The 140,222-nt window shown below is 40.7% G+C and overlaps 7 protein-coding genes across 10 annotated transcripts; 5 read left to right on the top strand and 2 right to left on the bottom strand.

The window, feature by feature from the left end:
- Positions 1-50,060: 50,060 nt before the first annotated feature.
- On the top strand, positions 50,061-53,974 carry LOC146363729 (uncharacterized). Its single transcript, XM_084918266.1, has 4 exons — positions 50,061-50,193; positions 52,578-52,912; positions 53,006-53,086; positions 53,167-53,974. The coding sequence occupies exons 2-4, from the start codon at positions 52,597-52,599 to the stop codon at positions 53,445-53,447; spliced, it is 678 nt and encodes a 225-aa protein (XP_084774392.1). The 5' UTR covers positions 50,061-50,193; positions 52,578-52,596; the 3' UTR covers positions 53,448-53,974.
- Positions 53,975-55,306: 1,332 nt separating this feature from the next.
- On the top strand, positions 55,307-61,945 carry csad (cysteine sulfinic acid decarboxylase). Its single transcript, XM_084916632.1, has 13 exons — positions 55,307-55,438; positions 55,505-55,631; positions 55,706-55,796; positions 56,304-56,526; positions 56,635-56,714; positions 59,801-59,855; positions 59,956-60,072; positions 60,160-60,224; positions 60,312-60,393; positions 60,482-60,681; positions 60,966-61,017; positions 61,105-61,194; positions 61,385-61,945. Exons 1-13 carry the CDS (start codon positions 55,307-55,309, stop codon positions 61,556-61,558), a joined length of 1,488 nt encoding a protein of 495 aa, XP_084772758.1. The 3' UTR covers positions 61,559-61,945.
- Positions 61,946-62,214: 269 nt separating this feature from the next.
- znf740b (zinc finger protein 740b) lies at positions 62,215-70,823 on the top strand. Of its 2 annotated transcripts, XM_084916820.1 has the most exons (7): positions 62,215-62,313; positions 64,025-64,174; positions 64,341-64,574; positions 64,687-64,815; positions 64,906-65,035; positions 66,931-67,049; positions 68,648-70,823. In XM_084916820.1, the coding sequence occupies exons 2-7, from the start codon at positions 64,130-64,132 to the stop codon at positions 68,795-68,797; spliced, it is 807 nt and encodes a 268-aa protein (XP_084772946.1). In that variant the 5' UTR covers positions 62,215-62,313; positions 64,025-64,129; the 3' UTR covers positions 68,798-70,823. The 2 variants fall into 2 exon arrangements, with proteins under 2 accessions (XP_084772946.1, XP_084772947.1); XM_084916821.1 differs by lacking the exon at positions 64,025-64,174.
- Positions 70,824-81,904: 11,081 nt separating this feature from the next.
- On the bottom strand, positions 81,905-87,387 carry copz1 (COPI coat complex subunit zeta 1). Its single transcript, XM_084916822.1, has 9 exons — positions 87,277-87,387; positions 86,766-86,834; positions 85,220-85,301; positions 85,041-85,132; positions 83,621-83,676; positions 83,450-83,527; positions 83,311-83,362; positions 83,190-83,228; positions 81,905-82,552 (listed from the first exon to the last, which is right to left on the bottom strand). Exons 1-9 carry the CDS (start codon positions 87,292-87,294, stop codon positions 82,505-82,507), a joined length of 534 nt encoding a protein of 177 aa, XP_084772948.1. The 5' UTR covers positions 87,295-87,387; the 3' UTR covers positions 81,905-82,504.
- A 5,142-nt stretch (positions 87,388-92,529) lies between these two features.
- On the top strand, positions 92,530-98,446 carry nfe2 (nuclear factor, erythroid 2). 2 transcript variants are annotated; one of them, XM_084916923.1, is made up of 4 exons: positions 92,530-93,021; positions 94,697-94,775; positions 94,895-95,032; positions 96,463-98,446. In XM_084916923.1, the coding sequence occupies exons 2-4, from the start codon at positions 94,728-94,730 to the stop codon at positions 97,741-97,743; spliced, it is 1,467 nt and encodes a 488-aa protein (XP_084773049.1). In that variant the 5' UTR covers positions 92,530-93,021; positions 94,697-94,727; the 3' UTR covers positions 97,744-98,446. The 2 variants fall into 2 exon arrangements, with proteins under 2 accessions (XP_084773049.1, XP_084773050.1); XM_084916924.1 differs by lacking the exon at positions 92,530-93,021 and adding an exon at positions 93,087-94,607.
- On the bottom strand, positions 97,899-101,568 carry hnrnpa1b (heterogeneous nuclear ribonucleoprotein A1b). Of its 2 annotated transcripts, XR_014798886.1 has the most exons (11): positions 101,437-101,568; positions 100,795-100,911; positions 100,533-100,679; positions 100,238-100,448; positions 99,998-100,150; positions 99,860-99,913; positions 99,658-99,774; positions 99,443-99,574; positions 99,291-99,358; positions 98,101-98,167; positions 97,899-98,003 (listed from the first exon to the last, which is right to left on the bottom strand). XR_014798886.1 is itself a non-coding variant. In XM_084916925.1 (10 exons), the coding sequence occupies exons 1-9, from the start codon at positions 101,449-101,451 to the stop codon at positions 99,303-99,305; spliced, it is 1,002 nt and encodes a 333-aa protein (XP_084773051.1). In that variant the 5' UTR covers positions 101,452-101,568; the 3' UTR covers positions 98,814-99,123; positions 99,291-99,302. The 2 variants fall into 2 exon arrangements, 1 of the variants encoding a protein (XP_084773051.1); XM_084916925.1 differs by lacking the exons at positions 97,899-98,003; positions 98,101-98,167 and adding an exon at positions 98,814-99,123.
- A 561-nt stretch (positions 101,569-102,129) lies between these two features.
- Positions 102,130-106,241, top strand: cbx5 (chromobox homolog 5 (HP1 alpha homolog, Drosophila)). Its single transcript, XM_084916926.1, has 5 exons — positions 102,130-102,264; positions 102,800-102,976; positions 103,329-103,554; positions 103,768-103,868; positions 104,459-106,241. Exons 2-5 carry the CDS (start codon positions 102,846-102,848, stop codon positions 104,598-104,600), a joined length of 600 nt encoding a protein of 199 aa, XP_084773052.1. The 5' UTR covers positions 102,130-102,264; positions 102,800-102,845; the 3' UTR covers positions 104,601-106,241.
- The last annotated feature ends 33,981 nt before the right edge of the window (positions 106,242-140,222 follow it).

Here is a 140,222-nt window from a genome sequence, read left to right on the forward strand (position 1 = left end):
CAAGCAAGATCTCCATTCATCATCAGATCAATCCACCCCAACGTCTTTTTCCCAATTTTTTTTATTTTTTTCCCAAGTAATAGGCCTTAAGCTCTGCATCAGTTTGTATATGATGGAGATTCTCCTTTTGCCAAAAGGATCTATTTCCAAAATAGTATCCACTTGATTTTTAGGAGGTAAGTAGGAGAATGAAGGAAACAATGTTTTTGCAAAACTTCGTATTTGCAGATATCTAAACATATGTGAGGTTGGTATATTGTAATCTCTCATCAAAGCATCAAAAGTGTTAAAAGTTTCTCCTGAAAGTAAATTGTAAAAAAAAACCTTCAAAACATTATTATGCCAAATTTGCAATGCTTTATCTGAAACGGATGGTAAAAAAGGGTTAAAAGCAACAGGGAAAAAATTACTAACCTGTTGCAAACAGAAGCGCCTTCTGAACTGAAGCCATATTCTAATAGATGTTCTTACAATTGGATTTGTTATTTTCTGTTTTTGATTTAGAGCTACGGATGAGGTTAGGAGGGGACATCAGTTCGATTTTTACCCAAGCCTCACCCTCGCTGTTCTCATAAACATATTTCCAGTGCAATAATTTGGTGATATTAGCCGCCCAGTAGTAAAAGATAAAATTTGGCAACCCCAGCCCACCAGCCTCTTTTGGTACTTCCAAATATGTTTTTTCCATTCTGGGATTTGAATTTTTCCAAATAAATGTTGCTATTGATCTGTCTAAATCTTTGAAAATTGATTTGGTTATGAAAACAGGAACCATTTGGAAAGCACTCTGCAAAATTCTTGAGCCAGCCCTCATTCCACAATATCTCATTAGAAAAATTGGAAGTAGGTGCAGCAATTTATTCAAACACGTTAAAAATAATTGCAAATGCAGTGTATAAAATAAAAGTTTGTATAAGTCTATTATTTACTTAATTCAGGCTTGACCCTCTTAGGAAATCTTTCTTGTAATTCCTTTAAGTAGTCTTCAGGAATACACACGACACACGAAGTTCTTCTTTGGATGTTTCTGCCTTTTGTTTCATTCTCTGTCAAGACGATCCCACACTGCTTCAGTAATGTGGACGCCTGGGCTCTGGAAAGGCCAATCCATGACTCATAGTGTTCCTTTATGTGTTTGTCTATCCAGGTATGCTTCTACTGCACCGGCAGTGTGTTCGGGGTCAATGTCAGACTGAAAAAAATCAGTGTGACAAACCACATCAGAAGCTTTCCAACTGGTATTCCATGATGTTTGCTTTCCTTTAATTTTTCTTCATATTTCCACCAATTTTGACCAAATCTCCAATACCACTGTCTAAAATGCAGCCGCATACCATGACAGAGCCTCCAGCGTGTTCAGCAAGTACACTTTCTGTTGTACCTCACTCCTGATGACCTCCGTGCATATTGGTGACAATTTAAACCAGAGTCCACATTTAGATTCATCAGCCCATAATGTTATATGAATGTCATATAATGTTGTAGAACCACTGATTTCGATTCTTGTGTAGTTTGTCATACTTTAGCCTTCTCTCTGTTTCCCTTCCTTAAGAACGGCTTCTTGACAGCCTCACTTCCACTGAGACCGTTTTTGATAAGGCTTCAGTGAACAGTAGGATGGATAAAGTGAAGGGCCAGAAGTATCTCACATGTCGTGTGTCAGGTTTTTCTACTCTTCATCGAATGTAGATATTTTTTAGTCCAGTGGCTTCTATTATCCTCCACTTGTTCCGTTCCCTTCAGCTCTTTTATTAAGAAAACTGAGAACAACATGCTGACATATGCTAAGTTTTCAGTTAATAGCTCTTTGGGAATCACCTTGTACTGACACATGACAAACAATCCACTAATAACACGTAAAACCGAAAGCCTAACACACCATCACAGGCATGGTGGGAAATAATCACCATATTTAGAGCCTGCATTAATCACACTACAGTGTCAAAGTGCGCCCACTAACAAGCATCTGTCGGTTTAGGAAGGTCTGCAGGTTCTTCTGTGCTGTAAAACACAGAAAGAGTTGTTATGTACATTAAATGATTGGTGGTTGACTTTGAACTTTTCCTTACAGGGTACGCAGCTAGCCCGCCTAGATTTATACTCATAGAAATGTTGAGAATCCATCCTCCAGGAGTTAATAGTGTTTTCAAAGAATTTATTTATCAATAATCTATCTATTTATACTTTGCAATATTTATATTCTAAATATTGGTTATAAATTTATATTTAAACTTTAACCTCTGTATATATTAAACAGAAATGTGTTTAAAATGTGTTTATTTCCTGAGATCCAGAAGTGCTGATAACATTTTCCCAAAATGTGAACAAAGCCCAGTAAATGTACTTCTGCAGGCTAAAAATACTAAGTCATGCTGGGGTTTAAACAGCAGTATTTCCATTCAGTGCTTAATCTGTGTCATCATATCAGCAGATTGTACTGTGAAACAGAAAATGAATGAGCTCCAAAACCCTCATACAAAATTGTATGAATGTCCATATAGTTCTCAGAAATCTGTGCAATTAAACTGACTAAATAAAGCTAATGCTACAACTGTTTACCAATTACCTAATGACCTCTCTCGATAATGTTAATGCCAAATTGCTTTTACACTTAAAAAGTGCACATTGAAATCAGTGCATCTTGCTCCAAAGAATTTTTACTTACTGTTTCCACCTATTATACAGTTTTGAAAATAATAGACCAGTCTCCTGGAACACAGCTGGATTCATCAACTGCTTTCTCTATGATATTGTGTAACCCAGCCAAAGCTGCTGCACAGACAGGTTGACTACAACTGGGTAACAGCTGGCACAGCCAGAAAATAAACATTTAGTTGCTTCATCCCTTTGGGACAGCAATGGCTGATTAAAGTGCTGCTGTGCTAAAATCACCTATAAAAAGAGAAACAGAATGACAGCAATTTGTGTTAACAAAAAGGCTAATTCACTTTCACTTTCAGTTATTTATTATTTATTATTACATGTGATTTATTTAAGTTGCATAATATTCTACAGTACATTTGTTATGTTCAACTTCTAACAGAAAATAAATGACATCCAAACTAAAATTCAACCTCACAACATCTTATTTAGGAGCAAGAAGGACAATTTAAGCTTGACAGATTCTGTTGTTCTCTGATACATATCGATATCAACTCATATGAATAAAATGAATGTCATCACTCAGCCCTGGGACACAGGGGGTCTTTCTTTATTCAACATCCATTTGGACATTTCTGCCCTGCCATGCTCATTTTGTGTCTCACGTTATTTTTTTTATTTTTTTTAAAGGTAAACCTGTGACCATGGCGATTAAATAATTCTGCACCCTGTGAAAGAACTAAAATAATTGACTGCTACTCCAGCCACAATAAATATATTATTTAATATATCTACCAAGACGCTAAAGTTAACCCTCTCAGGCTCAAATTAAACTTTTTGTTGCTAATGCACAACCAAGTCCTGCAGTGGTACTTCTGAGTAAAAAAAACTCATAAAATATGTATGTGGGGTAATCAGGTTGTTAGTTTTTAACTGTTGCAAATCGGCAACGCCTGCGTCGAGAGGGTTAAAGTGTTTCTAACCCACCATAAAAAATGTCTAACCCTTCCTTCATCATACACATTATGTTTGCAGCAGGACCATACTCGTGTCTTTTAAAACCTTCGTAAAAAGTGAAATCCCATGTGAATGCCAGTCACACAATTCTAACCTTATCTTCTAAGCACATGAAAACCAGCTTACTTGGGGAACTGTATTCAGTGGGTTTGCAGTAAAACAAACGTCTGTTTCTGGAAAGTCAAACCGTGTTCCCTGTGTGAGATCTTCATGGTGTGTCAATGCTTTAATGTGTTTTAAGTTGATGAAAAAAGAGAAACTTCAGTCCAGACAAGAGGAAGCAGATTAAGTAAGAAAACTAAGTTCTTTATGAAAAGCAAAGATTAAATTTAAATGGGAACTGAGTCGATGCAGGCTTCTCCTTTATTCTGTAATGGAAATTGATTGCTATGTCTTTTAGGATGACTCTCACGCTGTACTAAACCACAAATTATCAGAATGAAAACATTATTTGGATTGACTGATAGATTTGCCTGGTGCACTCACCTGTAAAAGAGTCCATCCTTTATCCTCAAGCCTCAGACCATTCTTTCGGGTGCAGAAGAGGGCAATTGAATTAGCCCCACCCTCTACGGCCCACAGCAAGTGATATGGGACTGGATTCCATTACACAAACTCTATCTACCCAGACTGCGGCCTATCTAAAACTCATATCCCTGACAACACTCCATACATCAGCCAGAGGCTAATACACTCTAATAGGCAGGCGGCTCACCCATAGAGATAGGATATGACCTGTCTCTCTTCCTCACTCGCACTGGCTACCATTTATTTTGTCTTTTGTCACAAACTTACCATCTTCAGTTGCACTTCTTGCACAAATTGTCTCTCGTTTTTCTTACGTTTTAGCTCCACGCTTTGTCTCCATTTATTCGGCTTGCTCGCTTCTTATCTCTGCTACTTCAGTTCACTCTCATTTGCTCCTTTTCACCCATTCCTCATTGCTGTCGGGCTATCATTCACTGCATTGCCGTTTCCATTGTAGTGTGTAATTGTAAATTATAGCGGACGAGTGATTAGTGAATGTGAGGTGGAGGCTCATCACAAGGAGCTTCTCTCTCATCTGTATGCCCCTTTGTTCCTCTCATATGCATTTACATCATTCAAACAATGTCCTTTATGCCATTTTTGACCAGATCTAATTAGGGACTGGAATTACATATGATTATTATTATTATTTCTGACACCACACAAAGTCATTCTGTAGCACACAATTTTTTAAATTGTTAGCCAGAAAACATCTTTGGTTAGATTTGAATTGACATCTTAACCTTTTGTTTTACATAAAATGTGCCTTATCAAAGGTTTAAATTGAACTGTATATTTTTGAAAGTTTAGCAAAGTGTAGCATTTGGATAAAATGACTAAAGTTCATCACTATAGTTAAATCAGCCACACAGTGTCTGAGTGGTCTCTAGCCCTATCTGACAACCACCAGTTATAAGGGAGTAATGTGCATTCCTCTAACTGGTTGTGAGTGGTCACTGGAGGTTGCCAGCAGTCACTAACATGTAATTGGTGACAAAGAACTGCAACTAAAATCTCCCTGTGATTGCTTTGGTTGTTAGTAGGTCAATATTTTGGATTGACCACACCAGAACACGCCATCAAACACTTTCAAACTGCTCACCAAACAGTAGTGACCATCCATGCCAATTATAGGTGACTGCAACAATCTACTAGCCACCAAAGCATTTGCAAGGATTGTTTTTTGCACAAGACCGTTTTTTCAACCAGCTTCACCAGATCGCTGGCCAGTTTCACCAACTTCATTTGACAGCAACCATTCGTCAGCTGTCAGGGACTACACATTTTTTTCCTAGAGACTGCCAGGAGTTTTCCGACCTGCCTCTAGGTCTCTTTGTGACCGAGACCTTGACCGTTGAGATGTGTGACTAACAGGTAAATAGCTCTAACTGTCTTTTCACAATCCCCCTTAATTTATGCTGGCCAAACAACCAGAAAAGAACATGTAAAACCCATCTGCAGGGATGCTAACAAGCACATGGAGAGAAAAAAGAAGAGTGAAAATTGAGACAATGCATCATCCAGAGAAGTGGGTGCAGACACACACCTCAAAAATGAGTTTACAATATATGAAAAGATGCATGACCTCAGTGCAGAAGAAGACCCACTCACATGATGGAGTTTAAATGAGAAAACTTTACCTCACTAAGTATTTGTGTATTGCGTCTTGAAGCTCAGCTTGAGAGCGTGCATTTAGTATGTCAAGGCTCATTTGCAGTCCAAGAAGGGTACTCATTTGATTTTTTTTGTTTCTTTTTTGTTTTGTTTCTTTTTCTTCTTTGTTACTTGAAAATGACCCAAACTGCACTATTATCAGACTGAACTTTTCATCACTTCCATTTAAATACAAATCCTTAACACATACGTAGCTGAATGTCAAGTTTCTCCCATTCTCAAGATATCTCTTATTCTTCTGTTTCTTCTTAATGTTACTGTACGTGACTTCTTCCTCTCTGTTTCTCTTTTTGCTACATCTCTAAGAACATCAAAGGAATGCGTACCAAGGCTAAGCTCAGCAGTGAAGTGGCTGACCTCGGATGCTCAGTAACAAATCAAACGGAGGATGAGCAATTGATAGAAACTGTAGCGATGATGACGATGGCAATGACAAAGAGGAAGATGAAGAGAGTGGTGGTGGTGATGGGGGGGGGTGTACACATGTAAAGGCAACAAATAAGCACTCAGTATCTGCAAGTTCACCCGAGGAGTTGATTGTAAAGTGTGACAAACTGCAGTGAAGCCCTACTGTCAGTCATTTTTCACATTTAACTTTCAATCAGCATTAAACTCTAAATCATTCTGTTGATAACGAAGAAAAAATCAGTATAATAATCAATTTCAATGTTTGTTTTCTTCGTTTCCTTTGTTTGATTTTTGGGGGGTTTTGGTACTTAGATGGTTGACAGTACAGGTATGTCGCAGTCAGACTGAAAAATAATGAAGAAAATATTAAATAAAAAACAAAAAGACATGCAGGAGTAAATACAGTCAGCTCCCAATGAGCCTGTGTTTGACAAAAAGCCTCTTTCTACTAAAAAGATTATCCACAAGTACTACATGATAAAACAGGAATTTGTGTTCAGTGTCTGGTAAAATGTATTACTGTGAGTTTTATACATGATTTCTGGTGTAAAAATAAATTATTGTATATGTGCATATAGAGATGTTATGATGAAGGATACACACATTCATTTCAAAGAGTGTAGAGGCCCATCCATCAGCTTATATGTGTATGCGCCACCCCATGTGTGCAACCAGACAACATCTGTTCAGTTACAGGCGAACATGTTGAAATGGAACTACAGAGAGGCAGAATTTCAAATTTAACATTAACCCAATTTTCCTGTGGGAAAGTTGATCCTGATCATCATTAGGCTAAGACCTCCATGCCTGCAGCGAATTAAGAATCACCCATGCACCTAAGATACATGTCTTTGAACGTGGGACATCCTGGAGTAATACCTGGAGAAAACCCATGCAGGCACCTACAGAACATGCAAATTCCATATAGAAAGGCCCCACCCAGCTGGTGGATTTAAAGACAGGACCCTCTCACTGGAAGCTAAGCCAAAACATGAAAACAAACAAAGGAAAAAACATCTCCTGTTATTATCTCATATTATTAGTTTCATACATGCACTGGAACATGACCAAAAATCACCTTGATGGCAAACTATCACTCTGCAACCCCTGGGATCATCATCAGTCAGGATATCCCTTTTTATGTCTGGAAGTATAGTTCTGCTTCCTAATTTTATCAAAAATACAAACAGGTGGCACAGAGTACTTTTCTGCCTGGAATCCTTGGATCCCAGCCATTGTTTTCTCTAATACGTGCCATCCACCTTGGCACCACAGACCTCTGGCATCCCAGCAGCACTTGTGCAATATTAGACAGGTGATTTAATGTTTTGGCTCACCGATACAGATAGAATAAACATACAGTACCCTCCTTGATTGACTGAAGTGTCTCAGGCAAATTATTACTGTGCCAAATAAATTACTTCAAATGTTTCAGACCCTCCTTTACAGGTCAAGTCAAGGCAGAATAGAAAAACGGGAAAAGCTTATTCTTTTCTTGATAACCAGCTTAAGACCTTAGCTGAAAATGTCAATTGGCAGTCAGAAATATCTCTGGAGAGACAGCTGACCCTTGAGAAGTCAGAAATATTCAGCCATTTCAATCTTCAGGGTTCAGAAGTACAGACCAGATCTTTCAATGTCACATGTTAAACACCTGTGCTCTTCGAAGTATCTGTACGGATGAAGCCACTGACTTGCTCGTCACAAAAACAGACCTCTACATACTTTAAAACCATCAATCTCAATGGAAAATACACTTACGAGCCAATTTATTAGATACACCTTAGTGGTACTGGTTTAGCTCATAGTTCATCTCTAGTTACCTCAGGTTATTTAAGATGCTTAAAGTCCACACACAAAGCTAACTTAATTATACACTCACCATCCACTTTGTTACGACTTGCCAGTGCTGGGTTGGACCTTCTCTCGCCCTCAGAAGTGCCTTAATTCTTTATAACATTGATTCAACAAGTTGCTTGAAACAGTCCTCAGAGATTTTGGTAAATATTGACTTGATAGTATCACACAGCTGCTGCAGGTTTTAACAGCTGGACAACTATGACATGCATCTCTTGTTCCACCACATTCCAAAGGAGGTTCAGTGGATTAAGATCTAGTGACTGTTGAGACCATTTGAGTGAATTCACTGTTGTGTTCAAGAGATCTTTGAAGCTTAGAAACATGATGTAATATGCTGATAAAAGCAGCCATCAGAGGATGGGTACACAGCGTTCATAAAGGGAAGACATAGTCAGCAACAATACTCGGGTAGGCTGTGGAATAGATCAATGCTTTTATGTTATTTAAGCCAAATTGTGATCTTACCGATCCTGAATGTTGCTTCTATTCAGTTTCTTCCATTGTCAAATTTTGATGAGTCTGAGCAAATTGTAGACTCAGTTTCCTGTTCTTATCTAACATAATTGGAACCTGGTTTGCTGCTGTAGCCCATTTGCTTCAAGATTTGACTTGTCATGCGGTCAGAGATACTGCGGTCAGAGATACAACATACCATGGTTGTAACAAATGGTTATTTGAAGGCTATGTGGAAAATTCCCAGTAGATCAGCAGTTTTGGAAATACTCAGAACAGCACATCTGGTGCCAGGAATCTTGACATTCAGAACCGCTTAAATTAACTTTCTTCTTTCGTGACCACACCTAAAGTCACTGAGTTGCAGTCATGTGATTGGCTGATTAAATATTTATAGCAACATAGCAGTTGATGCATTAATTGCTAAATAATATCTTAGCTGCTCATTAACAGTTGAACAGATATAGTTAATGGCGTAGCCTCCAAACGCAATCAAATAACACAAGTATTCAGAGTTTTTTTAAAGATATTGAGTGACACTACAGCCAGGTATCATATTGTAAGCTATAAAAGCTGCATAATTTAGATGGTTTATAAATATATATGTGTTTCTGTAGACAACTGCAACAAAACGCCCAAAGATAGGCCCTACCCACAGCACAGTGATTGTGCTTAAAAAGAGAAAGATTTATGGTTTCCAGACAAAAGCTACTTTGTATTTGAGGAACATCATTTGAAAGTGAGCAATCTGCAGTTGTTTTCCTTCAGAAAATTTCTCTGCGTAGCAAAAAGGATTGTTGTCAAGAAGGTCACCTATCTTTAAGAGGAGAACCTGTGTTTTGTTTAATGCTTCGACATTTTCAGGTACTTTAGCATGTTGAAAACAGGTGAAAACAGCTTGTTTTTCCTCTCAGTCCCATTCCTCCATGTGAATGTCTGCAGCTCTCAGACTCCAGACCTGCACATTTCTGATCTGAGCTGCCTGACCAATTTGCTTGATGTTTATTGTTCAGTGTTTCTTAATGTTCTTCTTTTATCTCTCTGCTATCCACTCACCCAAATCGCATTGGAAGACATTATACAACATTATAATTTAATGATCACTTTGAGAACAAGGGAGACGGGGGGGACTGAAAGTCTGCTCACTAATTTGTCTGTACAGTTTGTGTTGACAAAACATCAGCCTAATATCTGCAGGCAGCTGGCTAGCAAGCATTAGCTGTTTGGCAGGGAGAAATTGAATGAAGTAGAATCTACATACTGTGAACTCAGCGTTGATGGCTTCAGATAAGTAGTACAGTGCTGTGAGAAAGTATTTGCCCCCTTCCTGTTCTCTTATTTTTTCCCATTACTTACTGGTTTCAGATCACCAAACAAATTTTTACTATTAGACAAAGATAACCCAAGTTAATACAAAATGCAGTTTTTAAATGATGATTTCATTTATTAAGGGAAGAAAAGCTACCCAAACCTACTTAGTGTGAAAAGTTTACCCCTGAACCCAATAACTGGCTGTGCCACCCTCGGCAGCAAGAACTGCAATTAAAAACTGCTGGTAGATTTGGTTAGCTGTTCCCTTCAAACTACATTTTGTATTTACTCAGGCTCTCTCGGTCCAATATTAAAATTTGCTTGATGACCTGACAAATACGTGTAACAAAATAATAAATCAGAAAGGGGCCAAATGATTTTTCACAGCACTGGATCTCAAAAGGAAACACAAACATAGATCCAGTGGGTGTGTAGACCCTGAGTCACCCCAGTCCCATATGGTGGGTATGGAGGGTTAAGTCCTCTCAGAGTTCAGCTTTCATCTATACTACTTACTGACTTAAATTTATATTTTTGCTGCTTTTATAACTTGATGTTTGCAAAGTGAACATTTAGCTATAAGTGAAGCACTTAAAGGAACAACTTCATATTCTGAAAGTTTACATGAACTGTGGATCAGAAGTATGACTAAATTCTTCTTCAGTTCTTCCTCCACGTTCAATGTGCTTGATCCCCAGTTTACTTTGCATTGAAGTAGAAAGTTTTTCCATCTCACCCTCTCCTTCCTTCCTCTTTTCTCCTCCCCCTGATGTCAGTGACTCTTCATCAGGGACCACATTAAAACTCAATCAATTACACACACACACCTCCCAACAACTGTCTCTATGTCATCTCTGGGCTTAATGCCAGCATTTCTCCCCGAGTCTCTCTCTGTGCAGTGTTGTCCTCATCTCTCTCATTGTGATCCGGTGGCCTTGCTGGCCCTGGCATTCAATTTAGCTGTCATCCAGATGCATCCGTCTCTGCACAGACACACACACATACACACACACACAAATGGATTTCCTGTCATGACAGTTTGAGACCAATCAGACTGTAGTATGGGAGCGTGGCCAGATGAGGGCTAAAGGCCATCAAGGGACACCCCAGCACAATAGAGTACAGGCTTTAGACACACACACCCACACACATTTAAGGACAAACTTACAAGACGCACACCACTGTTACAGACACATCTGAGGTAAAATCACGTGTTGTATACATTTACAGTGACATATATTCTATAACTTGGATAACATCAGTTTTACTTTGCTCAGTTTTGGTCTGTATTTATGAAGAGCGCCTCCATTCTGTCATGTTTCCTGTCATTTCTTGTTTTATTTTGTAATCCCAGTTTTTTTTTGTCTGCCCTCTTGCAAAATGCGCAGCTCTGTGACTTTATTGATGATTGTCAGAGTGACAATGCCCAGATGAAAAATTTTAACATTACTAGAAAAGCATAGTGACAGAGAAGACTTCTTATGTGTGAGTGTGTGAGTGCAAAGTTGCCTTTAGGCGCCATCAGGGTGTCACACAATATGGCTTAGCCCACATCCCAGAGGAACTGCTCAGTTTCTAAGAGCAGAGCCAGCAGTGAGAGACAGAGGAGAAGTGACAGACATGCAAAGACTGATGGGGACAAAAGAGTGGCACAGAAAAAGAAGGAGGGACAGACGCAAAAATGTGAAAGCCCTTGATGGAAACAGAGAAACAGCAGGGAGGTTAGGATACAGAGCTGGACAGGAGACAATGCAGCACTTAATGGAGGAGGATATCCTGCAAGAAGGAAGAGCATTTTGAATAACCGAGTCAAGCAGATTTCTTCATCTTTGCCACAGAAAATGTTATTTTAATGTGGCCCAACGTCAGCAGCAGAAAATTCAAGAGAATCATAGCAAAGACAGTGAACCTGTTATCTAGCAAATCACAAAGAAACTGCTTCGACTTTTGTGTCCATTTATTACTGATTCACTATTAGTGATTCAGTTTACAGTTGTATGTTTTTAGTAATGGTGTTGACGCATAAAAACCAGTCACTACTCAACCAGACCCAGACTGAAACTGCTTCTTCAGAAAAAATCTTTACAAATTACATTATAAACCCTGGAAAAAGGAGGAAAGAAAAGAAAATCAGATGAACTGAAGTTTTAAGAACTGCAGTAAACCTGTATTACTGAAATTGTTTTTCAACAAATCTCTGCTCACATCAGTTGCCAGCAAGTGAGCTGTCAGTTTAAATATCATTAATTGAGGACGCTTGCTGCTATTTACTTGTTTATGCTGCTTCACAGTTCACTGCCTCTGAATGCAGTACATTAGAAAATAGTTCCAGTGATGCAACACTGTGCAATGGAGCATTTTTACAGCAAACCTGAAAACAAACTGGTTACTGTAAAGTACAGAAAAGGTTCTGACTTTCTATATTGTAGTATGTCAATAGTGTAGTAACTGTAGTATAACTTCACATGATAGCTGCATGATATTTAAATTGTGAGTATTCCTTTTCTTTCTTCTTTCAGCTGCTCACTTGAGTGGCCACCACAGAGGATCATCTGGCTTCATCTCATCTCTAGCATCCTTTTCTGTCACTCCAACCCTCTGCATGTCCTCCTTCACTGTGGTCTTCTTTTCCTGCTGCCCGGCAGCTCCATCTTCAACATCCTTTGCCCAATATAGCCATTATCCCTTCTCCATGCATGCCTTGCCACTCTGATTCTATCAAAATGTGTTCTACCTGAGCTGTCCCTCTGATATCTTCATTTCTAATCATGTCCCTCCTGGTCACTCCTCTTAAAAATCTTAACACCTTCAACTCTGCCACCTCCAGCTCGGCCTCCTGTGTTTTAATCAGGGCGTCCATCTCCAAACTGCACACCATAGCAATGCAGTGATATTTTAAATCTACAATTCATCCCTCTGAAATAGGATACTTTTTTTGTTAGCCAGATAATTCATTAGGTCAAGCCAGGTTTTGACTTTTCTCAAACATGGACGGATCTGGAGCCACACATTTCTTACACCTTAAAACAAGCTGTTGAGTAGATCTAAGAGTAAATGCAACTGCACACTGGTGTGAAAAAGTGTTTCCCCCTTCCCAGTTTCCCCTTTTTTATGTATGTTTGTCACACTTAAATGTTTCAGATCATTAAACAAATGTAAATATTAGACAAAGATAACACAAGTAAACATAAAATACAGTGTCTAAATAAAGATGTTAATTATTAGGGGGGGAAAAATCCAAACCTGCATGGCTCTGTGTGAAAAACCCCTGGTTAAGTCATCTTCAGCAGCAACAACTGCAATCTAACATTTGCACTGAATGGCAATGCATCTTTGGCCCAATCGTTCCAAGATTGTTCTAATTCAGACACATTGGAAAGTTTGAGCAGTAACTGATTTTTTCAAGGTCATGCCACAGCATCTCAACCACATTCAGGTCAGGACTTTGACTCGGCCACTGCAAAGTCTTCATTTTGTTTTTTTAAGCCATTCAGAGGTGGACTTGCTGGTGTGTTTTGGATCACTGTCCTGCTGCAGAATCCACGTGCGCTTCAGTTTGAGGTCACAAACAGATGGCCGGACATTCTCCTGCAGGATGTTTTGGTACATGGCAGAATTCATGGTTCAACTTACCACAGCAAGTCTTCCAGGTTCTGAGGCAGCAGAACAGCCCCAGACTGTAACACTACCACCACCAAATTTGTCTGTTGGTATGATGTTCTGTTACTGTTCTCTGTTACTTTTACACAAGATGCAATGGAGGGCAGACCCAGCCCTCAGGTTTTATTCCCTCTTCAAACAACAACATTTCTCAGCTGCCCAAATGTTTCCACGGGTATCCACGGTTTTTCCCAGACTTATTTTCTTAATCTACTTTCCATACCTTCCTCTTTCTCCCCTAATTAAAGTGTGTTATCTAGATGACATCTGCTACTAAAATTAATATTTTCTCTCTGTATTAATAATTAATATGTATGCTTAATTTTTTATGTTCATGTATAGCTAAATGCATGTGTACTACGAATAAATAAGTGTGCATATTTGTTTCCAGTCACTGGACCTGCCCTGGGTGCAGGCCAGAGGCGTTGATTACTAGTTGACCGTGGGGCTATTTTAAGGCCCAGTTTAATTTGTGGTGATTGATTGTGATAATTAATTTTCCGTAGGTAGATGATTGTGGTAATTAATTTGCTGCTGCTTGATGATTAAGGGTTGCTGGTATCCCGTTGTGACCAGTACTGTTTGGCCGATTAGCTCCTTCCCTGCCACATTCATTTACTGTTAGAGTGCACCTCTGTTCACAGCTGTACCTCGGGCCCACAGTACTCCGGACCACGTGAGAAAGAAAAACTTTGAACCAACTGGAGTTGGACTTAAATACAAACTATAAAAGAAGTAAATTTAAACCTAAAGAAAGTTCGATCAAAAATCTTTCGTTTGCCTTCTTTGCTCTCGTTTTTTTGCTCTCGCTCCCCCCCAGCTCTTACTTTCAGCTTTTCTTCCTTTCAATCTGACAAACAATCTACACAATCGACTTTGACCTGGCATCTATAAGTCAATGATTTTACTGATGTCAAATTTCACTGCTAAATCAATGCAGCTGTCCTCGACCCAAATCCCCTTTCGAGCTCGAGACTCCCTCTGAGGAATTACTGTTCAGCGAATGATATTCATTTCAGTTTCTATTAATTTACATAATCCCAAAACACAGCAACAGTTGCCTCAGTGCACTTTATAATATTAGAAAGCAAACTCCAACAATCAGAACATTTCCTGTGAGTAAGCACTAGGTGATGGTGGAAAGGAGAAACTCGCTTTTGACAGGAAAGAAACCTCCAGCAGAGCTAGTTTAAGGGAAGGGAAAGAGAAGAGAAAACGAAAGCGTAGGTAGACAGGATGGAATACAAACTATACGAGAGAAGGCCAGATTTTATGTCATGCAGCAGTAAGGTGTTTAAGGAGCTGAAGCCTGAAAAGCAGTAAGTGGAAAAGACGTACTCAGTGCTTCAATCCTCCAGCAGCCTGAGCCTAAAGGGATGCAACAAAGGGATGCTTTAGGATCACCTGATCCAGCCCTAAGTTTGAGCTTAAACAAAAGAGAAAGTTTTAAGTCTAATCTTAACCTCCTAAGACCCAAACTCTTCCACATTTTTAATTTCTCTTTGATATTTGGGCTGATTGGGGCCTGATAAATGTAAAAACAAAGAATTAGGAGATTTTTTTTTTACCTAATTTTAGTTTCTAAGAAAAATGAGAGCCACATATGAGGATATTCATTTTAAATTTCGATAGAACAGTAGCAGGATAATGTCCTCGTGAGTGGATATCAGGCCCTTGTAGAGCAAAATTGAATATTTTGGTCTAAATAACCCAAAATGTGATGTCCACATACACTCTAAAAAAAGATCTGCTGGCTTAACGTAAAAAAATTAAGGTAACAATTTGCATGGATCTTTTTAAGTTACTTCAGCTTAGCCACTATAGCGTAAATGCCACAAGAGTTCTCTAGTTAGGCAAACTCTATTCCTTACGTACAAACAACATGATTTGCTTTGTCCTCTACAAGCTTAATTAAGTTGAACCAACTTAATTTTAATTGTTTAAAAATTACTCCATTTAGTTAATAAAACTTATTTTTTTACTTTTATTCTACTCAGAAATATCCATGCAAATTGTTACCTTAATTTTTTTGAGTACTAATAACTTACAATAACTTATAACTTACAATTATACAATAAATTACACATTGAAATTCCAGTTTTATGATCAAACTGTTTATTAGAACACCAGTCCACCATTCCAGACTCATTGACATTTCAATAGCAGACAAAATTGTTGCCTCCATAAAATAAATGACATAAAACACCCCTGTAAATCTGTCTCAAAAAGACTGAACATTTTGACAGTCATGCTCTGATTCAAGTTTGTTTGTGTTAAAGTGATAGTTTAGGTTTTTTTAAGTATGAAGTACATTGTGAGTGTATTACACACAGTAGACAGCAGTCAGCACATTCCTGCCACCGACACGCACGATAGGCTCAGTTTGTTTGTGTGACTTTGGTAAATCTGAACTAACCCGAACTAACACCAAAGTCACCAAATAACACAATTACACTTACTGATCAAGGCAGCAGGAGACCAGCAACTCCTGTGTGCTGTCAGGTAAAATTGCTGTTTTTGTCCATGGACGCTGGTGGGCCAGAGCGATTGAAACAACAAGCAGTAGAACTTCTCTTTCCTCACAGAAAAGGCTGTCTGATAGCAAAATAAAGCAGTAAACATATTCTTGATATAATGTACATTTAAACTGACATCAGTTTTATTAGGATGGAGGCTCATCTTGCGTGCCAGTGGCCCCGTCTGCTTCTCCGTAGGTGGAGCTTACTGACTGCCATCTACTGTGTGTAATACACTCACTATACATATGTACCTCATACAGCCTCACTTCAAAAGACCCGAGCTATCCTTTTAAAGTGCATTATTTTGAACTAGGTGTACTTAATGCTCAACGCTCAACTTTACACCTACTGCCTACTGTACAGTATGTAACACAACACATTGCAAACAACAGTGGAACATTTCCCGTTTAATTTGAGGATAGCCTCACTCTTCACATTTTTTAGTACAACAGTTTACTTTTTAGTGACATTACCTTAGGACTGGCTTTCAGATCATCCAGCTCGAGGAATATCTTTTGAAACACTTCAAAAGTGTTTTTCAGTTCTTTTGGGTAGCTGAGGTTGAGTGCATATATCAGCCCCATTAGCAAGGCACAGGCTCTGGGTACATCCAGGTCTGCTAGGACTTCTGTTCCTTCAAGTATGATCCTTGCGCTGGCTGGATCAGACGTTGTGGCACCTCTGGTTACAATCTTCATCACTTCATTGGTAATATCCCCGCCACCATCCTGGTAGGTCAGAATCAATATAAATGTTTTAAGTAATCATACTTATACATGAGAGTAACACAAAATAGGGCTGCAACTAACAATTTTCTCGATTATCTGATTAGTTGTTTGGTCCAGAAAATGTCAGGAAATGGTGAAAAATGTCAATGTTTCTCAGAGCCCAATATGATGACCTCAAATGTCAAACATATTCAGTTTGCTGTCATAGAGGAGTAAAGAAACCAGAAACCATTCACATTTATGAAGCTGAAACCAGAGAATTTGGACTTCTTTTTCTAAAATAATTACTCAAACCGATCAATCAATTATCAAAATAGTTGCCGATTAATTTAGAAATCAATTAATAATAGATTAGATCGTAGCTCTAATACAAAGTATAGTCATGTCTGATTTACCTGCTCTTTGAAGAGATCCTCCTCCTTTTCCCTGAGATACACCACTAAGCCACGGATAGCGACCTCTCGCCTTCTCTCCACAGAATCGTCCTGTGAATAAGAAAAAGAATGTCGAACTGCTCTTCGAGGAGGATGGGTTTTTGATAATTACATCCAAAAAAAAAAAAAAAGGATTGACTTTATATGGCCTGAACTGTACCAATTATAGATTTCCAGTGATAATCAAAATAATGAATTGATCATTTCAAAGAGCCATTTCTCTGAAATGATCAATTCATGAACTTGAAAAATCCAGGTAACAAATAGAAAAACTGCAAAATCTTGCAAATTACTCTGCCAATCATGATCCACATCACCTATAATTTGTTTTATTATTAAGTATTTATAGTTTTAATTGATATTTGTGCCTCAAGCTCTAAACAATAATTTGACATAGTTGAGTTGTAAACAGCTACCTTTTAAGACTCAATATCACCTATTGGGAAAAAAAAAAGTGGATTATCCTATTTGAAATAAACTACATTTCATTCATTCATACCTCTAGCAGCATGTTCTGGATGCGCCGAATGCACATTTTTGCAGCCCCTCCTCTTGAGGACAGCAAGGACATTATTTTCTGAGAGTACTGGTCCAGCTTTGCCATGAATGTTGTCTCCAGGTTAACAGTGGTGATCCTTCTGAATTCTTGGTTTATCTCTATAAAAAAAAAAGGCACAAATAGGCACAACATGTTAATGTATACAATTTACTTTAAAAGAATACATACTGCAAATTATCTTATGGAAAAATATTTACCTGAACTGCATCAAAAAGAGCAGGCCATCTTTCTTTCAGGTCATTGATTTTTGGTGCTTGATTGAGGCTGTAGTACAAACAACTTGTGCTACATCAGCATTACAGTAAATTTTAATTCATTGTTTTTGAATATTCAAGATGAAAAACAAGAAAAATGCTTGTAAACTACTGCAAAGAAATGGGCAAACTACACGCAATCAATATTCACGCTTTTTTAACTATAGTCTTTAGTCTAATCATTATCTCACAGGAAATCCTTATGACATTAAAAGTTAAAACTATGTATATTGTTTTTAGTGTTGAGTTTCTCCTAAAAGTTGCTTTATGTTTCCAAATCAAAGATATTTTTTCTTAAGTGATACAACTGCGCTTATGTATCTGCAGTTAACACCCAAAAGAGCAAAATTATATTTTATGTGCTAATGCACACTCAATGTAATGTCATTAAAACAACTAGTTTATGAATGTTACTTAAGATCTTTCCTGTGGCGTTTCTACAACATGGCGTTCGCTTCCTCGCCCGCGTTTTTTGACTGAACTTTGACACAGGCTGTTCTTCAGCTAGGGCTCAATTAACAAACTTCAATCTCACATAAAAATAACTCTAGGACTTAAACATCAAAATGCATCGATGTTAAACCGAATGTATACTCAGTAACCTACATTTGTTTAGTCATGAATGTAAAACGGCCCAGCCTTTTGCTGGTCAAACCTTCACCAACGCTGCAACGATTTCAAAGTAGAAAGAAGAAAAACGTGTATTACCCTGTCTTTGCAGAGTTAAAACTACTGCTACAGAAGCTCAGTGTCAATTAACACCATTTGGCTGCCACCGTAAAACAAAACTTAACAAAGACTAATGTTACGGTCGAATTACTTCACAAGTTAGCCAGAAGTGTAACGTTACTAGCTTATCACCACCACTCGCCGAGGAAGAGTTTAGTGTTGTGTAAAAAGGATTTCTTGCAGTGCGTGTTGATAGAGTTAAAGTTAGAGTTATTAGCTGCTGTGAATAAAACAAGGCAAAAAATTGTACTCACCACAAAGCTTTAACGTTTGATAACGTTCCGTACAAAATGGCGCTTCTCCGCTTTCTCTCTTTGCCTCCGTTTCTTTCGATCAGTGGTCTGAGAGCACAACATGTCCGGGCAAGTCAGCCTTGTACTCAGCTTTTAAAGGACGCTTACGAGATTTTTAAGTTGTATTAACTGAATACACTTTCATGTTAAGTTAACACAGAAATGTCTGTTCAAAATCGATATATTACTGAGCTAAGACTGTTTTCTTTATTTTCATTTCGACCAACTCATTAAATTAAGTTATCAACTGATTACAATGTGTACATGCAACAAACTTAATTTTTTATGCAGAAAAAGCTATTGATTTTAAGCTTTACTTACTAACCCCATGAATCATTTTTTAGAGTGTATGTGGACGCCAGGTGGTTAAAGGATACATGGTGTTAGTCTCAAATTCAAACTGGGAGATGACAGGAGAGGGCCTGATAGCTGAAGACTGCCTCCTATTCTGCTCCAGAAACCACAAGTTAGACTCCAGTCTGAGAGTGAAGAGCTCTGATAGGATGATATGAGACTATAGAGGTTTTAAGAGAAGACATGGTGTGATTATTCAAGATTTTGCAATTACGGACCTGGACTGCTCAGCCCATGTTTTGGAGTTTTTACATTTTAGATAAGTTATGTTATCATTCATTTCATTTAGATTCATTCATAGTCTTCTTGTAGTGTAGTTTTGAACCTTTGTGTGTTTCCTTTGTATTTATGTCGTGTCAAGGATGTGCTGCAGTTTGTTGTTTATTACCTTGTATCTCCTGAGAATTTTGAGGCCATGATTATTGGTTTACTTTATCTTTCTTCGAGTTTGGTGTTTTGAGTTATGCGTTATTTTCACGTAGCAGTATTTCCTCAATTAATACTCTCTTAAGTTTGGTCTTTAGGTTTTCTCGCTTTAGTTTCCTGCTCCCAGCCCTCATGTTTCTTGTGTCTTGTCTCTGTGTGGTATTTCCATTGTGTTACTTCAGATTTTATTTTGTTAGTTTTTGTCACTTGCATCAGTTTCCCTGTTGTTGCACCTGTAAGGCTGTAGTCACCTTCCCTGAATAGCTGTTTGTCTCCCGGGTTTCCATTTAGGTTCCTCACTCCACACTACATGACATTTGTATGTGAGGAGAAGGATTTTCAAGTTAGTAATAACTCGCCTAACAATGACATTAGACACAATCAGAGTAACATCCTGCTCTTTTGCAGCTGTTAAAATTCACCAAATTCAGATCGCCATTGGTTCCTTCTAAAAACTACAGAATAACTGAAGCTAATCGAAACTGTAAAATAAACTCACAGCTGCATGTGCACACATTTCTTAGAAGCTTGCAGACATGGATAAATAGTGCACACTGAAAACCTAATTTGTCCTAATTTGTTTCCCATAAAGTCTTCAATATATTCTCTCAATACATTCTAATACCTATATTACAAAATGAACTCTTAGAGATCTGCAAAATGAGATGGTAGAAATATTGTTATTTCTACCCTCCATTTGCCTGCTATTCCCCGTAGTGTCAGGAGGATTGGTGAGGTGGAGTGCTACTCCATCCAACCAAATGAGACTTGCTGTTCAAATGAGAACAAATGGCTTTTCTAACAGCAATATTATTAAACACACAGCACTGGTGTTTCAAACGCATTAGTAGGACTGATATGAAGTTGTTCGGCTGACTGGCGGAAACAATGAACTCTGGCTAACACTATTAATCAGAATCATAAAGCTATTTCTCATCTGGTGTATCAAATAATGAGGTAGTGGGAACCAAGCAAGGTTTTCCATTAAAGCGTGAAAGCCACACAATACCATCAATGTTCACACAGACACAAAACAAAATGGGAAACAAAACATGAAAATATCATTTTTGACACCTTTATGTAAGAAATTGGTGTAAATATGGCTGAAATGCAACGTAATGCAGAGCAGAATGACGAGAGTGCATATTTATGATGCGGTAAAGAAATTAAAGAGAGGTTTTGATTATTCATCGTTTTGGGCTGCAAGGAAAACATCTATTACAACAAATGAATCATTAGCAAGACAAACAATTTACTAGACTAACAAGCGTTGCAACAGTCCATGACAAAGAGTGCATTCACAAGCACTCACTCCTGTTTGCTCGGGGTTTGTATTGCTGTCTAACTAGCCCCAATCTGTGAAAGCTTTCATGGTGAAACAGTCCAGTGCATATTAAAATTAGACTTACGTGGTGTGTGTGTGTGCGCATGCACATGTGCATGTGTGTGTGTTTCTACAAAGACAAGACACAGAGCATAAGACAGATACTGCATAAATCTGTGTAACAGTAAATATCTGTTATTTAAAATGATCAAATATTGTATAAGAACTCAATGAAAATCCATGTTTACTCAGAAATAACTGTAAACCTGTAAGAGCTACACAAAATAAATGAAATACTAATATCACATTGACTGTAGATTTTAATATCAAATGTTTATACAGCTTATCTATTGTGTTTACTTATTCTATTATATAAAGAGTTCATAAAGTATGGAGTTATCCCGTTTTAGACCTTTTCTTTCTTCTTTTCTATGTTGAGTAGTTATGGTCATTTTTGTTGTTCAGTTATTGCCTTAAGAGTAATGGGTACTGATGCCCATTATTGATTTCGTGGCACAGACTCATCATCGTCCATGAATTTTGAATAGGGTTGAGGTCGGATATTCCAGAGGATTAATGTTAGCCTGCTTTATTGATTCTAAGACCCGTTTTGATTTGTCTTTGGGATCATTGTCCTGTTTGAACAGCCAATTGTTTCTAAGTTTTAGTGGTTTAGTTGTTGATTTGAGGTGATCTTGAAGGATTTGGAGGTAGTCAAGGCCTCAGAGCAAAATGCTAACTCAACCATGCTCGAAAGCTGTTAGTGTTCCCTTTAAAGGTCTTATCGTTACTCCTCCAAACATACCGTTTGTCATTGTCACCAACTAGCTCAATCTTTGTTTTGTCTGAGCATAAAGTTTTCATCAAAAGACATTTGGCTTGTCCATGTGGACAGCTACAAATTCAGTCAAGCTTGAAGGTTTCAATTTTGTAGCAGGGACTTCTTTCTTGGTTCGACGCCCTCTTAATGCATGGAGATGTGAAAGTCGCTTCACTTTGAACAATACAGTTGGTGCTCCAGCAACTTCCAGTTGATGGCAGGGTTGAGTCTGTGTGGTTCCTGCGTTGTTCTTGAACATTATAACCAATTTCCATTCATCTGAGGGTGAAAGTTTGGGGAGGAGACCCAAACTTTTGGATGACACATCCAAATAACTTCTGTTTATGTACACTTGTTTGAACTGGACCTAAAATCTGCAGTTGTTTATAAATGGCTCCAAGAGACCTTCCCAACATGTGCATATCTTTAAACAATTCTTTGATACAATGCCAATAACAGTTGACTGTGGAATATTTAGTAGTGGGGGAATTTCACAATTGGACTTGTTGCACCAGTGGCACCTTATCACGGTCCCACGTTGGAATTCACTGAGAGTGACCCATTTCTTTCACAAATGTTTGTAGAAACAATCTGCATGCCTAGGTCCTCAATTTTAAGCACCTGTTGCCATTGAAGTGACTGGAACATCTTAATTCAATGCTTTGGGTGGGTGAGTGAATACTTTTAGCAATATATTGTAGCTGTACAATCATTCCACCCTGGAAAAAGAACAGTTAAAATAAATAATTAAAAACCCAAAATTGCCATGACATTCATGAATGTATGTAAACGTCTCACCAGGACTGTACATTTCACAACAAATATCTCACTTAGAGCATATGTGGCAAAGAAAGGAGGATTAAATGTTCAAATAGAGGCAGAGAGACAAGCAATCTCTCAAAACATCAAGCAAAGGTTCATCAGTCACAGTCTGAGAAATGAACAGTTTTCAGTTTTCATATTTCATCTCCAGTTACCTCAGCTGTGTCATATATACTATAAGGTTACAATTTGCTCCATTATTCAGTTGTTCTGTCTTCCTCCTACTGAAGTTTGCAAATCACAAATGTTAATTTAGATACATTACATATGGGAAATAAATCAATGTTAAAATTTGTTCAGATTTTTCTTATTAGTATTAGTACAGTAATGCTCCTGAGAAGCAAACAGGTGAAGATGGATGGAAAGAGCAGAATTGGTGAACAAAAAATGCAACCTCTGCAGTCTTCTAGACACATTCTTCACAGAAGCAACTGATATTTATAGTTTGTGAATATGACAAATTATTTGGGTGCACCAGTGCGAGTGACTCCTGGGTTCTGACATTCTTGCTAGCAGCACTCAGTGTACAAAGCATCTAAGTAGCTGCATCCCATTTTAATCCACTAATAACATTAATTCCATTAACTTTTTGATGCACAGAAATAAAAGTGTGCTGTAAGGTTTGTGTATTTCTGTGAATCTGTGAGAAAACAGATTTTAACAGCAACACTGTACTCAGAGCGAATGTAACAGCGCATGTATTCATGTATTTGTCTCAAATTATGTGGTGGTTCACATTTAGTTCGGTATGAAATTTCTTTGGTTTTTAGTTTAACTTCCTGAATTTGTTTTAATTTTCTTTGGAAGTACACTTTACTGAGAACACATGAATTCATAAACAATGTAAACTGAGCTTAACAGCTTCAGTTCTGTGGCTGTTAAAAATATGACTGTAAATTAGTCTTTATAAATGAAGTCTTCACTTCAAATTTGTTCATGTTTCATGACTAACCTGCAGAAAATATGCACAGACATATATACAAGTAATAACCAAGTTATTTCAACAAAGTTTGTAAGAGTGATTCCATTTATAGCTAAACTACAAAGCTTTTTTCCTAAACCCAAACCTGTCACGATGTAAATGTTTTTATTGCCCTTTTTCTAATAAGAAATCAAAAACTGACAATGTAAGCATATACAAAATGTGCTTTAATATACCAGTCACTCACTTTACATTTAGAAATCTCAATAATTTTGAGAAACCCTAACAGGAGTCCATACAGGTGCCATTTCAACTGGTTACCATTGTCACGTCTTGTTAAGTTTTCCAGAGATAGATAAGGTTTGCAAATGATATCACTTTGAACATAACGTGTCTCACTTTTTTCATCATGAGTCAATATTTGCCATCTTTATAAAGTTTCTCTGAATAATTTTGCCCAAGTTGGGCCTGCATATAAAAATGACTCCGGATCCCGGATTAGCATTTCATATGAGTGAACTTTAAAATGTGCAAATGCCATTTGCCTTTGGTTCATAGCAGAGGTTTGACTGATTCAAGTGAAAAGTGTCAAATTCCTCTGACTTGCATGTGTGAAATAGCATCCTTGCAGTCTACATGAAAAACTCCAAATTAAATTAAATGTGTTGAAAAATTAAAATCAGCAGATACAGAGGCACGAACACACTTGCATAGGTGGATGGAAGAAGCCTCACACGCTTACACAAACCTCCCCTGACTTGATGAGGTTGTTGTGATTAATAGGGGCGAAAATCACTTGCAATCTAAGAGAACCATTTGACTCTCCTAACGCCTTCAACACACACACACATCACATGCAGAGTGCTCAGCCTTTGGTGCTTAATGGAGTCCTCATATGGGTTATTGATCGGGCGGACCACGGTGAGATTAATTTATTCTTCCAATCAAGCTTTAATTAATAGCAGGACACTGGTAAGACCCCCATTAAAACACATGGTCATTACTCACAGCAGGAACATAGAGGAAACCAATAATCAAAAAATGCCTGATGTTCCCTTGTCCCACATTCAGGATTTCTTCTAGCGGAACCAAGAACACGAATATTTTGTAACAGAATTTTCTGTAAAAGAAAAAAATCCACCAAAGCAGCTACTACACATGTGAGAGTTTTGCGCACACATAAGTTATATTCTCTGTGCACAGATCAATCAGTCTTTTTCCAGTTTTGTGAAACCAAGTGCAAGTACCGATCCTCCTGTGATTACTAACATTTAATCCAATTACATGAGCATGACCTCACTAATAAAGAGCTTTAATTAACCATGTTCCAGTCTACTACACTATATCAGCTTCGTACAGATTTATTTACATTTTGGAAAGTTTCTGAAATCAGGGTTGTATTATACTGTTATTAATATATACACAGTATATCAGGGAATAAATGCAAATAAATATTCTGAATTTACACTGATCTGTATTATGACTACCTATACAAACCTTCTGCAAATCTAAGGTTTGTGGAATTAAATATAAAAAAAATTGAAAGTGGATACAGATATTTATTAAAACCAAATATATTTTATTTGTTGTATTTGTCCGTGTTTGATTCCAGCACAGTGTATGCAGTCTCTATATGCATTTTTCAGTCATTCATGGTCATGTTCGTTTTTCTCTTCAGTCTGAATTCTGACTGTTTGTCACTGTTTGTAAAACAGAAGAGGAGGAGCAGAGTAGCACAAAGCACTGTAGAAGAAGGGAAGCAGTTCTCCACTGAGTGCTAATTAGCCTAGAGCGATCAACCTTTGTCCAACCAAAGATGGACAGATGGCAACAGATCCCAAAGGCTGAAAGCACTAGCGGTTCTTCTGCTAGTCCCAGCTGAACTACCAGCTAACCCAGGAAGACTGTCATAAAGATCAAAAATGAGAACCCAAATTCAGTAGGCATGAATCAGATTGAGTTAACAAAAAGTGAGCTGTTTATGGCTGAAAAAAGTAAAACGCAGTACGCTTACCAGGCAGAACATGATGTGAAAAAAGCACAGACAGAAGACACTAAACATACAAAGAGAAGGCTAATCAGGAAGATAATGAAGATGAGAAAAGAGGAAGGAAATAAAAGAACCCACCCCAACACCTGTCATGTGTTTTTGCAGCTAAGATGGCGATGGTGGAACTACGCAAGGTGCAAAACAAGCCTTTAGATACATCCATTTGTTATACTTCCTGTGCTTAATCTTAAACCTAAACCTTTACTGGGACATCCAAACCAAGGGTATGCAGGCAGAGTGCAAAAAACAATTGGTGCGGTTTTATAGGCTGAAACTTGAAATATATTTTCTGGAAACATATGAGACTACCATTACCATTAACATGACTTAAACTGGTAGGATGTAGGACCTTTTAACAGTCCTTTTTTGCTATGTATCACTGGATGTACTGACAGTGCAATCCTTTTAAAACCTGTGGATTCTTTGGCAGGCTTTGCCGCTTCTGCCCCATTAGTCTGCTGTAAGATGTGATTATGAAAACAAATCTCATGATCAGGATTATTGCAAGTGGTTTTATATTAACAGGCTACAAAACAAGGTTCAGTTTGTAGCACAGTGTGTAACTCTGCATATAGTTGGACCAGAATGTGAATTTGTATTTGTGTGTATTCTGCAGTAGCTAATATGCATGTGAAATAATATTACTTACTTGTGTACATGGTTTATTTCGATCACGACTTATGACAACATTACACACACACAGAGATACAAAAATCAGCATGAAAATAACTAAATAAATGATACACGTGCAATTACATTTTTAAACAAACATGCAAGAACGGGAGTTGAGATGCAGATGGTTGCATGTGAAAGCTGGAAGATTTGCCAGACTGCATTCAACGCATCATAAATCTCTTGTAATGCTACCCATGCTCAGAATGATTATGCTAAAAGTGGAAATTGGAACTGAAGTTGGTGCCATTAGCAGGCAGGAAGTAAATACTCAGACACAAGCTTCCTCTCACTGAGATGGGCATTTAGTCCTGAACATGCGTCTGCTGAGGAAGCGAGGAAGAGAGCAGGGGGAACTTAACAATTAGCGTTCATAATGAGATCAGGGTTATCAGACGACTCGCTGGTCACGATGATGAAAAGAACACTAATTCAGTTTGTCTCTTCCTTTCTTCCGTTGGCCCTGGTTACTTGCTAAGGGATGGAGAGAAAGAGAGGGGAAGGGAGGGGAAATGTCCATATTATGAATAACTCCTATCAGACATGTGCTAAATTATCGCGGCAAAGTAATTTCATTTCTTGCATTAGTTACAATAACTGCAGGCTAAAAATGAGCACAAACCATGATGGCAATCTCATTCTCGCCTATCTGCACATCTTGGACATGTTCTTTCCAGTTTTAGTCTTCTGCATCCTGTTTACACTCCTTTTCTTTCTTTAGATATAAATACCAAACAGGCTGGTCTGCTGCACCTCAGTTGGAGCTAAATGAGTGTAAACAGCCTGACTGGGCCCAAGACGGATGAGTGGCATCGCAAAGGGAGGAGGGGGAGAGATGGATAGAGACACAGACAGAGGAGGAGAAGACAGGATAAGGGAAGTCCACACACACCTCTCTATAGAGTTGCTCGTGAAAACTTCTTCAGCCCTGACATCTGCTAGCTAAAGAAAGCTGACACATAGGAGAATACTGGCAGTAATCAGTAGCACCCATGCAAACACACACACACACACACACACACGTATAGGGATTTATTGTTTACTGTTATAATTTCTTCAAATCCTGAAGTAGAGAGGATATCAGCTGGGTGTTTCTTGTTTCACAGAGTTTTGTCGCCATGCCCAGGACCTACAATCCCATTCTCATCGATGCCCCTCATCAATGAAGTCCAATCATTAAGACTGATTAGAAGACATCTCACTGTGAAAGGACCCCCGCACAAGCCATCTATCACCAACGCACACAGGCACTCACTCACACACACATGCATGGAGACGCAAGCACACACCAACACAAACATACACACACAGGGGCGTCATCCATCACCCCCCGTGGCTGGTCTATCTGAGGTCTCAGTGATTAGTTGTCCTGCCTGGCTGAATTATGATGTTAATAAGTCACCATTAGTTCCCCTGTCCTCACCCACTTCACACATGTAAGTAAGAGTGCACGCACACACACAACATGCCACTTTCATATTGTATGGAGAAGCAATAGAGTGAGTCTAAAAAAGAAAAATAAACGATTCCATGCTGTGTTTTCATCATCCTATCTGCACAAAGATCTTTTGAATACTAACTAAGCCTAATTTTAGCAACTGCATTTAAATAAATGTCATCATTCTGTAGTAATATTTTATATCTACACAGACCTTTTCCACAGAACACATTTTTGCCAAACCAGGGAAAACACAGGTGCTGCTGATAATGTTTGTCATTTTTTTTACTATACTAATATATTTATATATATATGATTTCTTATACAACCTGCATGCACAGAAGCTGCATGACATTAATAACACATATGGTTTTCCTTATATGACAATCAAATTTGCATATGTGCTTAGATCCATATGCAGAAGTTATCAGTATGCTAGCGATGCACCGATTGATCAGCAAGTGGCTGGAATCAGTTGGTTTTCAGCTGATTGGCAACGACTGGTAACCAGTCGATGAGCCTCAGATTAATCTGTTTCTGTGCTGATCTGTCACAGCCTACATTCATCTGGCCACAAATGTAACTATCCCAGGATGCAGGATCAATCAAAGTGATAGTTTAGCAATATACCCTAGAAACGCAGAGGTCAATATAAATACAGAATATTGATTTGCGCAAGATATTCCTTCCCTGAAACCAAATGTAACATGCAATGGCATGTGACTGTGTATATAATAATATAATACAGCCTCAAATAAATTTCCACAATCAGTGCTGAAAGGTATATGCAGGTTTTAGGGCAACATATGCTCCCATCCGTACAATGCATTTTTCAGGGACGAACTTGCATATATCAGCAAGATAATGCTCGACCACAAACTGCATCTAACAGTATTAGCTTTGTAGCAGAAGAGTGAGGGTACTGAACTGTACTTTTTAATATGGGTTTATGTGATTTGAATATCATTTTTTCTGGTTTAATTTACATTTTACACAGCATCCCAAATTCTTTGGAATTGAGGTTATAATATACAATGCTAATGTTACAGCCACTAATCTCCAGTTTGGCATTCCCCATTTCCTTTCTTCAACATTCATTCTCTCAAACACAAATATAAATATTCAGTTGAAACACCTGCTCAGCTCAGTCTTCATTATTTAAGGTGCTTAAAGAAACTCAACACATGAGCACAGTAACATCACCATTTAGTATTTTAGACATGCAATTACAGAGCCACGCACACATGTAAAACATTTTAGAAGTGAAACACACTGCAATGCATCAATAGGCGGGTTTTATATGTACAAAAAAATAGCTCTGTCCAGTAACCTGGAGCATTTTTACTAGATCTGTGAGAGCAACCTAGTGTATGTCTGGAAAAAATGTAAATGGTTTTTAACTGTCTGTTTTTTATAGAAAACATCAAGTAAATGATGGTGCCAGTTAAAGTTCTTAAGGTTATTACACACCGAAAAAACAACATGAAATTCAACATTTTTTCAAAAGTGAATTTGTCATGTAGTGTATTTACACACACACGTTTTGTGAACGATTCATCCCCAAATAATGCACCGTGAAACTCATTCAGTTCTCAACAGAAGGCAGAAGCAGCTCCTGCAAACAGAGTTGGGACCACATCTGAGGAGGCAGACCACTGCCAAATGCAGTTTCCAGAAAACTGGAATAATGTCCGACTTTTTTCATTGGAAAGAAAATTGCATATTCATAATTAACCTATGATCTTTGTTACTTCTTCATTCTTCATTTGTTTCTTGTTTGTTATATTTTTGCAAATTAATCTTTAAAAATAATTAAGGAAACAAATTCACATAATATGGCAAACACACATGCAAACATCATTTTTACAGACGATTAAGTAACTTTCTAGAATACACAGACGTCATTATAGCAACAAATAAAGGTCTGTAGTTCTAAAACTGCACAAAAATGCTTGGAGTTTGAACCAAATGCAAATACTGAAACCAACTGAAAAAAATTAGGACAAAATGTTATGAAACAGAAAATCACAAGCACCAAGGTGTGCTGGTGAGTCAACACAAGTCTTTTTGTATGAACCACTCTCTCAACAAGAACACCGTGGAGCTGTGGTGCTAATATCGAACCACAAAAACTCATCACTAGCTAAAACAGAGCTCAAAGAGGAAAGCATTCAACAACACACAGTAAGAACAGAGTTATGAGAAATAAGAAAACCAGCAAATATTAATCTGACCAAACGTCCAAGGACAAATAAGGCAACTATCTAAAATCGCTACACACAAAACCCACAAAACATAATAAACAACTCAGTTTGCTGTCAAAACTACCAACAGGTTACTTTGATATTACTAACAGCACAGTGCATAAAGGTGAATGAGGTGATCCATTGATAAAGATATAATGTCTGCAGCCACACACAGCCTATAGCCAAACAGAGTATAACACTTTATGTCTTTCCTTCTCTTCTTGTGTCAACACAATACCTCATAATATTTCACATAACAGACTTTCACTCACAGCTACTAGGCTGGATCCATCCACACATATTTATGGCTTTGTTGAAGTCTCGCATCTTGGTTTCAGCTGCACTGGTCTGACTTTGAATCAATAGTTATCAAGATTATGGCGAGGATGTCCAAAACCTGTTTTGGCTTCATCCAGCGTTTGAATATCTTCTTACAGCTTGACAACATTATTGGTAACAGAACTAAGCTGTTCTCAGCTCTCTGCTAGCTTTCTTGATATGTTTATTAGCACAGATATGAGACACATGTCATAACTATTCAAACAGTTGTTCTTTGTCTGGCCCACACTTGTGTTTCCTCTCAGATTCTCCAGTTATTTTCTTTTCCTAAGACAATTTAAAATGTTAAGTTTGTTCTTTTCAGCATTACCACCATGATTTTAGCGTGAGGGTTCACTAACATTCACCTAAAAATATATTGTTGGTCTTTATGTACACTAGCAAAGAAGGAACTCAGGTTACACTCTTCCTCTCATTGCTAATTTTATGTATGTTTTAATATGCAAAATTAGCTTTGCTGCTATCAGTTTTGCTTTTCCATTGATTTCAACCCCACAAAATACATTTCATGAACTATAACCGCAGGCATAACGATACAGGTTTCATTACACAAAGACTAACCTGCATGTATCTTGTAACCATGCATTCTTACCTATGGAAAATTGACACCATGCGCATGTTCAAGCAGACACGTGCGTCCAAATCAATGGGATTTTAGTCAGACATTATTCTTCTCAGTATGAACATACCAATATTAGAGAGGGAACGAGAAAAGCAGGAGTAGACAGATAAACCCATTAGGCCCTGTAAAATATGGAGATATGGCTTATGACTTAGAACTGAGTCACTGATTAGGATAAGTCAATAGTTATATGCATCATTGTTGTTTTATGAGGTGTCGTACTATTTTAATATAGCCCTAGAGAAAATCTATGGGTAAGGGTAAACTATTGATCAGCAAATAAGGCTGCAGGGATCAATAAAATGTGCACCAGTGAAATGTTCAGAAGAATGTACATCATCAAAATAGATCAAGAGCTAATCCTCATATACCCCATTCAATTTGATTTAACTCATAATCACCTACCTGTAAGGTGTGAGCCCTCTTTGAGCTTTTCTGAGTCGTATACATATTCGGGAGCTGATCCTGTTTTATTTCTATTCCTAATATTTTCTGTTTCCTTTTAGGGAGCAATACAAAAATAGCTGAGCTGCAGTACCTGTCACACGTAGTATGCTCTGGCTATACCCCGTCTCTTTTTGTTCCAAGTCACAGTCTTTCAAATTTGTCCTCTATTGCATAAAAGTAGTGCGTCATTCAAGCCTGTGTTTCTAATTATGTCAATATTCAAATCCTCAAAGCATCTAAACTTTTCTGTCAGGTTTTTGTTGACAAGTACAGAGGTCCTTTTTGAGCAGATTGCTAGGATAACACACTATGATTCAATCGCCGTCAACAAACACTATTTGAATTAATTGCAACATATTGCTTTTTATGTGACGATTCAAATCAGCTCTTTTATTTCTGTTAATACCCAAGGGTCATGCCATAGCAAAGTAATGCCTGAGAAATATTACAGACAATATGTCCTCGTGGTGTTTGTAGGAAGCAAATTCCAGGCAGGGCTTTGGAGGCCATCTGCTCTTGTGTCTCAACATAATGGCTGGCTTATGAAAGCTACATCCCCAAATTTGGCTCCATGTATATGCAGCAGACAATGGGTCGCTTGCCATTTGAATCAGAACAAGTCCAGAAAGATCAGAACATTTCCAACATGCACAGTTATTGGAAATGTTCTGAAGAGGTTCTTCAAACAGCATACTGGTGAAATCTATCAGTCCATCTAATTCCTTAAATGCTTATCCAATTTAGGGTCACAGGGAGCGGTTGGAGCTCACACCAGCTGTCACGGAGCAAGAGATGGGGTACATACTGGAGAGATCGACAGCCTGTCACTAAGATGGCTAATTTAGAATCACCAATTACCCTAGCATGCATGTCCTTGAACTGTGGGGGGAAGCCAGAGGGAACCCGCACGGGCAAAAGGATGACATGCAAACTCCGCACAGAAAGGCCCCAGCTCGTAGATTCAAACCCAGATCCTTTCACTGTGATGCCACATTGCTAACCACTACACCACTGTGCTGTGTTGATAACAATCTATTACCTAACAAAAATAGCAACCAGGATTTATCGTTCCACTCAAGACTCAGCAGCGCTGCGATATCTGCATATGTGCTTAGTTTTTCTCATCTGACATTACATAAGCCCCCCTTTTTCTTTTTTTTTCCTGCCCCCGTGCCTCTCTCTTACACTTTCTCTCCTTCACGGGGAGGTTTCAACTCAACGTAGCGTGAATATGTTTGAATTTTAGCAAGGTGCTGAAATCTCACCAAAGCTGTGAAGCCTGGGTGAAATGGGATTGTCACTTAAAAAAAGATGGGATCACATTATTATGCTTTGATACAGTATTGGTAAGTTCAGCTGACATAGTCATGCACAGAGATACACTTAGAGAAAACACACGCACACAGAAGCAAATTTCCCTGTGTGCTGAAGTGTGAGAAGATAAGCATTATGCAGCTTCAGTTTCTCTCTGGTAACAGAATTAGCTGAGGTTAATGCCTGTACTGCCGTTTAGGAAGAAAATGGAGAGTGCTGTGCATGTGTAGAGGAGCTTGGCAGGGTTGACCATTTTCTCCTCTTCTGTAACTTCATTAAAGAAATATAAAAAGGCAGGCCATTAGGGCAAACGCATTCACCAGCCTCTTATTGAGAGATGCTTTTAGAACAATCTAATTCACCACAAATTGTATGGCTCTCCAACAACACACACGCACACTTCTCTAATCTTCCAAATATGACTGTAGCTTTGTGAGCTCAGCGAGTGCTGTAGGAGGTGGAAATGGGTGGCACCGCTTTTCCACAGTGATGAAGTGGCATCTCAAACATGGCTGTCTGCCCGCCCTGCCTGTTTATTAAACAGTTAGGGGAGAGGCTGAGAAAGCAAGAGACCAACGGAGAGAGCAAAAGCAGACAAATTTGAACTTTACACCCATATTTCCTTTCTCCGCCTCCCCTTTAACAGCCTCCGTGTTCTAGCCTCTCTCTTCGCCGTGTGTGCTTCTCTCCGCCATATGAGTTATTAGAGATGAGAGGAGTCATACACTGTGTGTGGTTATTAGTATTGATCTGAGAGCCGTTCAGCAACCGTTTCCTGCTGATTTTCTTGGAGTTTGCCTTCCCTCCTATTCTTAATTTATATCAGTTAATAGTCTCATCCATCTTAGCTCACTACCTCTATAGTGACTTTTTAACATTTTGTCTGCTGTATCTGTTTGATTTACTGGTTACTGTGGTCTTAACGCTGGTTCACACGCTCACACATACACAGCTAACTGACCATGGAAACAATAAATTTACACTAACTGTAAGTGCACAGCTGTGTATTTTATTGAACACACTTCATTTATGTAGTTTGTTGAACATGCAGTGACGCACGCTCACAAGCTCTGTCACACACACACGCTCAGGAACACACATACATCGATTAATAAAACTATTACTGGTTACCACTGAGTCCTTGATTCTTCTCAGTGGTGCGTGTAATACTGCCTGGTTTCATTTTCAGGACCTGCACATGTAAGAGGCATCCAAAGCCACACTAGCGCAACGTATGTGTGCAATATGAAAATCAGTGGTGTGTTGCTTTATTATTAATATTATTGATGGTATTAAGATAAATGTCATTAACTCAGTTTTATATTTTTCATGGTGTTTATTTCTTATAATATATGCAGATACACACAAAGACACAAACCTGAAACATGTCAAAATAACACACACTGAGCATAGATTAAAAGGACTACCACTTATATGGAACTTTTTCACTCAATTTGAACACTCAAAGTACTTTCTTACATGCCTCATTCAACCATACAAGTGCTTTTTCCTAAGCCTAAGCACTCATAGCCTTACGTTCTCATAGATCGAACCACCAACCTTCCAGTTAACAGACAACCCACTTTACCCCCTGAGACATAACCACCCAAACCAACGAACATCCAGCCTTTTTGAAACATAGGGTCACTGCATCGTTGGCTGGCTGACAGCTTACTGGGAAAAAGTGAAGTAAACCTCACCAAATTCTAACTCTACCCTCAATCTTTAGCTATAACCTTAACTCCAGCCCCCAATCCACTAGATAATTAGCTTTAGCGTTTTTAGTGCTATTGGCATGTCCGTCCTCTGTGACCATGTCTATTAGTCTTGGCTAATAGAGCAGCCATCAGTAATGAAGACACTCTATATAGTTCCTAATGACTTGTTGGAGAGATGTAAACAAGGTCAAAGTAAAATCAAAACAGCTAATCACAATGAGACGTTAATGAAAGACAACCAAAACCGTGTAAAACAGTAACTCAGCTCAGAGTAACAGCAATAAACGAAGGTATTTGTAGGCAGAAAAACAAAAGGAGCAAAAGGTATTTTCTTGGGGGAAATCATTCTGCCGTGCACGGTTATTTACAGTTCAACCTGACCTGTCCTCTGCTGTCTGTGAATCTCTCCCAAGCTTTGTGCTACTTAGGAAGACCATGAGGACAGTTTTCTAAAAAGAACAACTTATAAATGGAGGCCATCTTCTGAGGCAGAAACAGGGGCAGTTGACACAGCCGAGCAGGGAACTGATTTTCTTTTCATGCAACATACAATACAAATAAAGCAAAAGGTTTCAAGTAGCCTATATATGGCACTAATTACATTTTTTAAAATTGTGCTCTCAGTGCTCACAGTTGCTTACCCAAAGCACAAAAACTCAAATCGTTAAAAAGATAATTTCATAAAAATTTAAGTAAATTATAGCAAAAAGAAAACATTTCTGTAACAAAAAGACCGATGTTGCTGACTACTGTGATACTAATTAAATTTCAAACATATCTTTTTGAAAAGGCAGCGGGGTGGTGTTTAACACTGTTACCTCACAGCAAGAAGGTTCTGTGTTCTGGTCACATGTATATAAAATCAAGCACCTAGGCATGCAGAGCGTTTCTGCAAACATTTGTGAAACAACGGGTCGCTCTCAGGAGTTCAGTGAATTCTAGTGAAGTACCGTGATAGGATGCCACCTGTGCACCTTCGCACTAAATATTCCACAGTCAGCCTTCAGTGGCATTACAACAAAATGCACTAGTCTAGGTTTGGCAGTTGCTGGAAGAACAGCACTTGTTTGACTGCATTGTGCCAACTGTAAAGTTTACTAGAGGGGAGATTATGGTGTGGGATTTTTTCAAGAGTTGGGCTCGGACCCTGAGTTCCAGTGAAAGGAATTCTTAATGCTTACCATTACGACATTTTGACAATTTCATGCTCCCAGTTTTGTGGGAATAGTTTGGGGTTGCCCCCTTCCTGTTCTAAAAAGACTGTGAACCAGTGGACAAAGCAAGGTCCACAAAGGCATGGATGAGGACGTTAAGTGTGGAGGAACTTGACTGGTCCCCACAGAGTCAGAGACACACTCACTTGTGGAAAGCCTTCCCACGTTAAACTCTGTGGACTAAGAATGGCACTGGAGTTCATATGTGTGTGAAGGCAAACAAACAAATAGTTTTGGCAATATTATGTGTCATGTAGCTTATATTACACCAAATTTTGGAATTTGAATTCTAATTTCTATATGAGCCACATGCAAAAATGTCTGTAAACTATATTTGCATATATATATATACACACACACACATATATATCAGGATGAAGTCTTTGAACCCATTATCAGACTAACCATTATCAGACTACCTACCCTGGTGTAGTGGGTGTGGGATGATACTGGTGAACAAGAATGCAAGCAGTTGAGGCTGATGAAGTTGCCACCAGGTTCCACAGCAGACTCTCCAGGAGTTCAGTGATGCCCTGGATGGACCAGATTCGCGATCTCATCTGGAGTGTTCCTTTTTTTGACCAGTGAAGCAACAATGAAATCAGAATTTCAAAATAAAACAGGAAATTAAACAAGTAATCACAATTAACTGAATTCAGAAGAAGTAGCCAAAAAAAATAAAGCTCACGTAAACACGATCACTCACTCACACACACACACACACACACACACACACACACACACACACACACACACACACCCTTTGTAGTCAGATGGCCCATTAGCATGAATAGAAATATACAGAGGCACAAGTACCCAGTTATCAGGCTCTAACTGGCTTCTATATTTAGAAAATGGAAAACGAGAGCTGCAACAAGGAATTTAATATTTCTGTGACTTTTTTTCTGTATCTGTTTTAAAAAACAAAAAACTTTATGCTTCATGGTGGGAATGCTCCCTATTAATGGCACATCTGCATGAGAGATGTTTTTTTTTACAAATGCAGAATATTAGGTTACATATCGTTCTCTCATTTGTACTTGTTCTCTTTCTCTCGAACTCGTCACCCCCTCTCCCGTCCTCTGTGTGAATGTGAATGATATTCAGTTGCGCGGTAATCCACCCTGGATATTAATTACAGTCTCCATTAACATTTAATAAATACTTCCCAGGTGGGCTTGCTGCTGAGTGAGCTGAGAGTCTTATCAAATATTAGGCCTTTAATTGGCCTTTCACTCCAATGAATGGCTTTTTAATTAGCGTGCAGTTATCATTCCTCCACCAACCACAGGGCCAGGCTGATCAGCACACTCAGATGTGCCAGTTTTGCTGACTGAGGGCATCTTAATGACCTGAGGTAGGCCACCCATTGCATAATATACCATTTATGTGGCCGAGTGAGGAATAGTGCAGTGTGTGGGTTGCAGGCCACAGCCAGACACTAAGTGATTGTCTGGTTATAGGATAGAAATCTATGGGGACAGAAGGGGTATAGCTTCAGTTTTTCAGTAAGACAGAGGTATGTGAGGATGTGGGTGCAGCCAGTAGCACACATAGGAACCACATGTAGAACCCTGTAATCCACTCATGGACTGCTTAAAACATACAAAGGCATGCAGCACAGAGTAAATGTGCTCAATGAAACATCTTAAAATCTGTTTACATTGAATAATTGCAGCGAGTCTGTGCATCTACGTTTTTATGACCACAGCTTGTATGGAGAGTTTCAGTGTCTAGAATTTTTAAGCAGAAAAAGGGTGGAAGCAGGAAAACAAGGTGGGCAGAGATTCAGCAGTGAGGCAAGAAAATAGACAGTCTGTCTGACTTGCATGAATTCGCAATGTGGAATGAAACTTGAGTGAACATATTGAGAACAAAAACAGTGTAAAAGATGGATGCAGCTTCAGGAAATGCACACCTCAATCCTGCATTCTGTTTAATGGCCACTGGGAGGGGGGGGGGCTTGCTCTGTGACCTCAGTAAACACTTCGCTGATGACTTTATGGGCTCGATCACTAGCTTCAGGTCATATTGAATCGAACATTAAGTCAATTTTATAGATTATGAGTGTTCTACTCAGACAGAAGGATTATCCTTGAAATGCTCATTGGCTAATGAGTGGTAATTGATAAGTAATTAATTAGTGAGAGTTCGGTTTCACAGTCAGCTCCACCTCATATCCAGTTTTAACCCCATAAAGACGACATTTGACAACCTCCCCTGTACCCTTAATGTTGAGTTTTGACACCTCAGTATATATCAGAAGACGGGACTGGTTAGAATAGGTTCTGGGTTTTTCCAGGGGTAAGCTGGGTAAGCTGTATATGCAGAGATTACCCTCACTGTTACCTGATGCACAGTCAATCATTTTGACTGTCCATAGTTCTCAGCTGAACTCTGGACAATCACACACATACATATACTGATAAGCACTCACTGACGCATCACCCTCCCTATCCAACGCCACCTCCAACGCTTACCTCCCCCATGATGTGGACATCGGGTCAGCTGGAGGCGCAGTCGAAGATTGCAGCGGTCCCAGATCAGATGTACACACTGGCACACTTTCCCATCTGCTGTCTGTGTTTATTGTGCTATGGTGTGTTGATATCTGTGCATTCCTGTATTATCCTTTTGTGTTGCACATTTCGATGTTTTTTTCCTCGCTACCTGGCCTGACCTGTTTCCCCAATGTGATGTTTGTATTGTATGTACGGTCGGCAAGGTCTGTCATCTCGGTTGTGGGCAAAAGACCTGCAACTGACAAATAAAGGCTATCTCATCTCATCTCATTTTGTTCTCGAAGCAGGACTGAAATATGACAGAAATCACTCAGTTTATTAAAGGAAAACTAGGGTTACGCCTATTAGGCATTCAAGGGGAAAAGAGTTAGCGGATCAAGATGACTTGGTGAAAAATGTCTGTAATTTCATATCTTAATTTCACTAACAAGTAGGTGACGTCATGTTGGTATGTCCATCTTTTATACTAGGGGAGAATCATCACTTAATTTTCTCATTTTGAATTAAGTCATTCATATATTCATTAGCTTTCTTAACACTAGGTTGTAATGGGCGCCACTGGGAGTTGTGGTGCATATAACATAACAGCAACATTCGCTTACAGATCCTAGCAGAAGAGACATGTTTGGCATGTTGTTCCCATGTTGTGTTTCTTCCCCAGTGACATTTAACTGTCCTATGCAATTATGCCTAATGCAAGACCTCCAAATCCAAGATCAACTTTATTATTTACCTCAAGAGTTTATGCTTCTCCTATAATTTTTCATAAAGTATTTGAACTCATCACAAAATTCTAGCAAATAATTATTTGGTCAGTAAGTTGTCAGTTGTTGTTGTTTTTTACTTTACTCCTCAAGCAGGGAAGTAAACATAGAAGCATATTCCATCCATCCATCTTCTTCCGCTTTATCCGGGGCCGGGTCGCGGGGGCAGCAGCCTAAGCAGCCTAGAAGCATATTTGAGTAGTTATATGTCACACCTCTTTTATGTTTTAATTCTTCATCCTGTTAAAGGTTCTGAAGTAGAGATGTTTTGCAGTTGAATCAGTTAAGATACTTCCTCCCTCTGGGGATGCTGGGTGTGATGCAACACACAAGTATGAATCACTGGCATATCTGGTCTACCAAAAAATGATTATACACACACGCAGGCGCAAATACACATATTCACACCAATGTGGAGTGGAAACACAGCGGGAGAGAGTGACGGCTGTCACAAGCACTTAAAATCACAGAGACATAGACGCCACCTCACAGCTCTGGCTGCACAAACACACAAACACACGGGCAAATCACTCAAGTCATTAGTTTGTGTTCTGTTTCCTGGAGTTTAATTACTCTACGTAGCTCAGGGTGATGTGGAAAAAAAAAACATAAGAGGGAAACATTATATCCAGTGTAGGGTTTTTACCCGGTCATTGATTTCGCTGTTTTCCCAACACTTACGCTGTCATTTGAAAGTGGTGACTTGAACAGAAATGAGCATATAGAAGCAGCATTGATGGTTGGAGGCTGACTGAAAAGAATGAAAGCCATTTGGCTCAGTCATATCATTTTCCTAATGAAAGCACCAGCGTTGAATTTAATTCTGTCTTAATCAGCGCCAGTATTGATCAGATCAGTGAAGTTCCAAAGATTCTTTCAGTTGATGATGAGCACAGAGGATCATTTAAGCCTTCAAAACTATTGGTCTTCACTTGATGGAACAAGGGGAAAACAGTTCAATAATAAGCCCTTTGTACTGTACGGATTTCCTTTTTCTTTTGCCTCCAAATGCTTTTTATCTGTGCTTCATTCACAAATAAAATGAATACTTCTTTCAGTGTTTTCACTGGAGCCTGAAAAACATCAATAGTTCAATAAATATGTATATGAAAATGGAGAAATGGAGGGGTGTGTGTGTGCCCGCTGTACACATAACGGTGTATGCCTGCAATAACTAGGGTGTAACTGCAAAAACAGAATCTTATTAGTTTTAGTTTTCTGTATTATATCATTAATCATAAAGAAACTAAACAGCATGCAGGCAAGTTTGGCTCAAGAAAAACACACACACAAATTTATGTTCACACTTTCAAAGCAATCAGCAGAAATAGCATCAAAGTTCAGAATTTTATCATGATTCTAATATCATCAGATTTTAAACATAAGGGTACAGACAGGTAGCAATTATTTTCCAAATATGGTGATTATGTAAAATCCTGGAACCTCATTCTCACACATTAACAACATGTAATACGGATTTATGTGGCGTAATTAGCAGTGAACTTACTGTTATGAAGGACCACCAATGGTTCTCTTCAGAGCATTCTTCACAGAACGTATCTCCCTCTCCCAGGCTCCACCGAAATAGGGTGTATGCGGGGGATTGAATTTGAAACGGATTCTTTTAGTCATCAGGACCGGCTGTAGAGTCGGAGCAAGGTTGTCAAAAGCAGCCCGTAGTTCCTTATCTCCTCCTTTGAAGTTAGTTCCTTGATCACATACAATTTCCAGGGGTGTTCCTCGTCGAGAAATGAATCGTTGGAGGGCCATGAGGAAGGAGTCTGTATCCATGCTGTTTAGGAGGTCAAGATGTATACACCGAGTCGTGAGACATTTGAATATTATTCCCCACCTTTTCTCCGATCTGCGGCCGGTCTTGACCATGTATGGTCCAAAGAAGTCTATTCCTGTGGAGTAGAAAGGTGGTTTGAATAACCTAAGACGAGCAGCAGGCAAGTCTGACATTTTTGGAATGATGGGCTGTGCTCTCCATTTCTGACATGCAACGCAGCTATACTGATGCCTGCGTACGGCTTCCCTTCCTCTGAGAATCCAAAATTTCCGACGTAGTTCAGCAAAAAGTCTTTCTGAACCAGCATGATGCAGTTTGTCATCATAATCTTGTATGATCAGTTTGGTCACTGGATGAGCAGGATCAAGTACTATTGGGTGAATGACATTCAATTCCAAGTCTGGGCTTTGCCGTAGTCGGCCTCCTACATGGATAAGTCCAGAATTCCTGCACAACACTGGTGACAAACACAATAGACGGCTGTCGGATGAGAGGGGTTTGTCTGACTGTAAACGGGCTAAATCTTCACCGAAACTGTCCAGTTGCGCCTGACGAAGGATTTCTTGTTCTGCTGTTAGATAATCAGCTGCAGAAGGAATGTTACCCTTTTGGTTGGAGAGTGAACGAGCCGTGAAATCCAATAGCTCTTGATAGGTTCTGAAGCTGGGTGTGTATGTATGGGAGGGTATACTGACAATACCAAAAAAGTAGGATTTCTTTAACTCAGTCTGATCATCATCAGGATGGAGATCTGTAACTGTGGGCCAGTTATTCGGAGGTTCATGCAGAAACGAGGGACCCTCGGTCCACCTGTTTGGGCTAAGGAACTCTTTCAGGGATTTACCTCTCGTAACATCATCAGCAGGATTTGTGGCTGAATTGATGTATCTCCAGTCTTGACTGTTTGTGAGGTTTTGAATTTCTGAGACTCTGGCTCCTACGAATACCTTGAAACGGCAGGAATCTGACTGAAGCCAGTGAAGTACAGTTGTCGAGTCAGTCCAAAGGGTGGTAGTCCTGACTGGTAAGGTGAGTTCTGTTTGTATGAGCTCACAGAGGCGTGCGCCTAGTAGGGCTGCGCAGAGCTCCAGTCTGGGTATTGTTAAATTCCGTTTAGGAGCAACACGTGAGCGAGCTAACAAGAAACTCAGTTCCACATGACCTTCAAGATCATCTGATCTCAAATATGCGACAGCACCATATGCTCGCTCCGAAGCGTCACAGAAGATATGAATGTCTCGAACTGTGGTAGAAACATCCATTTCCTTAGAAGTATAGCAACGTGGGATGGCAATTTGTGGAAGATAACAAAGTTCTTCTTCCCAGGACTTCCATGCCTCTAAGAGGTTGTATGGAAGGGAAGGGTCGTCCCAATCTCTCTCCTTTCTCCATAGCTCTTGCACCAAGGTTTTGGCGCGTGTTGTGAATGGGAGTAAGTAGCCTAATGGGTCATACAGCCGAGCAAGTACTGCATAGATACGACGCATTGTGGTGGGGTGTGAGGCTAGAGTTCTGTATTTATAGGCAAACAAGTCAGTCTCACAATTCCACAATAATCCTAATGTGCGTTCATGTGGGCCAGATGGCTTGTCTTCAGTCAGGCAAAGTTCATTACTTGCTGTCCTTACCTCAGATGGTAGATGGCTAATCACAACAGGATTATTGCTGGCCCACTGGCGAAGATCGAAGCCTCCTTCTGATAGATGGTTTCTTAATTTGTCTAGGAGTGTTCGAGCTAACTCTGCTGATGGAAAACTCTGCAAGCAGTTTCAACATAGAAACACTGCATTACTGAAGACTGCACATCTTTGTCAGATTGATATTCCTTCACATGTTTCTGCAGTGCATAGATTGCACAACAAGGGCTGCAGGTCGTACCGAAGGGGAGTACCTGCCACTCATACACTGAAGGGGGAGCTGCTTTGTTCATGTCACGCCACAGGAATCGGAGGAGTGGTTTATCAGGAGGCAGAAGACGGACTTGGTGAAACACGCCTTTGATGTCGCCACTTATTGCCACTGAATGTTGCCTAAAACGCAACAAAACACCGAGAAGTGTTGGCCCAAGGATTGGTCCTGGCAATAGGTACTTATTGAGACACTGACCTTGAAATGTGAAAGAGCAGTCAAAGACTATGCGATCTTTATTGTTGTGACTTGTCATATGATGAGGAATATACCAGGCTTCTTTGCTATTGTGCATCTCCTCCGGGCTAAGTTTAACTACATAGCCTGCTTGCTCCAATTTCAAAATCTGATCCTTGTAAGACATAGCTTTGTCAGGATCTTTAGCTAACCGAGCCTCAGTGTTGCGGAGTCTAGACATGACTACAGTTGGAGGGACATTCAAAGGAGGAAAGTTTGCCATCCGAAGAAGAGGAGTGGCGTATGGGTATGATCTCAACCCTTTTTGTGGCCTGTTCAAGGAGTTCCAGTGCCAGTTGATCTTGCTTTGATCGGATCACAGATTTCTCACTGTATTCAGGTAAAGTGTCTAGTTGCCATAGCTTCTCAACATGATAACGCAGTACGTCTGCAGATGAACTGAGAGATGTGAACAAACACTGCACATGCTCTGTACTGCTCTGGGGCTGAAAATCTGTGATCGGACCTTGAAGTGTCCATCCTAATTGGGTTTTAACTCCTGCAGGAGACCCATATGGTCCCTGTCTCAATGGAGCAGTAGGCGTGATGAGGTGAGTATGATCTGAGCCTATGAGCAGGAGTGGCGCTGCTTTATTAATAATGGGTAATGGGATACCTTGAAGATGCTTGTATCTCCGTTGGAGAGATGATACAGGGTAGGTGTGGTCTGAAAGTGCTAGGTGACTTGCAGTGAAGGCATTATTAATTGTGTAGGTTTTCTCTGGGTGTGCGATGGGTGAGATTTTGAAACTTACGGAAGAACCTTGAATAGTTTCAACTTCTTGACGGACAGTTCTAAGTGATAATCTCTCTGCTTCCCCAGTTAGGTTGAGATGCTGCGCAGCTGATGGTAGAAGAATGGTACGCTGGGAGCCATCGTCAAGTACTGCATATGTTTCAAGAGTTCTTTTGCCATTTCGCAGGAGCACTTTCACAACCTTTAAAAGGACACTAGGACAATCACTAGGTCTATCAAAGTACAGTGTCCTCACTACAGGATTAGATTCAGTTGTAGATCTCTTATTTACATCACATAGGATCTGTAGATGTCATCCCATACAGGTGGCACATGCTTTCCTCAGGTCACACTTTGCGGCCTGATGAGTCCTAGCACAACGCCAACACCGTTTGTTTGCTTTTATCCAGTTTATTTTCTCATCCTTTGTCTTCTGAATGAACTCGGGACACTTACTAATGTGGTGTTCAGGTGAGCGGCAATATGCACATGTTGCCTTAGTTGTTATGATCGGTTGTGCTGCCTGTACAGGATCATCAGATGTATTTGCCCCATGTAATATTGTTGTAAGTGGAGAGGTGTACTTACGGGCAGGTCGTGGCTGGTTGAAGGATGAAACAGGACTGGCCTTTCTGGGTTGACACTTGCATTCCATTTGCAACCAGGATGAGAACAAAGGCAAGGTATACGTTATTTCTCCCTGTTCCCTGTAAACGTGCCGTTTGAAGCGACTGAAATGCTCTGCAGGCAACTTCGCTAACAAGCGATCAACATGGGAGCCACAATCTAGTTCTGCACGTCCTTGTTCTCCCATAGTGCTAAGCAACCCAACTAAAGCCTGTACACGAAGAGCAAAATTATCAAGACTCTGACCATCACCTGCTCTGATAGGAGGCAGTTCCAGTGTATTCTTTAGCTCTTTCAATGCCAGCTGTCTTGGTTGCCCATAACGCTCATCAAGGGCTTTGATGGCTTGAGTGTATGGGTCAGGAGCGTAGGAAAAGGCAAGAGCTAATCGTTTAGCTTGGTCTACTTTGAGGTGATCAAGAAGGACATGATATTTGAACTGCTCTGTCTCATGAGGATCAAGAAGGTTTGTAAGGGCCATCCGTAACATCCTGTATTGCATTTCGTCTTCTCTACTAAGGTCTGGAAACGAAGGACCTTCAAGCTTATATACATGTGTTCTCGTGCTAGAGGAGTGACCCGAGCTAGCAGTAACAGGTATCAAAGGTTTCTGTTCATGTGAGGCATTGGATGTAGCTGGTTGCTGCTCTAGAGGAGGGCAATGCTTGTGGTCAGATATGCAAATGAGAGGTTGAACAGGGTCTTCAGCTAAAGGAACAGCAGGTTGAACACATGAGACCTGGTGGGGATCCTGCCGTGATAAGGCCAGGAAATCAAAGGGAGTCTCATCTTCTGTAGCAAGGACTGGTCTAGGCAAACCAGTTGAAGGGACTGCAGCATCTAATATTGTTGAATTAGGTAAAGGAGGGCTGGCAGCTGTAACTAAGCCAGACTGACGGCTAATCTGTGGGGGCTGGAAAGGTGATTGACAGGTTGCTGTATCAATCACTGGGAGCTGCTCATGTTGTTGATGTGTTTGAGGACTGGCTCGTAAACTGCAAACAGAAGATTTGATTCCATCAGATAAGACAGTGCGAATTGAAGATCTGGAGCTACGAGAATGGGAAGGAGATGATTGAATCATAAATTGCCTAATCTCCCTCATCGTCGTCAGGAGTTCCCTCATGACCTCATCTTGGTTGGTGGGTAAAGGAGCAGGACGTGTCTCTGGTTGACTTTCTGACTCTCCGACAGGATCCTGCAGCCCATGTGTGTCTATGTCACTGTGCTGGCATTCGGTTTGACTCTCTGTCTCACATGTAGCTCTTCTACTTCCAGGATACTGAACGTCATACTGCTGCAGGTGGGCAGGAGGTCGACTATCACGACTGGATCTTCTCAAACCTTCAGTCAATGGCTGCTTTGAATCCATGACGCTAACACTGCTCCGGCTCGGAGGACCATGTTATGAAGGAAAGGAAGGCTCAGGGTTGAGTAATCAGCATCATGGGCTCATCCGATTAGGATAAGAATAAGCAGTCATCTAATCATTCACAGGGCTCTCCTTTTATTCTCAAATCAATAAAGCAAAGAAGGAAGGAAAGAAAGACACACATGGACTGCCAATGCTGAAAGAAAACAGAGATTTAAGTTACTCATTACCTTAAACAATACATAAAATAAAAAACCCAAACAGAACCTCACCTCAGCTGCCGCCCCATGTGGGAGTGAAGAAAGAGTGAGCCAAAAGTGAATGCAGTCCTTATATAATGTGTGACAGGTGAGTGCAATTGAGGACAAGCACCACACCCAATCAAAGGTGAGAGAACTAAACAAGGTGCATCTGGTGAAGTGAGTGGGTGTGCTGGGATGTGCTAAAAGGTGGGTCTTTACAACACTTACTAAGGAATCAAAGGGATGAGCCATATGTTTTTCTTTTGCCTCAAATATCTCATTAAAAAGAGTGTATACTTGCCAGGTTACACAGCAAGCCTAAAATACTTCAGTGTTAAGTCCCAGCATTTAATGTTTACTCAGTGTTCCAGTCAATGATGGTTAAAAAAAGTCAGGCATCAAGTCTTCCCACAGTCTCTCCAATTCTTACACTGGTCACTGAGTTTAGGACAGACCAAACTCCAAAGCCAGCAGGATGTGGGTTTCTTTCTTGCCACTATATCTTTTGGGAGCTCCAGAAACCTGGCTCGCCCTCTTTTGCCAGAGGGACTTTGTGTCGTCTCATGGCCCAAAACAAAGAGTCTTAGGGATTGAGGGAAGCCTGAGCTTTATGGCTCAAATCACACAAAAGCTATGCTTAAATTATGAGCTGAGTGCAGCTAAAAGTGTTTTGATACTTTAGAATGATAAGAGCTCCCTCTAGAGGTCAGCTCACACTGCAGTAGAGCCACAACAAAGCAAAATGTTCCCTCTCCTCTTTCACTTTGTGCCTTTGTCTTTACTGTAATGAGGCAGATTACCTTATCCGCAGACTTCGCTTAATGAATCCTGCAAACAAGGTCTCGACAAGTCGCTGACTTCACTGAATTACAGCAAATATTAAACGCTGACATCAGCCGACACCTGCCTCTCTGGGTGACTTTAGCTGGATGATCTCATGCGATAAGAGCTTTTTCTTTCTTTCTTTTTTCTTTTTCAGAGCAGTGACTATTTTTTGCTCCTTTGAACTCTTCAACTCTGTCCTCCTGCTTTATTTAAGCTCCCCTTTGACCTCCTTCAAAAACTCTTTCTCAGCCTCCTGCTACATCACACTCACAAACACACACACACACACATTCAGAAACACATACACATCCATTTCCTCCAGGAGCTCCTTCGTGGCTTTAATGCTGTCTGAAAATGTGTCTGCTCTGTCTGTCAGACTCACTGTCTTCTCCCTTCGTTATACTTAAAGGAGGGAAAATGCCTTTGTGTTTGCTGTTTTTCAGTAACTCTAAGTAGGGGTGCTGAGGAGAACACACACACGAACACACACTTACACACAGGTAAATTATTTACACTTCTATCAGCCTTAATGGATCTGTCAATTACATTACAGGCTCAATCTATAAGTCCTCTGCAAACGGTCTTCCTCCCATAATGAACAACAGCTTCATATATATTTGATCTGAGAGAATATATATGACATGATGAATGGTAATGGATGGTCATCCTGCTGTTATCCAGCATTAAACCCTTCTTCCCTCTAAAAGAAGAGATGATAACATCTCAGATAGGGTTACCTAACAGTCTGAGTTGAGCCTGTGATACTAAATCTAGTGTTTGTGCTGAAAACTGAAGCTTTGCACCTACAGTTTGTCTACCCAGCTGTAAACAGCAGCTTTGCGCTGCCCTCTTTCACTTTCTATCTCTTGCATTGCGTGTTTGCTCTGTTTGCCTGCCCTGCTGCCACGGTCTTTCCTCCCTCACTCTGGTCTTTCATATATAATGCACGTTAAACAAACAGACATGTCAGAGCCACTCAAATATATGTCCATCCCTCCACCCTCTCTACCCCCTCCACTCCCATCCTGGGAGCGGGGGTGTGTATGTGTGTGTCAGTGGGAAGGGATGGGGGGAACCACATATCAATGGCCTCCCTGTGCAGAGGTCCATCTGTACTACAGTCGGCTGCAAAAAATATATAAACAGTGGATTATACAAGGGGAAGAAAAAAAATCGATCTTTTTCAAAACAGTGAACCTACTTCATCACATCCAGTCATACTAGTGAATAGCAGTTTGGTGCAGAACCCTTAAAATTGCAGGCTCATATCTGAGTTATAACAAAAGAGTGCCATTTCTTTTATCAACAACTTTATCTGTGAAACAGCTTTGTGTGCATGTTAGTGTCTAAACATAAAAGTCCCAGCTTGTGTACTGTCAGCGAGTGTGCAAAGCAGTGTTTGATCCACACAAATGCAGACCCAACTCCGTCTTGTCCCTTGTGGCTCGGAGCGCTAAAGTCTGTCAGTAAGATTGATTTCCCTCGTCACTTACTTTACATGTAAATTTAAATTTCTCTGTTAAGGCATGGAGAGGATAAGCTGCTGCGCTGGCTCCCTCTTCAATTGTATACATGCATAAATAAACACACACACGCGCATACACACACTCATCTACAAAAATCCCAATTTTCCAGGTGCAGAGGTCTGTAGAATAGAGCCAGAGCCACTCATACAGAAACTGCATTATTCTCCATCAGCAATGTGGAGAGTTGGAGCTATTATACCATCCACCACTAGCATGCACATACAAGTGGAGTTTGCCACTTGACAGAGAGCGCGATGGGGCCTGAAAAGAACCAGGGTGTGAGTGTGATTGTGCTTGATCAGCGGCAAACTAAGTTCATTGTCATTTTCATACAGAGTATGCTCCACTTGTGCTGCAGTAATGTGATGCAAAATGAATAACTGCACACTTTGCAGACACATTGTACAGCATTTCAAGTTGAAAGCTCCCTGAGTGTCGGTGTATGTATTCCCTTAGATCAGCAGATCGCTGCCTTTTAGCTTTGCTACGCTGAAGCTCAAGATTGAATATAATTCAAATTTATAACATAATAAAGTCATTAGTAGTACATAAAGGTAGATGAATTTCTCTCTAATACAGAAGCCTCACCTGAGTGGTAAGAATAAATAAGGAATAAGTGATCTGCTCTAGTCTTTCCACCCACTGTAGGCGAAGCAAAAGCTGGTTTTATTCAGACAACCAATACACACAGTGACTCAGAGTGTATACTGTGTATGGATGAAATGGGCTCGAGAGGCTTTTCCACTCACACAAAGCAAATATCTGTCCAGGAATAAGATATTGATTTGTCATTTCCCAGAGCTGGAGCTTTGTAAATAGGCTGCGCAGATGTGTGACTGGTGATTCCTGATAATTGTTGTCCAATAACAGTCAGGTGCCTTTTGATACATTAAACTTGGATGTACTGTAATGTAGATCATCATTCATGATGCCTGGCAAGTGCGCACATCCAATAAACACACACAGGCACACGTTCTATTTGGTATGCACGCAACGAGCCGACTCTGCTCAACCAAAAACAATCTAACATTTATTCCCATGTTTACAGCGTTCCATTTTCACAATATTACCAGCAACACATTTCTCCGTGTCGACATGAGAGTTAGAGATTCTTGCTCTGAGGAGGCGCCCAGGTGGAGAAGCTATTTAGTTTACAGTTTAGAGCTGCAGTGAGTGTATTTTGTTTTTCTGGCCACAGAATTTGAGCTAATTTTAAAGAAACAAAATAAACTAAACATACATATTTTGTCCTGCCCTGCTGCTTTTCATTTTTGTACTAAAGAAATTATCATTAGCTGCATTATTTATATCCACTTTAAGTTCTGTTGCTTTGTGTTGCATTGTGCATATGCAGTGGCTGTGTATATTGCACACACTGCATGTTTTTATAGCCATTATTCTTTATATCATAGAAAATCTAGAGCTTTTAAAGCTGCAGAGTTTTTTGTGCAAATTTTGCCTTATTCTCATTAATAACCCGAGTTTTTTTTATGCCTCCCATATAATTCTTTTAGTCACTTCTTTTTGTATTTATTGAAATGTCTCTGTTTCATAATAAAGTCTTATATACTTTGTTTTTAATTAAGTATAATTTAAGATTATAGAACACTTCTGTCACTACAGTGCAATGTTTAAGCATCTCCACCAGGTGACGCTAAATGCTCAGAGCTGGGGAGGTTTCCTGCAGTTAAATCATCCACCCACTGGATGGAAGCAAACAGAAATAAAATGCTAGTGAAAGGAATAACCGGAAATGATTTGACTGCAAATACCGTATAAGCAGCGGGAGAAAAGAAGCGACGGTGAACTTGTGACGCGTCTCCTGTTTGTCGGCTAAAAGCTGCGTTTGTTTACCATTGTTGTTATTGGGGCTGTTGCATTAAATGGTAAGAGAAAAGCACAAATACGTTCCGCCTGTAGCCTGCTTGGGGTATGAAAGCGAGTCTGTAAAGCGCATCTGGAAGTGATCGACCACAGATGCCACACAAACCCAGGAAGTGCAAAGATTAAAGGGGTTTAGAATTGAAGTGCTGGATGTAGAACAAAGGCTTTGCGTCCTTCATGCACTGAAAGTAATAAACTCTAAGCACGTGGTCGTGTCACGTAGGCAAAAAAAAAAAAGTTGATAAAGTGATTGTGCACATGCTGTGATTTCTGATCAGTGTACATCAGTATTAACGCTTATTTGAACAATGCTACAGTTACTGGTCTATGCTTGAACTGAAAAAAATATTAATGCCACTTAATTTTCTTCATGTCCGAAGCTACAGATAAGATAACATAAGCACTATTCAACTCCCGTGTATCACAGTGTGAAATACACTCACCACTCACTTCATTAGCAGTGGGTGGGATCCCCTCGTATCATTGATTCAACAAGGTGCTAAAACATTCCTCAGAGATTTTGGTCCATAATGACGTGATGGCGTCACACAGTTGCCGCAGACTTAATTGGCTGCGTATCCATGATGCATCTCTCCTATTCTGCCACGTGCCAAAGGTGATCTATTTGATTGAGATCTGGTGACTGTGGCGGCCGCTTGAGTACTGTGAACTCATTGACATGATCAACTAACCAGTTTGAGATGATTTGAGTTGTATAGGTAGGCTCTCCTGTTTAAATGGTGCTCAGTTGGGGCCCAAAGTATCCCGCACACCATTACACCACTACAAGGTGCCTAAATTCATAATTTATTGTCTTTTTGCCAAATTCTCTACCATCCAAATGTCGCAGCAGAAATTGAGACTCATCAGATCAGGCAATGTTTTATAGTCTTCTATTATCTCATTTCAATGACCCGATGCAAATGGTGGTTGTAATGAGTGGTTATTTGAGCTACTATTGCCTTCCTCACAGCTATTTTAATCTCTGAGAACTGCCACTCACTTGATACTTTCTCTGTTTCTGATCTTTCTCTGTAAATTCTAAAGATGGCTTGTTAGGCCCATGGCTGGGCATGACTTGCTCTCTTTCCAGCCATAGATGCTGCCCTTTCTCTGCTGTCCTTTCTATTCAACAATTAGGCTTTGAGTACTTAAGATCAGGGATCAGGTGAACTCCAGTCCTGGAGAGCCTTTGTAGTTAGCTGAGTTGCATATGGCTTAACTGCTTGTGCCTGCTCTGTGGAGCAGAGGGCATTTTTAACCATTTAACCTTTTTGATGTGCTCTTATGCATCAAATCTTTTGATGCTTATAGTGACTTGTCTGTCTTCTTTAGTATAGTTATTAATTTTAAAAAAAACTTTATTTCATCTATATTTTTGCCTCCTTGTCTCTTTTTTGCCCCAACCTAGATACTTTTTGTTACTTCCCTGCATCCCCTCGACTTTTAGAGGAATGTAACATGGATTTGTGGGAAAATCCCAAACTTTCTTCCCTGTTCTGAGGTTGAATTTGACTGTATCTACATACCTAAATACATTGAGTTTCTACCATATCATTGGCTAATTAAATATTTGAGTTAAGGATCAGTCACACAAGTATACCCAGTGAAGTGGCCGGTGAGTTTATTTTGTCAGAGGTTGTCTTCAGAGATTGTGGTTTTCAACACGTTGTAACATATTATGTTACATATTACATGTAAAATTATGTTAAATGTTACAGTTTAATATACTAAAAAAAGTAGCCGCAAAATTGAAACATTTATTCATTAGATATCTTAAACAGTCTTGAATATTTCCCATTGTACATTCTTCATCCACTGGATTATTGGAGAGACTTGAATGAGTCATTAAAATAAATGTGAGAATATCACATTTTTCCATAGCCACGTAAATTAAAAGGCAGCCAGGAATATGTTTAGCAGTGATTATGCAGGCATGTGCAGGACAATTAAGTGTTGCATTAGAGCCTGATAGATATATATCAAGTGAGCAATGTAATTGGCTAGTGTTGGCTTAGAACAGATATATAAGCATTGATGCACATGTTATCGGTCATGCAGCAACTTGAAAACTCTTTGTTTTTGTTTTTAAAATAATGAGAAGGCAATGAATGCTTGTGGTAATGTAGACATGCTGTCATTGCCTATTTGACCAGCAGAGGGACCCTGACTCTGGTTCCAATACACTCCGTGCTGTCTGCAGCACATTTAGCAGAATAGCGTCACAGCTACAATTATTACCACTAGAAATGTTGGAGAATGGATGGATATTGGAGCTGTTTACTTTTTTGAAAGTTTAATTTAGTCAAAAGGTTTTTGGTTGAGTTCGTTGGACATGTCATATATACTTTTATTAAAAGAGTTCTTCATCAACTTGTTTTGCCAGGAGTTGATTTAAATCAGTCATGGCTGAGGAATCAGGAGAGGAAATCCAGCTACTCAGAAGTCAGAAGCCAAAGCTTATAGAAATCCTAAGTGCCGATCCCGACTTTGTACTCCAGCATGCAGATGCTCGCCGTCTGCTGCCTCGTCACGCCTACCAGCACGTGAAATCTTGCCGCGCTCCTAGTGAAAAAGTGACAGAGCTTTTGGATCACGTCATACAGAGAGGTCCCGAAGCAGCAAAAGAACTACTGGAGCTTTTCAAGGATAACGCCTTGCAAGAAACCTTCCCAAGGCTTGACTTTATTAACAAACTGAAAGTCAACACACGGTCCTCAGGTAGGTTAAAATTTGCTCATTTTCAGCAATCTTTTATTCCAGTTAGATTTCTATTTCTGATCTATAAATAGAAAGATTTTCTTCACTTCCAAGGGGGAAAAGAAACCTCAGAAAAAAGAAAACAAGCGCCTGAGATACCAGATGTCATTCCAAACAAAAAGATCTGCAACAATGGTGAGTGGCAATGCACTGAAATATATTCCACTGTCAAACTCTGTAAAACAGTCACATACTTTAACGGTGTCATCCCACAGGCTCTGGCATGGTGAGTGAGAAACAGCTGATGTCTGTGGCCCGTACCATCGGCAAATCTTGGAGGGCGATTGGCAGAGAAGCTCTGGAAATCTCATCTGTAAAACTGGAGCAAATCGAAGAGGACCATAATCTCCATGTGGAGCGAGTCTTTGCCATGCTGCGTCACTGGCGTAACTCACAGAGGGAAAAAGCCACACCCGCTCAACTGCATTCACTTCTCAGTCAGGGAGAGTGGATGTTGCCACCTGAAAGCATCGACTTCCTGTTGAAGACTGACTGATTACTTGCTTAGAGTATAAAGGAAATGTTTTTACTGACAAGTCAGATCATAAATATCAGGGCTTAAACAAGAACAAGATTTTATTGTTTACTACTCTGCATTTAGCACTACTGTACTTTATACTGTACATTTTTAAATGATGCATTAACAATTATCGTAGAAAAGTCATAGAAATTTTGCCTCATGAAATCTCTTACAAGAGTTGCTTGTATGTCTGTTTTCTGTTGTGGTATCTGTAGTATGATTTTTATTCACCTTTCATTTGAGAAGATAATGAAAAGCAAGCTGTACTTACTTCATTTGAACGGTATTTTCTTTTTATGTTGGGATTATTCATCTCAGGGATGAAGCTCAGCCATCCACATGAAGCAGCAGAGAAAAGAACATTTTCAAAACTCTTTCATGGAAAACATCTGCAAAGGACAGAAGCAGGAGAACCTTAGTACCACTTGAAATAACTCTTTGTAATTGTTGTATTTTTCATTCAACTGCCATAAAATAAACAATATTTTATTTTTAATTTTTTATCCAGTGTTTAAGAATTGAGCCACTGCAAATGGGGCACAGATGACTGGACAGAAAATGGTGTGAAATTGAGTTGAAGGCTGATCAGCAAGTTCAGCCACAGACGAAAGCATCACTGAATGTCCCAGAAACATAAGAGACTATATAAATCCTTTTTTTTGTTTTTGCTTTTTGACCCCTCGGCCGTAAAAGAATGATGGGGTAATGCTGTCACCCCACTGGTACGTGTTGATTACATCAGTTACATTTTTCTCAGTGCTGTTTTACCCATAGAACCAGATATTTTCTCATTTTGCACCAATGTCTGTAAACCCTGGTCGTGGTGGAAACTCCCAGTACAGCAGCAGTTTCTGAAATACTCTGACCGGCCCGTCTAGCACCAACATCCATGTCATGCTCAAAGTCACTTAAATCATCTTTTGTCCTCCTGTTGTTCAATTTGAACTTTAACAGTTCACCTCGAACATGTCTTTGTGCATAAATGCATTGAGTTGCTGCCTTTTGATTGGCTGATTAGACATTTGCATTGACGAACAGTTGAACGGGTGTACCTATTGAGGTGGCTGATGACCGTACATTCGTCCTTGACTAGCTGCAAACTACTCCTAAACGTTAGCTGTTGCTGCTCATTAAAAAGGTAAATAAATAAAAATCACAGCTGGAAGAAGAAAAGAAGCCATAACTGGAACAAAGCAATCCTAGGAGTTCTTTTCTGCAAAACTATGAAGGTTTTCTGTCTGCGCAATCTGGGAATCGCTTTGCTCCTGCATTGATGTTTCATAGAGTTTCTGTAGAGGCTGACTTGTGTCTTTTAAGATTCATTCACCTTCTCATGCATATCAGAGCAGATAAACAGCCTCTATTGCATAACACTCCATAACTCATCACAGTAAAATGACTGCCTTTAAAAATGTTCACCCACAAGCTAATCTGATGCTCTTTGTTGTGAACTGATGAGAATCATTTCATGAAATCCACAAAAGTTTTATCCATTAAAGTGCTATACATGACTTATGACTTACTAAAGCATATTGACCTTCTAAAAATGAACTTTTGTGAGCCCATAAATCACAGTTGAGTGTATGTGTGTGCCCCATTGTCTTTTCTCAACTCAGATAACATTAACTAGAAGTGTGGGACAAAGGTTGCCTCCCTCCCTCTCTTGCCACCTTACCTTTGCTTTGTAGCCATTTTCTGCAGTCTGGTTTCAGAGCAGCACAAACCTGTCTCCATTCTCAGGTTAGTAGTATGAAGTTTGCACCATGTGTCTGTTTCTTATCACACCTTTTGAATTTAAAAGTATTCATGTTTTTTTAAACAGCACATAAGAGATAATGGAACAAGCTAGTCTCCGTGACCTGAATGAGCCTCTCATTGACCATGCTGAAGGCCAGTTCTTCTTAAATGAAGCCTTCAAAATTATTATGGAGGAAGTGCTCTCCAATGGCACAGATGTCAAACAGAAGGTATCAAAATAGCTTCCCTGTCTGCGGTAGCTAACAAACTTCATAATCCACGCTTTCCTCGTGCAGGTTTGTGAGTGGAAAGAGCCCGAGGAGCTGGCTCTGCTCCTGGATTTGGGGGTGAGAGAGACAGGAGAGCCACGGGACAAGCTCCTCCAGAGAGTAAGAGATGTTGCCAAGTACAGCATCAAAACAAGTAAGTAGAAAAATGAGCTAAACAGACAGGCACTTGTCCGATCTTGAAGGGACTATTTCTTTTGTTAATTTCAGGTCACCCACATTTTTTTAATCAACAGTACGGTGGGGTGGACTATCATTCCTTGGCTGGAAGATTCCTCACTGAGGCTCTCAACACTAATCTGTAAGAAGGAGCAGATAAGATAAATATTGAGGGGATGGAAGGTTAAGCCTGTAAGAATATTGAACAATAAAATGTGTTAGGCACTGATCAAAGGAGATCAGAGTTTCTGCTTTGGTAGCAAACTGTAGAAATACTCTAGAAATAGGAATAAGCAGAAAGAATAACCTCCAACATTGAGGTTATTTTAGGTATTTTGCATATTTTTAGTGTATCAGTGTTTAATCAACTGAATTTATTAGAAAGCATGTGCAAAAATTTCAAGTCAAAGAAAATGACTCAAAGTGTTTCAAAAGGATGTTTAGGTGCACTGTTTGAGTGGTGCTTCTTGGCACCAATGCTGATGACATATTTCACAATGTTGTGGGTTTTTTATATATTGGTTCGTAAGCAAGGAAAGTTTCCTGACTCATAGAGCAGCACTGCAGAGATTTACAAACTGAAAGATAAAATGAAGACGAGGCTAATCCAGCAAATAACATGATCAGACGTTTTCTGTGACAACTGCAGCTTCACCTATGAGGTAGCCCCAGTCTTTGTGCTGATGGAGAACGAGGTCCTCAGGGGCCTACGTCAGCTGGTTGGCTGGACAGAGGGTGATGGGATTTTCTGTCCGGGGGGCTCAACCTCCAACATGTATGCCATGAACCTCGCACGCTATCAACGCTTCCCAGAGGTCAAAAGCCAGGGGGTGTGGGCTCTCCCACGGCTAAGCATCTTTACATCTCCAGAGGTGAGGGCGACTGTTCACCTGTTTGTCTTGTTGATGCAATGAAAGCTTCATCAGGTTTATTTCTAACTTCATGACACTGTTGAAACAGACATACTTGTGTTTATTCAGAGCCATTACTCTGTAAAGAAAGGCGCTGCATTTCTGGGGATTGGTTTGGACAACGTCATCTTTGTGAAAGTGGACGACAGGTAATTGAACTTTTTTATTGTCATTGTACAGTTGCTTGAACAGAGAAAGTAGGTAGCAAGACCACAAAGGTGCAAAAGTAAAGAAAAAAATATTTTAAAAAAAAGAAGAACAATATAAAAACACTATATACACAATGTATAAGTTACATTATTCACTGTTGGGGGTGTATACATGGGCATCATAATAAGAACCCTGTAAAGCTGTTCTTTAGTCTGTATGTTTTGCACCTGATGGATCTGAACCACTTTCCAGAGGACAGGATGTTGAATTGGTGGTGGTTAGGACGAAGTTGGTCTTTTATAATTGCCGTGCCTCTAGAGAGACATCTAGACGTGGCAATGGAGTCCAGGGAGGGGAGTGGACAGCCGATCACCTTCTCTGCAGTTCTGATGACCCTCTGGAGTCTCTTCAGTGTGCACCAGCACACTCTCAATTGTGGCTCGGTAGAAGGACACTAGTAGATCAGTCTGCAGCCTGTGCCATCTCAGAACCCTCAAGAAATGGAGGCGCTGCTGGGCTTTCTTCACTAAGGCGGATGTGTTTGTAGTCCAAGAGTGTCTGGGGTGATGGTATTGAAAGCCGAGCGAAATCAATGAAGAGCATCCTCGCTGAAGTCCCAGGATTCTCCAGGTGATGCAGAACAGAGTGGAGGGCAGTGGAAATTACATCCTCGGTGGACCTGTTTGCCTTATAGGCAAACTGGTGGGGGGGTCAAAGCTGGGTGGGAGGCAGTCCTTAATGAGCTATAGGACCAGCTTCTCTAAACACTTTGCAAACTCAGGTGTCAGTGCAATGGGTCTGTAATCATTGAGGCCACTGAGCATGGTGGACTTGGAGACTGGGACTTTTGTTTCAGATTTCAGGCAGTGAGGGACAGTGTAACAGGGAGAGGTTGAATAGTCTGGTGAACACAGGAGCCAGCTGGTCAGCGCAGACTTTGAGCACTCTCCCAGGTATTAGGTCAGGGCCAGCAGCTCTCCTCTGATTTCCTGCTCTGAACAAACTGTGAACCTGGAGTTCTTGGAGGGTAAATGTGTGTGGGCTGTGATCAGAGGCTATGGGCAGGGCGGTGTGCATGGTAGGGGTGTCTACAGTTCTCTGGAAGTGGGCAAATAAGTCATTTAGTTCTTCTGCTAATGAGATGTCCATGTTATCTGCATTTGTCCCACTGCCTTTGTAATTGGTGAAGTGTTTCAGGCCCTCCCATGCCTTTCTGGGGTCGTTATCTGAGAGCTGATCCGACAGTTTACTCGAATAGTCCAGTTTTGCTGCTCTGATGCCTTTTTTAAGGTCTGCTTTTGCTCTTCTGTACATATCCTGGTCCCCAGATTTGTATGCAGAGTTACGTGCCTTTAACAATGCCTGAACCTTACTCGACATCCAGGGTTTTTGGTTGGGGTAGACGCGGACCCGCTTTTTCGTGGTGACAGTGTCAATGCAATACATGATGTAACCCAGCACTGCAGCTCTGTGAGTCTCTAGGTCGTCATGTTCAAAGACACTCCACTCTGTGAGGGCAAAACAGTCCTGCAGCTGAGCCAGAGCTTCCTCAGAAATGGTGTTAATAGTTCTGATTGTGGGCTTTGTCCTTTTACTGAGTGGTGTGTATAAGGGGACAACAAGCAGAGAGAGGTGGTCGGACATGCTCAGGTGTGGGAGGGGAACAGATCTGTAGGCCTGGTTGATATTTGAGTAAACATGTGTGTTATTGCCTCTCATAGGGCATGTCACATGTTGAACAAATCCAGGCAGCACGGTTGTTAAGCACACTTTGTTGAAATCCCCTGCGATGATGTGCACTCCCTCTGGATATCTCCGTTGCTGTTCAGAGATCGAGTCGTGCAGGTGGGCAAGGGCTGAGCTAACATTAGCGTTTGCAGGTATGTAGACTGCTGTGATTAGCACTACAGGCAGTTCTCTAGGCAAGTAAAATGGTCTGCACACGACAGACATTGTCTCTATGTCCGGGGAGCAGACTGTGGTGATTATCTTGGTGTTTGTGCACCAGTTGTTATGTGTGTAAATGCACAAACCTCCACCTCTGCTTTTACCTGCTGTAGCCTTTACGTCGCTGCGGTGCATTGTGCGGCCCGCTAGTTGCATCGAGGCGTCGGGAATTTCCTCTTGTGGCCACGTCTCTGTGACGACCAAGGCACAACAGTCGCGGACGAGAGGCTGTGCGGGGAGAAGTAGGTTCAGTTCGTCTGTTTTGTTGACGATCGAGCGTGCGTTGGTCAGGAAGATGCTTGGAAGCGGTGGTTTAAAAGGCTGCTTCTTTAGCCTGGCTCGCACGCCTGACCGGCAGCCCCGCTTTTTTTGCGTCCTGTCCGCCGCCTGGGTTGCTTGGCAGAGCCGATAACAATCCACGGAGCGCCCGGTGTTCTCGCTATCTCCGGGGGGATGTTGTTGATCCTCTGATAATCACTGGTAACGGGGATCTGGCTGTTATAGCCGATGTTGCATAATTCCAGATGACTGTAGGTAAGTTTTGCTTTGCAAAAAGAAAAACGCCTAATTGGAGAGGCTGAAGCCGCTGCGTCCGTGTGCGCCGCCATCTTGGATGCTTTGGATGACCTGTTAGTTATCAGTTGCCTGCTGAAAGAAGTTATTGAGCATTAAAGAAATTGAATTTTCTTCTGTCCCTAATTTATACAATTGCAAAACGAATGCTCATAAAACTCAACTTGCAGATGTTATATAACCTTTTATATAGACTCAATAATTATTCAAAATGCAGTCCCGATAAAAAGTTTAAGAACACTAGAAAAATGGCAAAAAAAATCATATTTTGCATGGTCGGATTTTAACAAGGTTCCAAGTAGAGCTTCAAAATGCAACAAGAAGAAATGGGAGTGAGACAAAGCAATTTCAGAATATTGAAAACGCTTAAAATGAAACAGGCTGTTTTCAGGCACACCAGAGTTGCCATTTTTCAAGTGATCTTAAACTTTTGATTGGGGCTGTAAATAATAGATTCATGTTCTGTATTGAAATAATTGTTACACCTTGATCTATTGTAACCTGGAGTTGTGCCAAGTAAAAATAATACCTTTCATCTAATTAAATGCTGTCTCTTGTGCTGCAGAGGTCGTCTGATTCCAGAGGATCTGGATGAAAAAATAGAGCTGTCCAAATCTCAGGTAGATTTGCTGATGTTTAGCTAGTTTTCATCAAATGTAACATGTAGCTTTTAGTCATCATCTCCTGACTTTAATTGTATGTTTGTGTGTTTTCCATTAGGGTGCAGTGCCATTTCTTGTAAGCTGCACATCAGGGACCACAGTGCAGGGTGTGTTTGACCCGCTGGATCACATAGCTGATATTTGTGATAAACACAAGCTGTGGATGCATGTAGATGTGAGTGCACTTGTGGAAGACTGATGTGTGTTGACGAGACTTGGTTTTGTGAACCTTGTGAGAATCTTTTATCCTTTTTTTTGTCAGGCTTGCTGGGGAGGGAGCGTGCTTTTTTCTAAGAAACACAGACATCTGATGAAAGGAGTTGACAGGTATTAAAATGTACATGAGCTTGTACATGAGTGGAGATACAGTGTAATCTGTGATGTTGATTAGAGTTTGTTTCTGTGTATAACAAGAGCAAATTCAGTAGCATGGAATCCCCACAAGATGCTGGTGGCTGGCCTGCAGTGTTCTGCTTTACTCCTGAAGGACACCACGGTTTGGCTTCACAATTTAAAGGCTGCAGAATTAATAATCATAAAGTTTGGGTTTGTACGTTTTTTGACAATCATTGACTTTGTTCCAGAATTTGTTGAAGCAGTGCCACAGTGCCAATGCCACATACCTCTTCCAGCAAGATAAGTTCTACGATGTGAACCTGGACATTGGGGATAAGTCTGTGCAGTGCAGCCGCAAGGTGGACTGTCTGAAGCTGTGGTTGATGTGGAAAGCTGTTGGCTCCATGGGCTTAGAAGAGCGTGTAGACAAGGCTTTTATTCATACAAGGTAAATAAAGGATGTGGCAGCAAAAAAAATTTTCTGGCACAGCTTCAAAATAAAGGAGAAATAAAGGATGTGGCACAGGGCAAGCTTCAAGTAAAGTCGTAAAGTCAGATTTGTCTCAATCTAACAGAAGATCAGCCTTACACATCCAGTTAAGACCCCTTGAAACCAGTTGTCTTTCTCTTGGTTTTCACTAATAAATTATGTCTAATATATGAGAAATTTGATTTTTTTTTTTTTTTAATATGGTTACTTTTTGGGTTTTTGCTAAAATTTTTCTCTTGCAGATATCTGGTGGAGCAGATGAAGAAAAGAGAGGGGTTCCAGCTTTTGAGCATGGTAATTTCATACATTTTTCATAAAGCATACCTGAGTTTTTTACTTGCAAAATTTCATTACCTTGCTTGCATTTGTGTCTGCGGACAGCCAGAGCTTGTGAATGTCTGCTTCTGGTTCATACCACCGAGTTTGAGAGGGAAGGAAGGAACTGAAGATTACCAGGAGAAACTGGCAAAAGTACGTTTGTCTGTTGCTGAATAAGAATAAGCCGCCACAATTGAGATATTTTATTCCTTCCGTTGCACACATATTGACATGTACTTAGATGTGGCATCTTCATTTTTTGTAGTGTGCTTTTGAAAAAACAAAGAAACCCCCATTATCTGAAATGTACAGTTAATTCTGTGTATTGTTTTCTTGCTAAAAGGTAGCTCCTGTCATCAAGGAACGTATGATGAAGCAAGGCACTATGATGGTCGGCTACCAGCCTTTGGGAAACAAGGTCAACTTTTTCCGTGTGACTGTATTCTCTCCCCTACTGTCCCAGAAAGACATGGACTTCTTCCTTGATGAAATTGAAAGACTAGGAAAGGACCTGTGACAAAGCCCATAAGTGAACACCTTGCCCTTCAGAAAATTTGATTGTGGGTTTAATGCTGGTCATTGTAATTTTACAAATAACAACAAACAAGTCAAATTGTGTGAATTTCAATATCTGATTTCCTAGATTCCAACAGCTGTTAAATAAATAAATAAATAAAGGTTACTTGGTATTACAAACTTCATATCACCTTGTTCTTTATTGTAAAGGAGTTTAAAACATTTTTGAAGAATGCCTACCCTTTACATTTTATACCTAACTAATTACTGATTTTTTTTTTTAATTGATTCCAAAAAAAGTGATTGGGGGTTTTTGTTTTGTTTGTTTGTTTGTTTTTACCCAGTTCAGGGTCACAATGTCTTTCTGTAAGTGTAATGTAAAACAAACAATAAAACAAATCGTCACCTCTGAGAACCTGCTTTTGGTCTTGTAATGGATTAATTATTTAATTATTTGGTTAGGTTTAAGCAAAAAAAAATTGCTTTCTTTGTGTAGAAATAGTTTTCTCAGTCAAAATGTAATATTTATAAAGTCTGTCAGACACAAAGCCTTTAAACAAAACTTCTGCAGCACACCTTACAGTTATGGCCGCAAATCTGGGTCAGTCAGCTTCCGTCACGTGTCTTGGCGTACGACCAATCAGGACTCTCCCCGGGGAGCACTTCCGGTGGTGTTTCCTGTCAGTGTTTGTAAACTGAGAAAAAATTGGAAGTGCGACAAGAAATATTAATCTTCAGCACTGTGAAAAGCGAAAGGTAAGCGGTCGAGTATGCAGCACGTCGCTCGCGGCTCTGTACACGTTTTATTTCTGGTGGCCGTGTGTTTGGAGCAGTTGTAGCTCGCGAGGGCGGCGTTATTTTGAGGTCGGCGCGGAGCCTGCACGCCCTGCCTGTTGTTGTGCTGTCCGGGGCGGGGGGTGGGGTGGGCGCTCACTCACACAAGAGTTGTCCCAAAATCCAACTCCGGGCTGGCTAGCTGCTTTCTGCTTTCGTTTCATTCAGCGGGGACTCTCAGCGTGCGGCACACTTTCATACAGACCCCCGCCGAAACACACAAAGCTGTCTGTCCTGTGTCCCGTGACCCCAGCGGAAAAATAAACCTGTCTTACTTTCTCTTCCCCCCCCCAACAAAAAAAAAAGCTGGGATACGTTGCTAGCTAACTGCTGCTAACTGTTTGATCTTTGTAAGATCGATCAGAGAATAAACCCACCAGCTTACAAATGAATCGCAAAACAAAGCGTTTTCCAATAATAGATGTGGTTGAATCAATTAAAATAAAAATCTCTGTCCGTATTAAGGAGTTTTCTGTATGGGTGGGTTTGGGTCGTCGAAAGAGCCCCCTTTACATTAACATAATAGATAATAACAGTAATCGTGCCATTTATTGTGCATGTTTGTATGCATTCATCATTTAAGTACTTCTAGCACCAGCTTTTGACCTGACTGGGAAACTGCTGTATGTATTTCATTATCTAATACATGAGTATTAAATGCAGGTAGAACAGACAAGAAAGGAGGGTAAGAGAGCAGGACAGCACACAGGGTTCAAGGCAGACTGGAACCTAAGCCACTGCATATACATATACCCCCCCAAACCCAATGAGCTATACCGACCTCCTAGTAGCTTGGTTTTTACAGTATTTATGGCCTTTACATGTATGACAGAAGCAGCGTCATTCATATCCTTTCAGTAATGCATATACTATTATATATTGTACATATATTTATTAGTCTCAGATTTAGCCATTCTTATATTTTGCTTGTTTTACGTTATTGTATTTTTGCACAACTCTGTTGCTTGTGAAGCTCGCACACAAGAATTTCACTCACATGTACTGTACCAGTGTACCTGCACATGTGATGTGACAATAAAAGTGATTTGATTTGATTTGATTTAATAGCCACATTTGTGTGTAGGGTTTTCAAGACTAATACTTATATTTTGTTATTTTAAAATTCATTTTAAAACATCAGCTGATATTAATTCTCACAAACACACAAAACATAATCAGATTTAAACATATTTTGATAAATGTAATAATTTAAAAATCCACACTGATTTAACGTGTTTGTAATGTGATTTCTAATTTTCTCTGTCATGTGCATGAAAAAGACTTTTAGGATGTTTTTTTTATTACTGCAGCTGTATGAGGTAGATACAGGTGTGTGTTTCATTACACTTGGACTAAAGTGCATTGCAAGCCATTTAAAAAGAAGCATCCCTTCTATATTCAACTACCGGCTATTGTCATTGAAGGATTTGTTTGGTTAATGTATTATGTACACAGATGCATTGTGCATAACAAGCTTTTTCCTCATCTCCATCATTTTTCTCATTTTACCTTTTATTGTTGTGTTTTCTGTCAGCCATGTACCAAGCAACTGGTGCTTTCCTGTCTGATAGACAGCACATATTAAAGCTGCACATACATTTTTAGTCATATATGCATATGCCTTTATTTTCAGACTTTTGCCCCTGATGATTTTGGAGGGTGTAGTCTCATCTGTCACCCCTCATCCCGAGTGAAGCCCCTCTGTCCCCACAAACACACACGCATTCAAAGCACGGCGATGACACACCATTCCAGCAATTCTGTTCGAGACCATATGAAATGGGTCAGTGGAAGTCTCTTCATCTCAAGATCACGATCATGGTTTTATCGTATGCATGTATCCGTTACTCCCATTGTTCAGTCCCCCTCTCCTTCCTTCTGATGCCTCGCTGCGTGAGGAGTCCTGCAATCTCCTCTTTTTCAAAACGACATTTTGCTTGTATTGTCAGGCTGGGTTGCTGGGCTGCGAGGCAGTGCTGTCCAGCATGGCCCTAATGCAAGCCAACAACATCCCAGGCCAAAAGAAGATGATGTCACCCTTGGGTCAGGGGCAAAGGACCAGTCCTGAAAGCCACCAAACCCACTCGCAGCATAGCCAGAACCACCACAGCCACCAGGTGCACCATGGACAGCCACATCACAGCCACATGGGCCATCCATCAACTGGGAGCTGCCCACCCCTGGTGAGAGATGCTTCTTTATTTTGCATGGAGAAATAACTCACTTTAAGTCTGCTGATGTTATTTCACAGCATTTAACAGAAGCCTGTTGTCACATTTTTTCATCTTTCAAAAGCTCATCCGGAAAGATGGAGATTATCATACATCAAGGATAATTGAGGGAAAGGGCATGCAGGCAAACCAGAATATGCAGCCCAAGAAGAAACACAAAAAATCCGGTTTAACCAACAAAGTAAAAGTGGAGGTAAAGAAAGGTTAAAATTATACTGAAATTAGAAAGTGAAAAGACTGTTACTCTTAAGTTAATTTCATCTAATTGTCTTCACGTTTATAGCATTTAGTTCCATCAGTTGATATGGATGACGACAGCTCATTGAAAGTCCAGAAGAACTTCATCTGTGATCATTGCTATGGAGCTTTCCGGAGCAGCTACCACCTTAAGAGGCATATTCTTACACACACAGGTGAGAACTTACCCTCACCTCTTTACTTCAATTGGACTTTTTTTTAATTTATTTTATGTTGAATTGTATGTCAACTAGGTAAGTCTTTGTGAGGATGTTTCCTCATAGCCCATCTGCTCAGAATAAGCTTAAAAATACCCACCAACTACCTTTATTTTTAGTATTTGCTCCCTTAACCTGTTTTGATGCATTTTCAGAGGTTGGTTGACAAGTTTGTAAAATGTGTCTTTTCCACGTTTCTTCTTCTCAGTTTGTATGTTGATTAGGGCTGCCACAAACGATTATTTTGATAGTCGATGTAATCGTGACTAGTCGACTAATCGTGGCAGCCCTAATGTTGATCTGAGTTCTGCATTGGTCCTAATTTGTAACTCAATTATAAGACTCATACTAAAGTAATGTGCAAAAAATCCTTCCATCATTTTCTTTATAATTTGCTTCTGAGGAGCCACATTTTGTTATAATCTTTTACAATGGGCTATAGAAGGCGGAGCAGTAGTTCTCCAGTCTTTCCAAGTTTTTCTTTGGACATTGATGCCTTTTCACTCATTTTCAGTATAGTCCTCATAGTTGACCATTTTCAGAGGAGTGGGGTTTCTTTCCTTTGTTAAGCCACATAACACTGAGTATGAATCATTAAAGCATGAAAAGGGCATCTAGCTCAAGAATAACCCCCTGTCATGTCTACACATAACAGACAGCTTAGGAAAGAACCAATTTAAATAGTGTCTTTAAAATCATGTCATTTGTTCCCATTTCTTCAGTTGAATCTATTAAAAAAAGGCCAGTAATAACACAGCTTGACAAGCATAAAACAGTATTTAGACCAAACAGGTCTTTCCCAAAAAAAAGTCTATTTACTGAAAAAAATTAGGAAACTGAAAAAGTGGAAAACGAAAGATGGTAGTCCTAAAAATCTATCTGTAGCATATGAACAGTGTTTGAAAGTCATTTCATGAAGAAAATGGAAGAGAAATCCAGCAAAGACCTGACACAGGACCCGACAGATGCATCTGAACCTTCTCTGAACTGTTTGCTGAACAAGAAGTGAAATTGGTGGAAGGCTGGGTGTCGAGATTAGATTCTTTAGGAGGGCAAATGGAGAGAAAATGCTGTGGTATGTCAAATCAAACAAGAACTACACTGAAAATCAGAGGCAACAGGACTTATGGAGTAAGTTAATCCATATTTGAAATTGTTGTTTCAAATTGTCATCAGAATGTACAGAGTAGGTCAAAACAGAGGTCAACAGAGCGTCTGAAGCTGTCTGTAAAACACAGTGGAGGCTCTGTCATGGTTTGGGGCTGCATTTCAGTCACTGCTGTTGCAGATCTTCTTAAAATTGATGGAATTTTGAAAGCAGAGAAGTAACATCAGATTTTGATCCACCATACAGTACCATCTTAAAATTATGTCATTGGTAGTGGCTTCAATAATCCCAAACTGACAGCCAATGCAGTAAAAGCATACCTGGATCGAAAAACGCACAATGCAACACTGTCAGTCTCGGATTGGCCTCGACATTACTGACGCAGTGTGGATCATGTTGACAGAGAACGGAACAAAAAGCAGCCAACATCCAAAGAAGAGCTTTGTGTGTCCTTCAAGAATCCTGGATTCCTGAAGACTGCATAAAGAAATGACAAGAGTGCTTGTCTAAGAGAGTTCAGTTGAAAAAAGCTGGTCATATCTAATATCAATTATTAAGCTCATTAAAATTGCCTAAAGTCTGTTTTTGCCTTTTATGTTTTTGTTTGCACCCCTTTTCTCATCAAAGAGGTGTCTCCAGACTTTAACGCAGTAATTTAGATTTAGATGTCTTTTGTGAAATGCGTGTGAAATCAGCGATGATTAAATTCATTTTCCCTGTGTGTGGGCTTTGTTTTGTTTTCCAGGGGAAAAGCCATTTGCGTGTGATGCTTGTGATATGCGGTTCATTCAGCGTTACCACCTGGACAGGCACAAGAGGGTGCACAGCGGAGAAAAGCCTTATCAGTGCGATCGCTGCCATCAGGTTATTCATACTTTTTTTTTCACTAATATACTTGATGTGTACTTGAACAGATCCTGTATTAAGAGATTTTCAGCTTGTCACAATCACTCCAACAACAATGAATTGCAGATGTATTGGTGGACATGGCACTGCATGTGCCCGCTGTGTTGAAACAAAAAAGAATACCGAAAAACAATTTAGAAATATTTTAGTTTTAAGCTGGAAAAGCAATAATTACCAACGGAGGGGGCCTAAAGGAAGCAATCAAACAATGTTTAGGGTGCATAATCTGTAATGTGGGCAGTGCAAGTGAAAAACTAGCCATATGCTGCTAATTTATCTATCATTGACTCCTCTTTATATTTAAAATCAGTTGTACATGGAAAGTAGAGCAGTGCGATATGACCAAAAATATTTATCACGATATACATTTGAAAATTTGCGATAACGATATAACTGACGATATAATTGACACGAGACAAAATACTTTACAACTCCACAACTTTATTCGTGCCAAAAAAAAAACATCAATGTATTTTCACTTAAACAAGCAGCTGTTTTTTATGTGCATTAAAGTTATATAAAAATGTAACAGTGCAAATGCAAATTCCTCGCTGACAGTTTAACCAAAAGGCATTTCCAGTGGAAACTGGCCGACATATCCTCAGCATAACCATGTATAACATCCACAAAACTTAAAAAGAGGTTAAACACACACAATACGGTAATATTATGTTGAAGCACAGTACATACCACTCCGCGAGGCTCCTGCCTACGATAGCCGTAATGCCCATCAAGCTGTGCGGGTTCGTAGCTTAGCAAAGTCGTACTAAAACATTTTCCAGCGCCGTGTACATAAAATCGTTTCGAGGTCAGTAAACACAACCAGAATTCCTACATAAGGCACACGGGATTATAAGGGGCTCTGTCGATTCTCAGAAAAATCAAAGGATTGATTTTAAGTGTGCCGTATTTTCCAAACAACACGGTAATAACGACGGCCCGCTAGCATGCTCTACCAAAAATAGTGCTTTGTTGTGTATCTGACGGACGAAAGCCAAACCAGTTCCACACCACTGAAGTTGCAGCATTTTTACAAACCAGTTCTAGTTCATCCGTTTCATTCAACGATCCGCTTTCGCTCTTCTCATTCTCTGTCGCCGCCATGCTTTTTCCGCCATATGCGTATGAAAACAAAGGCACTGCGCGTGCGCGTTTTACCGATATTCTGTCGCGATATTTCATTTTCTTATCGTTGCCCGACATTATACCGGTGTTACCGTGAACGGTATGACATGGCCCAGCCCTAATGGAAATTGAGATTTTCTACAGCACTTGGCATCGACCATACAGTTTACGATTTTCAAGGCATTAGATTATTATTAATTCTGATCCGAATCTCAGCCAGTTTCTGTGTGCAAATCTCTACTTGAACCACTTTAGCAACTGTTTTACAAGTGAAGTATTTACCAAGTGGACTTCTTATGGAGGTACACCAATAAATGAGCAACAGAAAAATGACAGACATCACCCAAATAAAACTGCTGGCAATGTACTACCCAACCCTAATTCAAATACTACTTTGGCTGAAGCCCACATGTTTGTTTGCATTGCTTCAGAACTTCTCACGGACAGACAGGCTTCTGAGACACCGACGGCTGTGTACAGTTGGGATGAGCAAAGAGGAAAGCCAGTACTCCCAGGACTCATCTACCCATCCGGCCTCATGGAGCCCACTACATCCTTCGAGCAACCGTCTGACTGTCTGACCCTCAACTTCCACATAGAGACCCAACATCAGTCTGCAGCTCAGTAACATCACACCTTGGAGTGGTGACCTGAAAATAGCCCAACTTTTCCACAGCCAAACCTTAGTTTGCTCTCACCAGCTCATAGTGGATTTTTATGGTTTTTTAACCTACTGTCACTTTAGAATCCAGGAAGAAGGCGATTGGGGAACGGACTCATTCGCAGTCACGGACATCGTATTGCGGCAATAAATGGAGATTACACAAAATTTGTGACTGCATGGACAGTCAGCACCTTTCGTGCTTTCAGCCTGCAGTCAACCCCAACTCTGCCTGTTAATTCAAACGAACGGTTCGCTAATGTAGACGCAGACAGAAAACCATGAAGCATTAAAACGTCCTATTTGTTTTGTGTTTCTTTTGTTACTAATTATGTACCGGCTACAGCTTATAAGCAAAAGGTCACAGCAGGCTTTCTGTGTGCTGCCTCGAGGAAGTGATTAGTCAATGAAATACTGTAGGTCGCTAACACACGTGAAGGTAAATTTAATGACCTTTTTGATGCCGCTGATCTAAATGTTAAAGATTGTTGGAGAGGAAAAAAAACCATCAAATTAGTCAAACATTTTTACTTTATGTGCCATATTCTTTCTGTGCACAAGTCTTAAATTAATCAGAATATTTTAATCTGCTGTTCATGCTGCTGTACATCTGGAAAAATAACTCCAGGTCCCTACTGGTAACCAAAACAAACACTAAAGCTGAACTGGATAGATGGTATCTGTACCATGGCAAACACATTTAGAGTTCTACCTTGTTTTAAAGGCATATGGCCCTAATTGTAAGACCTACACTGGCTAACAGCTGACAGATTTTCGAGGAGCTCCAATCTTTTTGAAGCTGATGTTTACTGGATGTCGGGATGACCCGTGTGTGGCAAAGAATGAGGTTTTTCTTGACGTGCTTCTGTAAAATGACCTGCCGTATGAATCCATTGTGGTTACGCTCCCTTCCTAGAAACCGCTGTCTTGCCTTTTCCTGTTCAGTGATCAGAGATTGTTCTCACTTTAAGACTTTTATCCCCTTCATTGTATTTTGGTAAATCCTTAGGTTTACTCTTACTTAAATATCTATGAAATATTGTCAGAATCATGCTCGTAATATTTTTTAAATGCAGCTGGATCAACGCTCGAGTCTTTTCACACGAGTGCACTGGGGACCTTTTTCTTCAGCACTTGTGTGAATGGCCCAGGTCAACCAGGTTATAATATAAATTGGCTCATCTACAGATTCTCACTGCTGAATTGTGTGTTTGCCTGACTGAGTGTGATCTAAATGCAGTTCCATGTCATTTAACACTGAGCATCTTCAGTGAAGATGACAAGTTGTACTTTGTTGTGGAACTTTGAGGGTCGTTTGTATGTTGATTACTGGCAATATGAAACTTCAGGCCTGTATATTGTGAAGTCACTGGACTGCAGATGTTAGTTCAGTTGTAGATGACTATTATTTAGACGAAAGGTTTTTTTAATAATAGACAGGTAGATCTGTTTCTGTCAGACTTTTAGATATGTGAGAAGAGTTTGGGCCCATTGCTGACTGTCTACTGTTTATGAAGTTAATATATATATATCTATAAATGGTTTTAGGGCTAGAAAATAGCATGTATGGGACCTAAACTCCAAAGGCAAATCAAAGTTTTGATGATGTTTTAACCTTTAGTCTGATCATTGTTCTTCTTTATTATAGTTCAATAGGCCATGGTGACTCAGCACGAAGCTTGCTTTTAGGACAAACGTTTGAAAATGTCACACTTGCCCTTTTAGTGCAGCAGCTGTGATTAGTTAGGATATTTTGTTTTCATTTGCATGTATTTGTTGGAGGATCTTTTGTTCATTTGTTTGGAGAATAATATTTTTTTTGTTTATCTGTTTTTATTTTATCATCCCCTATATTTTGTTATGCCAGGAGTGACATCGAGTCAGTTTCACACTGTAGTGAATGGAGTTTTGGGCCCAAAGTAAAAATAAAGTTGTTTCTTTTTAAACGGGTGATATTGGTCATATATTTACAGCAAAGGTTCGTGGGCGATTTTCTAATAACAGTTTTGAAGGATAGTCTGTAAAGTCTGCTGCGTTCAAATATTTGTGTAAGTAATGCAGCAGTTATGTCAGCAGGTGGCAGCCATGACCATGTGAGAGTTTCCTCTCAGCCTGTTCATGGAAATGGAAACAAACCTCAGCACAGTGCTCTGTGTGTTGTTTCAAAGAATGCTGCCTCCAAAACACCAAAAACGTCGCTTCTTCTGACTTCAGTGTGAAGCTGGCGAGCAACAAGAAACCCAGCAGTCAAACACATCGAATCTCAAACATACCAATTAATCAACAAGCAAACGTTTTCTTACACATAAGCATGTAAAACCTTGACTAGTGTCATAATTTAGTGCGTCTTTACACAACTCCCTAATGCAAAGACACTGATGGTACCTGCACTGTGTAAAAGTGTTTGGTTTTTGGGTTTTTTTAGTTTATGGGATGTATTTTAGTAAACGTTCAATGGAGGACGTGTTCAGTGAACCTTATCTGGTGAATATGTCATACAAACATATCTGTGTTTAACACATTTATCAGGCCATCTGTCAGAAAAAAAACAGAAAACCTCTGATAAATTATTTTACCAAATTTTATAGAAAATTTCAAAGGACCATTTCTAAGCTAAAAATGTTATTTTTCTTTGGTAGGCGAATAACAAACTGAATTCATGTTTTTATACCCAAATTTTAGCACACTGGACTTCTCTCAGAAGTCATAAATAAATCAAAGATTACATTCAAACACTAGAACACATTTTTCTTTTTTTTATAATGTACTTTGTTTTGTTTTTTTAGCTTTTTTGTAAAACAAAAAAATAGAAAATTCATGGATAACAATAATTATGTTTCATCATTATTTAAGAGCTCGTTCATACCGGTGGATTAACCATCACAGAAATGTTTTTCTTTTAATGATTTTGGTAATTACCGATATTGTTGATTCAGTTTAGGGCAGCTGTGGCATAAACCTTATCTGGGGTTAAACTCTGTAAATCATCTGCTTGGAAATTCTGCTTCTTGTAAAAATAAGGTAAAATTTCCCATAAATACTTTGGGTCAGAGCAGAGTTGGCAAATCAAATTTCAAAACCTGCAGTTTGCAGTGAAGAAATGTGAAATATACAACAGTCGTTCATACAGATGATTTGTTTAACAGATTTCTTCCAAAGGACCCAATCAAATGGACGTAAACGCCTCTGTGGCTTTAGCCAGATTTAAGAGAATGGGAAAGAATTTCTTCCGTCCTGCTGCCCTGTAGTTCGAGCTGCATGGGTATTGCTACATCAGTTGTACCATAGGAAGTGCAGATCATACCCTTTAGCACCTTCTTTGCTATTGACCAGTTCTTTTATTACACAGCATTAGGATAGGCAGGATGACATCAGCCTGAAGGCTGCTTGGAGTGTGCGCTTTCCCCCATGGGAGACATCCCCTCCCTCTGCAGACTGATTTACAGCACCCACAGGCCCCCGGCACTTAACAATGGACCTCCTTAAGTGAGGTAGATGGGGAGGAGATCAGAGAGGGGGAGATAACACTCCATCTTCATGCACAAAGTGCTGAAATCATCTAGGTTTGAAATCATCTCTGCACGACAGACTGATCATGGAGTCAGTCCAGAGGTAAAGTGTGGGAGTGCTGCCTCGTCCTCAGTCTGGCTCACTCTATCAGGGAGGAGAGCTCTCCTTAAGACTGATGGCCAGTTCACTACATGCTCACCTCTCTCCTCAGAGGGATGCAGAAAAAAAACATAGGCTTGACAAACTGAAATCTCCCAAACAACCGGTAAATCTCAGCTAACTGTGTATGCCGGGGCTCGTGTCATCATGTAGGTGGTTCAGAGGTTTAGGAAAACAAGTGCTCAGCAGCAGAAAGCCTCTGTCTCCTACAAATGTTTGGTTGCCCTCTGATCAAACACATCACAGGCTTGCTGCAAATGACTCAAACCCTCCTAACAATAGCTCCTGCTATCTCCTTCTCCCCGAGGTGTGGGAGAGCCTTTTCATCTCAGGCTTTGATTAATAAAGGAATCGCTGGTTGGTTGAAAGCAACGATCTGCCCCCTACGAACATCCATCATGCACGTGACAGCCCACCTCTCTGCGTTAATTAGCACTGATATTTAAGCTGTCTGAGGCGTACCATGACCGTCAGCGTGCGGTGCTGCTGCTCATCATTAAAATTTCAATCCCTTTGCCCAGGTTACTCCCATTTTCTGTGACACCTCAGTGAACACGTCCTAAAATGTTCACGCAGAAGCACGGGGCCACGGCAGAAATGTAAAGAACGACTAAAAAAAGACCTTTAAATTACAATAATTCATGACTCTGTTGGTGCACCCTGCCTTTCTCATGCATTTGAGAGTAAAAACATCAATTTGACTTATCACACTCGCTCAGTTATTATTTGATATTACATGAAAGAGTCTGACATTAATCTAAAGTTCTTGTCAAACAACGAGCAAAGAAAGTGTGAATGCATTACTTATTAATGATTACCAAATATTGTAATATTCTCTAATACCAGGAGCTATTATTCAAGAATAAATTATTTATGCAGCCGATTCTTGGTTTATGTTATAACCAAAAGGCATCCTGCACCAAAATGAGAACTTCAGCGGGGGCAGAAATAAAGAATTGCTGAATTAAACGAACATTTTTAGTCAAAGGCAGCCATCTTATGCCAATCCGAGGTGGACAAAATGGCTTCCAAAACGTACGCAAAGTTGGTGTTTTAGCGGCGTCCATAGGGTGCCGGTGCATGACTCTCACCGTTAACAAAGTCTAGTAACTTGTGAAAGTTAAAAAGGGGTTGTCTGCCCACCTCAAAACAATCTCTCTAATGGGAACGTTCAGTCATGTCATGCTTCATATTGTCCCATATTTAGATGGCTGCCAACTCTTTTTTAATTAGTGCATCTCAACAAGATTAATTAGCCTCGGCACATCATTCCCAGTACTCAAAATACAACACAGAGGAGAAGAGGAGCGAAAGCTTTCACCCGTCTGACGGGTAACGAGGGAAAAGTTTGTATTCAGCCCATGTGTGCGATGATAGATCCGAATCATGAATATTCATACATGAAAATGAATCCCGGGAACGGTCAGAAGTTGAGAGTTGAATATTCTAAATTCCCTCATTGCAATATGCAATTAATTAAATAAGAGAAACTGGATGTGGGGTTAATGAAAACAGTTCGACTGCCTGGCAGTTACATGAGTTTCATTTACCAGCCTCGTCTTAGTGGTCCTGGTGTCTTACTGGGACACATGAAACGTGTTTTTAAGGCTTCTAATCAAAACTTGTGCCTGTCAAGTCAAAAATGTCCACTCTGACAAAAAAGGCTTAAGTCACAACTTTGTCTGAGTTCCTACTTGGCGGGCTCGTCCAGTACTGCCAGGACACATCGAATGAAAGATGAACGTGAGAGAGCAAAGCGTCCGCTGGTTTCAACAAGAATATAACAGGAATAAATGAATTATATCAATTCAAATATCCTACAGTATGTTCTGCTGATGTTAGTCATCTGCTACAGTGCTTTCAAAGAAAAAGTCAAATGTTGTTCTGTCAGGATATCTTCGTTTGCAAAAAGACTTCCAGTCGTGTGGAAGTCTAAAGGAAAACAACCTTTTTCCTTTAATATTGTTTATCTGAAAATGAGTGCGGCTCGTGTGGAGTGTAGACTGCTTAACAAGTTTGTGTTTACAGTTTGCTGAGGGAAACTGTAGTGTTTTATTAGCATATATGAGTGTCGTTGCATTATATAGATTTTATGGATGCATCTTGCTAAAGAAGCTTGCTAGCATTGGCTAATAGCATGACTAATAACTTGATATTTCAACAACAATGAAGATGTATTGAACTGGGGCAAAACGTGACTCATAGCAACTTATACATGATCTCATACATTGAGCAGCATATAGGGCGCCCTGTATGCTGCTCAATGCCAAGAAATGAAGAAATGCCTTTCAGTCTTTTTACAGTTGGGTTTTCCCCCTTTTTTCCCTTTTTTTTTTTTTTTGCCAAATGCCTGCCTCGTTTCTCCAAAGGCAAAAAAACCTCCAATTTCATGCTTTACCATCTCTCCTTCACTCCTTGCAGCAGGTCCAGCAGGTGGCCTGCCTAACACGAGAGGCCTTCAATCTTCTCACACCAGAGAGTCTGTGGTATGTAACTATTACATTATGTGAAAGCTTTTGGTTGCTAGTCATTGTTGATCGTAGAGAAAAACACTACTAGCTTTGTCTATCATGTCATCCTTCCCAGAGTAACAACAGCGTCCTTTTCTTATTCCTCTCTAAGCAGTTAAAATGGTTTAGCTCTGCCGAGGAGCAGACGTGGCAGCAATATAGGTCATAACATGAAATGAAACAATGTAAAATGGCCAAATGCATTAACAAGAATCAGAAAGATAAATAAAAATGAATCTGAAAGTATCTGAAAATATACTCTTTCTAACACCACTACGGTTATCACCTGGAATTCTTTTCTAAAACTTGCTCGAGACGTTTACAGATTTGATTGAAAGGTCTAAACAACTGCTTTGATAGATTGCCATGAAAATTGGTACAAATGTCCATGTCTCCCTCACAATGACTAATGACAGTTCTGGTGATCTTTTGACATCGTGAACACTGGCAACTCAATCCACTGCTGTGCTTAGATATAGCCTCAGACTTTGGGGGGTGTAGTGTATATTATGTTGTCTCTCTCACTCAAGATCACTGTTTTCTTTGCTGTAAAAACATATTTCAGTTTCAGAGATCCTTGGCGATCACTGCCCCGAGGAAAGATATTGATAAGCCATTAACTTTATGTTCCAAAGACCAGAAACACATGGGAGATTCTGTAGTGTGAGGTTATCAAGATGCTAAGCTTCAACCGAACCGTTTCCATGAACTCCAAACTGTAGACGTGATAAAAGAAGCCTTTTACATATGTATATATTACAGAACAGACACAAATAACATGATCCTACAGAAAAGACCTTGTTGTTAACTCTATACAGGTATATTTGTCTCAACCCCTTCCAACACACACTCAAACAATCCATCACTCCTCTGAGTTCAGAGGGATCATGTCTCTTTAAAGATGTAAAGCCTGTTTTCTTTCTCTGACATGGCACAATGTCAGAGGGCATGCTGTGTAACCCCAAGTTATCGAGTTCAACAGAAGGTCTTTTATGAAATTATGCAATCCCACTTGACAAGGCAAAACCAGGGCTTTCCTCAGTCTCTTTATTTTCCAACAATTTTCCACTTGAGCAGACATCCTCAAGTGTGAAGTGAGAGAGTAAAGAGAGGGATTTGATTTCCAAGGGAAACGGTGCATGAATTCACTAGAGGTTGATAGACGGAGCAGGGGCAGCCATGCTATTTACCCTTAAGAGATTTCCGTGGGTCAAGGCTGTTACAGGGCCACATTCTCAGTCTTCTTGATCTTGTCAGGATTGACTGTCAGGCTGATGAAGAGATAGGCTGCAGATAGATGATGGTGTTGCACGAACACTGGGGCTGCAGCGAGCAGATATAGTAGTCAGACTCCAAAGTGACTTTGGCAGTTTGCTGCTGGTGATCAGCTTAGCGATATAGTGATTTATTCCATCAGTTATGATCTTCTGACCCCTGAGTCACCTGAAAATTTGCTCATTATTGGATGTGAGAGATGTCTAATGAGAGTAGAAAGAAAACAGCTTAAACAAATGAGGTGAGAAATAAGTTTATTTATTCCATATTTGGTTTTTTATGCATATTCAGGTAGGAAAACATCAAATCAGAGGCAGGAAGATTAAACGAACAGTTTACCTGTTAGCAGCCCAGTTTGGGACATACCAGTTATAGAGATGGCTGCCTTTGTTTTTAATATAACACAACCAGAGGGCACTCGCCTTGCTCAAAGCACTATGTCTAAATAGAAATCCTGATCCAGTTACTCAAAAGAAACCCCAAATAGTAGCAACTCGCAAAGTAGCATGCAGCTTTCTAACATTACAGCTAAGCTGAGGGGGACACGCATCAATGTTTACATCCTGTCATGGTGTCACAGCCTCTAACCACGAGTCGACGCACCCTTCTGTCAGCAGAGTGATACGGTTGATGGGTGTATTTAGGTAGAAAAGTAAATGCTCACAGCAAGATGTTTTGTTTTGTTTTTGACTAACTAGATCTATATTTCTAGAAAGAGACACAGTTCATCCATCCATCTCTTTTGTTGCGCTTATCTTTGGCCAGTTCATGAGGGCAGCAGCCTAAGCAGAGAAAGAGACGCAGTGGAATTCAGTTCCATTACATTCAATTCAATTTAATTATACTAATAAAGTATAAATCATAATAACAGGGGCCTCAAGGTGCATTATGTTGTAGGGTAAAGATGCTACAATAATACAGAGAAAACCCAAACAAACAGACAACCCTCCCATTCTGCTTTGAAATATCCAGGAACCTCAAGTAAGCCAGGAGTCTGAGGGTGAATTGCTCTACTGGGGTTGATGTGGTATTATGAGGTCTTAAGATAAGATGGGGCCTGATTATTCAAGACCTTGTTTATGAGGAGAAGGATTGTAAATTTGATTCTGAATTTAACAATGAAGAGATGCCATTATGGGAGAAATATGCTGTCTCTTTCTATTCCCTGCCAGGACTCTTGGATCACCGCTGCTGGGTTTTTTTTTTTTCAAATGTATTTTAATTTAATGAATTTGAACACAGAGGTATTTAGTTCACACATTCATATTCCAGAGAAAGCAGAGAAATCTACACCCAGAACCAGGCCGACTCACAACAAAACAGTACACGGCAAAGGTAAAATATGTAGTTTCATTTTGGAGTGAACTATCCCTTTAAGCATATTGCTTTGTGATCTATGTAAATCATTTTCAATAGAAATTTAGTGGTCCTTTTTTTAACCATACCACACATTTCTCTGTTCTTCCTTCTGTGCTCACAAGAAAGTCTCCTCTGCTCTTATGATGTAAGGACTATTATACTCCAGTGCCACCTCCCTTCAGGGATAAGATTTTACGATTGCAAGCTGACACCGTTTCTGTGTCCTATAAGCGACAGAGCTGTAACTCACTTCAAAGGCAGGAGGCATCAAATCACAGTGCACCTATAAATTAACCTGTCAGGTCTTGGCCAATAAGAAGGCAGCATTAAATCTCAGCTGTCACGCTGGCGGCCAATGGAAAGACGATGGCAGTAAATCTGTCAGGGCCGCTCTGTTAACGGTGTTGTGGTGTGGTTGGGGAATCCACGGGGAAGGGAGGGGAGAAAGGGTAGATGACAGAGGGAGGAGGGAACAAGCTGGGGGTTTAGAGGAATGCCACAGAAAATGCTTTTTCTTTACATTCTTGAGCTCCTGCACACTCACACACTTACACTGTAGTACAAGAGAGTGGATTATCCAGAGGATCCTCTTTTTTCCATGCAAAACAAGACTAAACATGAACTGTTATCCATGTTTAGTCTTTGACGGATGCGGTGGGAGCTGAATAACACCAGCAGAAACGCTCATAAACCGTTACGGCCAGCATGCCGGAGTCCGATGTTGACAAGTGAAAATGACTGATGTTCCTTCTTTAGCACAATTTTGCATCATTTTTGGACCAAAATGTAGTGCTGACTGTTTGATAGCCGCAGTAACCCAGTAACCTCTGACTGGTGTGACACAGCATCACCAGAAGCATGTCCTCCAGAGTGCACCCTGCCTGCAAAGGTCTGGAGGAGGCAGTTGAGCACATCCTCTTACCAGATGTGAGCCAGCTGTGCACCTTTACAGGATGGCGGAGTTGACCCAGCCGCTCAACAAACTTGAACAGCCGTGCTTGAGGATTTAGAGTTTTTGTTGTGCAGCAACAAAGAAACACAATGCGATTGCTGGCTGGACGCAGCAATCCTGCTGCATCCAGCCACTGGCAGCATTTTCGGAGAATTTTCACCATCACTCTTCTGAAGCATGCTTTCAGTAGAAGAGTAATGCCCTGCTCTGGCACAAGAGAACTGTGGGAAAAACAACAGAGGGAAAACACATCAGGTGGAATATTTCCTCGATTAACAATGCCCTTGGTGGTGCACTTTCATTATCCTATCAAAGTTGAACATTTTCATGTAATAAATCTTACAGGTATCATAAAGTAACCGGTCCTGCAAAGGCAATGCCATTCCATCCCCAAGAAAAAAAAGCTTTCCCTTAACAAACCTCACAATTTTTTCACCCAGTTCTAACAGCATCCAATAAAGCAGACACATTTGTGGTGACAGTTTTATTTTACATCAACAAAAAAAAATTAAACATTAGCATCAGAATTTACAGTCATCTTATGTCATTACTATGAAAACTTTTTTTTTTTCCTTGGGAAACATAAATAGTGGGCTGACTTATGGCTAAAGCAGGCAAGAGTGCAATGGTGGAGGTGTTGTTTTTGGCTGGCTTTCCTTGAAGTGGCTATGATTCTCTGTTCTATGGGAATCCATAAACAGACCCGGAGAGGGCAACTGCGGTCATAAACCACACCAGGCTGCCACAATGCTGCTGAGGCAAAGGGAGCAGGCCCGGGCCCATACCTCCTCTTCTCTGCATGCACGCATTCACACATGCAGGCACACGTGCTTCGAGCAGCCTTCGATGACCTATTTCTAAATGCTGCCTTTGCAGCGATGCTATAGATTTTTGATGGTCTCTTGTTATTATTTTAAACACTGAAAATGAAGGCATGTGAAAAATGAGCCAGCGAGGGAGTGATTTCCTTTCATATTATTTTATTTCAAAACACTAAAGCAGCATCATTATGTTAGTAATTTTATATACTGGGTGGAAATGTGAAAGCAGTAGAGGTAAAATGGCCTTGTTAATTTTAATACAGTGGGTCATCCAACATCATTTGGTCTTGCCCTTTGCTCCGCTCAGACAGTATAATGGCACTTCCTTTAATACATTTACTGTACTGCATCCAACATGCTGTCATTGTTTTCCCCTGTGTTGTTTCTGGTTAGCAGGACAAGCCATTGGATGGGTGCTTGGGCCTATTGACTATGACATAAAGAGTCTGTAAGCTTACAGATGATGATAATTTATAGACTCTAATTCAGAAAGTCACTCACACACACACACGCTGAGCGACTCTTTCACTGTATGCATTGATCAATTACAAGGCTCTGAGCCCACACGTCTCTGACAATTTTACTGCATGTTATGTACAGCATGTCAAGCCATGGCGTTTCAAACTGTTATACTCATTCCTATATAATTAATATAAATTACCTTGCTGGTTTTTATGATGGTGCAACTGTAATTAGTGGATGAAATCGCGTCACTGAGCTGCCGATGGTGCTGCAGGGCTATCTAGATGAAAAGTGAGGGTCTGGACGGGCACCTTGGGTGGGGATCTGGTTTAACCCTCTCTTTTCCGCATTGTGCCCTCACTGGGATTTCATCTAATTACATTTACTGCTGTCTACTTCAGCTAACCTCATCCTCTTTAACCTTCATCTCCCCACCCCCTCCTCCTCCTTCAGTGAAACCACACACAGAGACATCAGCTGTCCTCATTATACCACCAAACCGCTGCGATAACAGTAAACTGGTGCAATAATGGAGTCCATTTATAATGATTACCTTTCCTTTTCTTACTGCTTTTTATCCAGTAAAACGCTTAATAATCACAAGTAGCATCATCATGGTCTCCATTCAGTCGATCTGTGCAGCTATAAAGAGCCACAGATTCAAGGACTGAAACAAACTGGGGCAAAGTCAAGACACTGGGACCACAGTTCACACCCAATAACCGTTTTCATTGACTGCACTACTCTGTGTTTTGTAAAGACAACACACATGCATGCATCCAGGCAAAAACACATGCACACTGTTGTTTTTTTAACAACCGCTGTCACGAAGCCTAAAATACAAAGTATTTTTTTTGAGCTAAGGAAACATAAATATTTTTTATTTCTAACATTGAATTAATCCAAATATCACAATTGCTTCTCACACTCTCAGGGTTATTTTCTCACAAGATTTTTTTTTTTCCACAGGAGGAGGTATAAAATTTTCCATGGGGCAAATCAAAGGTGGAACGCTAATTTACCTTCTGGATTCCAACATTACCACAAATGTGTGTGATCAGTTCAGCAAACTCCTCCAGGCCACAGACACCTCTACATCAAGAGCATTTGCTCTGTCAGTTTCTTACTTTGATGTCTGAGCAAAATTACTTAGATATCCAGAACAGAAACATTGGCAAACTTCTTACATATGACAGCTTGTGAAAAAGCCTACAAACAGTAGCTCGATGACCTGAGACCTATCACAGCATGCAAAGAGCTTCAGGATAATTTATGTAATCTAAAGGATGAGGAGAGACTCTAATAAGGCCTGCTACCAAACGTGGTTTGGATTAGACATGGATATAAGCACATGGTTTTCAGCACAGCCAACACAAATCTCTGCTCACAAAGAGTACTTTGAAAAGATCAGAATTGGAACATATGGGAATACCTCGCTGGAAGAATGCAGATATATCATTTTCTTGTAATATGCATCAGGTACCAATATGATCTAGTGCCTATACTCATACCCATTCCTCTCTGGGGGGTTTCCTTCATTTGCATTCAAATGAGCACAAGCTCAGCATATGAAGGTGGTGGGGGGGGGGTACATACATGGGAGCACACAATTCACGGTGCACATAGCAGCTCTCAGTAGTAAAGAAATGAATCAAGGGTTTCTCCATAAAACTTCTCATGTCACAGTACCGAGCACTATGCAAGTTCCACAACAGACCTGCATGGATGAGTCTCCTCCCGTTCACAGTATTTCTGCACTTTGTTGCCAACGCCAGGAGATGGAGCCCTTGAGCTTCTGTTATGTATTTAGGCGTTGAAGAACAAAGAACACTTAAAATGTTCAACTCTGAAATGCAGAAGCTGTTAAAAGCAAGCTAAACTTGAAGGTGTGAATATTTTTAAATAACAGAATTATGAATGTTAGTCTATGTGCAACAACAGAGTACTAACTAATATTAAAGCCACACCATACAAACAGGTAGTGTTTGGACACATCATGGCTTTTCCCATGCCAGTGTCAGATATTTATTAACTGTATCTGCTGATGGAAGATCTCATACAGAACTTAATGATGACTACAATAATACTTTAATCACAACACCCATGTAAATGAAAGGGACAGAAACTGACTGGATTGTTTTTACAGTAATGTGGAGGAGGTGGAAGTCCTGAATGACACAACTGTTATTGTAAGGAGACACGTGGAATGTTGTCACAAGCTATGATGGTGTTTAATAACATTTTACATCTGTATACTGTTCGAATAAACAACCAGCTTCTTTGATGAAGACAAAAGAAAATAAAAACCATAACAGAAATAAAAACAGGACAACCATTACTGGAATGTACACCACATCTTATCCTCACATTGAGTATGTTAAACAATGCAAGCCTGTGCAAGACAAAAACAGAAAATGAAACTTTGTCAAGTAGTCCTGGGAGTGTGACTGAACCAGCTGTCAGTACTGTCACAGCGTTAACTGAAGGAGTGGAAATCAGAGGAAAAGGAATATGTAGATCAGTGCTGTGAGATCTTGGCTGTATAGTGGCTCGATGGTATTCTGGTGCAGCCATGACTCTTATCGCAGAAGGGACCACTTGATCTGTTCTTTGGCAGACTGAAGTACCTGTGGAAAAAAAACATAAGCTTGACCAAAGAGATCACATTGACTAAAGTCCGACTCTACCGGCCCAGAAAAGAACGGCTACCCTTAGGAGAAACAGTACCAAATAAAAGTAAAAGAAAAACACAAGTGGCACGACCAAGGAAGATAAAGTAACCACAATTAAAATAAAGTTCAAATCCTGAGAGAAAAAAAATGATGAGCAAGTGATATAAATGAAGGAAAATATGCAAGACCTCATTAATCATCTTAATCCACTGAAGGAAAGCCGAATCATAACCATAAAGCATGGGGACTGGGCACAGCTATTAATCATGGCCAAAGGAGGGGTGGTAGTAGCCAGTCTCAGGCCTCTTAAATGACAGCATTAATCAAGAAGAGCTCACACACACAGACACTCATGTAAGAGCTAAAAGACAGGAACCACCGCTGGCTATCTACCACCTCACCACTGAACAAATGAGTAGTCATGTACCCTGACGTGCATATGACACAATGCAAAATGCGAGCATGGATGAGAATGAGTGCAATGACCTTGCATTTGCAGGTTTTGAAGAAATTAGTTTTAACAGTCAATAAACTAATGGAGCCTTAAAACTTTATGGGAGAAAGAAGATCAGAGTTCGAATGTTTTTCTCACCTGGGTGACTGTCTGCTCTGTCAAAGGCACATCATCACCCTACAAGAACAATTACATTACTTTAGCAGCAGAAACAACCGATTTCAAAATTGGCTGAACGTTTCAGAGGAGAGCAACTTACTCTAAGAGCCACACGATGCACAACCTGCTGTGGGTCGCTCTCTAAGATCACCCTGCAGGAAATGCACAGGAGACAAAGTGATGTAAAACTCTAAAAGATGACTGACAAGAATCAGAATTATCAGGTTAGTTTTACTCACCCTCCATCTACAATTTCATCCACAGCCAAGAAGAGTCCCTCCATATTCTCCAACAAAGCTCTCCTCTCAACATTTTTTCTGCAGTTAAAAATATACACGTTAATTTTAGTGAAAAAAAATGTGCCTTAAAAAAAGTTTGTATGTTTGTAAATAACTGCTGCAAAAACATACCTCAACATCTGACTGAGCGAATCAAAAAGGCAATTTAGAACAGCCATAAGCATGAGCTGTTGAAAATAAAAGAACACATTAGAATCGGTGCACTGTATAAGCAGTTCTTAAATTACAACAGTGTACAAATAAAAGCCACTTTTTATTGAGGATAAAACACTTGATTCGTTACTAAAGGTTCAACAGTTTTTTAAATTTATATTGGTTTACTTAGGTTTACTTAGGACGTATTTGCTAGAGTCGCATATATTGTGTGAGAAAAAACAGGGACACAAAATACTATTTTAATACATTTGAAAAGCAGCTTATAGCCAAATCATGATAGCAAATTATATGCTTCTACAATTTGCTTTAAAATTCTATTCGGTAAGACAAATACAAAGTTACATATGAGGGGGGGGGGTTATCCCAACTTGTTGGAGGGAGTGAAAAACGTAAAATTCAATAATTTACTATATAACAAAAGCTGAACTACAGAATGAAGATGGGAATTAAGGCTCAGCCTCACACATGTGCTGTAGCCCTCAACTTTTCTACCCTGCAACGCGCACAAGTGAACGCAAATATCACGTCATCAGACGATCTTTACCCACCAGGTTACACAATGAAGTCTGTGTCAGAGTTATTAAACTTTTATATTTTTCATTAGTTTTAATTTTTTATTTTCAATTCAATTTAAATAGATTCAAATCTATTTAATGTAGTTCTTTTGGTTTGTAAATCTTCAGGTTTGTTTATCAGTTTAATAATAAAAAATAAATACAATTAAAAGATTAAATAATAATAATAATAATAATAATAATAATAATGTTACTATTCAGGGGTAAGATTTATTATTTTGGGTAAGATTTAAAGAGTATTGTATTGTAATATTAACAGGTTGTTAACTTATTAATATTACAATATTAATAAGTTAACAAATAAAATGTGACTACCCTTAAGAGTAAAGCTGACTTTAAGTTTAATTTGGTTAGCTTTGTAAGCAAACACAATTTTTTCAGTTAGTTTCTGTGTTTTTCAAAAGCCCCCCTCCCTTTTTTTTTTTTAAGTTAACTAAAACATTTTCTCCATGCGTAGTTTTAGAAATGTTTCAATAACGAGGAACCAAATGACTCAGTTTACTTCCAGTTGTCTGCCACGTGTGAGAAAGGGCAGCGTTTTCACTGGACTCACCTGGCATTTTCTGGACTTTACTTGTGAAAACTTCTTATGTGGTTTAGTGCAATTATAATGTTCCAAGTGCAAAACAATAATAGTCAAAACTTGCTCATGTACCGTGACTCACACCATTACTCAGGCTATCACAGACTGGATGATGAGGCAGGATCCATATTCGGCATGTGCTGTCACTTTCCTCAGCACAACATAAGCAAGTTTCAACTCCTACTTAAAAAGGATTCATTACAAAACCTAAACTTACCTCATTTTCATGTGAACTTCCAATCACGTAAAAGAAAAGGTCTATATTGCTCTTGTAGACAACAGTGAGGCCTTCAAGTAGTGCTATCTCACCTAAAGAGGCATAAAAAACAACCATGCTCGATATTAGGTATGTATTGAGGCAAAGTAACTGTTTTTAACAGTGTAAAGACGACTTACTGTCTGTTCTGTGTGTTTTGTTGAATATGTTCTTCTCAAATGCCTTCTGCTCCTTCACTGTCGGGTATGTGTCATCATAATACTGCAGAAATTAGAAATTAAGTCACATTTAGATATTAGTCTAAAAGTTACATCATTTTCACTAGTTTTCATTTTTATTATTAGATGATGGTAGAGGATGTCATTTTCTTGCAAACAATCAACCCAAAATGAGAAAACGAGACAATAGTGAGTCATACATGTTTTAAAGGTTTACACTTTTCAGCTGTTTTAGCACATAATTTTTAATCAGGAAAAAAATACAGCATTTGTTATGGACTGAATTTTGTGTTTAATGTAGCTATGTGAGAATTTACAGAATCAGGCAGTGTTTTTTGGCAGGGTTTTTTAGGTGGCAATTAAAAAGGTTATTAACTGCAAATTAACTTCAGAGCAAGAGTGTTTCTATGATTTTTCTTCGAGTTCCTGTGGGCCCCTCCGCACAAACTCAGAATATTTAATCAGAATTAAAATTAGTGCAGAAAATTGGCAAAAAAAAAACAAAACAAAACCCAAAACATTGGGTGACTTTCAGGCTAATGTGCACCCTTGTGTCCTGTAACATAATTATTATGGATAAAGTAGTGCTGTGCAAGACTTTAATTATACCTTTGTGTTGGATAATCCTTTTGCAAAGTGAAAAAAGGTATTTAGACTTCTTATTAAGTAAAACTTATAATCATAATTAAGTAGATTATACTGCATGAACTGTATAATCAAAATATATTTATAAAACAAAGTAAGCATACTCATTATGTTGAATAGCACTTTTCAGAATCATTAACAGTACTATATATGTACCACTTGATCATAATTATGGATCCATTGACATTCATATGTATCTCTTTAATGTTCCAGCGATTGATTTTAATTACCTATATATTGCAGTCCTGCTTGATCTATATTAATGCAATTAACCTGCAAAACAATTACAAACTAAAGCTTAAAAAATAAAGGGTAGAAATTCTAATAATTGCATCGGAAATATATTAGATTAAGAGCAGTAGCATGATAGAGAAATGCTTAAATTAAGTACAAATACTTTAAACCCTAAACTAAAGTACTCAAGTAAATGTTACATTACTACTGCTTCTATACATGCTTCCACGGCATTGGGCACTGCAAGATTAACAGTACTGTAGTCCAATATCACTGGTGGGGGAGCAATCATATGCTCTGGCTCCAGAGACCTGTTGTGTCAAACAGTGACTTCCAGTGTTTTTTTAATATCATTGCTTACTTTGGTAAACAGCCTGTAGTCAAAATGGTACATTTTGCCCACAGGTAAATTACCTTGTGACGACGATTTTCTTTCAGTCTCAAAATGACTTGATACCATTCACAAGAGTTTGACAGATTATAGGCCAATAATTAATTTACATGCGTTTAAATATCAGCAGTGATTTTTGTCCAGTATTCACTGCTTCGCAGAAGATCACTTTTTGGCATGTCACCGGCGTTAATAATAACGAAGTATCATGATGGCACAGATGTCTGAAATCCATACCTTGGCGTAAAGCCGGTCTCCATCGTTGTCCAGAATGAGAACAGCTTTGACCGTGTATAAGGACGGTTCCTGTGAAGACAGCACACGTTAGGCATTGTTTTATCCTACACAGGAACGAATTCACCTTAATAATTCTTTAAACATGTGGCAACTCGTATGTTAGATAATAAACATGAACTATCAAAAAGGCGACGGTGGACGTGCAAGTGTCGACTGGCGTCACAAAATCAGTCTAAATGTTATTTAAAAGACTTCTTAATCACCAACTCGTGAAGGAGACATGACAGTTCCACATCATCAACAAACGCATATACGAGCTAACTTTAAAGATGCTAGCTCCTTAGCTAAAACGGCCAACCCGTTTACTGTAGTTAGCACTGAGATTATTCGCCTGACTCTACAAAACAAAACTGGGAGAAACATTTTGCTAGTAAATACTTATGTGAAGTACTAACGAGATAACGCTGGTGTCTTTTACATCGTCAGAAATGAATAAATGGGCTAACATTACCAGTATGGGAGAATCCATCTTCTTTCCTGTTAGCAAACCAGCTACCGGGCTAGCAGCATTAGGCTACGTAATACGTACAGTAAATGAGTCTCTTTCCTATTGGCTGACGCAGTGCCGTATGTTGTGCGTGCAGGGCAAAGATCAGTTCACTGCAGAGCAAGCAGCCACAAAAGAGCTGAAACTCAAAAGCGATGTGGTTAATAAAGAAGTACTTTCAGACTCGCCTGTAGTTATAACACATTTGCCCTTTAAGTCGGAAAAGTCTGAACCGTTTGATGGCCCAAACCTAAAGCTAAACAATATATTAACTAACTTTATTACTGTAATTTCGGACTGTCTCCTGTTACTGTGTAAAACTATGAAGATTACTAACCCCATTAGACTTACAATAGAACTTAAAAATTCATTTGTGGTTGAAACCATAAATCCAAACATGTAAATGCCTTTAGTAGCTCGTATGAGCTTCTTAAAAAAACACGCGTAAGTCAGGATGTTTATTTTAGAGTTCACATCCCTGCAGAGCTTACTGTAATTAAACCTAACGACTAAAGGTGGTTGCTGTTTTTGTAGGACTTAGTGGTAAATCTCTCGTTTTACAAGCCATTTTAGCTTGCTCGTACTCATCAACATCTTTTTTCAGTATCCTCCTACATTTAACCAACTCCAATTATCTTAGTTCCCACTTCTGGGAAGCATTTGGAAACACAGGCTGATGGGGATTTCCCTCTATCTAACTCCATAAATTACATCATTGTTTGGCCTTACTGTAGGATATTTTTGGGCTTCAAATATCACTGGAAAGCAAATAATGTCCAGCCATTATTTAACTGCAGAACGTGTATTGTGAGGAGATACCAACTATTCTTATGCGTGCTCACAAGAGGACTGTGGGAAACTATGAAATGTTGCAACACTGCAGTATGCTTGCACAAATTTAGCCACTACGATTTCAAAATTGCCTTGACCAGAGAGGAAACTGTATACTGCCTTGAACTAGCTCATACTAAAAGGTTAAATATCGCCTGATATTGTCATGCCATCTCATCCTCAAAGTTAAACTTATTTTTATTCTTTTGTGTTTGAAAAGCATCACAGTGGTGATGATGACTGGCAAAGCTGACTGATGTCTGAAAGTTGAATGATGAATCAACACATACAATGAATAAACAGAAACAAAATACCTACTGTATATAATGACTGTAAGTTTTCTGGATGGCATATGGTATTGATTCAGTTTACCTAAAAAAGAACTGGATTGATTATTACAAAAAGTAAGTGGTATTAAACATATACACCACTACTCTGTCATGAAAACATCCTAAATAATAAAGTCTGCACCGGAAAAGCATGATGTGAGGAAACTGATCGCTAATAATCTCTCTTCAGGAGCTTTTTTTGAGTTTCATCAAGTATTTACCTTATTTTTTAAAATTATCAGCAGTGTTTTTTTACTTAAAAGATTAAAACTAGAAAATAATAACATTGCATTATATAAAGGTGAAGTATTTTAATAGTATGGGCTGTTTCCCTCTCGCCACAACATGCCAGCAACCACAGCAGTTAGCAGTTCCCTTCCTATGAATCAAGTGCTCCTTTTATCGGTGTAAAACAGAGCTTCCGCCAACCAACATCCTCCTTTCCCTGCCCCCCCCCCAATATGTGTTCATTATCAACCAGACTTGACTTTCATTCTCAAGAGCACATTGGCCAAAAGAATACATAACCTGTTTCCAAAGGAATGTGATGCACTGCCTAAATAAAAAGAAAATTGCAACCAATTTAAACATTATAATGAATCGAATATTAGAAGTTAAAAATGAAAAATGCTCTTATGCTTATTTTTTAAAAACAGGTGGAATATCTCACAATTCACACAGATTGTGTGAGCATCTTCTAAGTAAGCAACATAGAAGATGCTCCCAGAGAGTCTGGGTGTTTAAGATGAAAACTGGAGATGGATTCAACACTCTGTGGAGGCTCAGTAGGCATTTGCTTCAACAGTTTGAGAATTTCTTTTGTTTAACAATTTGTATATCTCATCTTCTACCATGGTAGAGATCATATAAAAGAATCAGAAAACTCAGAGAAAGGCCAATATTAAAAATGACATTCTGCAGTGGATATCACTGGATGGGCTTGGGGAGACGTTTGAAAAAACATTTCCAGTAAAGTCAGCTTGTTGTGCATCCAAAAATGGAAGTTAACATACTACCATTCAAAAAAAAAAAAAAAAAAAAAAAATCCAGAAACAGCAATGTGCACCATGTTCTTTCTGCTTGTTATCAGCACACAGTTCAAAAGCCAGCATTTCCACTTCTGTGAAAGAACCATTAATGCTAATTGATATATGCAGGTTTTGGAGAAACATATACTGCCAGCGCAGCTCCGTTTTTCAGGTACGTCTTGTTTATTTCAGCAAGACAATGCCAAATCACATTCAGCAACTATTACAAAAGCATGGCTCCATAGTAAAAGAGTACAGTTGCTAAACTGGCCTGCTTGTCCATACATGGCACATAAAATACTTACTGTATTATTAAACAAAGAATAACACAAAGGAGGCTCCAAGTAATTGAGCAAATGGAATCATATATGAAGTAAGAATAGAAAAGCAATTCATCCCCTCCGTTCCCAAGGGCTTGAAGAATCTCTTGAAGAGAACCGGTGATGCAACACCAGTGTATACATGGCCCCGTCGAGATATTTTTGGAAAAGCGTTGCTTTGTATTCTTCAGCAGTAACATTTCTCGGGTTTAGTACTTGAAACTATGTCGTTTTTGTAACGTTTTCAGTCAAATATAGATGTGTACAAAAATTGCAACTCATTGCATTCGCTGTTAGTGCACACTGTACAGGGCATGTCAACTTTTTTTTTTGAGAAACACGCTTGCACAAAAATAAAAGGGGCTCTCAATAAATAATCAAGCAACGCAATACTGTTGTTGCAAAACATTATCTTTATCTGAACATCTTGAGATAAGCACAGGCACTATTGAGACATTCAGAAGAATGATGCTGCATGTTCAGGTTCCTCATTTTCTCTTTCTTATGTCTGGTAATGTGTGACCATCGTGACAAACAGAGCTACTGATGCTGTGTGAACGACAGACCATCGCGCTTCCAGTTAATTTCCAAAACGATTATTAATCTTTCAACTTTCATGCACATTTTTTCATTCTGTCTGCCACGTCGGTATCAGCGATACTTGTGTAACAACGTGCTATAAGATGGATTGCATTTTCAGTCAGATACCGATCTGCATATTCCCACTAACGGCTGTGCACATTACCTGATACATGTCACCCCTCTTGTAATTTTTAGCTTTTTAGTTTTTTTTTCCATAATCAATATAAAAAAAGAAAAAACTTAAACTGCCCTCTCTATTTTTTTCCCTTCCCAGAAGCTGACTCCAAAAATATTCCCCTTTTGATACCACAACCCATTGCACACATCCATTTTTTTTTTTTTTTTTTTGGTCATGAGGCGGTTTTTCCCACTCATGTTTGCTAAAGCTTTCTGAATACTACAACAAAACCAAAGATACCACAATTCCTTAATTTTTAATGAACATTTTAACGACCACGGAAAGAACAGCAGACAAATCATTTCAGATTAGCGTCAATACAAAACGTAACGCACATGAAGCAAATCTAAGCCTGAGCGACTCAACTGTGGGCAGTTCCCAGCCAGCACCTCTGGCCTGTTTTTTAAGCACAGTTGTTTGGAGAACTGAGCTACACAATAAGTAAACTCTGACAGCCATGAAAGGTTCAGGCAAGCTGGAAAGCAGAGATGTCAAAGACTAATTGAAGCAAACAAACACAAACAGGGAATGTGGGCGTTGACCTGGGAACTGTGTCCAGATTCAAAACCACTGTGGTTGCAGTAATAACAGGGTGCTCTTTGGCATGCTGTGGCAGTGGTTGAGTCAGGGGCTGGGTGCTAGGAACTTGGGTTGGGAAGTCCCTTCTTTGATTCCTGGTAGACATTCACCTTTCTTGACTTAGTCAGCCACCTAGTTTTTCCATCTTAGAACAATGAGAAAACACTGTGATTTATGTCTCAGTGGGATGTGATATTATATTGGGCCATACAAAACCATCCACGTTCCCAAAGCTTGTGAATGTACAGCTGAATAAAATTTGTAACTGTAGCCCATCAGTGTATATTTAATGTTACATTAATTAACTCAAACGTAGTTATCATCACATTTACAACTTTTCTCTGGATGTTTGTGCAGATGTGTAAAATTTTCATTTTCATTTAAAATGTTTAGTACGATGATAGATAGACGTGCGTGTGTGTGTGTGTGTGTGTGTGTGTGCGTGCATGCGTGTCTGTGTGTGTTTTCCCGCTTTCTGTTTAACAAGTTAATTCAGCGACTACAGTTCGAGGAAAGAAATGACTGTGACATCGGTTTTCAGATTCACATTTCTGAGAAATTCTGCGAGCAGTTCTCCAAGCATGTGTTTACTTCTGCTTGCTTTAACAAATACTTGAATCCTATACAAAGTATTAACATATGCATCTGACACAGAAGCTGAAATAACAGCTTCAAGTGATTTGGTGCCATCGATGAACGAATGAATCTAACCATTGTGTTGTACACAATGTACGCGGCAAGGGGTCTGCAACAGAGGAAGAAAGATGCCAAATATTTAATATGGCCCAGATTGGTTCCAAAATCATCATTGTCACTGTGAGGCTGCCAGTGCTGTACACACACTACAACACAATAAATATGAATTACTCTACAACACGATAAATATGCATCTCTATCATCGGGAATTGTGTGAAAAGTTTTGCACAATGGGGCAGTTTCTCTATAACACACAGCCTTTGTGAATTCACTGTTCACAGCGCTGCAGATCAGGGCAATGAGGGGATTTTTTGTTAAGGATTGTAATGGTCACTTGCTATGTAAGACACGCTCCCCTCCATTCTCCCCCGGCTCCTCTCTCTCCCTTGGCGGTTGCTCTGCCAGATAGAGGAACAATGTAGTCTTTCTTACCTGTTGGAGGGTGTGCATTCCATCTCTGCTAAACTAAGTCTCAATCCTGCCTTCAAGCCCACCCCTGCTTTAACAGGGCCCTCACTGCAATGCCGGCTCTGACTCCAGGTGCTCCACATCACACTCCTCATACCTTTCCTTTGGGAGGATTTGAAGGGACATTGTTCTTGTACGGTTTGGCCGGGACAGAGATAATCATACGGCTAGTTTTTCTCTCACATTTAGTTGTTTAATCGGATCCTTTTATGTGTATTGTCATTACACAATTAGAATCAGAATTGCTTACATTGTTTAGATATATATTTGTAAACATCTACCTACTTCACTGTGGACTGACAGAATGATTGCCGTGTTATGTGCCAGACTGTTGGTTTGTGGTTTGTCATGTGGGCAAAAGGGAAATTTGGAGGTTGGGGTGCAAGTGTGCTATTAAGGATACAAGAGTGCAAAAAATTGTGGTGTGGGTGCTTTACAGGAAGATTGCGTTTGTCTGCACTGAGCCATCCCATTTATGCCGGTGGCTGTATGTGTAGCTGAACAGAAAGAGAGACTCACAGTTGAATAAGAGATAGAGCGGGAGGCCTCATGTGTTTTAGTTCTTGTGATCTGTTAAAAGTGAGTAACACCGCGACAGCAGCACTCAGTACTTTTCTTGCCTTTAATTCCAGGATTGTTCTTCACATCTGATTTTTTTAAACTCATCACCAGCTGAAGTCGCAGAGAATGTTGCTCAGGTAAGTTCATTCATATCTTCTATCTTTTGTTGATTTTTTAGACTTTGCTTTTTTAAAGCTTTTTAATAGCGATGTTTGGAGGCTGTAATTTTCCTACTTATATTTTCTGCGATTTATAAAAAGCCTAACATAAAAAATGCTATGAGAGTATTGAGTTAATGGTAAAACTAACATTCATTGAAGCAATAAAGAATACATTTACAGTAAAATAAAGGGGATTTTTTTTATTAGATTTTATGTCTGTGAAGGTTCTCAGTCATCCAGGTCATCGTAGTCAAAGGAGCTTGCAAAGAAAAGTAACTTAAAGAAGTCCTGGGTAACTTAAAGAAGTCCAGACGCTTTTCTTTGCAAGCTCCTTTGACTATTAGATTTTATGTTTTTGACATTTTAGATAATATTTTTGCTTTTCATTTAGTTCTTAATCTTGAATTTAAACTCCTTCTGTACATGAAGGAGCCTTGAGCAACTCACCACCAACAGAGGACAGAATACGATACTTATAATTCCATGTTGCAGGACATTTACGCAATTGCAAACAGACTTACTCAGACTCTCCAAACATTTTTTTTTTTTTGCATGTTAAATGCATGTGGTTTGATTTTGAAGGTCAGAAACATTGTATTAGATGTTTCATTCAAATAAAAAATGGAAAATGAAGAAAAGTCCAGCAGATGAAGAAAACTATGAGATTATATCACATTTGGACTATCTAAGTAAAATTATTTAATGCAGGGAATTGCAGATCCTTCGAAGGCTATATCTAAAAGAAATAAACTGTGATCTGCGGTACCTCAGACACAGCCTAACTTTTTTCATTTTAAATTATTTAATTTTAATTAGTAGTATAAATTTCCTGACCACTTTCTATAAGGATTTGAGGATGACAAATGGATCTCGTGTCATTCTTTAATTGATGAAAAAACTGCTGCTTGCTCAAAAATACTTATTTTTATTCATAAAAATGACCTTTCAACCGCATGGATGAAATAAGATGATGATCATAATTTTCGCCCACAAAAAAAGCCTTAAGTCATCAACCACAATGTCAAGGAATATTCCCACTATAATTTCAGTATTTGTGTTTTTAACAGGGTCAGCACAGATAAAGATTGTTATATAAAAAGTCTCAGTCAACAGATAGAGACTATAGTGGTCTAACAGAAGTGATGTCCCATTCAGAACCCTAACTGGGTTTTGAATGACTGAGCAAACAGCTATGAAACATAAAAAATGACCACAATGCTGTCTATCCTAATTAAAAGAGTTGAGAGAACCATTACTGGAAACATGTTAGCCCTGCACCAACATTTCCAAAGCTGCCACCAGGCCCCCGTTACTCTTATAGAGCACGCTGTTTTCCCGCAGATTGTCTTATCAGCAGTAGGCATAGCTGCACCCTGAGACAGCTGATGGGAGGAGTCATCTCAACTGAACTGAACCCTTTTATGTAGCCCAACAGAACCTTTACAACACCCCAACAGTCATCTGTTTAGCACATTTGTGTAATGTGCTAAAGACTCATCAGGAATTTGTGTTTGAAGGAGTGGTGTGACTAAACGGTTCACCTGTACACACGAGTCAATGGAGTAAATGCGTTGTTGGTGATTTTTTCTGAATTTCCTTCTTTTTCAGTGTAATATTTTTTTCATGACATGCTCTTGTCTTTCTCTGCCAGGTTGAATTTTTGCAACAAAAGCGTCTCCTGAATGTGTTCCACAGCCAACTATGTTCTCCCTCTGAGGAGAACCTGTGAGGTAGGTCTGTCTACAAGGCATGAAAACACAAACCTCAACATGTAAAATAGATACGTCCATATAAATATAATTTTTTTTAAATCCACATAGCAAATCAGAAATTCTTCTTTTTCTAAAAGGTAGCAGCCACATCAGGCAAGTTGTGTGGGGGAGTGCCCATGCCAACTAATTTCCCTGGAGTGAGATCTCATGGAGCTCCTCAAGACACAGAGATGGATGTGGCTTGGCAGGAGTTGATGGCCATCACAGAGCTGCAGGTAACTATAGCACCAAATACACTGGGAGCACTGCAAAAAACAATGCTAAATTTTACTTTACCCATTGCGGATGTAGATTTCATCATCACAACTCTTTATGTTACATTATCATGGAGTTTCGGGTTTAATTTTAATAAATCAGTCACTAAATAAATAAATAAATGAGAACATGATATAACAGAAACTCTCACATTATTTTGCTTCGATTATCTTCTCTTATTAATTGGTTGTTTAAAGTGAAAAGAACCTGATGAGATATCTGAACTCAAGAAAAGACCAAAATAGCTGAACAGTCAGGTTCACTTATTTGTTAAGCTGTAGCTGATACAAACTCAAGCTGTAACCTTTAACAGTATGGGCTATTAAGTGTCTACAAGCAGATAGCTACAAAGATGTCAGAGGAAGTCAAGCCCACAGCTGTGTTTAGGGATTTACAGTAGCTGTGAAAGGTAGAGCAATAAAAAAGAAAGTGAAAACTTTCTGCTAGAACGCCTCTTCTATTGAGTACAAAATTCCCGTATGACTCTGAAGAGGGTGCAAGCTTAGCTGTTGCAGGAGTGGTGGTGCAGCATTACACTATACAGTGTTTGAAACAGGGCCTTTGCAGAGTCATCAGGAAGGAAGCATTACCTGCAACCTCATCACAATGTCTCAACTCAGTGTCTATAATGTACAGAGCAACATCTGGAAAAGCCAGAGTTGTTCTTAAAACAAGTGCTGTGGAAAGATCAATTCAAATTGAGCTCTTTGGCCACAGTCGCCAAAGGTATATTTGGAGAAAGTGCTGCTTCAATGAAAAAAATCCTCTGCCAGCTGTTTAGCTCGAGGGAGGAAAATATATTTTGTTGAGGCTGTGTTGTAGTCAGTGGCATAGCAAGCAATATAAGGATTCCACTGCAACTCAGTGGGTTAAGAAAATAAATAATAACCCTCTCACTACAGGAACAAGTGTGCGTCTTTTCTCATTGTAACACACGGACGTTATTCTCTGTGTCTAGTTGAAAGTAGGAGTAATGTGATTCATAGATGACAGAATATCTTTGTTTGAACAAATTTCATGTGACACTTGTTGAAAAACTAATATACATCCAGGTGAGATGAGCAACAATGGTCTATTTGAGTGATGGCAGGATAGGAGGATTGTGAAAGGGGGCATGCTGTGTATTGCTAGTGGCCGCCTGTACTGCACAATAGCCGTTCTGTTTCCAGGTGGAACCTGATCACATCTTTAAGAGCCCTTCATATTCTATGGGTGGTAGGTTGAAGTGGGGGCAAACTTTCTTGTATAGCAAACCAGATAAACTTTAAAAAAACAGACAATGATTATCTCATGGGGTCTTATTTAAATTTAATTGGTTTTAGTCATTTCACTGTTGTGAGTGTGACATATCTTTGAACCTGTCAGTCATGAGTGGGTGTTTCTCTTACAGGAGTTCGAAGTCCCTACTGAAAACTCCTATGAGACAACACAGTACCAAACCATGGAGCCCATGGCTTCTGTGGGAGAGTATGGGATGGCTCAGCCCCACTCGGAGCCCCCTGCTGCTTGTGAGCTGAGAACCGCTGAGGCTTACAATGGATTTTATTCCGAAGAGGTGCCTACCTGTCATCGTCTAGGCACCTCCACAGAAACAATGTATGGAAACTCTGAACCTCAGCTCAATCAGAGAATACTCCCGATCTCCTCTCACCCACAGCAATCTTTTGTGCCCCTTAGGGAGCAAACAAATATGTCAGGTGTCAATCAAGGGCACAGGAGAACCAATGCGTGTCTCACTCAGGGACTACGTGGGCACATGCAGTGGACTGTACATGGACAAAATGCACACACTCGCTCCGGTGATGACCTGGAGTCCGACTCTGGTCTGTCACTGGGTTCCAGTCCACCTTTGGCCTCTCCAGATAATCCTGTTGGTGGCGCACCAGGTTACCAAAGCGTAGACATAGGAATGGCATATAGTGATGGCGAACCAGACAGCATGACTGAGCACACAAGAAGATCCCACCTCCATTACTCAGCGGATTATCAGAATCATACTCACTCATATTTACACTCAGGTGCACATCCATCTTATTTTTCAGCCCAACCCATTTTATCTCAGCCACAGCCGAGTACTCTAACTCCTCGATCAATGAAATACCAGGGTTCGGCTGCAGCCTTGAGTGACCTATACAATGATTCTGCAATGTCCAGCAGAGGAAGCTCGCACCTTAACATGTACATAAAACCCCAAGGAAGCATCTCTACCCCTCCCCTGAGCAGAGATGAGCGGCGGGCCTTAGCTTTGAAGATCCCCTTCCCCATGGATAAGATTATCAATCTACCTGTCGATGACTTCAATGAGCTCCTGACACAGTATACTCTGACAGATGCTCAACTAGCACTGGTCAGGGATATTAGACGAAGGGGGAAGAACAAGGTCGCAGCTCAGAACTGCAGGAAGAGGAAGCTCGAAAGCATAATTCACCTTGAAAGAGAACTGAATCAGCTCCAGGCCCAAAGGGAACACCTGGCACAAGAACGGCTCGAGTTCCAGCGCAGTTTGGCATTCGTTAAATGTCGTCTTACAGATCTTTACACCCAAGTATTTTCTCATTTACGAGATGAAGATGGACAACCATACTCTATAGATGAATATTCTTTACAGCAGACACCGGATGGTAAAATTTATCTGGTACCTCACACAATGCAGAAGAGAGAGCCATGCTGAAGAATTGGGTAGTTTCCTTACTCTGGAGAACATTCGACCCGATTGTACCGACTTTGACCGAGTCATACAGGAAGTTGTCATAAGAATGAGGTTAAGCTTCAGATAAATGTATTAATGGACACTGTTCATGTTCTTTTAATGAATGAAACCAGAGATTTGTTTTTATACAAACACTTTATTAAAAAGAAGTTTAAAAAAATAAAAACTGCACAGCAGCCTTCTTAAAATATTTTGAGCACCAGCATGAATTTTCAGCCAACCTGTGGGGAGAAGAGAAAACCACATTATGTCAAATGTATTATTAAAAAAAAATAAAGAAAAAAAATAGATGTGTCTAGAAGTAGTAATGGTTAGTACCTGGCAAAAACCATTGTCACAGAAATGAGGCCAGGTTTTGGGGTCCATGTCTCGTTACCCTACCTACCTACAAAATAGAAATACTATAAGTAAAACAATACCCCAAAAATACAAAATATTTGCTCATTTCATAGCATGCAATATGTTTGGGCCTCAATGCACAATTGGAGGCCAAATTAAGTCAAATAGTAGAATGGTCATAAAACTTGATTAAATTATTACTGGGCTACATATCTCACTACCAGCTACATGACAAAATGCAAGATATACCATCAGTAGTTGAGAAGTCTGGTCTTACCTACAAACAGCACTTAAGCCTTTTGGTAGCTGCTGCCTGCTAGACTCAGGCCTCTGTTCTCACTCTCCCCTGCTTCAATGATCCTGGCGATGGTTTTGCTACTTCTCTCCCTCAGCTTGCTTCCATGGCTAGCCTCATAGACTTTGCATGTAAGCTAGCATTCTCCAGGTGATCTTTGCAGAAATCAGGGCAGAGCTTGTACCAAAGTGATGGGCTCTTTCTGATGATGGCATTTGCGCACCATTTCTTTGCCCGCCCTTTAACCAGTATTGCATATGCATTGACCTGAGCCAGCATGTAGGAGACACTGATATTGACTTTCCCCGGCCACCTTGTGATGTATATGGCTCAACCCATTTTCACCTAATAGTAAACCCTCCCTTTCCCAAAACCACTGAAAAGGCTAACGAGACTGTTAAAAAAACTGAAAGGTGTTTATTTCAGCTTGATTTGATGCAGTTACAAATAAAAACCAGACTTAAAGATCTACACAAAACCTCATTGGAATGCTTGCTTTCCATTAACACAATTGACGAAAAAAGAAAAACATAAGACAAAATGTTTAAATGAAGGCCCTCCATGATTTATCTACTGTACATCTCTTCTTGCAGCAGCTGTAACCTGCCACAACTCATAGGCTGAGCAGATTTAGGAGGTAAACCTGCAGTTGCCCTGTCACTTCGCTTGCTCTCCTCTCCTTGCTCTCCTCTCCTAAGTACTCAGTCCTGTTGAACAATATGGAACAACATTGTTAACTGTGCACTGACTTTGTGACCTGACATCCAGAGTGAATTTGTTTAAAGGTTATCTGCACTCAATGATTCCCTGCTCACCACAAGCTGTTGTTTTACATTAAAAAAGAGACTCTTAAGGCATGCTCTCAAGCTCTTACCACTTTGTCATTTTAAAATCGTCCTGGACGTCCACCATAGCCGCTGTTGTTTGAGCCTCCGTATCCACCTGGAAGTAAAAAACAAAGTCAAAATCTAAACAAGAGGTCAGCATACATAAAAGCATCTACTTGTGAAGTCTGGGAACTCATACCAAAGTTCCTGCCGCCGCCACCACCACCAAAGTTGCCCTTCATGGGGCCAAAGTTAGAGGCCTGGGGGTCGTAGTGGCCCATGTTGTTGTAGTTATTGCCGCCACCGCCGCCTCCACCACCACCACAATTGCCTGTGATTACAGAGTTTGTAGGACTGGTCAACCTCAAGCAAGTTACAATTCTAGTAAAAGGCAGTGTAATGGCATTATCTTACCATAACCATTGCTGTCATAACCGTTTCCTCCATATCCACCACCCTGGTTGTAGCCCTGATTGTAACCACGGTTACCTCCATTATAGCCACCAGGACCACCAGGTCCGCCTCCATAGCCTAAAAATATAAGACAGCCTTAAAATATACTGTGGAACTTAAGAAAAGCAAAGAAAATAGGAAGACACGACAAAACCATGCTCACCACCATCACCCCCATTGCAGTTGTAAGGACCATCTCCATATCGCCCCCTGCCACCTAAATAAGATAATCATAAGGTTTGCTATCGCACAGTATAACAATCACTCCACTATCAACAACTATCAACAAAATAAGCCGTACCTTGATTGAAGCCCCGGTCGTAATCGTAGGGCCTGCCACCAGTGTTGCGACCTCCTCTCATTCCCATACCCATTCCTGCACTCTGCATTTCCTGCTTTGTGAGGGCCTTCCTCACCTCACAGTTGTGAGAGTTGATAGTGTGGTATTTCTGGACTGTGGAAAGAATTTTTGTAAACAAGCTAGCCAACAATCAAAAGTCTGACAAAACAGTCTGGGAAAAAAGTCAACTTCTGCACTTACTGACAATCCGATCAACTGAATCGTGGTCATCAAACGTAACAAAGGCAAAGCCCCTCTTCTTCCCAGTGTTGCGGTCAGTCATGATATCAATGACCTCTATTTTGCCAAACTGCTGGAAATAATCCCTCAGGTGTGACTCCTCTGTGTCTTCTTTGATGCCTCCAACAAAGATCTTTTTCACAGTTATGTGGGCTCCTGGTCGGTTTGAGTCCTGGAATCAAAGACATTTGTTATTGTAATCACTATGCGCCTTTTGAATGCAAGAACAATTGCACCTCATCCAGTTGTTACACACCTCCCTGGAAACAGCTCGTTTCGGTTCTACCACTCTTCCATCGACCTTATGGGGACGGGCTGACATGGCAGCATCAACTTCCTGCACTGATGAATATGTTACAAAGCCAAAACCCCTGGATCTCTTGCTGTTGGGGTCCCTCATGACCTGAAAGAAAAATGCTTTTGGATTAGCTCATACATAGAGTAACCAACATGCTCTACATTCTTGCAGAATCATGACCACTCAAACAAGACTACATCTTTAATGAAACCCGACTTACCACGCAGTCTGTAAGAGTCCCCCATTGCTCAAAATGAGCACGCAGGCTTTCGTCTGTAGTCTCGAAGCTCAAGCCTCCGATGAACAGCTTGCGGAGCTGCTCCGGCTCACGTGGGACCTATACAATAGACAAAGCAATGCAATAACATCTGATTAGCTTCTCCAATGTCGGCTTTAATGTAATGCCACCATAACTTTAATGTGATAGTAGTATTAATTAATGCTGTTCACCGTCTACATACATCCTTCCCTGCTCCCCTTATTTAAATTCAGGGCGTGTGGAGGAGGGACACACCGCCGCCATTAACGTTAGCAAAGCCGCTGAAAGACCAGCGAATAGGGCAAATATTATAAGTAGTTATATGTCAGATTAGGCCGTGATTTAAATGCGTGTTGCATTTAAGCTTGATTTTCCATCGTAAATGTTGATTCAAAGTCTTAAATTTCCACTGCAGCTCATCCGCAGGAACAAAAGGCCACGAGGCCTGGCTGCTATAAAATGGCGGCGTTTCCATACAGCTACGACCCAAACCGGAGACTGTACTACGAAGCAAAAGCATGCAGCAACTTCATATTTCCTACCTTCCCTAACACAAAACAACGCATGCAATAACAGAGCAGCAGTCCCGAGCCCAGTACTCACACTCTCTCTCGACATGTTGCAGATTTAGCCTTGAAGACGTGTTGTGTAACTTGCGAAGAGCCGAGATCTGCGTCAGACGAACGTAGCCTGCTATTCAACAGTACAATAAATAGCAACGGTACCGCCCCTGTCGCACGGCAATTGGGCAGCTATTCCCGCTGCAGTTTGTCGTCCGCAGTGATTCAATTTTCATTGGGCCATATAGAATCAATCATTACCAACATCCAATCACCTGGTGTGCAATGACGACAATGAAAAAATGGATTACGGTTGTTGTATGTGAAAATGAAAATTTCAAGAAGGTATCGAGTCTGTCGTGTATAACGCCTTTAAGTCAGTAAGCATACAGTGGGCACAGCTCGCTAAGTTATGTTCCTGGAAAACACAAGGAAGATGGTCAGTTTTTTTAGATTAAACATCATACGAACCGTAAATGATTCCCTTTTTGATTTGTGGGCGGAAGCACAGCAGCCTTGTACAGCAATAGCCCTACCTCCCACATTAACATACACACCTTCTTATGAAAGAAAAATATTTTCTATACAGAGTGCACACGTATTAAGATAAAAAAAATTCCAAATTGTTACAGAATAAACTTAAAAACACGATAGAAGCACATTCAACCACTTTATATGAAGATCATCAGCTGACTGAGGGGCGGGTCAGTTATTGTGCGCTTTAACGCGCGCTTTTTTGCGCACGGCACCTTTGTGTGTATGTGTGTGTGTGTTGTGCTAGCTGCTAAAGTAGCTGAAAGGTTGGCCTCGCCGCTCCTCCACAAAGACAGGGTTTGACGGGTACAGATCGACGGTTGGGACCTCCAGAAGAGTAAGACACTATTTTTACAATATCGAGTTTCATGCCGCTGTAGATATGGGCGCATGGTTTGATAGCATAGTTGTTTAGCTCGATTTAGCGGTTGCTTGCAGGCTACCTGCTGTAGCAAGTTTTCATTTGCTTTGCTGCTAGCGCCATTCAGCTAGTAGCCGTCGTCCTTGCTATTTGTACGTTTTTGTAGTAACAGTGACCGACCTTTCACCGATTTAGCGAGTAGATTGCGATCTGGATATTTAGCTGCACTGTTTAGTTGGTCTTTTTAACGTTGCATGTTGCAATTAAACAAACGATGACGATATTAAGCCTCTCGTTGAAATATGATAACAGTCTTGCTAGCTGTGGCTAATTAGCTAATGTTAAAGTGTTACCGATCTGTAATTTGTAGCTGCTTTGCGATTGGAGTGATGTGGCTGTGTAGCCATTATTCTTTTTAAAAATGGGTGCGTTTTTTATTAACTAGAGCTAGTGGGAGAGCGATCAAAACTCAAATATCTTTAACGCGAGCTTTTCCGTTCTTTCTAAACAGGGAAGTGTCACCTGCAACCGCGTTGTGTTAAGCACCAAACTTTACCATGGGCAAAAAGTCTCGCGGAGAAGAGTCTTCATCCTCTGATGAGGAAGAATATGTTGTGGAAAAAGTGCTGGACAGGAGGGTGGTGAAAGGAAGGGTTGAGTTCTTCCTAAAGTGGAAGGGATACTCGGAGTAAGTAATTAAATAAATGTACTAACAACGGTCCTAGCCTCCATAGTCAAAAATCTTTTGAATCTCTATTAAAATTAAATGTTGTAAACAGTTGGTCACATTTTGGAGTAGGTAGGTTATTGGAGATTGCTATTCTAACACTCGGGTCCAAGATGCACCCAGTGCACAACAGAACAGCTCTCTTAGACACAGATGCTGTCATCTAAAGCACAGTAATGACCATGAAAGGAACATTAGATTATACTGTTTTAAACATTGCAAGATCTCAAATTTTTAAGCATATCTTGCAGTTTCCAATCCAAACTGGTGCATTAAGGCTGCACTGATTTTTCTGTTCTGTGCTCTTTCTCAGCAAGCACAACACATGGGAACCAGAGAAAAATTTGGATTGCCCTGAGCTTATTTCAGAATTCATGAAGACCTACAAGAAAAGCAGTGGCGGGACCTCCACACCCAGCAGTGGGGCCAGCAAATCAAACACGGCCGCCTCTGGACGCTCCAAAGATTCCAGCAGTTCAAAGAAGAGGAGCTCGGATGATGACGAGGAAGGTGGAAGTAAGCCCAAGAAGAAAAAAGAGGTAAGAACTATTTTTGGCTGCAGAAGCAGGATGTCTAGAACTTGAAATGTGCTGCATTTGGCTTCCTTTTTCACTTGACATTAAGGTAGCACAACACATTTATCTAAGGTGTGTGGAAACTGAGACTGTTTACATTTAAAGACAGCTGGTGTAAATTCAAGAGTTTAATACAAAATCCAGATTTCTAAAGTTATTTTGTTCGGGGTCTTTCAGGATGACATTCTAGTCGCACGCGGCTTTGAGAGAGGACTTGAGCCGGAGAAGATCATTGGAGCAACAGACTCGTGTGGAGACCTCATGTTTCTTATGAAGTGGTAGGTTCTGAAAGTCTTGATTTCATTTTGCCTTTAGTTTTTGTGTGAAATCGATCAATAAATGCACCTAATGTTAGAAATCTTCTTACATGCACAACCATTCAGATGCAGGCAGTTCTTCTGCTGTATGCAGGCTGTACTGACATAATTCTTCTTACACTCTGATATTTCTATTTGTAAATTGTCTTTAGCAGCATTTATAGCTTAGCTGGCCTATGGTATGTAATTGCATATTATCTTGAGGGATAAGGGTAGTACATTGTTGCTCATCCTTGGTCAAGCCCTGTTTAAGGGTTAATGTCAGATAATAGTTGTAGTAGTTTAATAGTAGTTTAATTTATCACAGAAAGCTGTACAGTTCAAATTTCTTTTTCTTTTAATTTCTTGTAAGTTATCATTTTAATAATCACTTGCAGCAGATGGAATTTAAATGCACTCCATGTAATTAATGTAATGTGTGAAATTTTATGCTACATTTTAACTGGTTGGACAAAATTTGCATGTTGCAAGTGTTTTGAAAATGGAGATATTATATCTTGGTTGTGCAAAGACACAAACCCAAGCGGTAATTTTAAACTTTCTCTTTCCAGGAAAGACTCTGATGAGGCTGATCTCGTGCTCGCAAAGGAGGCCAATCATAAGTGCCCACAGATTGTCATAGCCTTCTATGAGGAACGTCTCACCTGGCATGAAGACAGTGACAAGAAGGAGAAGGATGCAGTCAGTGCGTGAGTGTATCGCCTCAGGAGGAAACGGGACCTCTTCACTGCAGGGACAACCTTGAGTCAGACATTTTTCACATCCTAAACTCCCAACCTTCAATTTTTACCATGTCCAGCAATGACACACACAAATTTTGGACACTGTGTTATCTCCATCCAAGCCTCATTGGAGCACACGGGCCCAGACTACTAAAAAGGATCCATCATTCAGGAGGAGAAGCTGTAGTTGACATGGGTGATATGCTACTGGGGAGAGTTTATACTATTCAGTCTTTGTATTCTTTACTTTCTTCAAAAAAAAATAATTTTTTTAACACATTGTTTTAGTGCTTACAGGATACGATTATGTTAGTGGTGAAAATCAGAGTTGGTACAGGCTGTGTTAACCCAGAGTGTGTTCCATTGTGGGTTCACAACTTTTAATTCGCTATAAACGGTGTACCTCTTCTTTTTAAGAACCCAGCTGACACCACAAGGATGGAAACATTTTTTATTTTTTAAAGTCAGGAAGCAGCCGCAGCACTTTCCTGACTGCATAATCGCTTCCTTTCAAAAGGAAAAACTTCGATATCATAGGTTTCTCATTTGTCTTGCTGTAAAGCCTGCCAGGATGGATTTACTCAGTTTTTTCATAATGTAATTCATAATGTAGTGGTGGGTTGTTTTTTTTGTCTTGTGTGTGGGTTTTTTTGTTTTTTTTTTGTAATAACAAAGTTTTATTTTCACGTTCAAATATACCGGTCTATACAAATATACATTACCACATCAACAGCTAACCCAAAGGACAGTAAAACCAATTATGCACATTTTTTTTTCCCTTTTAAATAAGCGTGGTGTTTTTTGTTTGTTTGTTTTTTTTGTTTGTTTGTTTGTTTTGGGGTTTTTTGTGTGTTCAAGTCTGACAATCTTCTATGTATCCAAGTGAAATGAAGCCAGGGTTCGTGCCTGTCATTAGGGTCTGCCACCTTGTGGCCAAAAGATGTAAACCTTGAATGTGTGACCAATCCCTATGACAACCCTGTGGTTTTAATAGTTGTTGTTAGTCATCTTTTGATTTTTATGTTAAATGGTTATTGACATTGCCATAATTTCCAACATTAAAGCAAGCTTTGAACTGAATTGGTCACATCCTGGGTTCTCTTGTGTTGACTCTATTTGTTCTTAGCTTAAGATTTATTTTATTTTACTTACATTTTTTTTCTTTCTTTTCTGGGACCTGAAAAGCACCTCCAAGCTTTTATACACTAGATGGATGTCAGCTTTGCAGTTTGATCTGTTGTGCTCCAGCGTGGACTCTTGGGACCAAATGTTTCGTGTCTACCGAATAAAATCTGTTTTATTTAATTTTAATTTTTTTTTATCAATGCTTTTAGCTTTAATTGGCATTGTGAATGAAGGCTGTGCACCTCTCCCCTTTTCATATGTACCATACACAAATTATGTCCCTTGATATTAACTTAGATGATCCTTCTGGTGTCGATTCCTTTAATGACAAGTATTCGGTTCCTGAATTTTTATTTTTTTTTATTTTTTATTTTTATTTTTTTTTTGCCAATGCAGAATTTTTAAAATGTAGACTATTTCTTGTGTGAATGAAATGTTGTGAGTATGTGTACAGTAGCACCCTTTAATAAACATTTTCAGTGTTAAAGTTGCTGTCGGTTTTATTTTAGACTGAATATTTCATTCACAAAGCATTTAAGTCAGAAAATAATACTAGAAATTTATTGAACATAATTCATAAGAACTGTTATGGAGGCAAACTGTAACTTAATATCAGGAAGTTTCCTACCTGAGGGAAAATCACCATCTTGGCCGGATAACATATGATGGGTATCATTACTGGGGCTTTTTTCCTTTCTCAAAGTGAAACGACTTTTTATCTGTTAAAGGTTTAAAGAGCAATGGCTGCTCTTCCCCAGCAGATGGTGCTGTTAATCAATAGCAATCCAAAAGTAAAGGTATTTTTATGCAAGTCATTCACAGTTCAAACTCTTAAAGTTGCTCACATGAACAAGTCATAAATAGGTGTTTATGGATTTTTATGCAGCTTTTTGAGGTCCAGGGATTCACAGTGTGTTTACCATTTCTGCTGAAGCCATCCATATCTCCTCAACTCATAGAGCTGATTAAAACATCTGTTAAATTAAGATACTTTATATCTAAAGTGGCTCACAACACATAAAACAAAAATCCAATTCAATTAGTCATTTTTGTTTTGGTGCTCATATTAATGTTCAAGAAAGACAGCACACAATAAAGGTTAGATAGAAACTTCAGTTATTATGGCTCATTCATGGTTGGTGCCTTAAACCCTTAGGCCACTGAAGCAATCCACTTCAATTTCATGATGCAGCCATAAAAACAAATATGCATCGCTGCAATATGTGGGGTTTTTTTTCTTCTACTTGAAACTCAAAGAAAAACACAAGCAGGGAGTTGAAGCTATGCTAAAACCAGACTCTAAGCATGTGAGAACAAATTATAATTCCCTTTATCTGGCAACCATAACAAATTATGAAATAACTAAGTGCATTACAATACGAGTTGTTAATTTTTATTAAAAAATATGTATGGTATATAATATAAGGTAAGAATAATGTCGCTCCTATACGGACCAGCTGCAAGATTAGTCATAAACCGCAGTGAAGGTGTAGTCTTGTTCTTCTCGCACCACCATCTTTTTCTTTCTTGCTGCCCTTTATAGCAACTCTTTTTTACATGCACACACACACACACACACACCCACTGTGCTGCTTGGCTACGTCTAAAGTGATGGAATTTTCCTTGCAAAAAGGCTTTTACACTCCAAATGGAATGCAAAGGTCACTAGTAAATATCCAGCCCCTGGGACCATTAAGCTGGGCAAAGAGAGGGAGCAGCAGGCTGTTTTATGGAGCCTGGAGCTGTCTGCTCACAAACCCAGGCCAGTATGGGTTTGGTTGGGAAAGACACTGTGCATTAACAAGAGGCTCCGGTGACTATGTGTGGCAAATACAGTACAAAGTAAAGGCAGCGTAGAGGGTATTTGATCAGAAGGATGTAAGTGTAAAGCTCCATCAAAGCTTGAAATGCTTAAAAAGTGTTGGCTTTTCAGGACACAGATTTTTGACGCTGCAAAGAAGTACAACTTGACATTTGTAATATATAAAATTTATAAAACCCTTAACGCTGTATTTTGCCATGGGAATCATATTCTGGTGTAAATGTATTTATTTATTCGCAACAGCCTCTCTGCACTTCAAACATACTTCCCCCCGCTAGTAACTTCTAGTGCAAATGAGTTCCACAGGGTACTGTCCACAGCAGAGGTGGGCCGTCTTGCTGCACACTGCACTAAATGAGCGTCGGGGGAGCTACTGTGCAGCTGTGGTGAGGAAAGGGACTGCAGCAGTGGGGCCTCATCAGAGTTACAGCTTGCTCAGGGATGCCACAAACAAATAAACGTGCGCTTGTGGAGATAACGTGAGCACAAAAAGAGGAAAGATTCACCTTCTTCTGTCAGTCTCAGCAAAACTATGAAAAATTGTGGGAAAAAAACCCCAAGACAAAGCGTCGTGAGTCACAAGTATCACACAGGCCGGTGTAATCTGATGTGGCCTTTACTTGTGCTGTGATCATGTAGACACAGCTGCGCCTCCTTGATCCAATCAGATAAAAATGTCTGCAGCGACGACTGCATCGGCGTCGTCTCGAAGCGCACTGATCTGTGTGAAGGTGATTGCGGCGTGATGCTCTAATTTGGGTGCCCATCACACTTAATGCGCAGTAAAGCACCACAGACAAAGCTTCTTCGTTCTAAATGCCCCCCCACCCGTGTGCTGCTCCACAGCTCTCACCACCAACCTACTGCTGGCTGTGTTTCCCCTTCACCGCCACCACCACCCCTTCACATCCCCTCCCCAACACTCCTCCCTTCATCTCCTCTCCCCACCAGGGGGAAAGAGTTATAGCTGCCATAAAAGGCAGGTAATGCATTGTTAACTAATTCTGTCTGCTCAGAGCTGATATATCCTCTGCTCTAAATCTCTGTTCCTCCAATAAAATGCAAATGCTAATGCTTGCCCTCCATGAGCTGATATCATTTTTAACAGGCCAGAGGTAAATGCTGGAGAAGGGTGGGGTAAGCCAGAGGTAGTCGGTGACATGGCAGGGCTTTGAGCTTTCAGGGTACACGGCTTGTTATAAAGGAGACCTGCTCCGCATACCTCCGACCAGCAAGTATGCTGCACATGTGGCCACAGGTACCACTGTAAGACTGCAACGTTGTGGTGCAGTGCATCGAGAGGCCACGTGCACGCGTCTAAGCAACAGCTAAGCTTCTAATAGTTTGAAGCTAGTGTTGCATCTTTGTTATTTAGAAGCTTATCAGTCAGTACTCACGCACCGTCAAATAGAAAGAGGAGCCAATTTGCCTGTGGATGTAATGCATCATATTTCCATGTTAATAGTAGTGTCATACTTCGTGTAACCTTGGGCTTCTAAATATTGATCCACTTCTAGATTTTCAATTATCCTGTGCCGTTTTTCTGCCATCTGGTAAGGACCAGTGATTTGTGTTCCTTCATATCTGGAGGCTTGTCCTGTAATTAGACCATAAATTAATTTGCAGAGAAGAGAGAGAGAAAGAGAGAGCACAAAAGATTGAAGGCATTCAGTGAGGCCTGGGTTGTTGGAGACAGAAAATCATAGGAAACCACAGCACAGTGTTTTATCCACTATAGAATAAGATTTTTTTTTTTTTTTTGGGGGGGGTGGGGGGGTGGGGTTCAGGAATGTGTCACTTTTTTTTCTCAGCTTTTTAAAAACCATACTGCTGCTAATGATTGCTTGTAAGTCACTCCTTCAGTAAACTGCTAGAAATCATCCACTGACATAATTATGCCTAATTGCTCGCAGTGCAATAGTGAAATAATAAGGAAAAATTGAGTGCATTACTGTCAAAATGGATGTGAAACTTTGAAGTGAAATCTGCTGTGAACCCATCAGTGGATTGAAAATGACCCCCTGTGAAGGCAGGCAACAGTTACATGCTTCGAACTGAGTTCTTATTTACAGCACAGCTTAAGTGGAGCTCCTAAAAAAAAAAGAAAAAACTGTGCATTTTTACTGATTTTAAATTGGGAGTATAGGCTCTCCTGCAAGATTATCTCATTGTCCCCTGCTGCTAAATTACACATAGAGATTGTGGCTGTCGCTGCAGAGTGTTTGAGTAGTGCAACAGCAGCTCTCTTTGCCGTGCAGAAATTCACATTAGACAAGCCTAAGTTACTCGCTTGAAGCAATTAAGAGAAAAATTGCGTAACACAATGGGCTTCACTAGGGGTGGAAAGTGCTGAATCAGCAGGGTCTGAGTTTAAAACACTGTATGAAGACATAATCTTAAGCGGTTAAGGGTAATGTGACAGTAGGCTGTAGAATACTGCATTGCTGTACCTGCTCTACATGATACCTTGGGTGCTTTAAAGCAAGGCCACAGCTGCCGGCATGCTCTGATCATATCTTGCGGGGCTCGAGAGGCAAGGTCAGCCAGCACAGAGCCCACCTGCTCCCCCATTCTCCATCACAGAGTCCCTCAGCCCTGGCCTCCCGGAGGGAACATGCCTGACTGCCGTGGTCGTACAGACAGCATGTGTCCCTGAATTTATGATGGCGACTTATTGGCGGCCTTTCACGTAAAAAGTCATCTTGAGTTTCCCAGTCTGGCTGTATGTGTGGTGAGCGCTAATCCATTAACATTCAGGGCAAACACGTACTGAGCCTGGCTTTCTGCCAGCTCAGAGCCCTGACAGTCTTTGACCCACCGCTGACCACAACATTCTCCCAGCCTTAGCCAGTCTTGACATAATACAGAGCCATAAACTATCTAATGTTACCATGTATATGAATGTGAAGCATTATATGCCCGAGGTAATAGTATGCAAGGCTTATAACCAAGTGAAAAGGGCCCAGCTGCAATAGGCTCATTTTCTTAGAGTAAGGGAAAAAAAAACGTAGAAGTTTACACATATTACAGTGAGCCAAATGATCATGAAGTTTCAGTCCTTTCTATTTCCATCAAGGATTAGAGTTCAGAGAGGCCATGAAATCCCCACAGTTTCCACAATAGTATTTATTTCAGCAGGAGATGTGGAGGTTCATATTAACTGATCCACAAGGAACAGTTCTGGCAGAACTTAAAATGCTGCGAGGCTCAGCCGGGCCTTAGAATTGAGAGCTTTCAACAACACGGGCTGCTCTGCTGCTGGAGGTGGCTCCTGAACTGATGTAATTTTAGTGGCTTATAAAGCCTTGATAAATACTTTATAAAGCCGCATTCCATAACAAATCTAACATATAAAAGAAGGCATAGATGTTACTCCACACAGGATAAAGGGGCTCTTGACAGGTTCTTGAATAGGTTTTATAATTCAATATTACAACCACCATCCTTGTAAGGACCCTGTCATCTCCCAAGGCTCACAGAATATATAAGTTAAACACACATTCAAGTGCTCACGGTCCAGTCCATTACACTGATTAGCAGTAAACACATTTGTAATAAAACTAAGTGAAATAGAGGTGGACGGACTGCACACTGATTCATTGCAGAATCTTAGTGAAATATAATGTGTCCCGGATGTCGTACTTCTGAGGGCGCAGTGATACAGGGCTTTACTTGCGGGATCTGTAACAATTTATCCTAACAGCTCATGTCTAAACATTGAGTCCTTCATCTCAACTGCTGGCCAGAAATAAACCCAGGCAGAGCAGTGTGACGGGGGTCCAGTCGATGTGAGAGATTCTAGAGTGCAGAGCAGACCAAACAGATGTCTCTCCACAGCATAGGCTGTTTGTTCTGTCTCCCTGCTTTGTACTGTCTGTCCACCACTTTACCCCCCCCCCCCCCCCACACACACACACACACAAATTCACTGTGCTTGTGTTGCCTAGTTTGAAATCTGTTTGCCATACACTGAGCTACACATTACATAAGTGTTATTGGAAGGTTTAATGGTCTATTTTAGTGCAGATGTTTTTTCTTTCTTTCTTTCTTTCTTTCTTTCTTTCTTTCTTTCTTTCTTTCTTTCTTTCTTTCTTTCTTTCTTTCTTTCTTTCTTTCTTTCTTTCAACCAGGCAGCAATCATTAATGGAAGAAGAGCAGGAAAAAAGAAAGAAGAAAGAGTGGATCATGTGTTCCCACTTTTTGACCTCTCCACTGCAGCATGTGCACACCTGGTTCAGTTTAGATTGCTGTTTCTGTGGAATAGCTGCCGGCTAGTGGTTTCATCTGGGGAGCGGAGGTCTAAAAGTCTACAATATGCTTGCTCAGAGGTTATTTTGTGAAATGTTCAGTTGTCATGTCTGACATGACCTGAGGTGTAGGTGCAAAATCAAAGGTGTGTCAGTGCTAAGCCACGAAACCAGTGGTTAAGCGTCAAAGCTGAACTCTGAAAAGAATGGCTTCACCTTAGGTAATCTTCTTTTAAAAATGGTTTTGTTTGGATTTTAACAGGCCATGAAAAATAACTTTTGATAATATTTGTTAATAAGGCTGCATTACTTAAAAACAACATCTTTAACGGCATGTTTTAGCCCCAACTATGTGAAAATCTATGTCAGATGTGTTGCCTTGATTATGGGAAGGGCAAATCACGGCCACCTCAGACTCTGAGCAACTCATCTGTTTCCTATTGGAGGAAGTGATCCTGGCAGGAAGGTAGAGGCAGTAGATGAAGGCAGGCTGGGATAGAAAGACAGTAAAAAGAGAGCAAAGGGGTAGAGAAACAGGAAATGACAGTGTGACCCACAGGGCCCACTTACTACCTTGCCAGAACCCCCTGGCCACAGCCAGCCTACTGGGCCAGTGATTTCCATCACCTGCTGCTTTTGGTTCCTCCACATAAATCCAGGTGCTCCTAAATAAAGCTCTCTTTCTCCAGGAGCCACGGGGAGCCAGAGAGGAGGCTGAAGGCTGGAGGGGCTGTACCACTGAAACAATGAAGCCCTGCCTCCCTGTGAGAACATGGCATGGAAAATACTGCTCCAAATAAGGCCAGGCAGAGAGAAGTAGGGAGCTGGGAATTTTTTTTTATCGGTCTCCTGCAAGTTAAAAGCTCCATTTCATTAAAGCTGTCTTCTAATTAAAAGAAGGGGGACCATTCAATACAAAGTTGCTACATTTTGTAATTTTTTATTTATTTATTTAAATACCTGCCCGATTATTAATATAAGCCTAGTCCAGTGGGAAGGAGAATCGTAGCACTTTCCAGCTCCTCACTGCCCCCTGGCAAGCTGAATGGACGCTGCAGCCACTGAACTGATAAACCTAGAAATCATTTCCGACTCCAGCCAGAGCTCTTTACAGTACCTTCAGCGCTCCCTGGTGATGGATTAATGCACTGTTGTTGTCATTTTATTGCCATTTTATTGCCCTGGTGCAATTTACCAGGCTTTATGCGCCTACGATGGCCGGAGAAGCAACGCGCAAGCGCAGGCGACCGACATTCCGAGACAAAAGGCCACCTCTCACCCGATATACGCGCATGCGCATTCTCCTCGCCATGGAACACACACACACACACACACACACGCACGCACACACACACACACACACACACACACACACAATAAAAATAATAAATAAATAAAACACAGTTCATTTGTACCTCACATGTGTGCATCACTATGTGAATCATTTGCAGCTTGACATTCACTGCTGCTGTGTCCTACTCTCACCAGCTGGGGGCAATGTCACTCAACAGCTTCAACGTGAAGTAACAGCACCCCTCCGTCAAACAATACTACGCATTAAAATATAATAAGAATAAATGTTTCTGCGATTCAGAGCGCCTCTGTGCTTTCCGTTGGTGCAGATTTAAGCGTCACTGCAAAAAATGCAAACAAAGCCTCATTTAAGCAGCTCAGTTTATATGAAGGAAATTTTGACGTTTCAAAACTCTGCAGTGATTTTTTTAAGCTGTTAACATTTTCATCGGCCACCATTGTAAAACACAACAAAACACTTTTCACGTGTTATTGCTTCCCAGCTTTTTAAAGTAAACACGCCCGCCCACAGACGCACCGCACAGCAGCTGCTGATCGTAAGGTCCTTGTTCAAACATGTGGAGAGAGGCTTTGTGAAGTCTCCTGCCAAACTATTCAATTATCTCTCACGCGCTGGAAACCAGCCACAGCCAGGTCGCTTGGATGGGAGAGGCTCGTGATTTGCATTCTGTTTCGTCTGTTGTTATTACTGGTGTAATTACATTGTTGTTGTTCCACTTCTAGCAACGGTCTTAAATCAGCACTAGATAGATTTTAATAGCTACAAATTGTTACATTTGTCACCTGGTTTGTGGTTATCGTCACCTATTGTTTGATACAACAAACGGATCGAGTGTAAATCAAAAATTTTAAGAGCTACTTTTAAAAAAACCCAGAGTTGCACGTTGTTTCAGAGTAAACATTATTATGCGATCATGGCAGGTAGCGGCCACCAGAGGGAGCACTGATGCTGTCAAATTTATGGGGGGCTACCTGACAAATAAGAGCATGAAACTGCAAGAAAAGTAAATGCATACTATTACTCCTTTAAATCACTGTCAGGTGTTATAAAAATATTTCAGACACTTCCATTTCCCCCCCTTCTGTGTCAATCTCTGCCGTGAAAATTTACTCATGTTGCATGTTTGGTGTAAGGTTGTGTCTATGCCTCTCACATTTGCAGTGTGGAGCACAATCTACACAAGGACCTGTAACCTCAGAGTCTCGAACGCCTTGAGAGCTACTGATTCATCACCCTTAATGGAAGAGGATAAGTTTCAGCCAGTGAAAGAGAGATCAGACAAAGGCAGGACGATTTATGAGAGACGCAGAAGTGGAACTCCTGACTGTGGGCCTTGATCTGAGCTGGGGTGGCTAGGCTAGTTTAGGCTACGCCCTAGGCCAGGGTCACACACACACACACACACACACACACACACACACACACACACACACACACACACACACATATATTAGTAGAGATCAAGAGAGCTTCAGTCTCCATACCGCATCCCCAAATCCAAACCTTTCTCCTCGGCTTTTGAAGTTCTCTTGCCCCCTTCTTCTGGACTCACTTTTGCATGTCCGTCTTTTCCAGTGAATGTCGAGCTCTGGGTGGTGAAATATGGAGTGGAGACCTGTTACATGTTAGCTTAGGAGATAGCCAAGGTATAAATTATGTGGGAGTCTCTAGTCAGCTTTATTTATGAGAGGCCTGTCAGGTGTTTAGGTGTTGGAGTGAGATGTGCGGCTTAAATCGTTTACTCCACTGTAAATCAGGTCACACAGGCCACATCTCTTTGGACAGTGTATGTTTACGTGTGTGCGCCTGTGTTTGAGTCCTTGTTTTTAGCTAGGAGACCAGGCTGCGTGAGGCCCGGCTGTGATAATGTCAAGGCATAGGTGTTAATGTGTCGTTGTGAACGTGAGAGTGTGCGCATGTGTTTTTAAGTCTGTTTTGTCTGGAGGCCATCGGGGCTATGGTACAGATGGTATGAAGCACTTGCTATTGTTCAAGTTATTAGGCTGTCAGACTAACAAATATACCTTTTATAGATCCCCTCAATACACACACCTGCTGTTGCCATTTTTAAATTGTGAGCAAATATGAAACCTATTCAACACGTTTCATGCTTCTTTTGTGATGTCCCCTGTTTGCTTTTATCCCAGACATATCATGTAGAGGTGGATAGACCATGTGAATGTAGCCCATCTGAGGACATCAGGTATCACTCAGCAGGTAGTTAGACCTGTCACCGGATGATGTATACAGGCTCTCAGACAGAAGAACTGCAGCAAACAGGTTGTATAGACAGTGTATTTATTACCATTATTCCCCCAAAAGGCGATGCATAGGCAATGCAAAGCGAGAGATTTGTGTACCCCTCTGGTTGAGCTATTGTCTGTCTCCTGAATCAGTCTCGTCTCAGCCCAACAATGGCGTTTGGGCTTGGCTGAAGGGTTTTGTTCATCCTAAGTGGGAAGAGATTCGCTTCTTAAAGTGAGACCAAAGGGGAAGGGAGTGTAGAAAGTAGAGTGGAGGGGAGATGAACTGAGTTAAGGTTGAAAGGGGTTAAGAACATGAGACAGAGAACTCTGGAGAGAGATCGAGAGGATAAAAAGAAGGGGTGGAGAGGAGTAGGATGAAGGAGAGGAAGAGGGACAGAGGATGATGTGCTGGAGGCAGGTACATCTGCATTCTCTCCAAACACAGCATAGGCCTGTCTTAGGTGTCTCTATCCCAGCAGTGCTCACTGGCAGATTTATGGCATCCCCTTGTGTGTGTTGTGTGTGTGTGTGTCGGTCTGTGTGTGTGTGTCTGGCATGTGTGTGTGTTTGTGTAGGAGAAAGAGAGATAGGCTGTGTGAGCAGAGGCGAAGGGCGGCAAGCAAAATTTCAGCAATGTTGCATTCCATCGATATCGCAGTCCCGGTTTCTGCCGTATTTCATCCTTCCTCTCTCCCTTTATCCTTCCCTTCTTTCCCTCTCCCTCTCTGTTTCATCACCCTGGTCTCCACTCACTGCTCTTGGACCCTTCCATAGCTCTGCTGGGTCCCAGGCATTATAGCCTTCTCAGGGGGAAGGGTGTAAATCTGTCTCCCTGTCTCTGGAGATTTCCTGGGGCTCAGCAGACTCAACAAAGCCGAGCCAGTGTGGAGGACTAAATGTTACACAGACACACACACACACACACAAACGCTCGCACTTCCATCTTTTCTCGTTGACATAAATGCATTCTGTATCCCCTTACCCTAACCTTAACCTAAATGTAATTCTATCCTAAATCCTATCACCTCAGACAACACTTTGAAGGTGTGTCGCACAGGCGGGACCAGCCTAAAATATCCACACAAAGGCCTCACTCCCACTATTTCAAACTCAGATTGGTCCTCACTGAGACATGCACATACACAAACGGGCAGAAAAAGTGATATTTGCTTGGACAGGCTTGGCCTTGTTTGGAGGCTCCCTTGCTAACAAACAGGTATGGCTCTTTCTTGTCTAGCCAAGCGCCTGGGAAATCAATGTTTGTGTGCATCCATAGGAGACCCAACCCCCCCCCCCCGGAAAAAAAAAAACCTTTTGTTTGCAGGCGCTGTCCAGACGAGCTTGTTGTCTCTGCATTTTGTTTTTCTCCCACCCCCCTTTAGTTCCCACTTCCCCCCCTGCTTTATTGCACTTGATTCTAAGCGCGTCCATTCCTGAGATGGCTCAGATAGCAGCTGAAGCTAAATTGCCCATCATAAAGCATCTGCAATAGCAATGGAGCTCTCGGGGAGGGACCACTGCAAAGGGGGTACGAGGCGGTTAGGGCTCACTATGAAAATACAAGGTCCTCTTTTTAATCTTTAAATGTGGAATATGAACTCTGTTTCAACATCCACAAATCATAAGGCCCTTCCTTAAACATTAAACGATTCTGTTGCATGATCGATTTCCTGAGTGCCTCCTAAATCAGTTTTATGCATATAATTTTCAGGAACATTTGGCCATTTGAGTGTGTGGGTTTTGGAGAAAAGTGACTGAAAATCAAAAGGAAAATGATCTAATGGTATTTCGGGACGCCAAAATGCTTCTGCATGATACTACTAATTACTCATACAAGACAAGCTAGTTAGAGTGAGATGCAGTGATTTATGGGGGAGCCATATATTTGGCTGTGCTGTGTTCCTGTCAGATGGTTGACAGATAGATGACTGCTGAGCCGTAATTGGCCTTCCTGTTTGTATCTTTTCTCATGTAACAACAAAGGCACTTCCCGGCCTTGACTGTAGAGGGTGCACATGTGAAAGTGCAGCCCTGTGTCAGTGTGACAACAGCAGATTTTTTTTTTTCACAGGAAGAAGAAACAAAAGAGACAGGAAGGATGAGGAAATTGCGTTTAGGTGGGGAAGACACAAGGTTATTGGAGTTCTTTTTCTCCCTTGCCTTCCCTGCAAGCAGTGTGTATGTGCATGTGTGTGTGTGTGTGTGTGTGTGTGTATCCTTGATACACACAAGCAAGTCAGATCAGCTATGTTCCTACAGGCCTTTGAATTGAGTCATATCTGAAGCAGAGCATCTGTGTGTGGCATTTGTAGTGAGAAATGTCTCACCATCGAGCCAAAAATAATCTCTAGAGATGCCAGATTGATATTAACAAAGACTTTTCTTTTTGCAATCAACACAGCCCCGTGGCCAAAAGATGAAGCGATAAACACGGAGAGTTGCACTGTAGGTATATCGAAGTGGGAAAATCCCTTTCTTCCGCATAATGCCTTGTATTCTATCACAGCTGCACTATTATTGCTTCGTGAATGACAAGAATTCCGTGGGACCACACGAGCAAGACAGGGCCAGCAGCCTGCCTGGCATGAGCTCCGGTGTGATCATCATCTATGGGCGGAGTGCCGCCCCTCACTCCTGCCTCCCAGCTAGCCCTGCCCTGTGACAGATGAGCCCAATGACAGCAGGACGCAACAACCTGCAATTGAACATTCCCCTGCGATCTGTCAATGTCCATGGTGGTGTTTCACTCTCAGGAAAGCACACAGAGACATACGCACCTTCACACACGCCCTGGCATTAAGTCATGCCGCAAGTATTAGAAGAATCAGCGCCAGAAACGCCTGGTTGTGAAATGCTTGAGATACCTGTTGCAGGTGTCTTTTGAGGTCTGGGTAGTGGCGTGCACGCCTTATTTTGCGGATCTACATCAGATTCTTTTGCTCTCTTTACATTTTCCGATCTGTTTCTGCAGTACGGAACTGCCCGGGTTGCACATTATATCAGCTGACCTTCGTTTAAAAAACAAATCTCAGTTGAACTGGTGTTGCAGTTTCCAAGTTTGACCACAAGGTGGCACATTGCTCACAAAGAGCACTGTAGCTTCAAGCCTGATGGAGGGTTTATTTTCTGCTTTGGTGGCAGTGCCGTGGTGTATCACGGCAAAATGAAATAGGAAAAATGAAAATAGGACATAAATGTGTTTGCCGCATACAGAGCTTAATGAAGTCAGCCGTGCCAGTACATTAGGAACAAAGGCAGCAAAGAGAAAGGCACTGAAGGACAACTCACAAACAGTTCCAAAATAAAAAGGGAGATAAAGTATGAATGGTGAGTCTCCTCAATGAATAGTAGCTTAGTGCTTGTCAGAAGTGGAGATTTATTTTCCAAGCAACTGGCTTTTTATGTTCAAGCTCCTCCATACTGGCGAACAGCAGTGCGTTGTAATATGGCATGTAAAGAATGGTATTCAATAGAAGCAGTCATACATTTGTCATATTTAAGGGCATAGAATAATAACCATTGGCTGCTTTGTGCTTGAATCGCTCAAGTTGGCTTATTTTGTGTGTAAAATGGCGGATGAAGACAGATGGACTTTATACATGACAGTCTGAGTTATCATATTATGTATAACTTAAACCAATAGCCGGTAGCTTATCATTATCCTAAGCCTGGAGCAGTAGCTGGTTCTTTGCAGTGTTTCTGTGGAAATTATGAAACAATCCAGCTGTCCTCACTTGCTTGTTGCAAACTAATGATCACTTGGCTTCTCAGCCATAAAAGCACTGTGCAAAATTAATTGTTTCAATCAATCAATTGGTCAATTTCATAGCCATCAAGCTTTGCCCAAGATCATGTGCATTCTCTACCCTTCTCCTTCAGGATGGGCCTGGAGAATGCCAGATAATTTATGGCCTCTGCGTGTGCTGCATACATATATGAGTACTATACACACACACACACACCGACAAACGTACACGCTTGACAGGCAAACACACAGAAACGGATGCACCCACGCACACATGCCACATGTGCACATAAACATACATGTTAGCACGTACATACACACATTCCAAGAGGATGACTCACAGCAGGGGTGGATCATGTGAGGAAGCACAGAGGATGAGCACAGAGGGAACTCTTCACTGTATGCTAAGTATGCTGCTGACACATACAGCTAAACATAGCACATGGAAGACAATCAGGAATATGAGAGAACTCTCTTCAACGTATCATTGCATGTGGCTCACATGTGTGAAGCAACAAGCTAACAAATATACTAAAGCGACACATCCCTCTGTCTTAAGGCAGACAGCTATGCATGCCACCTGATGTTTCTGCATACATGCATGAAGTTTGCACATGTATGCAGATGGCTGCATGTTTACAAAAACACGCTCATGCATGCATGTACATATATGCATGCACAGAGCCGAGTGCAGAGGCTTGTTGTTAGCGTGTTGTTCCTGTGCTGTGGCTTGTGGGCCTGTCTGCAGGGCTGATCGATGGTCTTTTACTGCTTCCCCAGGATTATCGGTCGAGTTCACCGGGAGGGGAAGGCAATTCATCAGAACACAGCAGAGAGAGAGAGAGAGAGAGAGAGAGAGAGGAGAGCAAAAGAGAGAGGGGACAAAAAGAAAGGGAGAGAGGGACAGAGGTAGAGGTAGAGGTGCGGAGGGGGTGTCAGTATGAAAATGGAAAGAAAGATAAGGGAAGACAGAGGTAAAGGTGTGAGGAAAAACACAAGGAGGGGGAAAGAGAGAAAGAGGCTGAGAGAATAAGGAGAGCACGATGAAGACAGGAGAAAGGGAGGAGATGCACAGATGTGATACTGCATCATCTGGAAATGTATGAAAAAGATAGAGCGGCAGACATAGATGAATATCACAACATAGAACGATGGAGTCGCGGGGCAACCTCAGATTGAACCCTCCTTTTACTGTATATTCAACATCAAGCAAATATTTGACAGCACACTGTCTGCAGCTATAAGAACCAGTCGCACAAGTAAAAATGTGAGAGCTGTTGTGCTTTTATTGGAGTCGGATGCTGTGTTTTGCCTCTCGATTTATTTATTTCACAGTGGAAGAAAAATGGTCATTTGAAACCGCAGTAGCTTTTCGTAGAGTTATTGTTCTTCTGGTTCTTGAAAGATTGTGGAAATAATAATAGACTATGTAATAGTCTTACATCACGTGTATCAAACCTTAAATTAAACAATCAACCTATAGTTGGCACGACATGATCGCTGCTGTCATTTAAGTTCACATTTAAAGCACTACTGGAATCACCCCGTGGAAGAAATATCACACAGATCAGCCCTGTGCAGAATCTTGTTTTGCTTGATTAACAAGGTTTCTAAGAGGGAATAATCTTGCCACACTGGATGACCTGCAGGAAAAAAATGTGTAGCCTTCTGATCCAGTTCACTTCCTCACAGAACTGCATTACTACTAATCACATTACTAACCGATAACAACAGTAGGGAGCATGTATATACGCATCAGTAACACTGCATAGAGAGTACCATTTATTCCTATATGAACCTCAACATGTGCTTGAGCCGCCTACGTGCATGTGCTGTCTAAGACAGGTTTTTAATATTCTTCTCTTTGTGCCTGTCTAATGCCTCTTTCCCCTTTGGTTTAAGAGGTTCATGTTTGCAAGTGACGACCCATGCCAATTTTTCTCCTTCTCCTTGCTTCTCTATCTCATCTCTTCGCAGATAGACTGCCATTTCTCTCTCTTTCTCTCTCTCTCCCTCTCCCCATTGATGGATGGACAGATCATGTATATCCAATCTAGCAGTGCTCCTGATGCGGTTAGGGGCTGTGACAAGTCTCCGGGCGGGGGAACCGAGTAGAGCGGAGCAAAGGAACGGGGTGACGAAGAGGACACGACATCTGGAGAAAACGCAGAAGAAAAAGAATGCAGCAGAGAGGGGGACTGCATGAAGTGTCTGCATAGCGCTGTGAGTGTGCGTTTGTGTGCGCGCTTGTGTGCGGAAAGCAAACATACCCTGCCTTCTAGGCAACAGTGTAAGTCTCTCATTGACAGTACTAAAAAGGCTCATGTGCTTCATGGCACCCAAAGATAATGATGGACAAAAAATGAAACAGGCCGCTTGCTCCTGATAGCATTGACATATTGCATCTATCCGATGGAATAGGCAGAGTGTTAGATCCTCTGCTCCATAGCTACTGTATGGACCACAAAGTGTTATGGATGGAGATTGATTATGCTGCTGTCTGTTGACATTCACTCATGAGTTTCAAAGTGCAGTTGCAAACATTTGCCACTGGGGGGTAATGTTATCCTCACAGTATTCAAAGGAGCCACTCAGCTCTCCAGTGAAACCATGGCACTTATCTGAGGCAGAAGTGATTTCCTGGTTCATATTGGCAGCAGTGTTGATGAAAATGTATTACCACAGGTGGCAATATTGCAGCTTATGGTGATGTGCGCCTGGGCGGTGGTGGGTGGAGTGGTCATCTCCTCTGGTCCTCTGTTCAGTGTGCACTGTACTGTAACAGCATGCTAAATCTGAAAAGTTTCTTTAAAAAGAATTCCTCCACATTCAAACTTAGGTCAACATAAATAAGTGTAAGTCAAGTGAAGTTTTCCGGTTCAGTGTAAAATGGTTAAATGATGTCAGCAGATTTTTTTCACACTGTTGAGCAATGTAAAACAACTGCCCCTAGGTATGAAAGGACACAACTCATCAAGGTGAGGAAGTGGTGCTCTGAGCTAACCTGTCTGACCTCTCAAAGGCAAAAAGGCCAGGGGTCAACTCACTTGACCTCCCCAAACCATATCAACCCCTTTGACTGCATACTACACAGAGGACTCCTTTCCTGCATATCTTTACTCTCCCCACGCGGGTTGTGCACAGTCAAGGAGAGAAACACTTTCTCCTGTGACCCCAACACACCCACAGAATCAATAAACGAAAAAAAGTGGAAGCATGTCAGACTTTCACCTCCCTTCCCCTCCCTCGCCTCTCTCTGTGTCCCCCAGCCCCTGTAGCCCCATCACCTCAGAGCACACTAATAAGAAAAACCCACAATAAACAAATGCTGTATATTTCAGAGCAAGAAAAGTCAACGTCATTTGTATTCCAACTCCATTTCAAAGACACTGGGCAAAACAGCAGTCATTTTCTAAAATGTGGAATCGCCACCCCACCCACCCCACCTCTTGATACTAATCAAATTTGGTCTCATCTTTTCATTTTCTCATCTCTCCTCCCCATCTGTGTGGTGTAACTCCTCTAATTCTCATTCTCTCCCTCATCATCCCTCACTGTCACTCTGCAGCTCTGAGCCATTGACCTTCGACCCCTAGGCAGGTTCACCAGCGGGTCAGGAGCCAGGCGGGGGGAGACAGGGAGAGAGGAGGGGGCAGGAGGTCTGTTAGTGGGGGATGCCAGCTTCCTCCTTTGGCCATGGATACAGCCTTCACTGCTGCTGCCATAGCAACGGGACGAGACGGCAGAGAGAGCAGACTGCAGAGAGCCGCTGGGATGGAGCTCTCGCTTCTGTGATCTGGCTGTAACCTCCATGGGCACTTGCTCATGTTCACACACACACACATAGACACTCTCATATTTTTCTAGACATTATGACAAACTGGCACGCGTACACAATCCCATACGTGCCTGCAAAATTTAATCAAATTTCTTATTTGGACTGCCAGGCTGTGCTGCTGGAAAAGACTTTTTCAAGTTGGAAGATTGATGGGCTTTCTATGTTGGCTGCAATTAATTGCTGCATAATTAGACTTACAAGTTATTTATTGAAGCAATTTGGAGAATACAAGAGCCTGGGGATATATAAAAACCATTTGATCACGAGCCGCATAAACTTTAAAGATGTCCTCTTACAAGCATTATTTGGATAGAAATTAGCGATCGGATCTCCCCAAAAATGTTTCCCATGTTAATAAAAAGATAAATGGTAATAAATCTGGAGCGAAGTGAATGGCACGCCCGAAGTCTCAGCAGGTCAAATAAAGGTGAAAGGCGAGCGATGCAGATAATAAAAGTAGTGCGATGAAAGAGGAAAACAGCATTTTTCTGCACATTTTTGGTATAGGCAGTTGTGTCAAGCTGTGAACCAACATGCTAAGCTTGGAGAGCCTCGGGGGCTACAGGGCCTCGGTCCAGGTGGTGTCCCACTACAAACAGAGGTGTTAAGAATCTCTGTTGCTGCTTGCTATTAATTTTCCCTCGTTTGGCACGACTACTTTTTACACATTCACACCCTCTCTCCTTCTCATCTGCCTGTCGCTTATATTTGTACACTCGTCCGTCTTTAATGTCTGTATTTCACTCTGTTTATTTTCTATATTTTCATTCCTTTAAAGATTCATTTACTTTGCCTAACTTTTTCTCACAGCCTCCTCTCTCTCTCCGGTGTCTTGCTTCTCTCTGTCTTTCCTTGCTCAAACAAATATGATAAGTGAGGCTATTGGTGTCTCTTTCAAGAATGAGCTGTGATCAGAGAGCCTTTGATGTTTGACAGCTTAAATGATGTATCTTGATGAATCGATATACAGTAATTTTCACTTCATGTGACACACTGTTTTGCTATTGAGCACATTCTTGTTCGGGGGCTGTGAGCGAATCTCATTTGCCTGTGAGTGTGCGTGTTTTTTCACCATTTTTCTTGACTTCCATTCCTGCGCCTTGCATGTTTGGTGACAATGTCAGCGCACTTAAGCCAGCAAGCTTATCTCAAGTGCTTCAAGAGGCTCTTATCAGTTTTCTTTGTAATAACTGGATGAATTACTTTCAGCGCCGCGCGCACACTCACTAACATACAAGCTGGCTGGGTACATACACACACTTGCTCAACAGCATACCTCTAGCTTTATGCAAATCATTGTAAGTGAATGTTGGCATTTTCTCACACGTATCTAAATGCATGTTAAGACATAGCTTGAGAAAAAAAAATTATGAGATACGTCCATTTAAATCTTTCCCGTTTGACACATGACAAAAATGAAAAGCATTTGGATAATTGTATCAGCAATTTCCATGAATACTGTGTTACCTTTCACCTGCACAGAAGAGCGTACGGCATTAATGGGAATAGGTGTGGGGTTCCACTGTGGTCTGCTTTGTTAAATGCTGTTTGATCTGGCCCAGAGGCTTAATCCCAAACAAAATGTGAGTCATGGAAGTTATGTTTGTTCTGCTCGCTTATGTGTTATGCGCTGACTTCCCCAATAGGTGGGGCTATATACAAGAAACAGATGAGGTTGCTCTGGTCAGAGGCCCTCAAGGAGCAGGAAGAGCTAATCAAATTGCCAGTGTGTCTGTGTCAATTACAGGAGGTCAACTTCATAAGAGGAACAGGCCAAAATCATATTTGCACCTGTATTCTCCGAGCAGTTCCCGAACCAGAAGCAGAATAGAGACAGAGAGGCCAGAAAAGCCTCTTAGTATGGCAGTCAGATGCTCTGGTTGGTAATGATATGGAAATGCTGGGTTTCATAAGCACACATTCTTATGAGATATTAGCCATTTTAAAAATTCTTTAGATAAAGATTCTGTGCGGCTGCCTTGAGGGATGAGCTTTGCCATTTGTAGATCTTGGTGAGATGAATAGCGGAGTGAGGCTGATACTCTTACAGTGCCAAGCCACTATCTTATCACTTCCTTTTATCGGACTGATAAAGTAAATGACTTTGCTATAGGTGTGCAACTCTTCAAATTCATTATGAGCCTGCTCAGCCAGGCGACTATCGACATGGCTGGGACTGTGTGATGAATGCGCGACTGTGAAATGTGTGTGTAGGCCGCGGTAGTGACACACTCCAAAAAGAGAGACTGATAGGAGATAAAGATATTTCTAGGGGTGTGAAGTGGAATAGGCAGCGGTGGCTGGAGATTCCTTGAGCCCCCTCAAATTGAATGAAAATGCAAATTTTAAAGACTTGTTGAGGTTAATATAATGCTCAGGGAAGCTGGGATGTTAAACCAGTCATTTACATGTTTTTAATCAAGGAACTTGGAGGGAAACATGCATAAATGAGCAACAGGACTTATTTGTGGAGCATCTCAGGAGGGAAAACATCACTTGCTTTTTACTTAGAGGGAGAACAGTTGGGGGGGGGGGGGGGGGGGGGGGGCGATTGGTTCCAGGCTTTCTAATTCAGTACCAATACTTAGTAGCACCCATGAGGGTGTTTTGCAGGTACCAAGGGAGTGAGAGCTGTAGTCACAGTTTGGCACAAAATCGCACAAGAAAACACTAACGTTGCCCCTCTTTGAAAGCGCACTCACTCACCTCAGTGTTGTTTTCAAAGGTAGTTAGATCAGCAAAACAGCTTAGTCAAAGAACAAGGTTTGGAGATGTCCCAGGAGAAGCATCCATCTCCATGGTGAGTGGCAGGTCTGTCAATGATCAGCAGGGCAGTAATGCACTGGTATTTGGAGCCCGGGGAATGTGTAAGTGTGTGCATCTTCACCATGCAGACATTTGGCTCTTTAAACTGAGGGATGCTGTTATGGAGGATGTTGTTAAGTATAGCTGAATGGGACTGTGTTGCACCCCAATTAGAGCTCTGTCTCCTGTATTAACATTATGTGGAGCCTGATTGCACTTGCCTTCCCTGCCTCTCCACTTTCCCTGCTCTGCAACTTGTAGAGAAGGTATCTCTGTCTCTGTCTCCACTCTGCTGATAATGGTCCATAATCCCTGCTGAGCCGACCTGGCGGTATTGCCGAATTTACAGTAATAATGAGGACTAATAGAAGCAATATCCATCCATTTGACCACTAAATCAGAAATGTAGCTGAAGCAGGTGATTAATGTTGTGTCCCCCCCCAATTTTCTGAAGCATAGATGATGGAATAAGTCTCTCAGATCCAGATTAAGCTGCAGTATGAGCTTGAAATTCATGTCCACGTGGAATCCTTTTTGAAATACAGTCTTGAATCTTTCAGTTTGCCTCACATTTTTTGCATTTTGCTGACTCCTGCCATCACTAGTAAGAGTAAAAAGAGTAAGAGTAAAAAAAAAGCAATAATGATTATAAAAACTGAATATTTGACAATTTATTTTTGCTTGGATTGTAGCAATCTCAGAGGGATTCAGTGCTTTGCACAAGAACATACCAGAGGATGTATGTTTATTAACACAAAACCTTAGGTTCAACGTGTCTTTGTGCATTTGGTAAAGTACAGTAAACGTGTGATTTTTTTTTTGGAATACTTCAATATTCACAAAACTATAAGCAGAAAAAACGATTAATTAAATACTTTTTAGGTGTTTATATTTATACTAATACCCAGAGTAAAACTAGACATTTAAAACAGTAGACAGATGCTTGGTATTATTTTGATATTTAGCCAGTCATGAATTTTAATCTTCAAGTTTAGTGATAAAATATACAGTAACTTTGTTCAACTTCATAAAGCCTATGGAAGAAGGCCTCTTCAACAGAGCGCTTTGCTGTTGGTGCTGAAACATTTAGTTGAGTAGAAAATTCTGAAGTCAGGCCTTTTCTTATCTTCTTCTTCTTCTTCTTCTTCAGGCTCTACTTTAGAGATTATCACAATGGATCATCTATCTTCATCTAAGCCTATCCTCTCCATCCTCTTCTGTCACAACAACCCTCTGGATGTCCTTTTTCATTACATCCATGAAGCTTCTCGGTGGTCCTGCCTGGCAGCTCCAGCTTTGTCCTATCCTTTGTCCAGTATATCCACTATTATATTCAGACCATCTCAGCCTTGCTTCGGTAACCCATTTCTGTTTTTGCCCAGTCTGCTCTGCCATCTCCAAGTCCACTTTGTGTCCTGTTTCCCATCTCCGTCTCACCACCATCTTGTGACACAGATCTTTTCTTGCAATGAAGCATCTTTTACAGGGAAGAATTTGTAATTATAGATGAGTGAAGGAATGAACCCCTGCTAAGCTCTTGGCACTCATTATTACATCTTACTTCCCAAAATGAGGGTCAACAAGTCCTAATTCACATGAAAACTGCATTCCATAATGGATGCATGGTACACTTTTGTAAACCTCTGCAGGAAAGTCTCTCTTGCTGATTATTTTCTTGGCTAGCACTCAGACAGCAGAAGCGCCGTGCCTGCAGCAGAATGTGCCCTGCAGTGTAGAAATCCCAGCCAGCCTTCTGCATTAGTGGTGCCCCTCTGCCCTGTGGCTCCACTAAGGGTTAGGGAGGAGACAAACATGGCCATGGGTTTTGCACGGCTGTCTGCAGGCCGCAGCCACATGGTCGCACTGTAGACGCTGATACTTCCCAATGAGTGAGTGAATAGGAGACATTAGTGTAGAGGCAGACACATAAGTGGCACCAAGATGAAATCAATTAGACTGAGAGGAAGGTCATTAGGCTCCTATATGGCTAGTGGTCCAAGTGCGATGCTTGAATGCTGTGTTGTGTCAACTGTCAGTGTGCCAGTGTGTGCATTTGTCTTTACTGTGGCTCTAAGAGCAAATGCACATGTAAACCCCAATGATATACAGTCACTCAGCACATCCTGAAGTGAGTGTAAACTTGGCAGGGTCAAACCTGCTGTAATACCTTGTCGTGTTTGAGTCCCCGGCGCTGTGACGGTGGTGGTGAGTAATCACGCCGTGTCTGTGCATGCGTTGCCATTGATTTTGTCTCGGCTCCTAGCTCCCCCAATTACCTCCTACTCCAGGCTGCCAGTCCCTTTGCTGTCAGGGGGGAGGCTGGAGACTGGGGCCTCAGCGAGCTGTTTGTTTACACTGCTAATTGCTCCTGTTGTTTCCTTTCATTAGCCCAGGCTGAGCTATTGGGCTGCCTCACACAACCAAGTGCTCTTAGCCTTCTGGTCCCCATGTCTATAGTAAATATTGGTGATGTATACAGCGCCTCCTAACATATGGCTGTAAACTGGAAATGATAGGCTCTCCTGGTGCAGTAGAGTGTTTGAAACAAAACCCCCATGGAGCACTGTGCTGCTCCACTTGTGTCTGACTTACAGCGTGGTCTAACTGGAGAGCAGAGTTGTCTTTATTGATGTAAAAGGAGGCAGGGAAATCCTGCTTCACCATACTCTGGATGACCCTTAAAGAAATTCCACAGAGTATACCTGCAGGAAATTATGGGACACATTTGGTGTACATGCATTTATAATCACACTGTATGCGTGTTTGCATATGTGCTTGTGGGTCTGGTATAATGATGTGTCTTCCTATTTACTTGGCCTCTGTGAATTATGAATCAAAGGGTTGCACGCAGGAGTCAGTCCCTGTGTCTGCAGTGCCCCCTCTCTACATCAACCCGCCCTTCTATCTGCACGCATTCACCCCCCGAGTGCACACACACACACACACACACACACACACACACACACACACACACACACACACACACACACACACACACACACACACACACACGCAGACATGCACACACAAGCAGACACATACACAAACAACCCTGCAGAAGCCCACAGCATCTTAGCACACACAGCCATGGCTCCTTAATGACTGCCATCCCTCTCTGTGCCACATTATTAATTAGCTCAATGATCCTTGCCGATGGGACCTGCACCGCAGATTAGAGCCCTCAGCATCCGCACCCCTGGCTGCTGCTGCTGCCTGTCCAGGAAAGGTGAAGTAGGGCTGGGGTGGGTTGGGAAATCTGTGCATACATGTATACTTCAAGGTAAAGCATGTGTTTCACAGTAAATCTAAAATTCTTTTGTTTGTCCCTTTGTAATATTTGCACATCTGTGTACACAGGAAGGATCAGGAAAAATAATAGGAATTGTGAGAGAGCGCGGGGATTAATCATGTGACCATGGAGCAGGAAGAAGGGTGGGTGCCACCTGGCCCAGCTCTGTGTGCAGCATGTTCAGCTCCCCAGTGCACCACAACTCCCAGCACCACCATACTCAGCAGCATCACAAGATTCATGGACTGGCGTAGGTTCCCAGTACCAGTGATCTTGGCTATATCCTGACTTGCTCTATGTAATCTATCTAAAAACAGTAGACTCCATTGCAGTCCTTATTCTTCTTGCCATGTGTAATTGCAGAGGAGTTTTTCCTCTGTGTGTTCCCAAAAATCCAACTGTTCATCAAGGGCTTAGTCACTGTGGCATGCAAATGTGTATTAATATTTTTGTCAGGACAGAAAAAAAGGAAAGAGGTGAGAGCGGAGGGGAAAAAAAGAGATACAGCCTCTCCAGATGCTTCACAATTGCACAGAGCAAATGAACATAAATGTCACTGTCAAGCTGAAATGAAGAAAAAATGTGTCACGGCGGCAAACTGTGCTGGAGTTGGAGGACAGCAGGACATGTTTTGCATATGAAGAGGTGAATGCCCAAGGAGAGACAAGGAGGCTCTGCACCTGTAACAAATGACTGCCCACAATTACCCCCCGCCACCACACCCAAAAAGCCCATCCCCTTCAAAAAAAAGAAAGAAAAAAAAGTGGAGGGAGCAAAGAGTAGATATGATCTTCTGTATGTCAGACTTTTACAGAGTAAGAATAAGAATACTTTTGGATTTGGGGATGGTCCAAACTCACTTATTACCCAACTCATTTAAACAGCAGGTTCTTAGGGTCCACATTCTTCTGTTTGGACCACCAGTGGAGCAGAATCACCTCTTCCTCTACCTTGCATGTTTCTTACACTACTGCTTTACCTCTGGCCACAGCTTCTACCTTAGCGACTGTGCACAGTGCTGGTTACGAAGCAGTAAAGTCAACGAGCAGTTTGGGCATACATGAGAATAGATATGCAGGGCATGTAGTCGCTCCAAGGTGACAGTGAGGTGTGTTGTGATTATTGACTGTGTGACCTCACACTGACCCTGGCTGTGAGCGAGTAAAGGGCAGGGAGTTAGTGTGTGCCGCACCGCCTGTCATGCCTGTCAATACGCTGATGAATGGAGCTGGCGGTTATTAAAGCAGAATTAGAACGGGGAGGGGGGAGCGGGATAAATGATGGCGCAAATGGTTGTGCAGTGGAGACTGTGGAGCCGGATGGCACAGCATCAGTGTCATCAGTCTTTATTACCCTCCAGGGAACAGAGGGGGAGAGAGACAGGGAGCGGTCAGCGCCACGCACCCCCAGCCTCCACAACACCTAGGCAGCACTTGCACATCACTGTGCTCACCAAACATCACTAGTCTTTAGCCTTATAACTGGATAAATACCTGCATGCTGACTCCAGGCCTGAACAGACTTAGTTAACCTTCATTCTTTCAACAAGAACACATTTTACAGACCTAATGAATATTTATATATATAGGCCCACATATGTACATACATGCGTACACAAATAGTGCTTCCGTTTCACTTTACCCATCACTGACTCTCTCCAGGCTTCTTTGCTTTCTCCTGTTTTCGCTCCTCCATTTTCACTCTCACCAAGGGAGTGGAGGACCCCCACCACAATCAATCATGGTGAAGTCACAGAGCACAGCAGCACACTCAGGGCACTGTGCAGATAAGCTGGTTAAAGAGAAGAGAAGAGAAGAGAAGAAGAGAAGAGAAGAGAAAGAAGAGAAGAGAAGAGAAGAGAAGAGAAGAGAAGAGAAGAGAAGAGAAGAGAAGAGAAGAGAAGAGAAGAGAAGAGAAGAGAAGAGAAGAGAAGAGAAGAGAAGAGAATGTGGAAACACTGGAGCACCTGGAGGAAGCCTTAAGGAGGGGAGGTTGCACACTGGGTTCACTGCACAGTCAAAGAGTGGGCACGCTCTACACCAGGGCAAGATGGGAATGGATGGGTGAGCCAGTGCCATTGGTGAAGCCCCTGTGAGGCCCAGCCCCTCGCCAGAGAGCTGTGCCTGCATACAGATGTGAACGTTCCATTGATATTCTCCCCCCGTGCTGCTGCTGCTCCTGCTTCGCTCTGCTTCTTTTTTCCTAATTAGAGGTTTATTTATTGATACCCCAGTTAATGTCTCTCCTAATTTTGTGATAGTTTTGTCTCCATTACCCAGGAGATTCATTTGCTGCAGTGTTCAGAGCAGTGCCTTCCCTAGTTGTGGGCACCTCCAAGCTAACCTTTCTCCAAAATCTGGGCCGTGCCCCATGTCATCCTTTGGGCGACTACCTCCTACATTAGTGCAGCACACGGGAGGCAGCAAATCTGTGGCCTGAGGTTGTGTGGAAATTGTAAATACAAGGAGCTTAAGTCATTAGATGGCTGCCTCCTATGTAGTAACTTCAAATTAAATGGGAGTAAAGATATTTGAATGTGTAGTTTGAATTCTGCTTTGCCTTTTAGCACTAAAAGGTTTCTGTGGTTTTTGACTGCATGTGCATGAGTTTGCATGCCCCTGTGTGTCTTTGGTAAGCTTTAAAAGCTCAGAAGTACAAATTTAGTCAAGCCATTGCCCATTTTCTTGCAGAATGCATGATGAGAACATAATAATACTGACAGCAGACTGAAGCTTTGCATGTCAGCTTCATTGTTTTGTTCAAGCTTTTCAGAGTACCCCAGCAATGCTCGCTGAAGCAAATATTGACAAATGAGGTCCAGTGTGAGCGGTAGATGACAGTGATGCTTTTCCAAACACGCTGGATGTAATGCATTTAAGTACATCCAACATTTTATCAAATGGGCTTATTGTATTACTTACCCAGAGTCAGACAAACTCATGTGTAATAATCCCATCTCTTTGGCTTCTGTAGAAAAATAGCTGTTGCGGTGCCGATAACTCCCTAGCATATTAAGAGGGGAGGTACACTGAGAGCAGCTTCATCCCTGTAGTGAGGAAATGGTCCTTCCAGCAACTTCAAGGTTGGATGGTCGGTCATTAATTTGCTTTACATAGCCTTACATGTTATGCATAAATTATGAGTTCATTATTTTCTCTTGAATAGTGATTCCTAGAGTGTAGGCTACCTTGTTGTTTTGCTGTTTTTGTTTCGTATGAGGTGTGGATGAAACACAGATCTCTGCTTGATTTTGTGCATTTTACAGCTTTTTTTGGGAAGCAATAAAAGTCCTACAGTTTGGGGATAAACAGGTTTTTCTTATGTGATGTTTACTCCTTTGGGTTTGGAGAATGACTCAGCTTGCTTAAGTTGCTGTGTGAGGCCCTAAAGTTCTAACTGAAATTTGACCTGCATTATCTGGCAAATCAATCACTGGCTCAAAGTGGCAGTCCTTTGAGTCTGAATTCTGAGGTGTTTATGTCCCACAAGGTTTAGTTTGAGGTAAACCTAACTATGGCTTGAGAAAAAGCTCCTTTGTTATCACTTGTCAGTGTCATGTTGTCTGAATAGTTTCTTTTTCTTCCTTTTATGTATTTTTATTCATAGCTATAATCCCTTACTACACTGTCAAAGAGCAGAAAATAAGGAGTGGAAGTCAAATGTCTCTTTTATTGTGGAAATAAGTTCCCAGTAAGCTGAATCCTCAGCTTTTCAGCCATCTTTATTTACACAAACACAGTGAGGCTGTAGACAGAGCTGCAGACTGTGCCAGAAAGACACAAGACCTCTTTGTACTATTTATCTCAACTTCTTTCAATTCTGGAAAATCCCAGAATTTACTGCTGAAGAAGATGCCATTATTAGACTACACCATAACATCAATATTCCCCAGTGTCCTTAACTTGCACACACTTCTCAAACCATGAAAACACAGTCATACACATAATTCAATTATAAAACACACTGAAATAAATATAAATAAAGCAAGTGAGATCACAACACTTGTTTGTTTTCAGATTTGATTTATTCTCGACTTGTCTGCTTTCATGGAGTCTTGAAGCTTAACTGCATATGAATGTGTCTGAAAGGTATAGTTTATATGAATAAAGTTTTGGAAAGCTGCCTTTAATATTTAAAAGTTAAGCTGTGAAAAAGAAATCTACATAACTATTCCTTCCATAAAATTCACATTCCTGGTTTGAAGGGTTACATTTGTATTTTCTAATGCTGGCTGCTTGTAAAAAAGCTGTCTAAAAATTTAAACCACCAACTACACCTCACCAAGCATGTCAATATGAGCTGATGGTATCATCCCTCTCAGTTTGAACCCACCCTGTGTCTCTGTACGCTGCTACTCCAAGCCCAGGTGCTGCTACACTGACTAGCTCATGGATCACAATCAGCCCCCTCGTTCAACCTAGGAACATCCCTGTCAGTCTCTTCTGTCTCCCCAGGGCTCAGTCTGATCCCATTTTAGTCATAACACTGGCTACAGCTGCCTCTGGCGCCGCACTGGAATTGGATGGTCTGATGACTAGTGCGAATGGTCGATAAATGTCCGTGCAAAGTGCACACAAGACAATGAAACGTACAACCCTGGATGTAATTTTGTGGCAGGGGCATATGGTTGGTTTTCCAAATTTGCCAATAGATTAGGAAAAGATGCTAACAAGATACAAAAACACTTCACCAGGTCTCTTTATCATAATGGTCTAATGCCCTTCAAATAGGGAGGATGAGCTTTTTGTGCACCAGGCATCGACACCAATGGGTTAACTAATGATGGCATTAGAGTGTGTGTTGGTGTGTGAATGACTGTGCCGATGTGCACATGTGGCTTTGTGCATTAGTGTCTGCGTGCTGTCATTTGTGTGTATATGTGTGCATGTGCCTTTCACAGGTGATCAGTCAAGGCTATCCACTCAGCCTTTCTCTTGCAGCCCCCTCATTACAGCCCACTATCTCCTCTAAACACCTGCAGCCCCACAGCCCACCTTCAGCTCCCGGGCCCACACGTTGCCTCTTTTTTGTCCCAGTGCAGAAAGAGCCTGCCCATCACATCAATCTACTGCACTGTTTATATTTATGTACAAGAGAGAGGCTAAAAAAGGCCCCTCTTACTGTGGGCTTTATTGACTAAGCATTAAGCGGACATTATCAGGCGATAGCCTCGTTATTTATGAGGCGGTGATAAAGGCTGCAGGACTGAGTTATGTGAGAACCAGGAGCAGGATGAAAGCTGCTCATACAGAAGCACAGATACCCGACACTTGCCTCTCTCAGTCTGGGTAGAGAGGCACTGCAAATGCGCCAAACAGAGCTGAAACTCTCAGGGATTTATGGGTGGTAAATTTATGCTCTCCATAGGTCAAACGAGGGGCTGTTTATCTGAGTTTCATTGTCACTGTCCTCGTGGCACTGCGCCGCAGGTACTGAAATTTTCATATTTGCTTTAGGCATGTAGCCAAACAAGAAATGGGAGGGAAAGGGAGGACAGGGGGGGACCTCTAGGTGCAATATTCCACTGACCTTCTGAACTTAGCTTTAATTTTTCACCTTTGAGATGTTGTCATAAATTATGCATGACAGAACATACTCCTCGGTGACTGTGCATGCCAAACGTGTGTGTATTTTAGTGTTGCATGCGGTAACCTTGCACAGGAGGTCTGTGGCTGTCTTTGGAGTTCTGTGCAAAGGTTGTAGATCTGTTGTTGACATTTTGTGGCTAAATACCGTTCCACTTTTATTTTTGTGTTAAGAAGTGCATTTGTGGTACAAAACCAGTCTAAAGTGACTTTGTATCCTGCCACATTTGTATCTCCTCCTGCTCACAACTGAGGTACACGTCCTCTCTCTCCTGGCTTACATAAATCTCTACCATGCAATGACACCAAAAAATTTTGACATACATATTATTGTCACCTCTGTATACTGTACATAGCACCATCTTACCCAGCCAAAGCCATCTTTTTCCTCAATAAACCAGGTCAACAAACAAAAAGCAATTACGTTGGGCAGCTGCCGCCTGGGAGTGGGTAATTACAGTGCGGTGTGGACAGCTTCATTCTAAACAGGTACTAAAAGCATCATTAATCATCCTCCCTCTGACGCCTCACACCGGTCATGTGACACAGGCTGCCGAGGAGCTGGGGAGGGGGATCCGCCTTAGGGGGGAAGGAGCAAGATCCGATTGGCTCCTTCCAGAAGTCCTTTTAGAGGTCAGCCAGTCAGCAGAGATGACCTGCCAATGACCTTGTATCACTTGACCCCCGAGGGCCCAAGGGTCACTCTCTCGTATCAGTTGGAGAGCAGGCAGCAGAGGGGCAGAATGGAAGACGAATGACACAGAGAGGGAAGAGGAAGAGAAGAATGGTGTGAGGGTAGAGGGAAGGCACACAGAAGGTTTGTGCAGAGAAGCACTGGGAGGGGTGAAGATGAAAAATAAAACAGTGGGCGTGAGGTTTGATTGAGCACCTGGTCTTTCCCTTTTGCATAAAATGTCTGATGAAAAAATATGTTTTTACAGCACCAAGGCCAGCCCTGATGGCCACTGCAGACCTACACCCCTTTCCTTTCACTCTCTCTTTTTTAGTTCCCTTTCTTCTCCCTTTCCTTGTCCATTGTCAAGCTGTCCTCAGGTTAGCCGAAAACATCATCCAAATCTAATTAGTGAGATGCAAAAACATTTGTATGTTTGTTTCCCTAATGCTCATTAGTCATTAGCATAAGGAACAAAACGACAAGAGACTGCAATATGCGGACACAAATTTGCAAGTCAATTTAATAATGCACATTTTGTTGCCTTCACACGTAGCCTTTCTTCTTTTTTTTGGGAGAGGGGGGGGGGGTGAAGATGCCTGAAAATCAATCCCGTCCCCTGTGAAATACAGCCAAGATGGCGTCTGGCAGAGTAAAAGTTCATGAACTGTTCACTCGCCGAGCACAAACTGCCACGGATGGCTGATTGACAGATGAAACACAAAGACACATCTGAAAGACAGAGCGCCAGCGTCCTCAAACTGGTACCCATCCCCTTCTCCTCTGTCTTCTCTCCACCTCACCCCTTCAGCCCCACCCCTTCAGCCAAGCTCCTCTTCTCCTCTCTCTCCATATGTCTATGAATCTGTCACTATGGCAACCTCACCCCAAGGGCAGAAGAGGAGGGTGTGGTGGGGGGTTACTTTCGCTCAGACAAATAAGCATGGCAGGGCTCATTTATGATGGTTTGTTTAGGGATTATAATACACTGATGAGAGGTCAAAATGTGTCTTCTCGCATGCACAAGTAAAAGTGTATGCTTGTGTGTGTGTGTTTGAGCTAATTGTGTGCAGCATATTGACGAGCATATGCGGTAAAGCTGCACTGTAAATATTTTGGAATGGATGAAAAGGGCACAAAATATTTATTTAAGTGCAAAATAATATTGTCATTTTCATGAGCGATCTCGAGAACTTACGTTTAGTGATCTTTTGAAATAAATATTAAATGCTACTTTTCTATAAAAGGCAAACAAAAGAGAGCACGGGTAGCATACTGCCACAGGACCAGCACCTTTAAATCAATGCATTATATCGGTGGCATCATTAGCAGAACTGGTCCCATGCTGTAGCTGATGTCTTAGATGCAATATCAGCAATATCTGCGGCGACTTATTACATTGTTTCCCCCCTTTTCCCCTCCATTTTATGCTTGTCTGCAACTTTTCAAAGGGCAATCCAAACTAGTGAGCAGACAGAGCTGCACTGGAGAGGTCATGTAGACACAGATATGTAGCTTGATTTTCCTGATGATGTCACACAGGGGTACTAAGTATACCGGCCAGGATGCTGCCCTGCACTGCTTCGACACACAGCAGCGCATGTCTCGGGAAATTGGGGGGACTTTCCTATGCAAGCCACTTGTAACCTTGACACAGTTTCACCTCTGCGTGTACCCTCCTTCTCACTCTTTTTGCCCCTCTCCACCCATCCTCATGATACCTTACAGTGACTCAAAGGCCACCCCTCCTCCCACTTCAAGAGCACATTTCCCATTGCAGCCAGAAGTGCTGAGTGCTGCTGTTTGCTTTGTACACAGAAATTCGCTGAGGCTGTAAGCTGTCCCCAAACATCTGCTCCCTGGAGTGGAGCAAGAGAGGAGAGGCAAGGACTGGACTGGTGTGCATGTTGTTCAGCGCCGCTCTGTCAGAATTTATGGATTTGTATGTGCGCATGTGTACGCATGCGAGTGAACAATTATTCAAATAGGTGCTTTGTATCTTTTTTGAGCGCATTATTAGCAGCACCTAGGAAACCAAACACATATTTGTGTAATTGTACACAGAACATCCAAACATGCATTGGCATGTGCTCGTGCTCAAACAGGTGCGCTTCATTTCTACTTTTCTTGATGCACAAATTGTTTGGTAGTCAAATATGTGAATAACGCCGATCAAAAAGATTAATAGTGCATGAAAGTCTTTGCAAATAAAGAAAAACAGTAAAATCAGACAAGCAGAAAAAAAAAACTAAAGGGAGGAGAGCATTCAAATGACCTATAATTAAAACAACAACCAAGCTATCTGTTCTGTAAGTGCTTCACATAAAGTTAGAAAAAGCTTAACGTGATCAATTGATTTTATTCCCTCGAGCTTGGTGAAAATATTACATGCATATTATGCATTAAGTTAATTTCAGGTTAACTTAGCATTAATTAGTGCAAGCTCAGACAGAACCCACTTATATATGTTCATTTTAAAAAAGTAGTGTAAGGTATTCTGTAAGGCACACATTGCTCACGCCTCAGTGTTCCTCGGGAGGATTGTAACAGCTGCCCACATCAGCCAGCTTACAACAGAGAAGAGAAGAAATGAGAGACTGCCAATAGCCTCATTCATTATACACTAATACATCAGTGGATTTGCTTTAATCTCAGCTGTGTGTTTTCTGTTCAGGAATACTTTAACAAAACAAGTGGAACTATTCATTAAACAAATGATTATACTTGTTTTAAATATGAATAGCTTTCTTTCTGAATTAATGAGAAGAATAAAACTGATTTTAGATGGATTTTCATCATGAGAAATAACCACTGTATATAAAGAGGGAAAAAATGAAGGTGAGGAAAGCTTGCTCCAAGATGATGATGATGATGCTGGTGCTACCTGTGGCAGCAATATATCTGGATTTGAGTAATTTTGGCTTTAACTTTCTTCCCACTTGCCACGTGTTTACGTGTGTCTAAGCACAGCACAGCTGTCAGTCTTCCGAACCAACCGTACATCTTCAGGAAGGAATTACAGGAGAGTACAAATTCATCAGAGCAGTCACGCTCAAATGCTTTCGAACTAAATGTCAGGTCTGAACAAACAATGCAGTTCTGCTTTCATCAATTGAGACGCAAACACTGAAGCTGCCACACAATGAAATGAAGGTGATAGTTCAAACAAAATAAATCAGCTCTTTTTTCTACATTTACCTCTTCTTTCTAATTTACATTAGGTTTTTCCCTCTTTTCGTTCCCCTTTCCTTATTGCTGAGCCCGTTGTGTGTCTTAGGTGTATCTATTATGCAGAAGAACATGTGATTAAGTAAGTTTGGATTTAAAAAAAAAAAAAAGTCAGAGTGCACACGTGCTGTAAGGGTCTGATGTGCACGTTACAACCTGCTACATGGAGCCCTGTCACTACATGATAAGATGATAAGAGTTCCTAAAAAGGTCAACATAAACAACACATTGCTGTAATAACAGTGGACATTTTTATAGTTGCTGGCTTTAAACTGACATGATTCCAACATCGCTGTGCCCATCATTATCCCTGTGACCTTCACATGCGCGCACTTTGCATTAACGAGACAAACACATTTGATGGTTTTGTTAAACATTCCAATTTGTGCTATTTTGTTTAGAGAAAGGCAGCCTTAATGGTGTGTGTTTTGCTTAAATGCAAATTCTAGATAAATTGGGCTCAACATATTTTGGCCCTGCTTACATGTAAAATCATTCATATCAATTCTGAAAAAAGAAAAGAAAAAGAAAAGAAAGAAAACTTTTAAATGTTTGTAAAGTTGGCCCCTCTTCTTTAACTTTAAACTTCTTTTCTTTTCTGGCTTTCACTAATGAGATGCACATTAAAAACATATTGTTTGGGGGTTGGAGAAAAATAGGTGTGTGTAGGGGTTTTTTTTGGTAATTCTTCAAGCAAATATGCATAAAATATATAAACTGCAAACTTCTAATGAATAGTTGTTCCAAATATTGTTTATGCTGGCTCTGACATGGAATCATATTAACTGTTGAGCATGCTCAAGTAACTCTAATATTTCAACTTTGCTATTAAAAATAGGTCTGTAGTTTATATCCAAAAACTTATTGGGTGAAAAGACTCTTTCATCCGGTTTATAAACTGAGCCAGTAGCATATTTTTTTGGCTTATTAAAATAAGAGACGGGGCAAAAATTAGGTTACCTCTAGGTGTAGGAGAAAAAAATCCATTATCTGGCCTGGTATGGAATTATAATATGAACAATTATCATATGGCCTACTCGCCCTTCTGTTCAGCTCGATGAAATATTGTTGTGTGGACACACACACCCCACACCAGAACAAAAGCATTTGGAGTTGCTTGTTGAAAAAAAGAAGAAGAGAAAACGAAAGAAAGGAAGAGAAAAGCTCAGACTTCGAGGTCACCCAAATTAATGGTGCATCTTGCTCTCTCAGAGCCGCTGACCGGGTCATCGTTGTTCCGAGGCAAGGCAAAGGTCAGGAGGTGAGAGGTGAACTCTGGTGTAACTGCATATATTAGCTTGGCCTTGCAGCCTCCATGTCTACTCTTGTGCCCTACAAAGGCGCAATTGTATTACTTTAAATGAGTATTACCAGTAGCATTTTACTTACATGACAAATTCAAACGAGACCGCTTGTCAGAGGTTTGAAACCGACCCAGTTTCTTCCTCCTCCTCCTCCTCCTCTTCTTCTTCATCTTTTTTTTTTTTTATCCTAGCACTTTATTTCTAATCTCCAACACTCAAGTTTAATTCCTTTGTTATGATTAATATCCGTTTTGGATCCAGTAACCTTCATATCCAGTGCAAACACGCTAATTGAAAGCTAAACAAAAATATTCCCTTACACAAAATTAATGTGCCTGATGGCCCATATCTTGATATTAAAGTAGACATTA

Source organism: Perissodus microlepis, chromosome 20 (genome assembly GCF_051167445.1).
Source record: "Perissodus microlepis isolate ML-2025 ecotype Zambia chromosome 20, ASM5116744v1, whole genome shotgun sequence".
NCBI lineage: Eukaryota > Metazoa > Chordata > Actinopteri > Cichliformes > Cichlidae > Perissodus > Perissodus microlepis.

What these genes read in the sequence shown, in the direction of transcription:
- LOC146363729 (XM_084918266.1), top strand. Translation starts at nt 52,597, where the DNA reads ATGGCTGAGGAATCAGGAGAGGAAATCCAGCTACTCAGAAGTCAGAAG. An exon ending in AGTCAACACACGGTCCTCAG is followed by an intron (nt 52,913 to 53,005) that starts GTAGGTTAAAAT and finishes TTCACTTCCAAG; the next exon opens with GGGGAAAAGAAACCTCAGAA. An exon ending in CAAAAAGATCTGCAACAATG is followed by an intron (nt 53,087 to 53,166) that starts GTGAGTGGCAAT and finishes GTCATCCCACAG; the next exon opens with GCTCTGGCATGGTGAGTGAG.
- csad (XM_084916632.1), top strand. Translation starts at nt 55,307, where the DNA reads ATGGAACAAGCTAGTCTCCGTGACCTGAATGAGCCTCTCATTGACCAT. An exon ending in GAGGCTCTCAACACTAATCT is followed by an intron (nt 55,797 to 56,303) that starts GTAAGAAGGAGC and finishes TGACAACTGCAG; the next exon opens with CTTCACCTATGAGGTAGCCC. An exon ending in TACTCCTGAAGGACACCACG is followed by an intron (nt 60,394 to 60,481) that starts GTTTGGCTTCAC and finishes ACTTTGTTCCAG; the next exon opens with AATTTGTTGAAGCAGTGCCA.
- znf740b (XM_084916820.1), top strand. Translation starts at nt 64,130, where the DNA reads ATGACACACCATTCCAGCAATTCTGTTCGAGACCATATGAAATGG. An exon ending in TTCGAGACCATATGAAATGG is followed by an intron (nt 64,175 to 64,340) that starts GTCAGTGGAAGT and finishes TTGTATTGTCAG; the next exon opens with GCTGGGTTGCTGGGCTGCGA. An exon ending in AGTGCGATCGCTGCCATCAG is followed by an intron (nt 67,050 to 68,647) that starts GTTATTCATACT and finishes GCATTGCTTCAG; the next exon opens with AACTTCTCACGGACAGACAG.
- copz1 (XM_084916822.1), bottom strand. An exon ending in GATGAAATTGTAGATGGAGG is followed by an intron (nt 83,363 to 83,449) that starts GTGAGTAAAACT and finishes CATTTCCTGCAG; the next exon opens with GGTGATCTTAGAGAGCGACC. An exon ending in CAGAGCAGACAGTCACCCAG is followed by an intron (nt 82,553 to 83,189) that starts GTGAGAAAAACA and finishes TTTTTTCCACAG; the next exon opens with GTACTTCAGTCTGCCAAAGA.
- nfe2 (XM_084916923.1), top strand. Translation starts at nt 94,728, where the DNA reads ATGTGTTCCACAGCCAACTATGTTCTCCCTCTGAGGAGAACCTGTGAG. An exon ending in CTCTGAGGAGAACCTGTGAG is followed by an intron (nt 94,776 to 94,894) that starts GTAGGTCTGTCT and finishes TTTTTCTAAAAG; the next exon opens with GTAGCAGCCACATCAGGCAA. An exon ending in TGGCCATCACAGAGCTGCAG is followed by an intron (nt 95,033 to 96,462) that starts GTAACTATAGCA and finishes TTTCTCTTACAG; the next exon opens with GAGTTCGAAGTCCCTACTGA.
- hnrnpa1b (XM_084916925.1), bottom strand. An exon ending in GGACTCTTACAGACTGCGTG is followed by an intron (nt 100,680 to 100,794) that starts GTAAGTCGGGTT and finishes TTTTTCTTTCAG; the next exon opens with GTCATGAGGGACCCCAACAG. An exon ending in TTATGACAGCAATGGTTATG is followed by an intron (nt 99,575 to 99,657) that starts GTAAGATAATGC and finishes CTGTAATCACAG; the next exon opens with GCAATTGTGGTGGTGGTGGA.
- cbx5 (XM_084916926.1), top strand. Translation starts at nt 102,846, where the DNA reads ATGGGCAAAAAGTCTCGCGGAGAAGAGTCTTCATCCTCTGATGAGGAA. An exon ending in AGCCCAAGAAGAAAAAAGAG is followed by an intron (nt 103,555 to 103,767) that starts GTAAGAACTATT and finishes GGGGTCTTTCAG; the next exon opens with GATGACATTCTAGTCGCACG. An exon ending in CTCATGTTTCTTATGAAGTG is followed by an intron (nt 103,869 to 104,458) that starts GTAGGTTCTGAA and finishes TTCTCTTTCCAG; the next exon opens with GAAAGACTCTGATGAGGCTG.